The 136425-nt window shown below is 41.8% G+C and overlaps 5 protein-coding genes across 11 annotated transcripts in view; 2 read left to right on the top strand and 3 right to left on the bottom strand.

Moving 5' to 3' along the window:
• Positions 1-16939: 16939 nt before the first annotated feature.
• On the bottom strand, positions 16940-18962 carry LOC144465102 (uncharacterized). The gene is made up of 4 exons (XM_078173237.1): positions 18907-18962; positions 18502-18671; positions 17228-17548; positions 16940-17099 (listed from the first exon to the last, which is right to left on the bottom strand). Exons 1-3 carry the CDS (start codon positions 18943-18945, stop codon positions 17410-17412), a joined length of 348 nt encoding a protein of 115 aa, XP_078029363.1. The 5' UTR covers positions 18946-18962; the 3' UTR covers positions 16940-17099; positions 17228-17409.
• Positions 18963-20346: 1384 nt separating this feature from the next.
• On the top strand, positions 20347-66788 carry dnah9l (dynein, axonemal, heavy polypeptide 9 like). The gene is made up of 87 exons (XM_078173236.1): positions 20347-20419; positions 20915-21126; positions 21217-21450; positions 21738-21905; positions 22451-22567; positions 22869-23006; positions 23266-23390; positions 24466-24661; positions 25472-25576; positions 26233-26424; positions 26828-27028; positions 27137-27472; positions 27593-27670; positions 27753-27808; positions 27973-28093; positions 28228-28397; positions 28502-28724; positions 28810-28926; positions 29145-29231; positions 29365-29523; positions 29763-29846; positions 30607-30765; positions 31042-31164; positions 31459-31581; positions 32903-33127; positions 33208-33426; positions 33688-33855; positions 34105-34230; positions 36528-36635; positions 36733-36864; positions 36955-37115; positions 37216-37372; positions 37484-37629; positions 37705-37821; positions 37919-38057; positions 38230-38322; positions 38463-38657; positions 38997-39074; positions 40099-40231; positions 40576-40703; positions 40832-40980; positions 41091-41241; positions 42352-42483; positions 42584-42757; positions 42875-43079; positions 43476-43641; positions 43752-43854; positions 44243-44380; positions 44551-44652; positions 44729-44890; positions 47311-47394; positions 47831-47940; positions 48089-48251; positions 48345-48468; positions 50032-50174; positions 50298-50459; positions 51304-51363; positions 51618-51791; positions 51882-52028; positions 52191-52304; positions 52532-52675; positions 53186-53368; positions 54615-54716; positions 55221-55355; positions 55461-55634; positions 55779-55911; positions 57527-57629; positions 57806-57928; positions 58015-58219; positions 58370-58534; positions 58673-58813; positions 60413-60583; positions 60663-60785; positions 60892-61085; positions 61173-61321; positions 61450-61577; positions 61826-61963; positions 62510-62599; positions 62681-62872; positions 62987-63106; positions 63503-63562; positions 63897-64079; positions 64241-64423; positions 64663-64778; positions 65060-65172; positions 65291-65431; positions 66362-66788. Exons 1-87 carry the CDS (start codon positions 20347-20349, stop codon positions 66607-66609), a joined length of 12642 nt encoding a protein of 4213 aa, XP_078029362.1. The 3' UTR covers positions 66610-66788.
• On the bottom strand, positions 66765-84609 carry LOC117271952 (uncharacterized). The gene is made up of 11 exons (XM_033650534.2): positions 84088-84609; positions 82320-82407; positions 78936-79037; positions 77242-77307; positions 77061-77089; positions 76809-76946; positions 74801-74887; positions 70966-71040; positions 70725-70831; positions 68357-68537; positions 66765-68257 (listed from the first exon to the last, which is right to left on the bottom strand). Exons 1-11 carry the CDS (start codon positions 84244-84246, stop codon positions 67298-67300), a joined length of 1992 nt encoding a protein of 663 aa, XP_033506425.2. The 5' UTR covers positions 84247-84609; the 3' UTR covers positions 66765-67297.
• A 3016-nt stretch (positions 84610-87625) lies between these two features.
• Positions 87626-121629, bottom strand: LOC117272549 (rap guanine nucleotide exchange factor 4-like). Of its 2 annotated transcripts, XM_033651536.2 has the most exons (30): positions 121294-121629; positions 116931-117073; positions 114013-114101; positions 111696-111842; positions 106620-106692; positions 105011-105066; positions 103154-103260; positions 102935-103056; positions 102386-102569; positions 102095-102179; positions 100815-100875; positions 100337-100413; positions 99644-99790; positions 98629-98723; positions 98438-98523; positions 98088-98166; positions 96555-96705; positions 96375-96463; positions 96254-96281; positions 96078-96153; positions 95580-95726; positions 95293-95390; positions 94099-94224; positions 93709-93887; positions 93504-93594; positions 91850-91900; positions 91546-91633; positions 90460-90524; positions 90289-90343; positions 87626-90190 (listed from the first exon to the last, which is right to left on the bottom strand). In XM_033651536.2, exons 1-30 carry the CDS (start codon positions 121359-121361, stop codon positions 90063-90065), a joined length of 2991 nt encoding a protein of 996 aa, XP_033507427.2. In that variant the 5' UTR covers positions 121362-121629; the 3' UTR covers positions 87626-90062. The 2 variants fall into 2 exon arrangements, with proteins under 2 accessions (XP_033507427.2, XP_033507428.2); XM_033651537.2 differs by lacking the exons at positions 111696-111842; positions 114013-114101; positions 116931-117073; positions 121294-121629 and adding an exon at positions 107473-107722.
• A 6635-nt stretch (positions 121630-128264) lies between these two features.
• Positions 128265-136425, top strand: part of LOC117271552 (uncharacterized) — a 19011-nt gene continuing 10850 nt past the window's right edge. For 3 of the 6 annotated variants that reach the window (XM_078173235.1, XM_078173234.1, XM_078173233.1), the window contains exons 1-5: positions 131393-131589; positions 131701-133821; positions 135585-135717; positions 136071-136191; positions 136288-136392. In XM_078173235.1, the coding sequence (XP_078029361.1) occupies positions 131983-133821; positions 135585-135717; positions 136071-136191; positions 136288-136392 (2198 nt within the window). In that variant the 5' untranslated portion in view covers positions 131393-131589; positions 131701-131982. Of the gene's footprint in view, positions 128567-131392; positions 131590-131700; positions 133822-135584; positions 135718-136070; positions 136192-136287; positions 136393-136425 lie in introns of those variants that run through there. The other 3 variants (XM_078173232.1, XM_078173231.1, XM_033649803.2) reach the window with 3 other exon arrangements.

The following is a 136425-nucleotide window of genomic DNA, read 5'->3' as shown; positions in this document are numbered from 1 at the left end:
CCGGACTCCACTGACAAAAAAACAGTAATTGTATCCTGCAGAACATGAGAGCGGCTGGTCAACCTCTGCCTCGAAGGGTTAGTTTGTTTGTGTTATTATGTGACTTTGGTGAATCCAAACCAACCCTTTACAACACCAAAGTCACATAATAACACAAATATACTAAATGATGGATGTAGTGGTAGTTCAGCTGTTGCCATGTTCAGCGAGGAATAACTAATCTTTTTGTTAATGGAGTCTGGTGGCTTTGAAGAGAGCGAGGGTAATGGCTTCTTAAAAATATTCTAAATGTACTCTACTCTCCCGCCTGTAATCCCTCCTCAACATCACTGACAATGTCCTCACCTGGCTACATTCCTATCTCACTGACAGAAAACAATTCATCTTCATCAACAACTGCTCCTCCTCAACTGCCCCCCTGTCCCAAGGCGTCCCACAGGGTTCGGTGCTTGGTCCTCTACTCTTCATCCTCTAACTCCTCCCCCTTGGTCAAATCATCCGTCGTCATGGTCTCTGTTTTCATTGCTACGCTGACGATGTCCAGCTATACATCTCCACTAAATCCAGCACCCATTTAACCCACTCCACCCTGTCAAACTGTCTCTCTGAAATTAAATCCTGGATGCAAGCAAACTTTCTTAAACTCAACTGTGACAAATCAGACATGATCCTAATTGGTCCAAATTCCCTCACCCAAACAGCCAAAGACTTCCACCTCACCATCGACAACTCCACTCTGTCCCCCTCCCCCCACTGCCGCAACCTTGGTATCATCTTCGACAGCAACCTCTCCTTCAACCAACACATCAAACAAGTCACTAAAACAGTCTTCTTTCACCTTAAAAACATTTCTCGCCTCCGCCCCTCACTCTCTTGCACTGCTGCCGAAGCCCTGATCCACACCTTCATTACATCCCGCCTTGACTATTGCAATAGCATCCTTTATGGCACAACCTCCAAACTCCTCAATAAACTCCAATACATCCAAAACTCTGCCGCCCGCCTCCTCACTCGCACCCGCTCCCGCATCACCCCTGTCCTTCAGAACCTCCACTGGCTCCCTGTCCCAAAACGCATCCACTTCAAACTCCTCCTACTCACCCATAAAGCTCTCCACAACCAGGCCCCCTCTTACCTCACAGACCTGCTCCACCCTTACACCCCTTCCTGCAGCCTCCACTCTTCCAATGCCAATCTTCTCACCGTCCCCAAGACCAAGCACAGAACCTGGGGGGACAGAGCCTTCTCCGTTGCTGCCCCCACCCTCTGGAACTCCCTCCCAAAACACATCCGTGACTGCACTGACCTCCCATCATTCAAATCACTACTCAAAACTCACCTGTTCCATTCTGCTTTTAATGTTTAGCTACTTTTTATTCATTTATTTGTTTTACACTCCCATTGCTATTCCTCTTTGTCTTCGATGTATTTTGCTGTAAATTGTTTTTTGATGTGTTTTTAACCTATTTCTGTAAAGTAACTTTGAGAACTTTGGAAGCGCTTTATAAATAAAATGTATTATTATTATTATTATTAAATATAACGTACACTTCAACTGATATTGAACTTTATCGGGGATACTCTTTTTAGGTGGCTATACAATACGTTTTGCTGCTGCCTCCATCCACATGTCAGTACTCCTGCATGGTTCTCCACACTGGCGGCCTGCCTACCGCCATCTACTGTAGGTCATATTTTAACTATGGATATGTACCTCAAACAACCCCACTTAAAAAAATCCAAACTATCCCCTTGAAGCAGCTGCATAAAATTAAGCAGCATTTGTCAGGTGGTTCAAATCCCGGTTACACATAATTGTATCCAGTCATCAGCACCTCTAGGGCAGTTTAATAAGTAAAAGCATTGTTGGAGGGCATCATGGCTGTGCTGAACAGCTCACCTATTATTGCTGGCAACACTAATTTACATCCCAAGCTACGCCAGTTGTCCATGCCCTTGATACTCCCTTAAGTCCCCTATGCCCCTGTAGTGCCAAATGTGCTAAATTAAGCTTACTGTATTTTACAAACCTCAGCGACCCATGCTATCTAATAAACTACTAATGGAGGGAAACACAGGCATCTCATTAGGAGGCTGCCAAAAGACACACACACACACAACTTGAAGCAACTTTCCTCTGGCTCAGAGCCGGACATTAATGATGTTCCAGCTGGTTTTAACAACTATTTATTTATTGAGGGAGTAATTTTGCAGTGTAGGGAACCCGATGAAGGTGTTTGGGGAATTCTTATGTATTAATCAACCTGCGGTGTTTGTCTTTTTCTGGAGAGGAGAGCCGCAAGGGCAGGGCTTTTACATTATTCACTCATGTACACACACACACACACACACGCACACACGCACATATTTCTTGAGTAAACGGAGGGAAAACGGGGCTATTTAAATGGCGACTTGGTGACAATGTGCCGTGATTGACAGCAGAAGGAGGGGGTTGATGGGAGGATTCTGTCAGCGACTGATAACAGCTGTCTGCTTCACTCACGAGAGAGACACAGACAGTAAGTGAGAGACAGAGAGAGACGCGCACACACCTAAACAGATGCACAGTGTAATGCACCCTTGCATATATTTCCAATTAAAGTTGTTGCTTGCGTCATTCGTGAGTTACGTAACGCATATGGAAAAAGGTAGATTACAGAGTCCATCATGTAAATTTCCATCAGCACAAACAATCCATCGTAGCCTGACACTGCTCTGTATCCCAGATGATAAACAGAGATGCAAAGTCACACACACATACACACACACACAGACTTATTAAACATTCATCGGAGTGAGTTTGGGGTAATGAACGGGAGTCAACAATGAATTATGGATCATATTCTAATGGTTGACTTACCCCTCTCATTACTGGCATGCTAATGTGATTGGGAAACAAATGATTATCAGCTTTATTAGAAAGGGGAAAAGAGCAGGAGAGTGCGGGGGCTCATGATCCCCAAGACACCCCCTGATGGTTTCGCCTGGAGGAATGAATGAGGTGGAAGACAGAGGAAAATTGAGATACATGTGGGAAAGAAAAGATCGTTTGCAGACTTTGGATACCATCCAAGGTCTTAAAACTATTCTCTTATTTATTAATTGTGTTATCAAAATTCCCACACATAGCTCAGGATATAAGGTACAACATCTCATCAATTACAGTACACAGCTCATTACTAATTAACATGTTTAACTGTTTTGTATTCAGTTTGGGCTTCTTCTCAAGGAAGAGATTTCTTCCTGCAAATGTGTTGAATATGGTAACTATCACATAATGAATTCCTCTCTGCAACACAAAATGCATTTAATAACAGTAGTTCTGCACCAATCTGCACAGACCTACAGCTCCCAACTGATGTAATACATTGGAGTGCATGCATACACACCCCTCGGCATTTATCACAGCACTGGTCAAGGTGGAGACATCTCTGGCAATCCATCTCTCAGCTTATTGGCACCAAAAGACTTGCTTTTATGTTTTGCCCAGAGATTTATGAGCGACTAAAGGCGCGCGTGTGTATGTGTGTGTGTGCATGAATGAATACATTAGCAGCATATGCACACCTCGCAGTCTGAAAGGGATCAGGTTGATGTGCTTATTGACACCTCACCTCCCTCTCGCTTCTTCCCCTCGCCATGTCCCTTCTCCCCTCCCACCATCCATCTATCCCTCAATCCATCACCTTCCTTTAAAAGCCTGTTAGGAAACCCAATACCTTTCATTAGCACAAAAAGATTAGCTTTTTAGCAGGATGGGTGTGTGTATGTGTGTATGTATGTGTGTGTCTGTGTGAGCGGAGACACAGTGGGTGGGAGGGATAAATAACGATAATCAAAGATGCCTGTGCCAGACGGCCACTTAGCTTAACCTACAGTGAGCGGAGCGCATTCAAACACAAGCGCACAGTTACACACACGGTTGCAAGACATTACACACCTCACCACACAGATATCGAAGGATTTGGAACAATTTGAAGAGTTTCATTCCAAAATAAGATATCCACCATTAGCGAGAACTGACATTGACTGTTACAAAATCATTGCTGGCATGAAAGTAAAGCCGGTTATGGATTATAATTAAAGTTATGAGTCATCTTAATCCCTTTGCTTGCAAAATACTCACGGTTTTGATGATACGATCATTTCAGTGATTGAAATGTTAACTGATGAAATTTAGATAGCATTAAATTGGGATGAAATAGCATGAAAGACATCCTAAAGTCATTGATTGAGAAGGAAATCAAACTGTACTTTACATACTCACAGCAATATTTCTGTGAATTACATACACTATGGGAAAAGCTAGCTGACCTTCAATATTTCAACATGAGCATAAGCTCTTATGATTGAGGTGCATTACTGACCCTCAGCTCAGTTGTTTGTCTGAATGTCAGTAAACATGAACAAAGAGCTTTGCCATATTTTTCAATAAAGGCAGCAGTATATTACTGCACTCACATGTTCAATTGAGGTCTGTATTTATTGCATTGTGTGTGACTGCTTGACCCTGAGGAAGACTGGCATGTGATGTAATTGATCTTGTTGGCCACATGGGGGCAGCACAAACAGCTGTAAACAGAAAATTGACATGTAGAATAAGTAATAATAATAGAATAAATGTTAAATGAGTACATTTCTGCAAACTATGGATATGATATATTTGTACATTATTATGTAGCAGATATGCTGAATGTTGGTGTTTCTTTATGTTTCAACAACACTGTGGATAACATGTGGTAATATTTGGCACAAAAACCACTAGATTATGGTTAGGAAAAGATCATGTTTTGGCTTAAAACTGATGGTTTTGGGGGCCTGATCTCCACTGGAAACACGGCGATGTCTGGGTAAAAATAAAAAACCCTGTTTGTGACACTATCCCTGACGGACATGCAGTTATGTCTCGGTAAAAAACAAACACTTTTCATGGCATGATCTCAGCAGGAAATGGACAACATCCCAGTAAAAGAAGAACTGCTTTGGTCGCTAAAAATCATCCACATTTTATGGTGATAAAGCTGCCAGAAACACAGCAACAGGTGACAGGAGTGCGTAAGATGTTTCGTCACCCACCATCTCCTCCACCCCTCTATGGCAAAGTCAGCTCATATATACACCACTTTAGAAACCTTGATATGATACATACAATGTACACATACAAAGCCAACATTTTCTTCCAGCAACTGATCTCAGTATCATCACCCATTAAATTAAACATTGTAAAAGTGTTAGCAAGTAGCTGCCTAATTAATGTACAGCAGTAGCATTCATTTGGAGTCATGTTTGTGTTCATCTGGCCTATGTACAACACTGTAAGTCAAATATTCAATCTCTTTTTAGCACTGTTTTTGGTGTCTAACAACTCCTCAGAAAAATATCTGTCTCCTTAGCTCCTAAATGCTCCACTATGTTCTTTAGCTAGTTGCTAGTTTTGTCTGTCTGCCATTTGGAGCTAAGCAGGAAGTGTGCAGTGGGTTTATCAAACCCAATCACCAGAATAAATGAAGAATAAATAAAGCAAGATCATGTTTTGGCTTAAAATATCTAGTTCTGGTGCCACAATCACGGCTGGAAATGATGTGATGTCTCACCAAAAGTTTTGTTGTTTCTAAGTCTCGAACAGTGGTCTGCAGCTTGGCAGAGGTCTCGTCTAGGTGTCACGCCATCCACCATCCTCTCCACTTTCCAATGACAAAGTCAGCTCATACATGTAAACAGAACTACATCACTTTAAAAACGTTGATCTGATGCATATGAAATGTGCAAAAGTAACACATCCGTGGTTTGCAGACAGTTACAATGCCATTATTTTCTTCTGGCAATTGGGTCAGTTTATCAGAGCTTTTGTGTTGTTAATAGCAGCCTGCTGCAGCTGGAGATGTGACAAACAACAGTGGTGACACAGTATCAAAACAGCGGAGTTGTGATCCATAAAACAAAACCAAACAATGAGCTGAGAGACACTTAAACCATCCGCAAAGCTGAGTGGAATTCGGGTGATAATGCTCTTTGGGTTCATCATTATGATCGACCATTTTTGTATTACACAGTGTCATGTAACTCACTGTAAATATCAAAATACTGATTAGTGCAGCTTTAACTTTTAATAATTTAACAAAGCAGCATGCCTTGAATTTTGAAGCTTTATAAGGCAATATGTCATGTAGTTGCGGAACCCTTCCTGCTTTTGACTATCAACACTAAAACATCATTATTTTATGTATTTCTGTTAAAACATGTACTTAATTTGTTTGACATGTAATCAAATCTGAATTTTTAAGTTATAAATATAGGTCAGTTTTCAATGTCTGTCATCTGTTCAGTTCTTTAAGTGATTTCTAGAGGCCCACTGTGCAAAGCAAATTCTCCTGGGAGCAATAAAGGTTTTCATTTATTCGAGTGATAGGCAGGAGCACACCCACCCATGCACCCATACAATCACACAAACACACACACTCATTAGGCACATTGCGAGTAATCTTGAAGGACCTGCCATCAGTAAAAACAATACCAATGCATTTCCCCTAGGACAGGACAGCAGTCCTATTAATCTATCAGACAAACACACCCTACAGCGCACACACCCACACATAAGCAGAAAACATAGTTATTTAACCCACTATTTCCCTGGAGAGAGGGTCTTTAACAGTAACAAAGCAGCATCCAGTCACTTACATGCTTTTTCCCTGGTGCCTCCTCCTTTCATAAAAAAACAATCTGGAGAACAGGATTACACACACACACACACACACACACACACACACACAAATACACACGCACACACTCACTCACTCACTCATACACACACACATGCCTTTACCTAATACTCATCAGATTTTGGGACAGAGGAAAATCTATATTTCATCTGAGAAGCTGAGGTGTTTGTGCACACGCTGAGTTTGTTTGTCATTAGGCCTAACCCCTGTGGCTCACCTAATCAGGTTGCTGTGTATGTGTGTGTGTTTAATTCTGTCGGTGAGGGTTTGAGAAAAGGGAGGATATGACTGTGTGTGTGTGCATGTATGGTTGACAAGTGTTGAGGAGTGAGAGGTGTGTGAGACAGAATCGTGCAAACACACACTTGAGGCCGAATTAAACTGATCGATCGGCCGTGGCATGCTCTCACACAGAGATCAAAGCTTAACCCTGATCAATGACTAATCTATTTGTTTGTTTGTTTGTGCGTGTGTGTATGTATGTGTATGTATGTGTGTGTGTGTGTGTGTGTGTGTGTGTGTGTTTATGCTCAATATCTCAATTTCCATCTTTCTAGACAGCTGCATTAATATTCTTAGTCTTCACATGTTTTCTAAGCAGACTTGATCTTAGCCATTAAGCTTTAATGTAACAAGACTGCAGCCATGCTAGGGGCTCTACGAATGAGTGTTTATGCACAGTCGTGCTTTAGGCTAGATGCTAACATCAGCTAAAGTGCTGATAATGACAATGTTAACATGCTGATGTTTAGCAGGTTTAATGTTTATCATATTCACCATCTTAATTAGGCGTGATGGCACGCTAACATTGGCACAAAACACAAAGTAAAGCAGGGGTTTTGCAGGTTATTTGGTCATAAACCAGAAGAGCTGAAGATGGTAGATTAAAGGTTCAGGGATCATCAACGGTATTATAATTTATGGACAAAAATTCAAGACAATAAGACAACAAGTCTCTCCCCTTCTGGTGTGCCCCATAGGACCTTTTTTTTGTAAAAAAAATAAAAAAATAAATAAATATATATATATATATATGTGTATATATATATATATATATATATATATATATACAGTACAGGCCAAAAGTTTGGACACACCTTCTCATTCAATGCGTTTTCTTTATTTTCATGACTATTTACATTGTAGATTCTCACTGAAGGCATCAAAACTATGAATGAACACATGTGGAGTTATGTACTTAACAAAAAAAGGTGAAATAACTGAAAACATGTTTTATATTCTAGTTTCTTCAAAATAGCCACCCTTTGCTCTGATTACTGCTTTGCACACTCTTGGCATTCTCTCCATGAGCTTCAAGAGGTAGTCACCTGAAATGGTTTCCACTTCACAGGTGTGCCTTATCAGGGTTAATTAGTGGAATTTCTTGCTTTATCAATGGGGTTGGGACCATCAGTTGTGTTGTGCAGAAGTCAGGTTAATACACAGGCGACAGCCCTATTGGACAACTGTTAAAATTCATATTATGGCAAGAACCAATCAGCCAACTAAAGAAAAACAAGTGGCCATCATTACTTTAAGAAATGAAGGTCAGTCAGTCCGGAAAATTGCAAAAACTTTAAATGTGTCCCCAAGTGGAGTCGCAAAAACCATCAAGCTTCAACAAAACTGGCACACATGAGGACCGACCCAGGAAAGGAAGACCAAGAGTCACCTCTGCTTCTGAGGATAAGTTCATCCGAGTCACCAGCCTCAGAAATGGCAAGTTAACAGCAGCTCAGATCAGAGACCAGATGAATGCCACACAGAGTTCTAGCAGCAGACCCATCTCTAGAACAACTGTTAAGAGGAGACTGCGCCAATCAGGCCTTCATGGTCAAATAGCTGCTAGGAAACCACTGCTAAGGAGAGGCAACAAGCAGAAGAGATTTGTTTGGGCCAAGAAACACAAGGAATGGACATTAGACCAGTGGAAATCTGTGCTTTGGTCTGATGAGTCCAAATTTGAGATCTTTGGTTCCAACCGCCGTGTCTTTGTGAGATGCAGAAAAGGTGAACGGATGGATTCCACATGCCTGGTTCCCACTGTGAAGCATGGAGGAGGAGGTGTGATGGTGTGGGGGTGTTTTGCTGGTGACACTGTTGGGGATTTATTCAAAATTGAAGGCACACTGAACCAGCATGGCTACCACAGCATCCTGCAGCGACATGCCATCCCATCCGGTTTGTGTTTAGTTGGACGATCATTTATTTTTCAGCAGGACAATGACCCCAAACACACCTCCAGGCTGTGTAAGGGCTATTTGACCAAGAAGGAGAGTGATGGAGTGCTGCGGCAGATGACCTGGCCTCCACAGTCACCGGACCTGAACCCAATCAAGATGGTTTGGGGTGAGCTGGACCGCAGAGTGAAGGCAAAGGGGCCAACAAGTGCTAAACACCTCTGGGAACTCCTCCAAGACTGTTGGAAAACCATTTCAGGTGACTACCTCTTGAAGCTCATGGAGAGAATGCCAAGAGTGTGCAAAGCAGTAATCAGAGCAAAGGGTGGCTATTTTGAAGAAACTAGAATATAAAACATGTTTTCAGTTATTTCACCTTTTTTTGTTAAGTACATAACTCCACATGTGTTCATTCATAGTTTTGATGCCTTCAGTGAGAATCTACAATGTAAATAGTCATGACAATAAAGAAAACGCATTGAATGAGAAGGTGTGTCCAAACTTTTGGCCTGTACTGTGTGTATATATATATATGTGTGTGTATATATATATATATATATATATATACGGGGGGGTGTCGGTGGCTTGGTGGTAGAGCAGGCGCCCCATGCACAAGGCTGTTGCCGCAGCGACCCGGGTTCGACTCCAGCCTGTGGCCCCTTGCTGCATGTCACCCCCTCTCTCTCTCTCCCCCTTTCACACTTGTCTGTACTATCGATTAAAGGCTTAAAAATGGCCAAAAAAATATCTTTAAAAATAAAATAAATATGTGCAGTAGGCAGTAGTAGTTTTGATCCTGTTTGAGCTGCCATGACATACACATGATGTTTGTCAATTTAAAAGATCATCATGAATGTCAGGAAAGTCACAGTTTGGTGTGGCTTAGTCGTAGTACCATTTAAATTTCTGTAAAACAGTTCAATGAACTATGTCTCTTGTCTGGCACGATATAAATCACTGACACCATAACAAATGTAACGTTACCTTACTAGTTGTGTTTTATCCAGCGACCCCTGGGCATCTTATCAGCCAGGACGCATAAGAATGAGCAAAACCTGTTACTTGTGTAAGTACATGCATGAACGTTTATCGGCATTGTAGCTTCAGTAAGAGAGAAAGCTATGACTTCACCTACATGACTTGTGTAATTTTTCTAATCTTTTCACAGTCTTAAGGCACGGTCAGATGGACAAATAAACATTGGCTAATATTCACCTCCCAGGGACTACCATTCAATGCAAGCAAAGGGGGAAAATACAACATTCGCTTCTGGAGGTAAAGCAAATTTGCAACCTTGACCGCCAAAGTCTCACCCTCAACCAATAGAAGAAGAAGACATTTATTGTTGCTGTGTCTAACCAGCCAATATTGTATTGGCCATGGAAAATACAAACTGCCCCACATGAGAGATTCGGTCTGGCTGGCACTGAGTCAGGACAGGCACAGAGCGTAATGGCAAATGTACCAATAACATCATATTTTGTGGTATTTATTAGCAAGCTAGCAGACACAGCCTGTATTCAGCACGAACATCACCTCAGCAGGCATTGGTCATTCACTCATTACACTTAAAACAGTTTTACGACAAACTGCAACTTTCTTAACTTGCAAAATTATCTTTATGTTTCATGGTGGTCCATCAGGAGGGGAGGGACTTCACCTGTCTATGGTCAGGGGATCACCAAAGCAATCAGGATGCATCCTCTGGGAACCATTTATATCTGTACCAAATTTCATGGCAATCCATCCAATAGTTGTCAAGGAATTTCTTTCAAAAACAAAAACATAAACCTCACAGTGGCACTAGGGGAAAAGTCAGGGGGTCGCCAAAGTCAGTAGGATACATCCTCTAGACACCATAAATGTCTGTACAAAATGTCATGGCAATCCATCCAACATTGATTAGCAGGTTGGTGCTGCAAGAGTATCCTTCAGCCAGAGGAAGTGTCCTTGAGCAAGACATTGAATCCTTACCAAAGATGTTGCTCTGTGGCAGATAAATTTCCTCTTTGGCAGTCAAGCATTGCAAAAATCTAACAACATCCAAAAGGACCCTGCAGGGGATGACACACACCACATGATAACTGTGTGGAGGGCAGCTTGAAACCTTCCTCTCCTGACCAGCCAACCCTACATGTCGCCTAAACTCTGCACTCCACTAACAATTACTCAGAGTTTCCCAAACAATTTTCTGAGCAAAGCTGTCCACTTTCCATACGATAACAATGGAAGAACAAGTGTCTTTTTGCTAGTAAGGACATCGGACGGTGCTGCAGTTAACCTATATGCAACATTAAACTAATTGCTGGCCGCTGCAATAATTGCAAATGAATGGCAGCAAAATGACACACAATCAGACTCTGTGCCCTACGATTTTATTCATCAGAGTGAAACCTCAGTTTATCATTTCCCCTCGGTCTACCTTCATTAGCACATCTTCACATGTAATGGCCGAGCACTATGGCAGCCAATCAGACAAAATAATGTAGTCATTTGAAAGGAGGGTGGTGGCACAGTTAGTGTGTCTAATTCCCCGCTTTGTTCTTGGCCATTTTTTTAATGGAACCATGGAAACGTCTAGCTCCTTTCACCTCATTTGGCAAAATCACTAAGCGTGAAAAAGATATAGGGTACAGGATGGTATTACTCTTTATCTAATCACATCATGGGGGAAAGTAAATGTCTTTAAGTTGAGACAGCTCTGCTCATGAGCTTTACTTATCTCACTTCTCTTTAAAGTTAAAGAAACAAAGTGAGATATGGAGATTTTCATTCCCTTTTTTGCCCCACCACCTCTCAGTGCTCTTAAAATGCGTTCCACTACTACAGACAACCACGTATGTGTAATTTGTATTTGTTGAAAGGGTTACCTAGGTGTATTTCACTTCACCTTTATTGTTTTATGGTCTTAATATCTCTGAGGTGAGCAGATGATGATAAATCAATAGAGACAATACTTTCTCTCCATGTCAAAGACCAAGGGAACACTTTGAATCTGCACAAACATGTTTCTGCTGGTTTGTGTGTTCTAGTATCTGTGTGAATACCTTGGATAGCAATATGTTTGCTTTATGCCCACAGTAGTGGAGTTATGCCAAATCCAATTCGGCTATTGATAAGGAGCACACATAATACATGTCTCCCCAGAGCTTATATGGGTATTCATAAGCAACAAGAGGATGAGGCATGGGAGAAATTTTGAATTAAATAATCGAGGGGACATTCTCTGGAGCTGGGTGGAGAAACAGCCCCATCTACAGGATTTAGGTGTGACTGGAAACCAACACAAAACCTGCCCCCTCACACAGGGAAGGATTTGTACCTAACTTTAAATTCCAGCCCATCTCTTTGTCTCAGCAAAGCTTAATGAGCCTCCTGAGAGCACGCCCAGGTGAACTTGCTGTAAGAGGAAACTACCTGTGTCTACCACAGCACAGAACAATGCTGTCCTTTTTTTTTTTTTTTTTTAATACAGAAAATACTGTATCTGCAGATTTTGGAGGGGACGCTGCAGTACTTTGCCAGTGAAATAAGGGTGTTCTCTTACACAGAGTGTTGACTTAGTGAACAATATCCTGGAAGTGGTCAGCATGGACTCAGCGTTTCCAAACACAAGTTGCTGGGGTCCCCTCGACTAGAAAGCACAAACGGGCACACACTTGATATACTCTGAGGAGCGCAAGCTCAGGACTTAAATTCACAAACACACACATCCTGTGAGATTGGCCATGCTCTCTAACCCCTTCCTGTGTACATGGACCTGCCTCTCAAATATCACTGAGTCCAGACAGAGGGGTAAGACATTTGCAGAACAAAGGAGAGGTTTGATAAGGAAGAGCTTGCTGGTGGCCTTTTTCTCCCAACTACAAAGAGACTGCCTGCCCCTGGTGGCTCATCCGAATTGTCCCCATCTCTTGACTTATTTCTGGTTGAAGAAAAACACCACTAACATGGAAACAGAGAACAAAATGGATAGACAGGAGAGGGGGCAAATTTGAAGTGGGTCAGATTAGAGTGATGAGAGGGAGGAGAGGGAAGTTGCACAGTGGAGTGGGGGTGAAGAGACAGAGAGAGGAATAGTAACAGAGCAAGAAACTGAGAGGGATTAAAGGTCCCGTGTGTAGGATTTAAAGGAATATATTGGCAGAAATGTAACACAATAAAAATGTTTTCTCTAGTGTATAATCACCTGCCAATAAAAATAATATTTTCTTTACCTTAGAATAAGCCATTTCTTTCCACACAAAGAGCAGGTCATCATCTCTCTACAGTAGCTCAGACCCGACAAACCAAACACTGACTCTAAAAGGGCTATTCGCATTCGCGTCGGCCACCATAGTTAGCAGCCCCTCTGCAACAAGAATATCAGAAAAACACTGACTTATTTCAACATGAAACTGCTGTGTTCGGTGTTTTTACCACTTAATCACCTGGTCCATTTGTTTTAGAGAGGCAAATAATTCCGCTCCCGGTAAAAACCTCCTGAGCAATGAACACTGAAGGAAATCTAAGCTGCAAAAGTTTCAGCCAGTTCCAATCTGCAATCATCACCACTAGATACTACTATCTCCTTAAATTTTAGACACTGTTCCTTTAAGCAAAGTCACCTTGACAAGAGGGGTCACATTTCATCCAAACAATCTCTCTGTAAGCTGCCTGAGGTGTCAACTAGCTGCTTACATTTTCTCAGTTACTCCCCACAATAAAATAGCAAACTGCAAAATTGTAAAATACATTAGCATCAGATAAAATGCGCATTGTAATGGGGTTTGCTTGCTCTAACCAACTCCACGGATCTCAGCCAATAGCACTTTTGTTTGTGTGTGTGTGTGTGTGTGTGTGTGTGTGTGTGTGTGTGTGTGTACGTGTGTCCAAAAGAGCTGGCAGCCATGCAGAGGTATGAGACAGATGTGTGTGTCGGTCATTACTGTAATCGCTCCATTTAGTTCATCTACCCTGGGAGGGACGGCTGGTCAGCACCATCTGGACACACGCGCACACAAGCACATACATGGCAACCTCCAGCAATGGTAGGGTTTCATGGGTAGTCAGCCAGCAACAGGAGGCAAGCTTTGAAATGATCATTACATGTCTGTCTGTGTGTGTGTGTGTGTGTGTGTCTGTCTGTCTGTGGCAGCATGCATGCATTTGCCATCTTTGTCACTGTCTCAATTTTTTCTCCTTTCCTGGTGACATTTTTCTCTCTGCTTTTCTCTTCTTGCTTTTCCCCCCTTGTCTCTATCCTCCTTTTTCATCCATTTCTCTGCCTCCCTTGAGTCCAGCTGCTTCAGTAATACATGAATCTGTCGTGTTCCCCGGAGACTACAAGGCAAAATGAAAAAGGCCGTGGTGAGTAGTACCAAAGCGCAGACTTGTTCGAGACTCCCTGTGCTGGAGGAGACGACGGTCGCCGTGGTGCATGTGTGTGAGTGTGTAGGTGCAGCTGTAAGATAGAGACCTTGAGCTCATCTACATGTAATTTCCTCCCCTGACTGAGAACAGGGAAAGGGTGATGAGGAAAGGAGCAGAGGAGCTGTTGAGGGGGAGAGACGGAGAGCGAGCCAGGCTGAAGCTCCGGACTCAAGAGCGGCAGCCTGATCGTCAAGCAACATGTAGTCATGGCAACGGCAAATGGAGGGAGCGAAGAGGAGAGATGGAGGAACAAGAGGAGGGAAAAAGAAATGAGGGAGACGCTTCAGGTTAGAACTACACTACTGAGAGATTAAACAGGAGTTTAGCTGGTGCTTTGCTATGCTACATTGGAGCAGAATATTACATCCACTTACAGGTGATATTTCAGTTACAGTCAAGAGCTGGGAGTTTAAATATCGCCTGAGGATACATTTTTTCCATTTGCCCTCTTACTCCTCCTGTTTACATTACTCAGCAATGACTCTGCTCACAACTACTCTTGAATATTTATCACCAATAGCTGGCCAAGTGCATATCTCTATTCTGCTGTTGCTCCTCTGCTCCTTCATCACTCTATTCTCCGTCTCATTTGTATTCTGTAAGCTTGCAGCCCCTCCTCATTCTCCAACCCAGTGTATACCCTCTCTTTTTTTCCCCTTTTGTCTCTCCATTGGCTCCCTCTCCTGCTCCTCTTGTCCCCCCATTGTCCTAAGATCTCCTTTTCTGGCCTCCATCCTTCCATCCCTACAGAGCAGAGCTGACATTGGGCATGAGGTCAGAGAGATGGGCAGTCATGCTCCTGCTGTCAGCAGGCTCAAATGGGCTTAGATACAGTGTATGTGTGGAGACACCCAAGGGACACCCTCGCTAGCCTTAGGCTCTGGACAGGCATGCACACACAAGCCCCACACATTCAATCACACACATCTGTGGGCATGTAATAGTAGAAACACATACATGCATTAATACCATATAAAAACTGCAACCTGACATACCATGTAGAGGACATTCATTCATGCTGCATGACACACACACAAAGTGAAGTGTGTACAGAGCATACACACATGCATTCATTTATGCAAACAGAGTGAGGCATGGAATTACAGATTTCAGAAAGGACAAATTCCCTTGGAGGACTGCCATGGATTACTGGCTGGTATGGCCAGTGTTGTGAACAATGGAAATATTCACTGCTGATGAATGTTGAACACTTATGTTAAGAATAAAGACATGAACCTCCAAAGGTCATATACATCCATTAAGCACATATGTGTCTCGTGAGTTGAAAAATGGCTTCCATGAATTTTATCTAATGTTTAAAGCAGACATTAAAGCCAAAGGGGGGTGATTACAGAAAATGAAGTGGCTGTATGAACAAGGAAATCTTGTATAATCTAACGGCGAATAGTTAAACTGCATTTAGACACCATGTAGAAGGAATACATGAGATATGGACATTTAACAGCTGTTATATCATTAGGTTTTGACAAGCTTTCCATTCTGGGGATGCTTTTACCATCCTTTTGTAGGCATTGCATAACCGTAGATATGGATCAAACATATGACCATGAGGGTAGCGATACACTCAAATGTCAGACATCCCAGAAAAGCTCTGCCTTCTACATTCAGCTCATTTTAAATTGGGATGTGATTACATCCTTGTATTAAGGTTAAACTCAGAAAGTGAGGGATCTTTGAAAGGGTAATCATTGCTGTGGTATTTTAAGTAACACAGTTAGAGAAATGTCCCATTTTTCCATGTTTTTATATAAATGGCATAATATGTGTAATAGGATGTCATGGCTAGGGTCACTTTGGATTACAGCTGAAAAATGCAGTCAGAAACACTGTACCACACTGCCCCCGAGTGGTGATGATACAAACTGCATTGTAAGGAGAAACGGGAGTAGGGACACAGTGAACCTTTTCTACCATGTTTTGGATGATTTTGACAAGGATTTTTTTTTTCTCTCTTTTCAGTAGAAGTCGGCACATGTTCTTTCACATGTTGAAATAAAAAAAACTCAAACACTGCATACATTCACACATAAATAGAAAAACACACAAGTAGTAATTTCACAAATTGTAGTATTACCATTTGTTAGAACTTAGAGGGTGTCTGCAGGTACCAGACACTTAAATTCAATGTTTTTTAAGACCTTTTCAATTTACTTTTTACCCAATTTAAGACTGATTTTTCACTTAAGTATCACTGTAGGAATATGGTTATTAGAGTGAGTTAGGTTAATCTACATTTTGCCAACAGGTGAGAGCAAGTGTAAAGTAAAAAGACAGTATTAGGTTCAGTGATAAGTTTAATATTCTGTAAAATCAGAAATGTGGACTTTCGCACAGAAAAGCTTGACTCATTTTCACAAAAAGAAATTAAAAGATGGATAAATGGAATTAGATAGAATGCATGGCAATTAAGACCTCACAAATTCAAATTTAAAACTATTTAATGATTTTTAAAATTATAATTTAAAATTGAATTTAAGGCATTTTCAGACTTTTTAAGGACCTACAGACACCCTGATTTATACACTGCTATGTCACTGAAAGCTAAATTGCATAAATAGTGTCATATCATTACCTGTCCTGGAGGTGTCACTGTAGTCAGGTCTCCTCTGAAGGCTCAGGTTACAGGATAGAGTTGCAGGCCACACAGGCTACAAAAACAGCCTCCACCATGCAGGATAATGAAGCCAGCCCATACTGTGTTGTCACAGTGACAAGTTGACCTGTCCATCAAGGTGTGTATCACTTTTCCAGCTGATAGAGCTCAGAGCTAGAGAAGAGAGAGGAAACATGAAGTTAGGGCAGTAGAAAAGAGTGTATTATTGTTATGATTGGGGGAAGCATCCATTTCTGATCTTGACAAGAAGGATTGAGGTGAGTTTCTCACCCCTTACACACCAAATCAAGTACTGGTGGCCTTGGGCTTATTTCTTCTTCTCGCTAGCTGAGTCTCCATGGCTGAGGCCACAGGCACGAGCAGTAACAGCGGAGGTTTAGGCAGTGGAGGGGCTGGAGTGCGTGTCCCCCAGGAGCCCTCTCTCAAAGCTGGGGTGGTGTTGTCAGATGAGAGGGTGGACTTCCTACGGGAGCAGGCCTTCTGTGTGCTGCGAGTGAAGACGGATAAATGGAACCGCTTCATCGGAGCCGAGGAGAACCAGAAGATTATACTGGATTTCCTGGACCACATCTGGACCAACAGACTGCTGCTCTTCACTGGACCTGGAGGGACATTGCATGCAGGTGATGCCCAGGTAAGAAACACCCACGAGCCAAGTGTCAAGAAACACAGGCATAAACTCAGTTGGTAAAAAGTTCAGGCACCTGCTTTCATAACGTGTCATTTTCTTTTTCATCTCCCGATCTTGGCTAAAGTCAATTGTGTGTAGGCAAATTCAATTACCATTGTAGCCTTGAGTAAATATTTAATGGTGTAGCTCATCTATTGTTTTCTGTATGTATGTTAGAAATTCTGTACACTAACATCCCTGAGGTAAAGCTACTGTGTATACATAGAGTTGCTGATGATGAGGCACATTTCAATATCTGTTTGACGACAGCACAATTCATCAATAAAGACAGCAGGAAAAGCACTGGTCCTACTTGTAGTATGCCAAAGCACACAAAATAAAAAAACATACCCTGAGAATTTTTATATAAACACTACCATACACACTGAATTACATACTGAAAAGTGCATTTAGCTCTTAAACAAGACAATAAACTGACATACAAGTAATCTCCTGGACGTGACATCAACACACCATCTAACGTACACATTCTTTGAAATAAGTCACTACTTATTTCTAGTGCTTTCAATGCTGTTGAAAGCATTCCTACTGTTTTTGCATCTGTGAAGACGTCCCCACCATGGAAGACCAAGTTACTGTGTGTCCTAAAGAGGGGCGTAAAGAGAATCGCCCGCCAAGGATTCAGACACCAACTCCGGCTGGGGGAAGTGCCTGGATACCCCATGGAGCACCTACCTGTTGTCATCTCTGAGGTGGGATAGGGTGTGTGTGTGTGTGTGTGTGTGTCTGTGTGTGTGTGTCTGACTGTAAAGTGTCCAACACATCATACACGAATGAAGGTGTGTGAAGATGTGGGTTTTCCAACAGAGAATAATGCTGTCAGGACAAGAGAGGAAAAAATGCTTTTTGTATGTGTCCACTTACAGCTTGTGTGCACTGCATAGGTGCTGGTGTGTGTGCTCTCCAACGGACTGAACCATGAGGACTGGCCGCGGGTGGTGTCTGATGACATCCACAGGCACCTGGAGACGCTGAGGAGCAGGGTGGTGACTCTGAGAGGCCGCGCTGAGGGACGGACACTGCTGCCCCTGCCACTGTGTGTGGAGAGAGCACGGCCTCAGGACATTGTACTCAGGTCAGTGTGTGTGCGCGTGGCTAATAGCCTAGCTAGCTTAACTGCTTATTTCTGATGCTAGAGTAGAATATTCATTTTTTTCAAGGTGAGGAAACGTTACTATATCGCGAAGACTAAAAATGAAAGACCATATCCTCTTATTTTATTCCTAGTGAAAAAGTTTTGAATGTCAAAGACCATTTGACAACACTCACCGCTAAATTCTCCGTTGCTTTACTCGCGTCAACTCTCATGTCCAATAACAGCCGGAAGTGACATACTCCCTGCTTGTCTTGCGTGACACAGCAACAAAAAATATACAAAATATAAATAATAAATAAAAACAAAAATTAGCGTTTTGCCAAGTTTCACTGATGATTATTAAGTTAATTGTATTTTTATGATACTTTATAGGATTTTAAAAGTTGTATTATAAAAAAAAATAGCAAGAAATTTGTAAAAGAGCTAGCTACTTCCGGTTGCCATCTTTGTTTACTTTAACTAATTGACAGCATCACAACTTGCCCGTTTTATGAATTTATCTTGAAAGAATGAAAGAATGTAAGTCTTGAGGAACGATCTTGAAGAAAAAATACCTTCAAAACAGGAGTTAGTGTGGTCACTTGACCCGCAGAGTTTCAAGTAACATGGCTAAGTAGGTGCATTAGCAATAGCTCAGGTAATTGGGCCTACATCAGTGCAAAAGTCTCAACATAACTTTTATAAAAGTAATGTACCTTGTGGATAGGCACACACTTGGCTTTTGCCACTGGCTATTGCATAACATGGGCTAAGATGTAAAGTATGGTAGTATATGCTACGATTTTCAGATCATGATGGTTGTGATGCTAATATGAAAACAAGGCGTCTTATTTTAGTATTGGTTGTGTCAGACTAATTGAAAAAAGTTCACTGTGATCACACTTGCAGTGGAGTAATATTTTACTCCTATTTGTAGTTTGCCAACTTTACTTTCATCTTTCAAAGCCCATATTGCCATTTTTACCCTCTCTCTTTGTCTCCATCAGCCCCACTGGTTGGCCACTAGACCGTGGCTTGTTATACTCTATAGAAACTTTGATAGTTCAGTGGTCTGGACAGATATGGAACGTCCTGAAGAAAGACTCTGGCATGGTGCTGCTCCAGGGAGACCACCCAGGCCCCAATGTGGAGCTCCAGTTTTGGACCACTCAGAGGGAAAACCTGCTGGGCATCCAGTCACAAGTATGACACTGGCTCTGAGGAAGTTGGCAGGGGTGCAGTCAATTCAAAGTGTAAAGTGAAACTGCAGTTTTCAAAGTTTCAGTATTAGATGTGTGTTTAATCCATATAGACTGGATATGAGACTTCTGTTATTCCCAAAGATCAGATTTAGAGTCCACAGCTTGAAAGGCCCGAATTATTAAATGTCAACAGACCAGAAATGCATTGGCATGACATAATGTTCACTCCACTAATGACCTCAGAGATAAATATATAATTTAATTTATACCATTCAAGAATGTCAACAAAATTGATTAGAAACCTCGTAAAGGTAGAATTTATGACCTAGATGTTGTTTTGAATTGCAAGAGATTGTAAATGTGTACCTAAAGTGGCCAATGAGTGTCTGATTCCCTTGTTTTCAGATCCACAGCCCCAAAGTGGAGCACATCATGGAGATCCTGAGAAGAGTCAAGAGCAGTTACTACTCCTCCTTCAAGGACATCTGCCTCCAAGTCGATGAGGGTAGATTAGCATTGTAATTTATCAGTGCTAATGAATTGATTGATTCACTCATTCCTTCATCTAGTCTCTCACAGCCCAACCTCTCATTTAATTTTGCTTATTTAAAAAACTAATTAAAAAAACTAAGCAGTCATTGTCTTAATATGTACTGCTCTGATGACCACGAGTGTACACCTATTATCATCTCTTCCTTCTTCACACAACACACAAATAACTCCTGTTTTTTTTTTCCTATGGCACAAAGCACAAAAAATATTCCTATTGAGCCTGATTATTTCTTGTGCATTTCTTATGTGTACTTGGATGTAGCCTTGACTTGCCTTTTTAGTATATCGTCATTCTCATTTAGCAGTGGTGGGCAACCTGATAATCACTTTGTCACTAGAAAATTGTCTAAAAACTGGCATTCTAAGGACACAGCTGTATGATTTTAATTGTTAAATTAAACCCCTGCTGGAATCATGTTATCCATTATTCTGTATGTGATTATCATAGCGGTGCTGGAAGCAGAGGACATAGATCTGTATCTACGACCTGTGAGGAGACTGATCAGCAGCTTAGAAGAGAGGAGTTTCCCACAGGTAGATGCCCTGCTGCCTCCTCTTTTCCACACACTCTGTCTCATCTGGAGCCGTTCCAAATACTACTGCACTCCAAAACGAATGGTGGTCCTCCTGCAGGAGTTCTGCAACCTGATCATTGAAAAGGTACAGTGATGCGACTATGTATGTTTGAAAGAGAGGGAGACAGAGTATCTATCTATGATCTCCCTAATGTGATTGTGTGTCTGTATCCAGGCCTCTGCCTACCTCATCCCTGAAGAGCTGTTTAAGATGGAGCTCGAGGAGGGGGTGGAGAGAGTCCAGATAACCATCTCAGTTCTGCGCACCCTCAAGCAATTGTTTCACTCTCATCGCCAGCGGATCCCCAAGTACTACAGACACAGCCAGGATGTTAAGCTGTGGGACTTTCCGGCTTCGCTTGTGTTCCAGCGTTCAGACCGCATCATGGAGAGGCTGCTTATGATCGAGGTGCATGAGATGACAAGCATAGCTCCATTTTTGTTAGTTTATAGGAAGATTAGAAATGTGCTCATTTGGCGGTTATACTTAAAAGAAGATGCTAGATCAATTTGCCTAAAGAGGATATCATTCCCATTACATTTACATCAAGGGTACTGCTGAAAATTCATTTTTAATGTAGATCTCTGTGTTATTGTTGTGAATATTTAAACTGCTACTCCGGAAAAAGTGTTGATTATGATTACCTCCATCCCATCACCCTGACCAATCAGTGGCTTTTCTCCTCTCATCTGTAGGAACTTTTTGCAACAGCGTTGGACTTTCTGAAACTGGAGAAGGTTGAACTGGGTGGATCCAGAGGGAAAGTCCTCAGTGAGATGGTCTTCGGCATGAGCGAGGAGTTTCACGACCGCTGGCGGGCCCTCAGAGAGAGCAAATATGACCCCCTGGACTATACTAACAACGTGAGACCTGGTGTGATTGTTTGTTACAGTCGTCTTTGATATCACACTGCTGTGTAATTAATCAGCTCCAACGGGCTGTGATTCACAGCAGTTTATAAATGACATTGACAGGCACAGCCAAATAATAAAAAATAACAATTAGATGTTATTTTTCTGCCCAGCGGTACAGTAATTGAAAAGTAGCAAAGCAAAGTAGTTGCTAAGCAACACGCAAGAATCAGTAACAGCAGCCATTATTAGTCAGTGCATCAAATTTTATTTAATTTACTAAATATTTTACAGCTATTTTACAACAGCTTCCAGTGTGACTCAGCCAATTAAAACTGGAACTGAATCATAAATTGATCTGTGTTATAATATTTTTTCACCAGTGTTTGTTATTCCAGCCAATACTGATGAACTCAGCTGAGGAGAACTTGAAGTGCTGCACTGAAAATGTAGTGGAATAAAACATGCCTAATAATATAAGTGGACTCAGAGCTTTCTAATCAGGAAAGGGATTGAAAGTGTCCATCATTTTCTGTCTAATGCCATCTTGTTTGCAGGACTTTGTGCTTCACTACAGGCGTTTTATGGAGCAGAACAGAGACTTTGACCAGAGGCTGGGAACTGTCCTCAATCTGGCCTTCCAGCACTCCAAAAACTTAAAGTCTACTTTTAAGGTATGGCTGTTATCTTGACCATTTAAAGAATCTCATTACTGTATTCGGGGACAAGGTGTTGCACTTTGTTAGTATCTGTGTAAAAAGAGCAAGTGGAGAATGTTTAACATGTTATAATGATATTTATCTTAGTATAGTAAACAGTATATGTCATTGTTGAGAATTTCAACCTGTTGGTGGCTTCAATTAAAAGCCAGGAAATCTCCAAAGTGAATTAGGAATGTATTTTTTGACATCATACTACATCAATGCCTAAAATGTGCTCTGCCCTGAAACTGTGTTGTCTTTATGTCCCCTGTAGTTGTTGAAGATTTTCAGCACTCTGCTTGAGAGACCCAGGATCCACCAGTTGTTCTCGCCTAACTACAACGTGCTGTTGGACATGTTCAACCAGGAAGTAGACCACTGTCAGTTTACACTTGATCAGCACAGAGATGGGGTAAGAGAGGTTGAGCAGAAATAAATATTCTTAATGGCTGCTGAAAATTGACATACTTACTTTAGAATATTCAAACGTACAGCCAGAGTTACCACGCTAAATTATGCCATAAAGATGTTTCAGTTTAATCTGACACATACGGTATTGTAATTTACAAATGTAGCTTAACATGTGCTAGAGCATCTTTGGGAAAGTATTAACTCAAAGTAATGAATATGACTCAGCCATCAGCCAATTGAATTCAGCCTTTGTGTTTCAGCTGCGGCCAGGCTCTACTGTCCTGGGGAAGAATATGCCATCAGTGGCCGGCAACCTCAAATGGTCTCAGGAGCTTCGGAATCGTATTCTCGCCAACAGGAGTAACCTCTGCCAGCTGGCCCATATGTACGGACCTACTTATCACATGCAGATACAACTGTTATCCAGCAGATATTTGGCTGAGTTTACTGTGATATGCTCTGATAGAAGGACAATTAAGACTGCTCAAGATAGCAGCAGAACCAGAGATATATACTGTGCCTCAATTTGAATACTTATGTTAGTCCACTTCCATGTAGTACACTATATGTACTTACTGAAGTAGTGTGTTAATTTTCTACAGTGATGTGTTGTCTCAAATCAAATAAGGCAGTTGTGCATTTACTGGAAATGATGATCACAATCTTCTCCTTCTTTTAATTGGCAAATTGCAACAAAGCATTACCACCAACATTTGACTGTGATTGTCACCCACGAAAATATCTGCAGGCTTGTTTGCTTGTTCACTCGAGCAACCACAGCCACTTCCACAGCTGCTGCCAATTTCAGTTTGGTGGTACCTCCCCCTCAACTTTTTGATCGTTATGAGTGCATCATCCAGATACTTAAAGCACCCTGCATTTTGCCATACTTGTCAGTGTGAACACACTCATGCATTCAAAATAGTGAGTGTAACTACGGAAGAATGGGAGCTGAGACACTGCAAGTCTTTCCCTGCATTCTTCTTCCTGATCAACACCTGGTGTCTGCCTTGCCCACAATGCAACACGACCGCCAACAGTTCAGGTGGAGATTTTGGTGTTTTTGCTAGTAACACCTAAAGTAGCCTCAAGCCCCCAGCCTCAAGCAGAGATGAGGAGCGAGCTAGAGATGTCTGGTTAACTCACTTCTTTTTGACTCCACACCTCCAGATTTGTTTTTCCATTTTCAAACTTATAGTCTTCAGCACGAACTGACACTGACTCAAGTGACATCATTTGAGGCAATATATGAGGTGTCACACAGCTACCTCTAGAGCCACAAAAGCCTGTTTTCACACATGCAGCTATAGTCCCGAAGACCCTTAAACACACTTTTACATGAGTTGGAAATGCTGTACATCTGATTTTGGAATGAAACTCTACCATAAACTCTGCAAGATACAGATGACATTTGTTTTACCCCTTGATTTTTCTTTGACTTTTCCCTCCCTCCCTTCCAGGCCTCTGGGGTGTGCTGAAGCAGACGATGTCCTCGCAAAGTGCGAGCGTGTCCTGGAGGTTCTGGACCAGCATGATGAGGAGCTGTTCTCAGAGTGGACTGAGGGCCTGGAGGAAATCTGTCAAACCCACCTGAAGGAACCACTGCTCATGCTGGACACTGACACGGGCCTGTTCCAGGTCAACTTCAGTCCTGCAGTAAGCACAATGAAGAAGCTATTACCAAGAGACATATTAAACAAACTAAGTTCAATTAAATATTTTGAATAATCTAACTGTGTTCAGTGTACAGGGTTTTATCTGGGATGGAACTGATGCAAAAGCAGTTGTAGCTGCTAACACATAATATGGATGTTACATAGTAAACTATAGTGGAATATTTCGGATAGACATTTGACTATACACAATTGAGCATGTTAAGGTTGTGTTTACACCACAAATGAGAGTTTAAATCATTTAAATATATGCAGTAAACATAATCTGGCCACTACAATTTGCTATTGATTTAGCTCGTACTAAATTCACAACACATACATTTTCATTTCTCAGCATCGAGTAGCTGGTGTGTCCCAAATAACCAGAAGTAGCAACAGTGTTTTGTTTACAATGAACAGAGGAACTGTTTTGCATTAGCAGCAATAACCACAGTGTGTGTGACCAGATAAAGAAAATCCCAAAATGCAGTCAGCATCAAATCAAAGAAACAAGATGAAGTGAAAAGTGCAGCAGCAATGAATATGTATAACCAGCAACAACAAAAACAGGCACTTTAATCCAGGGATAAACAACTTATCTGATGCACATTTCTTCTAATGTACTGTGTATGTGTGTGTGTACTTTGTTCCAATGTTAATGAGATCTACACTTTAGGATGCTGATCCTATCTGTTCAGATTTTCGCTGTCACGGTAAAAGGAAACAAAACAATGAACGAAAACTTTCGATTCATCAGACTGTTTGCATTTACATTTAAATTTCTTCCCCTCTCTCTCTCTGTCGCTGTCCTCAGTTGACATCAGTGCTAAGGGAGGTGAAGTATCTGGGCATGCTGAAGAACCAAAACATTCCGAAAGCAGCTCTCCATCTCTACTCCAAACGAGAGACACTCTACATGGTGCGTGACTAAGCCTCTGGAGTTGCATTGGATTTAGTGTCAGGCAACTTATTTGTGAGCTATGTGGCTGTAAATGTTTTTTTGACCTGTGAAATATGTTGAAAATGATCAGAGTTTAAGTGTTAACCATAGACTGTATAAATTTAATGGACACAGACATCGTGACAGTTTAATCTGACACATGCGGTATGAGTTTGGGACATGTATGACTGCAGCCACATTCTGTTTGAAGCCTACCACTACCACCCTACAAACTGCGACCACCAGCAGTTGCCCTTACCTTTACCCCAACCTTAACCGCCTCACTTTTAACATAGCTAAATGCTAAGTCAGCATTTTCTTCAGGGTTTCATCTTGCAGAGTCATGTAGCTGGTGGACAGCTATACCTGCTTGAAGAGTTTGGCATTTTGGCTGTCACCATCTCAGATTTTTGGAGCCAGAAGTGACCCAAGGTGACTGTATTTGGACGAGAGGGTGGATCGGACTTTAATCAGCTATAGGCACCAAAACTGTTTTTTGTACCAGGCTGTAAACATGTTTATTTTTCCTGTTAAGTTTGGCATTTGGAGGAGCTGCAGTTTTTGGCATTTCCACGTTCCAATTTTTCAGCTGCAAAGGTTGCCGCTTTGTGCTAACGTCTTATTGTATTTTGCAGTACACACAGACACTGACTTTGGTGACCCAATGGTACAACCAGCTCCACAGTACCATCCTGGCTGTCGAGCTGGGATTGGTGAAAAATGAGATGGATGGGACGAGACGACAGCTGGATCCGGCCCTACGGGAGCTGACCTGGGCTCAGGACGACCTATGGGACTACATCCAGAGCACACGAGACCTGGTCAAGGTACAGAACAGTTCTTGTGTATCTTTTGACTCCTCTGTCAACAAACAACAGGTGCACGTTATAATGCTGGTGGGTGAATTTTTCGGGTGCACATGCTGTGAAACTATTTTGCAGCATATTCAGTCTGCTCTGCTATAAAGAAACAAAACTGTATCAGCTGCAGTTTGTGCCGAAATATAAAAAGTTGTGGCTTATTTTAGAGTTTGCTGAATACCAGTATCAAAAGCTACTGTGAAACTTTTGCCTGCCAATACAGCATGAATCCTGGCATCCTTGTTATGTAGTCCAAGCCAGCTTTCCTCAATTACAACGAGCATTCCTAAAACAAAAAGCAACATGCAGCTGTCAACCAAAGAGAATATAATTACTGGTTGTAACTGTGTCTCTCTTTTGCTGTCGCCAGAGCATTTCTAGCCGTGTCCAAAAGAGTAAAGCTAATGTTGAGGCCATCCAGGCCCTTATGGGGAAATTTAGCCATCGTGCCTTCATCACCAGAAAGAGCCGTGGTTCTACGCTCCTCATCTTCTCTGACATTGATGAGAGTGTTTACAAACAGCACACTCTCATCACCAGTACAGGGGAGGAAATACACAAACTGCTGCAGGTATATTCTTATCTTAATCTTGGTGCATCTCTCTCTCTCATATTCATATCTATAATTATCATATATATGTTTTTGCCTCTAACACATCACTCTTCCACTGTGCACCAGGAGAACCAGTCTCTGCTCGGTGTTACAGACCTGGACAGCAGCGAGTGGCAGGCCTACACAGACTATGTGGACCGCATGATCCTGACAGGCTTCTCCAGTGCAGTACGCTGCTCCCTACAGTACTTCATGGACAACACCGATGCCGCCCAGCGCATAACACCACTGTTTGAGGTCCAGCTGGTGCTCAATAGCAATGAGATGACGTTTGACCCCTCGCTGGATTTTACTAACAGCGGTAACTTCTATGATATTGTGGATAAGATGGTGGCCAACATCACCAACATGGCGTCCTTCATTCCCAGAGTGGCAAAGCATAAACAGCTCGAGGACTATCAGGTGCTGTGCAGATTAGACTAAAGGTTTATACACACTGTGCAAACATACTGCACACCTGTACAGAAATATATCCGTATGCACACTCACCCTTGTCACATGCATGTCTTCTTCTTCCTGTAGGACGACATAAATCAAATGGGGGATTTGTCAGAGATGTGCCATGTCATCCGCTCACGGGCACGTGCAGCCATTGCTAAGGTAAATGTTTGTTTTCTTGCCACATGTAAAAGCTTATTTATGATGATTGCAGGGTCACAGTAAAGATTGTGTTGATTTTCAGGCCAGAGAATATCAGGGATCATTTGCAAGCTATCGCTACCTCTGGACAGATGACAGGTCAGAAGCGTATGGCTTTCTGTCATTTTTTTTTGCTTAATCCAGTGTCTTTATTACTGAATCACGCAAATGCAGATTATTGTACATAATTTCCTTCTTGTCACTTGAAAAATTATAGATTTTCTTAAAAGGGAGATTTGCCTTTTTTCCCTCAACTTTCCCAGGTCTGAATTTATGAGGCAGTTCCTGCTTTACGGCCATGTGTTGAGTACAGAGGAAGCTGAGCTGTATGCAGACTACGAGCTGAAAAAGAACCCACCCACCCTGGACAACTTCAAAGAACAGGTGTGCTTCATGTTTGTGGTTTAGAAAACCTTTAACCTAAATTGACTTCATGGAGCTGATCAGTGCAACCATAGTATCTGGTATTTTCCTCTTCGATAGATGTCTTTGAGTCACTGTATCATTCTTCATTCCAGATCAACCTGTTTGAGTCTCTTTATGTACGAGTGAGCAAGCTGGAGGACAGGAGGGTGTTTTGTGGCTGGCTACAGCTCGACATCAGACCCTTCAAGCACACACTGATGAATGTCATCAAGAGGTGGAGCTGGATGTTCAAGGAGCACCTGCTCAACCACGTGAACCAGAGGTTAGACACACATGCACAAGCACAGACACACTCATATGTTGAAAACTCCTATGCACTCTCCACTCTGAACCGTTACACCGTCCTCCTTCCTCTCTACCCCGCAGCGTGAGGGAATTATCCTCTTTTGTCCAGGACACAGCCCGTGGCCTTTCTAACAAGGTGTCAGATGGCGACTATGCAGGCCTTGTGGACATCATGGGACACCTCATGGCCATACGAGACAGGCAGATCAGCAATGAACAACACTTCAAGCCTCTCAAGTCCACTGCTGAGCTCCTGAAGACCTATGGACAGCAGCTGCCAGAAAGCGTCTACACACAGCTAGAAGTGTGTGCCACTGCACAAATACACACATTTCCATGAGTGGATGTTTATCACATTACATTCTTTACTTTATCAACCCGAAACACAGGAGCTGCCGGAGAAGTGGAAGAGTCTGAGGAAAATTGCATTCACAGTTAAACATGAAGTGGCACCGCTGCAATCAAATGAGGTTTCTGTTATACGCAGGAAGTGTGTCCGGTTTGAGGTGAGGCTGTGTGTGTGCGGGGTAGGATGTCAGTGTGGCAACCCCTTACAAAGAGCTCAATATCTGACATATAAACCTTCTCACTTTTCTTTCCTGCATTATGTATGACTGACACCACAACCCCAGGAGTGCACAGTGATAGACAGAGAGATGGAGACAGATATGCAAAGGAACTGCAGCTCCACAGAATTCTGATTTGCCGTTTTTTCAAATTTCAGGTCAAACAGCATGAGTTCAGAGAACAGTTTCGCACTGAAACAATCTTTAAGATCATTGTGGAGGAGCCATATAAACTAATTGATAAGGTGAGCACTGGGACATGCTTTACTGCCTATTCAACAAGAGAAGTTTTCTAGTTTCTTGCAGTGTGTAATTAAATGGAATTTAACAAACCATACAATTTTAAGCCACAGCATATCAGAATGTGTCTGTCCCCAGTCTAATCGAGGAGTCGCAGTGATGGAGGCAGAAATGAAGAAGCTGCAGGACACGGCTGATCTGTTTGAAGTCAGTTTCCCAGACTACAAGCAACTGCGCCAGTGTCGCTCTGACATCATACTGGTCAAAGCCGTCTGGGACATGGTCATCTTTGTGAAGGTAAATCAACACAACACAGATAGGTTGGCATTTTGATTTCTTTGCTGGTTTTGAGCTCTATAGATAAACCTTTAAAACACAGCCTGCATAGTACAGCTCAGCTTTTCACTTCAAGCTTCCACATTATGCGTATGAATTTCATACTATATCTATAGAGGACTTTTAAGACTACAGGGGTGAATAGATTTTCCTCATTAGAGAATCACAGATTAATGTTTCCTCTCTCCTCTCTGCGCCAGACCAGCATAGAAGACTGGACCAAGACTCCATGGAAAGAGATCAATGTTGAGCAGATGGACATGGAGCTCAGACGATTCGCCAAAGTATGAACAGCTTCCATGGACAAATATTAAAGGGGATCTATTCTACTTTTTCTTATTTTCTGTCATATATATAATGTTACAATGTCGGATGTTCATATTAAATGTGACTAGAGTTTCAAGTAGTGAGGTAAACGTATGTAAAAGTAATCCCTGTGAGCAAAAATCTCAGGTTCAAGACCCTTCTGAATTCTCATGACAGATTTCTTTACATGGTCATCTGCTCCAGGCATACTACTGCAAGTGTTTACGTAGCCTACACTGCTACATGTAGCTACATGCTAACATAATCTTGGTTGCTGATTTCTCCTTGATTTTGGATCATATTCCCACTTGGACATGTCCAATTGTGAAGATTGTGGTTAGCAAGCTTTATTGTTGATTTTTTTACGGTAGAAAGTGACGCTATACTCTCTAACAATCATTCCCTAGTTGCACTGATGGTTCAGAGACACTGAAGGGGCAGATGCATAAGACATGGAAACGCTGACCAATCAGATTTTGAGAGGGTGGGTTTAAAGAGACAGGCGCGAAAATGTGTTTCAGTCAGAGCATGAATACAGGTGTTTCAGCACAGATAGTATGAGAGAAATAAAGTGTTTCTTGAGCATTAAAGCATGTTAACATGTTTTAGGAGAAACCCAAAATACAAATATGAACCCTAAAGAATAGATCCCTTTTAAAATCTTTCATTTTTTGCTTGGGTTGAAAAAAATATCTAATTTCTCTTGTAATTTTTGACCATCACTGCTGCATGTTAAAGGAGATGAAGATGCTGGATAAGGAGGTGCGGGTGTGGGACGTCTACATGGGTCTGGAGTCGACTGTGAAGAACCTGTTGACCTCTCTGAGAGCCGTCAACGAGCTGCAAAACTCAGCTGTCAGAGAAAGACACTGGCAGCAGCTCATGAACACCACCGGGGTACGAGACTGTCTCAGCTGCTGCTTCACTGTGTTTCATACCATCTGATTCAATAATATTTCATCAATGATCATGTTCTGCACTGTATATGATCCTGCTCCCTCTGCTGGGTTGAGTTCTGTTTTTAATCTAATCTTCACAAACTCTGCCTTCATTCAGCTATCTTGCCAACACATGTCCAGGCCTGTAATGACCAGCGCAGTTCAGTGAACCCAATTATCCCGAAGTGAAATCTGATCACACTCATGGTTGCTGTGTGTTCCTCTTGGTCCTCAGGTCAGGTTTGTGATGGGGGAAGGCACCACCCTGGGAGACCTTTTGGAATTACAGCTTCACCGTGTGGAGGATGAGGTCAAAAACATAGTGGACAAGGCTGTGAAAGAAATGGCTATTGAAAAAGTAAGTGTCCTCGAGACCAACCAGTTATAGAATATTGTCCTGTATATCAATGCTGTGGTTATAAGACAGCGCTTTTTTGAGTCTGTTACGATACCTGCATGTAGTATAATAATCATGTAGTAGCAGACTCAATGGACAGGAAAGACAAACTCACAGATCATTATGCAGAAATAAGATGCTTATTAACACCCTTACCAGTTTTATTTTCATCCTACTGCACAATTTGTACATTATTCCCTGTCTTCAAATGGCAGATGTCACACTTTGTAAAGAACATTTCCTACATCTACCTAGGTTTTGGCAGAGATAACCCAGACATGGAGTGTAATGTCATTGTCATATGAGACTCACACCAGCACAGGAACCCCTCTGCTCAAAGCTGATGAGAATCTGATAGAAACTCTGGAGGACAACCAGGTGAGCATGATAACTGTGCTGATTCTCTGTAGCATGTGATAACCAGTTTATTTCAGTAATTTGATGCTGTTTAATGCTGAACCCTATTTGGTGTAGGACATCAGGCTCAGGATTAATACTTTAGCTAATAGTGTTGCTTTATGCTTCTCTATCTGTGTTCCCATGGATGTATTATTATGCACATTTTGAAGTATGGCATTGGAAAAGCTGTATAGAAGCAGCAATGGTCAATAAGCTGCCTCGAGTGCGCAAAGAAGTTTCAATGCTCGCTTGAGGTCTTTTTTGCCTTTGTCAAAAAAAGACTTTATGTGATACATGGGATATGTGGAAAGGGTTTTGCTGAATAAGTTCTGATGTAGCAATGGGGCTAGGCAATATATCAATATTATATCAATATTAAATTGATATCGAGCTATGAGACTATATATCTTCTTAGATTTTGGCTATGTTAATATCATACCTGATTTCTCTTCTTGGTTTGAAAAGCTTAATTTCAGTTAAGTGACATAATTTTCTGAACTTACCAGACTGTTCTAGCTGTTGTGTTATTTCATTTAGAACTAAGTCAATGTATCCACATTAGTGATGATTATTTATCAGTAATCATCATTGTGTAAATAATTTGTGAAAGCACCAAGAGTCAACCCTACAATATTGTTCCAGTATTGATACTGAGGTATTTGGTAAAATATATTGTGATATTTTCTCCATATCACCCAGCCCTGTGTGGCAAATATTTAACTCACATGACTGATCAGCTGTTTCTGCTGTCAGTGCCTCCCTTTGCGTTAGATTCATGTCTTTAATTTGTCTTTGTCAGTAGACAGCATGAAATATGGCCAGTAAGAGCTGACATGAAAGAACTAAAGTTAAAGTTAAAGCTTGCCCAAAGAAACAAATTCCTGATGACCTCTCTGTTTTTCTGTCGTAGATGGGTTCGATGGCCAGTGTGACTTGTTTTGTTTCCGGTTCACAACCTCGACTTCTTGTACTTTGTTCACTGGCTGATTACAGCCATGCGTAAAGCTTACAGTAGCCTATGCCACCATCCTCTGAAGAAACTACCCTTTGCATAGCCTAGTTTATTCATTCCAAACCATTTGATGGAAATCCGCCCAATTTGTATTTCTTTTGTGCGGCATTTCAGAAATTTGCTTAAAATTCTCTTGACGGTTGAACGGAAACATGACTTGACTACCTGTGTAGGGCTTTCTGTCTGACTCCCCAATAACATGGTCATTGATAGCGTTATCAAAAAATAAATTAAAGTTATGACTCTTACAGATCACCAGGTAAAGCTCCTCCTGTCAATTCTATTCAGGTGCAGCTGCAGAACATCCTGATGAGCAAGTACGTAGAGTATTTCCAGGCAGAGGTGAGTGGATGGCAGAGGAAGCTGATGGTGGCCGACCTGGTCATCTCCTCCTGGATGTCTGTCCAGAGGACCTGGGCCCACCTCAACAGCATCTTCACCAACAGCCACGACATCCGCTGCCAGCTGGCCAATGATGCCGAGCGTTTTCAGGGAATCCACGCTGACTTCCAGGTAACACGCAATACATGAGAGCACTAGCCCACATGCATCCATCTCACCCTTTTACTGATTTTACTCCCTCTGTCACCCAGAGCTTGATGACTGAGGTGGTGCAGAACAGTAACGTGGTGGAGGTGACCAACAAGATTGGCTTCCTGGAGAACCTGGAGACCTTGCAGCAGAGGCTGTCTGTGTGTGAGAAGGCCCTGGCCGAGTACCTGGAGACCAAGAGACTCACATTCCCCAGATTTTACTTTGTGTCTGCCTCAGACCTGCTGGAGATTGTCTCCAAGGGAACACAGCCCAAACAGGTGACAGATTACAATTTGATTATTTTTTCCAGGAGAGAACATACAGAGAGATAGTCAGCACATTGTAGTTATCAGTTCAATATGTTCCTCACGCCGTGTCTTAGTGTTGTGGAGCAGAGAATGTTTATAAAAGATAAGAATGAAAGACAATTTTCTTTTTTCTTTTTCTTAAATTCCAGTCAAGAGATTACGGTCTGTAAACAACATAACCTTTAAAACAGAACTGGAACTAATAGTCCATCTGTGTGTGTTTATTTCCAGGTGACCAGACACATGCTGAAGCTGTTTGACAACATTGCAGATCTTCACTTCAAGGACTCAGACGGAGGTGGAGGAGGAGAGGAGGATGGGGAGGCAGTTGCTATAGGGATGTACAGCCGAGAGGGCGAATATGTTCCATTCTCTGAGCCATGTGTCTGTATAGGACAGGTAATGACAAACAAAATCTGATTCATATGTGTGCAAATACAAGTAAGGTTACACTCAGTTACTGTTGTATTCATTAATCACATTATGAATAACTTTGTCTATGTCTTGATAATTGTATGCACCTTATGTTTATAATTGTATGTATATATTTGTTCTGTGTAACAATTTTCATGCTTTTCCAAATATTATCGAGCATGTAATTCTATTTTTATTTTTAATTGTGTTTTTACACTGTGTGTGTTTCTTCAGGCAGAGTGTTGGTTGGGGGCCTTAGAGAGCACTATGCGCTGCACGGTCCGAAAGGAGATTCAAGAGGCCGTAGCAGCCTATGAGGACAAACCACGGGACCAGTGGCTGTTTGACTATCCTGCACAGGTCTGATAATGTACAGTCTGTAGATTTATCACCGGTCCATTTAAAGGTCTAGTGTGTAGGATTTAGTAGATTTAGCATCTAACGGTTAGCAGTGATTGAAACCAGTTGAAACTTCTTTCTGTGTGTCAAGTTAAAATCAAATCAATTTTATTTATATAGCAGATTTAAAAACAACCACAGCTGACCAAAGCGCCGTACAAATTTATAAAATGACACACAAATAAATAGCAATATAACATGTACACAAAGGTAAAACAGATGAACTCTGGTAAGAACAACGATTAGAAAATGATAAAATATTAAAAACCAGGAAGAGCAACCAAAGGCCATTGAAACGTGTAACTTAAAGGCGCTGTATGTAAGAATGTGGCCAAAACGGTTACTGCACTCAAATTCAAAATACTGCCGCGAGCCATGTCCGCCCCCCCTCCTCCCCTACAGATTCGAGGTTGCTAGACAGCGGCACGCTGGAGACTGATTTGTTTGCCCACGGGCTGCTGCCGTGGCAGGGCTGCGTCGCTGCATCCTTGATCTTCGGTTTTCCAGCGGACTGTTCGAGTAAGTCCGGCTTCTCTGCTGCTAACGCTGCTGCCGGGATACAGCTCATGAGGAGCCGGCTGCTAATGCTATGTACCGGGACACTGCTAATGCTGCTTGCCATGCTGCTGTAGCTCAGTCGTAACTGTAACTGATGCTGAGACTCTGCTGATATAAACATGATTTGCGGGCTGTAAAAATGTTTTTTAAATACGAATATTCTGGCTGTACTATTCCGTCCGTGAGATCAGTAGCCTATGTTATATGAACATTATTCCTTAGTCTCTGTGACATATGATTTGGATGATTTTACGACTATTTGCTTTAGATTTCTTACATATAGCTCCTTTAAGGTTTGTCTTAAAAGCATCAGGAGCAGCTACCACAGAGGCACAATCTCCCTCACCCACAAGCTACAGTCATGGGATGGTTAAAAGACATTGTTCTGAAGATCTAAGAGGTCAGGAGATGGAGTAGGGGCAGAGAAGTTCAGCAATGTATGGCTTTAAAAACAAATAAAAGTACCTTAAAATCAATCCTGTATTGTAGCAGAACTATGGTGGCTGACACAAATGGCCCCGTCTAGTGCCAGTGTTAAATTGTCCATTCTGGGTTACTGTAGAACAACATGGCAAATTATGTGGAAGAGACCTACATGGTTCATTCTAAGGTAGTGATAAACACAGCAATTCTTATTTTCAGGTGATTATACACTCATGGAAACATAGTTGTGAATATTATACCATTACCAAATAGATGCCCCTAATCCTACACACTGGACCTCTAAATAAACAGTAATTTTATAATCGTAAAACACACTTCATTCGGCACAGTCACTACCTGGAGCTCGCATCAACAGAGCCTGGTTGTTGAAGGTGGCAGTGCTGTTTGGGCTGAGAAAGCCATGTATAAGTAAGGTAAAGGAGGTTGTTGGGTCAGTGCGGGGAGCAGTGAGACCTGGCATTAGGGGAATGTCTCTGGGACGCCAGCGATCACTGTCTAGCCTCCTGGAGGTGTCGTGGGACCAACTAGACGAACACTGGTGAAAGGAGGTTCCCACCCGATGACCCCAAAGACAGGTTAGTTATCACTGCTCACTGGTCTGTTTAGTTAAGCCTTGCCATAATAGCTTATCACAGGGCTTAGGAGGTTATTCACTGAGCGCTGGTCCTTTCTCTAGAGCACACACTTCTTGTGTTTATTTGAACAAAGTTGACAGAAACAAAATAAAACTCAGGAAAACCATCTTGGTTTGTCCCTCCACTGTTCCAACAATCGCCAACTCTGGCTTAGTTGAAATAAACCCTTAATTCATCCAGTTAAATGTGAAAATATGCTGACTCTGTACACACTAAAATAACTGTTAAATGAAGTCTGGTGAGTTTGCAGATAGCAATTTCAGGGCTGTTTCTGGGAAACAAAACGGATCTTACTCTATAACAAGAAGGTCTGTCTCTGTAGGGATCCTTTCCATACTGTTGTCAGATGTTAAAATAACAATCTGAGCCTGTCAGTGGTAAAAACAAACACTTTTAGTGGACGTACATTAACAGTGCAAACATGCTTTGAGTGGTTACATTGCAGCCTGTTTTGCGACTGCCAGCAGCCCTCACTCTCAATACTGGACCAGTTTCGAAAATTATTGTTCCCATTAGTCGTGGGGAAAATAGGGCCCAGGTTAAAAAAAAACAACTTGCCTTTTAACTTTCCTAACAAACAAATTATCTGTTGTCTGCTGGCTGTTTTCCTTCCATTCACAGGTTGGGTTGACTGGTAGTCAGGTGTGGTGGGCCACAGATGTGGGCATTGCCTTTGAGAGGGTGGAGGAGGGATTTGAGACAGCTCTCAAAGACTACAACAGGAAACAAGTAAGCTGTAAATCCAGGGTAAGATATTGTTCGGGTGGTGGGTGAACACACTTTTTGTTGGTTTCAGTGATTTATTCTGTTGTTGTTTATTTTTTAGATCACACAGCTCAACTCACTGATCCACATGCTGCTTGGAGATTTAACTCCTGGAGACAGACAGAAAATCATGACTGTCTGCACTATTGATGTCCATGCTCGCGATGTGGTCGCCAGTCTCATAACTCAGAAGGTAACTCTGAAGTAAGACATGCATGTGTTGAATGAGGCGTCATACAAGCAAGAAGACCTCCCAGCTGGTGTTACTATACGTGTCTCCTAGGTGACGACAGGCCAGGCCTTTGCGTGGCTGTCCCAGTTACGCCACCGCTGGGATGACGAAACCAGACACTGTTACGTCAACATCTGTGATGCCCAGTTCCAGTTCAGCTATGAATACCTGGGGAACACTAACAGACTGGTCATCACTCCTCTCACTGACAGGTACACAGACATGTAGTGCTGTATATGACACCACATGCACACAGATTTGTACTCTAAAGAGAGAGGTGACCTTTTGTGATTCATATTTCAACCCTGTTAGGTGCTACATAACCCTGACACAGTCCCTCCATCTGACTATGAGTGGTGCCCCCTCAGGCCCAGCTGGCACTGGTAAGACAGAGACAACCAAAGACCTTGGACGCTCCCTGGGCATCATGGTTTATGTGTTCAACTGCTCAGAACAGATGGACTACAAGGTAACACAGACTGTAGATGTTCATTCGTGCCCTATTTACTTAATTCATATTGTCCTTTGTGCTCAATCGACCCTTCCACTCACTCCCTCTGTCTCCATCACATGTCCTCAGTCCATAGGTAACATTTATAAGGGTCTGGCTCAGACAGGGGTGTGGGGATGCTTTGATGAGTTCAACAGGATCTCAGTGGAGGTGCTGTCTGTGGTAGCTGTGCAGGTCAAGACAATACAGGATGCTGTACGCAACAAGAAGCAAAGGTAGATACGGAAATAATGATGTGTATAATAAACAAACCCTATATTTATTAATGTATTTGTCTGCTGTGTGCGTAGATTCCATTTCCTGGGAGAGGAGATTGAGCTGAAGCCAACAGTGGGGATCTTCATCACTCTGAACCCAGGTTATGCTGGCAGGGCTGAGCTCCCAGAGAACCTCAAAGCTCTGTTCAGGTCTGATAGAAACAAAAATATTAAGAGGAGATTATAAGTGGAAGAGTTAAGAAATGTCAAAGATGACTAATTAAGAGCGGGTTTGCTAACTGTGCAGACCCTGTGCCATGGTGATCCCAGACTTTGAGCTGATCTGTGAGATCATGTTGGTGGCAGAAGGCTTCATAGACGCTCGCCTGCTGGCACGCAAGTTCATCAGCCTCTACACTCTTTGTAAGGAACTGCTGTCAAAACAGGTACATTAGACTGCTTTCTACTTAAAGGTGGAGTCAGAGTGAGCGATTTGGGGGGAAGATTTTTGCAACGCAGCACACCAGCACCAGTTACAAAACCTGAAGCGAGTCTTCGATCTATTTTAAGACAAAAACACTTTCATCACTTGATTGGTTTATTCTCTTTAACTCCTAGGATCATTATGATTGGGGTTTGAGGGCTATCAAATCAGTCCTGGTTGTGGCTGGATCTCTGAAGAGAGAGGAGCGGAGCAGACCTGAGGAACAGGTACGAATCAATCTTATCATTAATGCTGCCTTTCACACTGGAGAATCTCACATGAAGTGGTTAATGGGGAACAGTTGCATGCAATCTGAGTTTATAAGTGCATTTGACTCATAATATCCAAACTGTCATTTCCTGCCCAGGTGCTGATGCGAGCACTGAGGGACTTCAACCTGCCTAAGATAGTGACCAGCGACGTGCCGATATTCCTCGGGCTCATCAGTGACCTGTTTCCTCAGCTGGACGTGCCCAGGAAGAGAGACCCTGCCCTGGAGAACGCGGTTCGCCAGTCAGTCAGTGAACTGCGCCTGCAGCCTGAGGAGAACTTCATACTTAAGGTGTTTCATAAGTGCTCTTCTGTTGGAAAAATTAAAATGCCTCTGTTTCAGTCGCAGTACCAAGAGGCTTTGGTGTGTTTGTATTGCTAAATTAGAAAAAGAACTCTCTTAGGGTTGCAGGCCAGTGTTCATATATAAATATATCAGTCTAATGAATAAAACACATATTTATAGTATAATTATAGTTTTGAATTACAAGTTTTGACTCAAGAGGACGTACAGTACTGAATTCCTTTGGGAGCATGAATGAAGACATACATACAGTAGATCTGTTCTTTGTGAGAAAATAAATCAAATTTGTAATTAATTCAGTTCACTTTAATGTTTGTGTGTCTCCAGGTGACCCAGCTGGAGGAGCTGCTGGCTGTCAGACACTCTGTGTTTGTAGTAGGCGGACCAGGAACTGGAAAGAGCCAGGTTAACTTCTGTTAAAACCACTATATCCATTAATATTTATTTTCAGTGCCGTTTTGTAGGAGGTGGCTTATAACCATTGTCTTCATACCCACATACATTTAGGGTCACAAGTATACTGTGAAGTCTGGGGACTTTTCTAGATCTTTAATTTATTAAAACATGGAGGAGCATAGTGCAGAATATAACCAGCAGCTTCAGTACAAATGAATCTGTATTAGACTTCTATCTTAAAACAGCATGACAGGGGGTGACTTCCCCTGCTGCTTTAGTAGCTTCCATTTTAGTGGATGAAAAAATAAACATGTAAGGAGAGTGAGTAGTAGACTGACAGAATGTGGAAAAACAGAGACATACTGTTGAATTTGCACATATTTTTTGTAGGATGTCGCGGGCTGTTCATCATCTGTTTTATAAATGGATGAACGTTTTCAGATTGAACGTCTTTATACTAAAGAAAGGGAAAAATCTGAAGGGGTTATTATCTATAGGTTATTATATAATGGTTTTACTGGTCCAGCCCTAGCCCAGAGATCTTTTTTTTTTTAACTTTAGTGAACTCATGACATTTTGCTTTGCAGTAACCAGTCTGGGTCCAGCTGGCTATATAAGGTCTGTGCACTTAAATCATGACAGGAAAAACACAGTAATTTTTTCTCAGTGAAAACTGTAGTCTCCTTGAAGCTTACTACAATCAGCCAAAAACGAGCCACAAGATGAAGCAGCGAAACTTTGTGTTTCAAGGCTACTTTGTGTAGTCTACAAACAGTGATAAACAGTCATGGTTGCCAGTGATGGAGACAGAAAATAAATGTGCATGGGGAAAGCACCTGTGGATAATGAGTCCTAGAGCTGGCAGGGAAAAGGCAGAATAATTGGCAGCTGTACTGTATTTTAAAACAGTTAATGAAATTTAGTAAATAGCAAAGCCGTCTGTTTAATTACTTCATATTCACGTCTATACAAATGTCAACAGACAGACGTGATTACTGTAATAGGTTTCCACTGTATAATGTTTATTCATCAGATCTTGAAGACTCTCCATAGGACCTATGCAAACATGAAGATGAAGCCTGTGTGGAATGATATCAACCCTAAAGCTGTGACTACAGACGAGCTGTTTGGATACCTGCACCCTGCTACCAGAGAGTGGAAAGATGGTGAAGGGCTCCAGGATTTTACATGGAATTTAATAAGCTGTAAATGATGATCAGGGGAACCAGTGTTTTCTCCAGATTTTGGGTCGCTGTCAAGTTATTTTGGTTCCAAGACCATAATTTATTCCCAAGCCTCTTCACAGAATTAATTAGAATTTGTTAAAGCATGTTTTCTGGTTCAGAGTTAGCTCTTGTTTCAGGAGTTTTGACACGGAATAATTTGACTGCGATTCCATTACATGGGTTTTCTTTAGGTCAGCAAGGAACAGCAGTATGTGAGCATTTTTGTACCAGCGATGGTCAGGCGCTGGTGTTGATATACTGTTTTTTTTCGCTCTTTATATTAGGTCTTTTCTCCTCCACCATGAGAGAGCTGACCTCAGTGGGCCATGATGGACCCAAGTGGATAGTTCTGGATGGAGATATTGACCCGATGTGGATTGAATCACTCAACACAGTTATGGATGACAATAAGGTTTGAATGCATTTGTGTTTTTTCATTCTTCTAATGCTGTTTTTCGTCCTTTTTCCATGGATTTAATATAGTATGGCTTCATTTCAACCAAAAAGACCCACACATAATTTTCCCTCTCCTCTCTCCAGGTTCTGACTCTTGCCAGTAACGAGAGGATCAGTTTGTCCACCTCCATGCGTCTACTCTTTGAGATCTCTCACCTAAAGGCTGCCACTCCAGCTACAGTGTCCAGGGCAGGAATCCTCTACGTCAACCCACAGGACCTCGGCTGGAGCTCGTAAGACACACACGATAGCACAGACACACATGTAAAATCATGGACATCTGTTTCCTCACTTTCCTGAAATTGAAGTTTGGTTAGCAGTGCTGTCTTTTCTGTTTTCCCAGGTACGTGACGAGCTGGATTGATACCAGACAGGCACAATCAGAGCGAGCCAACCTCACCATTCTGTTTGATAAGTATGTGCCATACTGCCTGGAACAAGTCCGCTGCAACCTGAAAACCATCACTCCCATACCAGAAAACAGCATGGTGCAGGTGCAAGCACACAACATGCTAATTATGTTTCTTATCTACAGGCTAAAGAGTCTTAATCATAGACTGTAGTAGAATAATGAACATAGCTAAAGTGATGTCACCCACTGGTTTTTGAACTCTAAATTAGCATTTTGACCTTTGCCATCTTGCATATTTGGATGAGAGGGTGGAGCTAACCCTAACACTAGCTGCTTTTTGGTGAGCACGGTGCATTTACAGTTTATGGTTAACTTTTGCTGCATTCAAGTGCTCCTCGGATGGTCCCATTTCCCAAGTTTGGAAGACGTTCTTCCCACTTAAGCGTGCTTATAAGCTTTTGAGTCGTAATGTGGAAACAACATGGATGTTACAAAGAAGATATGTTGTATTTTATTGCTCAAAGCGTTTAAAGTCCCCGTGAAGATCCACGTTGCATTCTAAGTATGGTGAAACAGTTTAAAGCTTTATATTACAAGTGATTTATAATGTACTTACTGGAAAAACTGAACATCCAACTCCTTAGTGGGTCTTTTAGTTCAATCAAACACTGAACAAGACTTTTGAAGGCTATCAAAATGTTAGAATTAACTTCCACGAACTGAATTCACGCAGAAATAGTGATAGCTGCGGCTATGTCTTTACTCTAGGAATCTGTGGGCACGCCATGGTTACGTTACCTTATCACCATTGTTGTGGTAGCGACTTGTAAACGGAGGGCACCCATTTGCCATTCAAAGCGACCACAACCTTAATTTTGTGTAATTCTAAGCCTTAATAAAATTTAAACAGGAAAGTTATATAAAAATTCACCCCGCACAGTTTCTCATAAACAGAGAAATAGGCTATAGAAATCAAAAATATTTTTTGTACCAGGCTGTAAACATGTTTATTTATGCTGTAAAGTTGATTCACCTTTTGAAGCCAGCCTCAAGTGCCCATTAGAGGAACTGCAGTTTTTTGCAAATCAACATTGGCTTCATTTTTCTTGCAACTTGGTCATAATCGTTGTGTCACATAATATGCTTTTACATCCTGTCCTTGTAACGTTATTCAGCCAGATGTTTTGTTCTTACCTACTGACAAAAGAACAATTTATTACTTTGTATTGTTCATTGTGTTTTGGCCAATCAGACGCTGTGTTCCTTGTTGGACTGCCTGCTGACAGAGGACAACACTCCTGCTGATTCTCCTCGAGAACTTTATGAAATCTACTTTGTCTTTGCCTGTGTCTGGGCCTTTGGAGGAGCGCTCTTCCAGGATCATGTGTGTGGTGACCAAATATTTGCTTAAAGAGCTAACTCCTTTTTATTGCAGTATTTTACACTGTATGTCACATTATAATGGTGCCTTTTCCCACACCCAGCTGAATGACTACCGTGCCGAATTCAGCCGCTGGTGGTCTAAAGAGATGAGAGCGGTGAAGTTCCCCTCTCAGGGCACAGTCTTTGACTATTTCATTGACTCTGAGACGAAAAAGTTTACTCCCTGGAGTGAGAAGATGGTGCCATTTGAGCTGGAGCCCGATGTGCCGCTACAGGTAATGATGTGTGTGGTGGTGTACAGAGAACAGAATTACTTTATATTATGTTTGCACTCATCATTGACCACATTTTGTTCCATCCCTTTAAGTCAGGTCATGCCATGTTTGTTTCAGACCGTGTTGGTTCACACTCCAGAAACCATCTGTCTCACCTTCTTCATGGACCTGCTGCTCCAGAGAGGGAAGCCTATCATGTTGGTGGGCAACGCCGGAGTGGGCAAGACCATCCTGGTGTCTGATAAAGTTGTCAAGCTGAAGGAGGACTACATGGTGGCGAAAGTTCCCTTCAACTACTACACCACGTCAGCCATGCTGCAGCGTAAGAATCACAGGAATGGGAACAAATATTTTGGGGAGGGGTGATGCTTACTGAAAAGAAGAACTTTCCTTTATGAATGGTTGGTATTTTGCTTGGTAAATAAGAGACAGGTTTTGTAGAGAAGTGCTGTTAACGGTCACAAAAAAGTACTTTGGGGGATTTTGGGGTGAACTATCCCTTTAATATGGCTTGAATTGCTTGATATTCATTACAATACAAGCTGTCAATCTGACTTGTTGAATTTTAAAATTGATTTATTCTTATTTTTTCATTTTCTTTTCCAAGTGTGGACTTCATTTTTAAATCCATAACTCACAAGTCATTTGTTGCGAGTGCTGCTCACAGTTTTTTCTTGTCATTTTCATCTATTGATTCATGTCGTTATATGTGCCTCAGGTGTCCTGGAGAAACCCCTGGAGAAGAAAGCTGGTCGTAAATTTGCTCCTCCCACCGCTAAGAGACTCATCTACTTCATAGACGACCTCAATATGCCCGAGGTGGACGTGTACGGCACCGTCCAGCCACACACACTCATACGCCAGCACCTTGACTACAACCACTGGTAAGACAGTTATCTAATTTTGTATAAATGCACGGTACTGTTGCAAAACCACATCTTTGCAGTGGTACAGGCTCTACTTAATGTAATCTAAATAGACAAAGTCTTTGTAGGTATGACAGACAGCGACTGGTGCTGAAGGAAATACACAACTGCCAGTATATCACCTGCATGAACCCAACAGCTGGAAGCTTCTCTATCAACCCCAGACTACAGGTAGAGACGTTTATGCATACACACTTGCATATGTACAAAAACACTATTGTCTTCCTTGCTCTTTCTACTGCAATTATTTTAGTTAATTAGCTTTTTTTTTTTTACATTTTTACAAACTAATTTATCAAGATGCAAATGAACACAGAATGGATTTAATCAGCTACAAAAGCAAGAAGCAATTAAGTTACAAAGAAATGATAAACAAGCCCAAAGAAGAGGTGATATTGAAGTTAGAATGTCCTAGACAGCTAATGACTGAAGATAACGTGATATTATCGAATTAATAGTTACATTCAGAAAGCAGTCTGACAGGTACTTTCTGTTTTTTGAGTCGCTTTGCAGAGCCTTAAAGGCAAGTCATTTTCACACCTCTCATCACTCCTTTCAGAGGCATTTCTCAGTGTTTGCAGTACATTTCCCCGGTGCCGACGCATTAGCCACCATCTTCTCCAGCATCCTGTCAGCTCACTTCCTTCAGGGGGGATTCAGCTACGGCGTCTCCCGCTCAGTGGGGACTCTCATACAGGTACACCTGCAGTGTCAATGCAGCATTTGTCTACAATAAAATCTTTTGTGTTTCAATCCATGTAAATAATAACCTGTCAGTTTATCACTTGTCCATAATAATGCCCATCTGCTCTGTCTGTTCCAATATCTGTCCGACCATCTCTACATCTTTTGGTTCTGCTCATCCAGGCAGCTATCTGTCTGCACCAAAAAATCAGTCAGAACTTCCTCCCTACAGCGATACGCTTCCACTACATCTTCAACCTGCGAGACCTCTCTAACATTTTCCAGGTAACACACACACACATAGTCACTTAAATAGAAATGTCAAATGTGAATTATTGATTCCATGTATGTTGGTGTGTAGGGTATCCTGTTTGCCCTGCCAGAGAGTGTCCGTTACCCAATGGACCTGGTTCATCTGTGGCTGCATGAGAGCTCCAGGGTTTACTCTGACAAACTGATGGAAGAAAAAGATGTGGAACTCTTCAACAAAATCCTGCTGGACACTGGCAAGAGATATTTCGAGGTAAAAAAAAAAAAGGCACATACAGTAACGTCTTTTTCTTTAAAAACTACAGTAGTATAACTAAAGTCAACACAGCAACACCAATTGTGGCAGATCCAAGAATGTAAAAACACAGATTATACCTATAGAGCAGTATGTGACACAGTACAGTGTTTCCACAGGTCTAAAATATACTTATGGCAGCCAGTGGAAATGGCTAGCATTACCTGCAGGAAAAAAACTAGTCTACAACATGTGACAAATAAAAAATAAACACAATACTTTTATTGATTTAACAGTTCTATTACTATTTCTGAGAGCTTCCCAGACCTGTAACACACTTCCAGGTTATATAAGATGCAGTAGCGCATACCATCCCTTTCCACTAAATCTTAAAATCTGGCTCATAAGCAGCCAGATGCATCACCATGTGTAGCATCTGCATGCCTTTACTGTCTGTCCTCATCTGTCTGGCTGTCTAACTCTCGGTGTGTGTCAGGTTTACGTAGTCTTTCCTCTAATACTTGTCTGTAAAATTGCACTGCATTTATTCAAACTGTTTTATTGCTGACTTTGTGTTGTCTGCTAATGCTTCTGTCCTGTCTGCTAATGCTCCTGTCCTGTCTGATGATGCTTCTGTCCCGTCTATTACTGCCTTGTTTGCTAATGCTTATGTCATGTGCATAACTGTTTCTTGTCTGCTTATTGTTACGTCTTGTTGTATATGACTGAGTCTGTCTCTGTGTTCTGTTGTGTAGAATTTTCTGCTTAATGTGCCCTTTAACATGCTAACTATCTGGCTTCATCTTACATTCATGATTTCATCCATGCTTTTAAGTGTTTGCACGCTTTTATGTCTTTCTGTTTTAGTGGCTACTTAACTTCCTAATCTTTATGATGTTTCTGTCTGTCAATCTGCCTGTCTGCTTGTGTGTGTATGTACCTGCTCATCTCTCTTGCTCTGTAGACACAACTGACAAATATGTGGAGTAGTTTTGCAATTTAAAAATAACTCACAAACAGCAGTGATACTGGACGATTTAAAATGAATATAGTGGATGGGCATATTTTTATTTTCATCATTCAGGAGGTAAAAATCATTAGTATCAAAACTCCAGGAGAGCAGCAGGAAGAGTGGCAGGGAAAGTGGAAGAGTTTGTGAGGATGAGATGCATAGTTTATCATTTATCATAATCAAATCATTATATCATATATAATATAATCCGCTCTGTCATAGTCTGGTGATTTGTCCAGGATGTACCCAATGTCAGCTGGGAGCTCCAGCCCCCCCTGCAACCCCCAACAGGATAAGCGGTTACGGAAAATGAATGAATATAATATGTCCTTTATGTCATTTAGTGCAGTGGTCCAAAAGTGGGTCACAGGTCCATCCTGAATGGAAAAAAACATACTTTATTTTAAAGTACAGTGAATTTCCAGCACAGAGCTTCTATTTGTGCCATGTCCTGCTGTATAGTGAATGAATAACAGACAGCTTCTTAACAGAGACAGCAAACTAGCTCGACGACATGGCCAAACACATGTATGACAATGAATAAATTAAACTGTGTGGACCTTGAACTAATGACTAAGGAGAAATCTGGACACCATGGCTGGACCAGTTGGGAACCACTGATTTAGTTCATCAGTGTGTTTTATTGCCAGATTTGCTTGCGGTTCACGGAGAAAATAGATGAGATGCCAAAACTATCACGAGCCAGGGAGCACTTTCGACTCAGCCACAGTAGCAAAGAGAACAGGTGCAGAAGGGGAAAAGTGAGGGGAGATTGTCCAGTAGTTAATTGATTATGGATTCTCTCGGGCGGGTCAAAAAATGAATAAAAATGATAAAATTGCTTGCCAAATATACTTTTTCTTTTTTAACAATTTTTATTTTTGGAGGCAGGACAGGCAACATTTGCATATCGGTATGGATCACCATAATTTTCTTTAACTCTAACTATAACATCACATCTCAAGAAGTTGTAAAAGAGAAAGAAAAGCATAAAGGTAAAAAACAAATAAACAAACTAAACAACAACATAAAGGACAGAGAAGAATAATAAGTAGACAAAATAAATAAATAAATACATAGACAGGGGAGTTGGGGTGGAAGGACTCATCAGGGCGTTAATCATTGTTATTTGATAGAGTGAATGGGATAAACTGACTGGTTACAGAGGCGCCAGCATACTTAATAGAACAAGTTAGGAAGGACAGATTATACATGTATTAAACAGGACAGAGATTTAATTCTCAGTTCGTCATTCTCAGCCAAATATACTCAGGCAGCCGTTAATATACCTGGATGGCCCGCCCAAATAAATCTGTGTCTTGAAACACTGATGTAAAACAGAAATAATTGGTTGGTTTCTCGCTGTCAAACTGTGGCATATTCAGCATTCTCTTTTCATATCTCTGTTTCTGCCAATTTTCTCCAGGGAATAGATGAGTCCATTTTTATCCACCAGCCTTTGGTGTATTGTCACTTTGCCCAAGGAGTGGGAGAGCCTCGCTATCACCAGGTTCGACACACACACACACACACACACACACACACACACACACAAGCTAGCTCCGATTTGGACGCCATGTTGCTGCTTTCAAGCATCCATTTATTCTTTATTAACTGTGGTAATAAAATAGGTGAGTTTAATTGTTTTTGACTCTAAACAATTTAGCATGGGGATTATCTGTAGCTCACATATTCAGAAAACCTTATGCCACAAATTCTGCTGTCATGTCTCATTTGTCAGAAAATAAATGAGGATGAATGCACTGTCATTAGCAAACTAATTACCTCTCTTTTCAGTATGGGGTTTGAACTGAAAGAATTGAAAGTTAATCGACTTAAGATTCGATAAGAACTTCATTTAATTATGTCTGCGGAAGTTACCAGTTACTTGGACGCTGCCGCCTGTACTCAAGAGAGCCAGTTTGTTTGTTTGCCCGTCTTGTCAGGCTTCAGACTGGGAGAAACTCCAGAAGACGCTGGCTGATGCTTTGGAGCATTATAATGAGCTGCACGCTGTCATGGACCTGGTGCTGTTTGAAGAAGCTATCCAGCATGTGTAAGACACACAGGCTGAGACACATGCATGCAAACCGCAGTCACACACATACCGTCTGCTCATATGCACAAGGGAGGACTTACACAGATTAGCACATATGTAAACGTCAGTGCATACACACACTTTAAATTCTGATTTTTGTGCTCAGGTGTCGCATCAGTCGCATCTTGGAGGCTCCCTATGGTAACGCCCTGCTGGTGGGGGTTGGAGGCAGCGGGAAGCAGAGTCTGTGTCGGCTGGCTGCCTTCCTCAGCCTGCTGGAAGTTTTCCAGATCACTCTGCGTAAAGGCTACGGCATCAATGACCTTAAGGTAAACATGCATCTATACCCATACACACAATAGATACAGATGTCACCCGTAGCACACCCTGTTTACGAATCATCTGACCCTTTTTTTCTCCAGAGTGATATAGCAGCGCTGTATATAAAGGTGGGGGTGAAGAACATTGGGACAGTGTTCCTTCACACAGACGCACAGATACCAGATGAACGCTTCCTGGTGCTCATCAACGATATGCTAGCTTCAGGTTTGGCTACACTAACCTTGGAGAGTCTTTTCTTTCAATGGGCAGAGAATTCCAGCTTTAGTGTGTTTAACTTTAAAAAAAATGAGCATACTTTCTTCTTGGGAATATCAAAGATGTTCATAAATACAACAACAGTACATATATATAGAAATAGATATATATATTTGACCACCCTAATTTAATTTCTCAGCAGTGTTTTTTTTTTAATCAAGAGCAGAAAAACACACTGTACACAGGTTGGATACACAACAAGATTGGGTTCCTGCTGGTCCTTAAAATCCTTGAAAGGTTGTGAATTTGAGAGAGAATATCAAGGCTATGAAAGTTTTTGAAAATAGACTTAATGTTCAGTGTGTAAGATTTAGGTGGATTTAGTGGCATCTTCTGGTGGGGATCGAAGATTGCAACCAGCTGAAACTTCTCTCACTTAGGATTCCTGTAGGGTTTATCATACAAGAAATTTTTACCGGGACCTGAATTGTCTGCAGAGGCCCCTTCCTCTCCAAAACAAACAAACATGGTGATTTAAACTGGTGAAAACATTGAAGAAAACAGTTTCACGTTTAAAAAAAAATCAGTGTTTCCCCTGTTTGGCGCTTTGTAGATGGGTCACTAGCCCAGCACCTGCTAATGTGCATTCACCTTTATTCTTTGATAACTTGATCCAGATGTACAGGAGGTTTTTACCAAGAGCCAAATTAACAGCAGAGGTCTCCTACTCTTCAAACGAACAGTCTCTGTGATGTAAACTGGTAAAATAAATAAATAAATAATAAAGCTGTTTCACGTTAAAAGAAAATCAGTGTTTCTCCGATGCCATGTAAGGTAATGAAAACACAATTGTTACTTTCAAGTGATTACACACTAAAGAAAACATACTTATTTTTGTCTATTCCATTTCTGCTGATATATCCCACCAAAGCTACACGCTAGACCTTTTGAAAAACTTAGGTCATCAAAAGTCTATGAATTTATTTATTTTGTGTAATAATAGAAATTGAAGATCTTTTTTGAAGATTTTCTTTTTCTTAGTGTTACTTATTTTTTTATTGCTGTCTTTGAGTTTCTTTAGAACCTACCAGTTCTCATGCTCAAAAAAAATCAGTTTGCACCAGTGGTCCTTGAATATTTTTTTATTTTGTTTAATAAGCAAAGCCTCTAGAGATTAAAAATCTCTTTTTCAAGAGTGTCCTGGTCAAGACAGGCAGCAACAATAAGTTACAGACAAACAATATAAAACAAAAATACAGAATAAAAATGTACAGCTCTAAAACAAATCCTGCACTAAAACACTTTAAATGATTATGTTTTATATGAAAAACAAAAAACAAAAGTGTGTTTTGTGTGACGTTTTGAGTATTGCAGCTAACATACAGTGCGTTAACTGCTAGTGAGAAAAAGATCTGAGCCCAAGTGGCATCAGTAACCTAAAAAGATAAGCTGTTGCTATCAGCATAAAGCAACACTGAACATTGCTGTATTCTGTATTTAGATGCAGCGATAGATGGATAGATATAAACAGACAAATACACATTTTGAGCTTGTATTGTTTGTGTTATTCAGGGGATATTCCAGACCTGTTCAGTGATGAAGAAGTGGACATGATTGTGACATCGATCCGGATGGAGCTGAGAGGATTAGGGCTCATAGACAGTAGAGACAACTGCTGGAGCTTCTTTATTGAGAGGATACGAAGACAGCTCAAGGTCTGAAACATTATCACGTGTGATACGGTATCAACATGCAACATGATACCTGCTTTTTTTAAACCCATTTTCCCACAGCATTGATCATAAAATATGTCTGCCGCCATCGTCTTTTTCCTCCAGGTCGTCTTGTGTTTCTCTCCAGTCGGGTTCACATTGCGGACACGTGCACGCAAGTTTCCAGCGCTGGTGAATTGTACAGCCATAGACTGGTTCCACCCCTGGCCTCAGCTGGCCCTGCAGTCTGTCAGCTCGACTTTCATAGAGAAGATACCTGGACTGGAGGTGACAGCACATTCACCCTATCATTCAGATTCACTTTCTTTTAAATATTAACTATGTCTTCTGCTCTTCGGGAGTTTGAGAATAGAAACGCATGTCTTTAATAGTGGAAACATGATGTGGAAATATAGGTATTGTGTCAGTCATATCCATGAATATGAAACTTGACAATAATCGTATCTCACAATTAAACTATTACGGGCCGCACGGTGGTGTGGTGGTTAGCACTGTCGCCTCACAGCAAGAGGGTTGCCGGTCCGATCCCGGGCATGGGAGCCCTTCTGTGCGGAGTTTGCATGTTCTCCCCGTGTCAGCATGGGTTCTCTCTGGGCACTCCGGCTTCCTCCCACAGTCCAAAGACATGCAGATTGGGGACTAGGTTAATTGATATCTCTAAATTGTCCGTAGGTGTGAATGTGAGTGTGAATGGTTGTCTGTCTCTATGTGTCAGCCCTGCGATAGTCTGGCGACCTGTCCAGGGTGTACCCTGCCTCTCGCCCGATGTCAGCTGGGATAGGCTCCAGCACCCCCCGCGACCCTCAAGAGGATGAAGCGGTTAGAAGATGAATGAATGAATTAATTAATTAAACTATTACTATATGTGCTAATGTTATTACAGCTAAAACTACTTACCTGAACTACCAAATTACATCAGTAGAATTTTCCCTACCTAATACATGAACTGGAAAATTGGTAAGACAAATAAAATGCAGGTGCAGATGTTGAGAAGCGTGTCCAGACAACTAATACACTCTGAATTTCACAAAGAGCCCCTTAAGATCTACGACGAAAAGTCTGTTTATTCCATCCAATGCCCTTAATCCCTGTGCTTTTTTATCCTATGAAGCCAAATGTGCGAGCTTCTATCAGTGAGTTCATCTCCTTCGCCCACACCAGTGTCAATGAGGTGAGTTGTTGCAAAGAATCATGGGTGATAACTACCCACAGGCACACAGGAGGTCTGCATGCTGTTAACCCTTGCAAAAAAACAAAGAAAAACTCTGTATTTGGAGTCTAACAGTGTGCAGACCTCCTTTGTGCCCTGTAGTGCTGTATTTTTTTGTTCTGCACCTGAGTATTTTTCTTTCTCTCTTCTGATAACCAGCTCTGACATTTTCTCTGACATCATCTCTCGCTTTCTTGTTGAACCACACCGTAAAGGTGAGTGTCAAGTACCAGCAGAATGAGAAACACTTCAACTACACCACCCCAAAGAGTTTCCTGGAGTTCATGAAACTCTATGGCAACCTGTTGGGGAAAAAACGCACAGAGCTGACCCAGAAGATGGAGCGGTTGGAGAATGGCCTGCAGAAACTGCAGACGACTGCCTCACAGGTCAGAAGATATATATCTGTATTCCCCCAATATGTCTTTACCTTTTTTATCTTTTGACATCCTGGTTTTTTTTCTTTCTGTCTTGCTCAGGTAGAAGATCTGAAAGCCAAGCTAGCAGTGCAGGAGGTGGAGCTGTGGCAGAGGAACACAGATATAGAGGCTCTCATAGCTAAAATAGGACAACAGACAGACAGGCTCAACCAAGAGAGAGCTGTGGCGGATGCAGAGGAGCAAAGGGTAAGACCCTGCAACAGTAAAATAGATGTGACGTCCTGAATCAACAACATGACAGCACATTTACATGCCACCTCTTCACTTTACAGTATATACAGGCTAAAAGACAGAAATCAGCTGAGTACATAGCAGACACGTTTCTGTGTCTTTGTTTTGTGTCTTCAGGTGGCAGCAATCCAAGCTAAGGTGACCAAACAGCAGCAGGAGACTGAGGACGACCTTGCCAAGGCTGAACCTGCCCTGCAGGCAGCCAATGCAGCTCTCAATACACTAAACAGGGTAAATCACTCGTGTACACATAAATACAGAGACCTGAATCCTCTCACCACAATTGGTTTATGTTATTGGCTTGATTTCATTTCATTCCATTTATTTTATATGAACACACCCCTAGAGGTGCAAATATACAAAGAAAAAAAAACACGTTGCAAGGTTGGCTCCATCCCAGCTCTCAAATAAAAAAATTTAATTGTGTGTGTTGTTTGTGTGTGTGTGTGCCCGTTCAGTTGAACCTGACAGAGCTGAGGACGTTCCCCAACCCTCCAGCTATTGTCACCAACGTCTCAGCAGCTGTTCTGGTGCTACTGTCTCCCCAAGGCAAAATCCCCAAAGATCGCAGCTGGAAGGCTTCCAAGATGGTCATGAGCAAGGTGATAATTTACAGTGACGCCTGGTAGTGTTTCCTGGATTAATGGCTGGCTAACACAAAGCCAAAAAGTCCATCACAAATAAATTCCCCGAAATAATGTTGCGTCACACTTAAAATGACTTACTGCTGTTTTATACCTCGTCCTTTATGTGTATCTGTTGACTGCTGTGTTGATCCTCGATTATTCTTTTCCTCTTAAACTATAAGTGTGTGTTACAGTGAATGTGCGATAACCTCTATATTTTATGTTCTGTGTGCTGCTGCTGTCTTCTCCTCTGTTAAAGGAGATTTTTAATCTTTGTGTGACACTTTGCTGGCTAAAGTGATTTACATATAAGCAAAAACACTTGCCAATATGATGTGAAGCTTTGTTTGTTTTTATGTTATTTCACTTCTAAATTCCTGTTCATGATTTAGAATCTAAAAGCCTGAAAAAAATATATATATTGAGTGAGGTGACATTGTTTTATCTACCCCACACACACACCTCTGCACATGAATGCACATGCAGGTGGATGATTTCCTGCAGGCTCTGGTGAACTTTGACAAAGAGCACATCCCGGAGGCCACGGTGAAGTGTGTCAGAGACGAGCACCTCAGTGACCCAGAGTTCAACCCGGAGTTTGTGCGACAGAAATCCTCGGCTGCCGCGGGGCTCTGTGCCTGGGTGATCAACATCATACGCTTCCATGAGGTACACGCGTGTACAGCAGCTGTCACACATATTTAGTGTCATCAGATCTGAGACAGTGTGTGACATTTTGCAGTGTATGGTACTGTGTTCTTGTTGTTTGATGGGGTTTTTTTCTGCTTCCCAAACCACTGTGCTGCCCTGGGTAGATTTTTGTAAGTATAATTTTGCTTTGTTATGTTTTATTGCAAATACACAGTGTGTGCATGATATTTTAATGAAATCATATAGATGGACTGTTTTTATGCTGGCGAAACCCGTAGACAGAGCATTATGTTTTCAGATTGTCCATCCCATTCTCGCAAATGCGATATCTGAAGAACACCTTGAGGGAATTTCTTTAAATTTGGCACAAATGTCCCACTGGACTCAACAATAAAAAAAACTGATTGGATTTTGGTGGTCAAATGTTAAGGTCAGTGTGACCTCCATCCATCTCATTTTTGTGAACGCAGTATCTGAAGAGCACCTGAAGGGAACGTCTTCAAATTTGGCACAAACGTTCACGTGGACTCAGCAATGAACTAAATAGATTTTGGTGATGAAAGGTCAAAAGTCAAGGACAATGTCTCATTCTCATGAACGCGATATCTCCAAAACACCTCGTGGGAATTTTTTTCAAATTTGGCACAAACGTCCACTTAGACTGAAGAATAAACTGATTACAAATTGGTAATTGAAGGTCAACGGTTAAGGTCGGAATGACCTGACAAAACACGTCTTTGGCCATATCTCAAAAGTTCTTACTCTAATTATGATTAAACTTCACACAAATGTCTAATAGGATAAAATGATTAAGTGATGATATTTTATATACAGAAGGTCAAAGGTCAACTTCACTGTGACATCATAATATTTTGCATGAAACACTTTTCTGGTCATTACTGGCCAGGAGCAGAAGGGGAGACACTCGGTCATATGCTGATGGTGACACTAATCTTGGGTGTCCATCTTGAAACTATGCAGATTGTATAGATCTTCTGTGCTACTGGGGGAAGAGGTGTGTGAAACATCCATGATTTCACAGACTTGAATGTGACTGGTGCGTGGCGGCATACAGCTGTGGGGTGGTAATTCTAGTTATGGTTATAGTTAGTGTGCATGTCTGAAAGAATTACATGGTATTTTACTAATGAAACTATACATACACTTATAAATTTAGCTAATTGTACTGTGTACCCTGTCAGAATAATGTGTCAAACTGCTCTCCATGTGTGTGCATGTATGTGTGTGTTTGTTTCGTCCACAGGTATTATGTGAGGTAGAGATGAAGAGGATGTGTCTGGCTCAGGCCAATGCTGATCTGGCTGAAGCTGCTGAGAAACTAGAGGCCATCAGGAAGAAACTCGCCGTATGTCTGTTGAGATCATTGATCCCTTCTTTTTTGTTGTCTCTGTCTTTCTTTAAATATATTTATATTGCACATGATGTCACATTTACTGTTGAACAAGAAAATTCATTGTTAGTTTACTCCTTGCAAAAATGGTATCCCCCACATTTTACTGATGTGCCTGTCACTAAGGGACAGCAGTTTTTTCACACTGGCTCTACATAATTTTACTGCTGGCGGCGGTGACTTTTATAGGCCATCTGATAATCCACTGCCACAGCACTACCACTTCTCCTGCAGCAGTTTCTCTAAAAATGTGATTGCTACTGGATGTGTTTTATTAGCTTGTTGAACTAGCAGACCTTCCTAAGCACATTTTAAACAGAGGTTAATATGTGGTTTTATAACATTAATTGTCAGGTCACTTACAGCTCGCACATAGTATTAAATTAATTTAAAAGGAAAATTGAAGAGATTTTATTCAGGAACATCTACAGCCACAAGTCATCTTATTATCTCTCTCAGGAGCTGGACAGCAGCCTGGAAACTCTGACAACAGCATTTGAGAAAGCCACGTCAGAGAAACTGCGCTTTCAGGAAGAGGTCAACCGCACCAACAAGACGATAGAATTAGCCAATCGGCTGGTCAAAGGACTGGAGGTGGGCACAGCAGCAATCAATATGGAGATGTTTTATTTTAGTGTTCCATACTAAATATTTAGGGAATAAAGGGTGCTTTATGTGTATTACCCATGTATGTCTCAGAGTGAGAATGTGCGCTGGGCCCACTCAGTGGCTCAGTACCATGAGCAGGAGGAAACTCTGAGTGGGGACGTCCTTCTAACCGCAGCCTTCATCTCCTATGCCGGCTCCTTCTCCAAGAAGTACAGGAGAGAGCTGCTAGACAACCTGTGGATGCCCTTCCTGCGCAGCCAGAAGGTCACAATCTTACAATGAAGAAATAATTTCCTATGCATGATTTGGGAATCTGTCACTCCGTCATTCCCACAGCTGCCTGTCCTTACAACAGGAGGTCATGTTGAGATTTCCATGATAACATCTTTTCTTGTATCTCTCCCTCAGGTGCCCGTCCCCATGACAGGAGGCTTAGATCCAGTGTTGATGCTGACTGATGATGCCATGGTGGCCCAGTGGAACAATGAAGGCTTACCAGGAGACAAAATGTCAACTCAGAATGCAACCATCCTCACAAACTGTGAGTAATGGCAGTAAATAGACATCTAACTGAATTGGAAGGAGTCCCCAGCTCTTTTTGCACACAAATTCTGTTGTAGGGCTGCAGTGAAGACCCTCCATTATGCCATGCTTTTTTTATATAGAACCAAACCAGCATGATGCCACCCCGGTGTGTGATTTTAGATACCATGCCGACGTTCCAGAGGCAAAAGAGGTGACGAGCGTGACATTTAAGAACAGCGTCAGTGTCTAATGTGACATATAACATATGTGACAGTGCTTTCTAACAATACTAATAACATAACATGGCAATGGCAATCATTTATCGTACGTGTTATATGGCAGCTGATTTGCCCTCTGCTTGGAAGGTAGGGAGGCATTTTCAGCTGCTTTCCTTCTTCTTTGAGTTAGCTGCTAACTGCTGTTAGCTGCTTTTTAAATACCCCCGTGGTGGGTCACACACATAACCTGTCGTCAAAAAGTTACACTATTCTCACCCTTCTCACTGTCCCTTTTACACAGATATCAATTCGGCGTTATTACTACATCCACTGTCAGCTTAAAGGTGAGACAACTCTGTCCCTTTATCTCATACCCTTTATACAAAAAGGTGAGGTGGAATAATGGCACCACATTTTCCGTGTTGAACAGGCAGTGTAAAAGGGGCGTCTGTCTGAATTTATTTGATGATAAAGAACACATATAGCACTGCACTGCAGTCATTACGTGTTACAAATCACCGAGGACATAAACACAATAAAGCCCAAAGACTTATTTCTATGGCATTCCTTTCGTAAACCCTCAACACACTACAAGATCTGTAAGATGAGTCTGTATGTATGTCTGTTCTCTGTTTCTTGACCACTGCTCATCAGAGCTTCACACTTATCAGGTGTATTGCTGAGGATCCAAGGAAGTGCAGTGTCGAATGCCAGCTCTTCAGATCTACGAGGCATATTTATTCGTAGTGCACAACTACCGCCAGAAGTGCACACTGTGTAGTGTACTGATAGAGGACCCCTATTAACTGCTGCACCACCGAGGGCATGCTGGGCGCAACTCACTCTCTGTCGCTTGCAACAGCACATTCAACAATAGAACAGAATGAACTTTATTGCCCAGCTGAGGCAGGAAAATTGTCTTTGGTCTGCCTCAGGAAAACATAAACGTGAAACATGTCCACAAGATAAAACCATCACATTAACAGGACAAAGATCTCTCACAACAGGCGTACCATGTTATACAGCCTGCCCTCTTAAGTTTACTGTAGATGAAGAGAGAGAGACAGGAGATATTACAGTGTAGAAACAAAAACATTCCAAGCAGCAGTGATGTAACATTTGTAATGAATGCTTTTGTTCCTACTTCATTGAGACCACAAAATGTTCGATAAGCTTGCTGGATCCAAGAAGTGCAGTGTTGAGTGTTGTTTGTATGAGCAGTTCTCGAGAAAGCTGCAAGCAGCAGTACAGGAGGCCAAATAATAGGCACATTCTGAATAGGCATGTTTTGACCAGGCACTGCACTGGTATACCATAATACTAAATTCACAATAGTACCTTTCCGACAGGCAGTACAAACTGTGCAGTGCAACTCAATAATATGGTCAAATCTCCACGTGTGTATTCCTGCAGGTGAGCGCTGGCCTCTCCTCATTGACCCTCAGCTGCAAGGCATCAAGTGGATCAAGAGTCGCCATGGCAGCAGCCTCAAGGTTGTGAGTCTAGGGCAGAGAGGGTGAGTGTTTCTACTTTCATCCTCAAGTGGAGATAAAGGCCTTCAGTACGGCCCCGCTCTGGACTGTAAATGCTGCTTTATAACTGATGCTGTAGTTTTCAGCAGCACTATTATTGTCTCGACCAGGACTGACAGTATTTGTTTTAATATTCTTTTTTCATGTATTAATGTTCCAGGTATGTAGATGTAATAGAACAGGCTGTCGTAGCAGGGGATACCGTCCTCATAGAGAACCTGGAGGAGACCATTGACCCTGTTATTGACCCTCTGCTGGGACGGCACACCATCAAGAAGGGAAGGTGGGAAAACCATCCATTTGTTCCTCAGTGTTCTGCCCTCTCCACTCAGGCTTCAAGCTCTTTTCCTCTGTTCCGCTCTCTCACAGTTGTATAAAGGTTGGGGACAAGGAGTGTTTCTTCCACCCAGGCTTCAGACTGATCCTCCACACCAAGTTGGCCAATCCTCACTACAAGCCAGAGATTCAAGCCCAGACTACGCTCATCAATTTTACCGTGACCAGGGATGGTTTAGAGGACCAGCTCCTGGCCCAGGTGGTGAATCAGGAAAGGCCGGACCTCGAGCACCTCAAGGTGGAGTCAATTAGTTATTAGCATCCTCTTTTTCTTCCATGATAAAATGTAATGTAGTATCCAACACTGTTGTAAACAAGAGGAAATATTGCTATACAAAGTGAGCAATTTTCAAAATGATCCAAGCAGTTTGGGTAAATCTTCCTGCAGAGTGAGCTGACCAAACAGCAGAACATGTTCAAGATTGAGCTGAAGCTCCTGGAGGACGAGCTGCTGACCAGGCTGTCTGCTGCAGAGAGTAACTTCCTGGGCGACAACGTGCTGGTGGAGAAGCTTGAGACAACCAAGCACACTGCTGCTGAGATTGAGATGAAGGTAACTGCATGAATGTGTGTGTAGTTTTTATACCCTGAAATGAACATAATAAGTTGACTTGTTTTGCATCTTTCATACTCTGACATTTACTTGTTCCATCTCTTCTTCTTTTTTCTCCCTCCATTCCTACGTTCTCAGGTCCTGGAAGCTAAAGTTAACGAGGTGAAGATCAACGAAGCCAGAGAACACTACCGTCCTGTTGCAGTCAGAGCTTCCCTGCTCTACTTTATCATGAACGATCTCAACAAGATCAACCCCATGTACCAGTTTAGCCTCAAGGTAACCTGGAGGGAAAGAAATCTATTTTTCTTATGATTATGTTCTCTAAAATGTCTGCATTTGACTATACTGACTTATATCTGTGCAAAGTTTGTCACTAGAGGGGTGTTTTACATTTCTCTACTGAAGGGGGTGATGACTGTGCACTTCCCTGAAAGTTAAGGTTCAAACGTACCCCGGGCAACATGGATCAGGAACGTTACTAATTCAAAAGCGAATTCTGTCTAATGTGGGAAACACATATCGACAGGGGAACAGACTTCGACACAACACCGGCAATGAAACCTGAAGCCTCCAGTGCAGAGCGGACATGTCAGTACAGAGAGCAGAGTTAGCATAGTTTGACTGCAAGCATGGTAGAGTGAGTCATAGACATATATATGTAGACGCCGCATCGAGTGGGTTTGCCCGCTGCTGCGATGCATCAGTGTCACCGCCATATTGGATGTGGCAAGGCTGCGCTGTAAACTAATACAAGTAAATGGAATTAATTTCATAAAGCGCCTTTCTACAAAGAAATTTACGTTAATGCCTCTCGTTTATTCATTCACACACGCACTAATATACTTGGGAAACAGTTAGGCAGCAAAAACAATGTATTTGATCTTCTCAGATGGCTAAGATAAGAACTTTATTGATCCCACACAGGAGTAATTCACGTTACATCAGCCTTAGAGAACAAGGTAGTGCCAAAAAACAATACACAGTACATATATATATATATATATATATATATATATATATATATATATATAGATACATAGACATATATACACATGCAGAAGAGTAGGGACGTTAGCATTAGCACTAGTCGGCTGTCACGCTATTATGGGAATAGCTAAACACAGCCGCCAGGTTGCACGCCGGGCTACATTTTACAATGCTAATTGCAAATGTTAGCTGGGCTGCCGGGCGACTCACCTAACACAACCGTAACACCTGACCCATTGCTGGGACCGAGCCGCTAATAACTCAAGCTCCGGACATTAACCCATGCTACGATTGTAACATTAAATTTAATTGAATCGACATAGCGACATGTGCCTAACATTACTGTAATACTAATTAAAACAGACATTTGACTTTATGTTGTACCTGTCCAGGAGAAGAAGAGATAGCTCCGAGTCAGATTGTAGCCCCTTTAACTCTTGCAGTGCTCTCCACCTTTATCCAACAACTTCTTCGACAACAACCGTTGTTTCTTAAGAGGTAATGTCAGATCCTGGTCGTCTTCAGGTGGACGTTTCATTCCACTCTCCACCATTTCGCTTCGAAAATACGCACTGCCATTGCTCACTGGCTGGGTGTGTGAGGTCATGCTACACTCCAGATGAAATTACACCTCTAGTTCTTCACATAGCAATTTTTTAATTCCTTCAATCTAGAAATGATGAATTTCGCTTATTGCTCCTTTAATTAAATATTTATCATATTTAAAACATGTCTGGAGGAGACTGACAGCCCAGGAACTGTCAAACTAAATTGGAAAGAAGCAGACACTCATATTGACTCTTGTTTTCTAACTTGTGTGAAACCTGTGATGAATTTCTGCAGAGGTCATAACCAGCTACACTAAACTTTCTCCCCTCTTGTTCTCAGGCCTTTAATGTGGTTTTCCACAAGGCAGTGGAGATGGCAGAGGCCTGTGAGGATGTGAAGAGCAGAGTAAACACGCTCATAGACTGTGTAACCTACTCCACCTTCAACTACATCAGCAGGGGACTATTTGAGGGAGACAAGCTCACCTTTACTGCACAGCTAGCCTTCCAGGTGTGTATGTGTGTGTGTCAGCTTTAGAGAGACAGAGAGTGCATGTGTTTCGTCCCTGACTGTGTTCTTTCTCTTTTAGTTGCTCCTGATGAGTAAGGAGATAGATGTGCGTGAGCTAGACTTCCTACTGCGATTTAACATTGACCACAACTACATCAGCCCCCTTGACTTTCTTTCCAACTCAGCATGGAGCGCCATCAAGGTGCCCACACACACACGCACACACATCCACACAGGCCCTTCTCCACCGGCTCACATCTGTAACTGATATTGTCAAACACCCCCTGCTGTCCCCTGTCTTTGCCCAGGTGATGAGTTTTACTGATGAGTTCCGTGGTCTGGATCGGGACATCGAAGGCTCTCCTAAGCGCTGGAAGAAATTGGTGGAGTCAGAGTGTCCAGAGAAAGAAAAGTTTCCTCAGGAGTGGAAGGGGAAAAGCTCCCTGCAGAAACTCATCATGATGAGAGCCTTGCGACCTGACCGCATGACCTATGCTCTCAGGTGAGCAGGGTTTCTTACCTCTTATGTTGTGTTTTTTCCTTCCTCATTATCTTATTATACTTTTCTATCCCCACTGTCACATTGTAGGAACTTTGTGGAGGAGAAGCTCGGGGTGAAGTATACTGAAGGCCGCAAGACTGACTTTGCAAAGTCCTTCAGAGAAAGTGGACCAGCCTCACCTGTGTTCTTTATCCTCTCCCCCGGAGTGGACCCACTTAAAGACGTGGAATCACTGGGTACTGTAAACAGAGTTTTCCACTTTCTTCACTGTTTATTGCCAATAGCATTGTGATCTTTCCTAAGGGGAGATTTTAATCTACATCAGCACCCAGAAAGACTTCAAATCCGGTGTGTGTGTTCCCAGGAAGGAAGCTGGGTTTCACTATCGACCTTGGGAAGCTCCACAACGTATCCTTGGGCCAGGGCCAGGAGGCTGTAGCTGAGGTTGCCATGGAGAAGGCTGCTAAGGAGGGACACTGGGTTATTTTGCAGGTCTGACTGGAAGTTCTGAATATTTGGACAGATAGAACGAATGTGTTATCTGAGGATAGAAACATGTGACATACAGTAATTCTGCAGAAACATAATTGGTAATTATCTAAATGTAGTTAATGTAATTAGTTTTGTAATTATAGTTAGTCACTAAAACTCTAAATACTCTATTTGTCATGCCTCGAGGTTCACACTGTCTCTGTGCAATACAAGATATTGATGGCGTGTTTTCTTTCACGTCCCTGTAGAACATCCACCTGGTTGCTCGCTGGCTGGGTTCACTTGAGAAGCTCCTGGAGCGCTGCTGTGAAGGCAGCCATCCAGACTACAGAGTGTTTATGAGCGCCGAGCCGGCACCAACACCTCAGGAACACATTATCCCACAGGTAGAGATGCAGTGTGCGTGCTGTAAGGTCATTTCAATGCATCAAGCATATATACATGAAATGAATGAAGGCTCCCAGGTGTCTTTGATGTACACTAGTTCCTCACGCTATTAAAGAGACAGTTCATCCCAGAATCAACACAACATATTCTTCCTCTTACCTGCAGTGCTATTTATCAATCTAGACTGTTTTGGTGTGAGTTGCTTGTGGTGCTCAAAGTGCCAAAAAACACATTTGAAAAACTCTACAGCCTAGCAGAGCAGGGTTCAAATTCACCGGCTGGCTTGAGCCCTTCTTCGTGGAGCCTGAATGTTCTCTCTGTGTCAGGGTTTTCTCCAGGTACTCCGGCTTCCTCCCACAGTCCAGAGACATGTAGGTTAAGTTGATTGGTGACTCTAAATTGTCCGTAGGTGTGAATGTTAGCGTGAATAGTTGTCTGTCTCTATGTGTCAGCCCTGTAATAGCCTGCCAGCCTGTCCAGGGAGTACGCTTCCTCTCGCCCTCAAAGTAGTGGCATTAAATACAGATGTGAATCATTGTCCTCAGGGCATTCTGGAAAACGCTATCAAGATCACCAATGAACCTCCAACAGGTATGCATGCCAATGTGCATGCTGCTCTGGATAACTTTGACCAGGTGAGCATCTGTTGTCTGATTTGTGCTAGTAGAGCTTATTTGTTTATGTATTTATTTATTAACTCATTGATCTCTTTCCAGGACATCCTGGACCAGTGCAGCCGTGAGCAGGAGTTTAAGACCATCCTCTTCTCTCTGTGTTACTTCCACGCCTGTGTGGCAGAGAGGAGGAAGTTTGGACCCCAGGGTTGGAACAGAAAGTATCCGTTCAACACTGGAGACCTGACGATATCAGTTAATGTCCTCTACAACTACCTGGAGGCTAATGCACAGGTGGGGTGTGTTGTTGGTGCATGTGTGTGCAGGATGTGGGCCACGGCATGATGATAATAATAAAGATGATGATTGTGTTAGCAGTGCATTTCAAAAATAATTCTGATGATGAAGGTGCCATGGGAGGACCTGAGGTATCTGTTTGGAGAGATCATGTACGGAGGACACATCACTGACGACTGGGACAGACGGCTCTGCAGGACATACTTGGAAGAATACATGCAGCCCAACCAGGTTTGTATATCTGCTCATGAAGAGAAAGACAAAGTGGATGTAATCCTCCCCAGTCTTGTTGATTTGAGTGTTGGCACACTCAGCTGTGTTCTCGCACAAGAGGACCAAAGTGAACTGGCTTTGGCACAGACAGAGAATGACTGCCAGATTTAGCTGTGTTTTGGAGTGCAGACTTGGACAATTTTGAGCTGAGAATCAGCTCCAATTAGCAGCAATTTGGCTAGATGTGGGCCAGAGACTGCACATGCAAGCTAAGGAGTGTCTGGCAACCAGACGTGCCAGATTTAGGCCACTGTTGGATCAAGAAATTCTGCCTTCCTGGGTTGAGACAAATAAATACTTTGTACTGTGTTAAAGATCTGAAGCTGAAATTCTTCTTTCTGTTTTCTTTCCCAGTTTGACCGGAAGCTTGCTTTGGCTCCTGGGTTTGTTGTCCCCTCCAACCTGGATTACCAGGTAACTAGAGATGAGGAAGCATTTCCTTGAAACAGTTTAACTTTTATTGTCAGAGCTCCCTGATGTTGAATATTTAACCAGCCTCAACAGAAGTGCAGCTGCCTCCTGCTGCCTCTCCGTGGATGTACAATAAGCAATCACTGAAAAAGTTCAGTCTGCTGTCCCTGGATCCTGGATACATAAAGATTAAAAGTTCAATTCCCACAAGGCAGTTCATACACTAAATATATCTGACTGTAAAACACTTGAAAGGAATACTTCACCCCCCCCAATGACCATCAGTTACTCACCCCATGTTACACTGAATTTGTGAGGACTCTCTCTACATTTCCAGGGCTACCACGATTTCATAGATGAGATGCTGCCCCATGAGAGCCCGGTGCATTATGGGTTGCACCCCAATGCAGAAATTGAGTTCTTGACAGTGACGTCAGATAACCTTTTCCACACTCTGCTGGAGCTGCAGTCTCCTGATGCTGTGATGGGGGAGGGGGCCTCACAGACCGTGGAGGAGAAGGTAGCTGCACCTGTTCAATTATTATGGGATTAGATTTCTGTGACAGGAATTAAACAACATTATTTTTATTAACTGACTGAGCCTTTTATAAGACTAGTAAACACACAAAGATACTGATACACAAATGTATTAATGCTAGTTTTTCTACCACTCTTCCTCAGGTGAAAACAATTTTAGATGAGGTGCTGGAAAAGCTACCGGAGGAGTACAACATGTCCGACATCACCTCTAAAACAGCTGAGCGGTCCCCATACATCCTGGTCTGCTTCCAGGAGTGTGAGCGCATGAACATGCTCATCTCTGAGATACGGCGCTCACTCAAGGAGCTCGACCTGGGGCTCAAGGTGTGCTTTAACCTTTGTGTGTGTTTGTATGTTTGTGTACAGTGCAGCTCTCAACATCTCGACATTATCAAATAAATTATTACACCTTGGTCTGCAACACAAATCCAAGCTGCACATTTTCATCATCTGATCAGGGGCAGTGTACTGTAGTGTAAAAAGTAGGCAAATTTGACATGGTAATGATTCAGTGATCATAGCACCTTTGATGTGTGTATTCATGTTAAATGTGTCTGTCAAAGGGTGAACTGGCCATCTCCTCTGAGATGGAGAAGCTGCAATCAGCCTTGTTCTTTGACAACGTCCCTGATACCTGGACCAAGCTGGCCTACCCCTCCATCTACAGCCTGGCAATATGGTGTGTGTATTTGTATTTGTGTCTGTGTCAGTCATGTCTGAATGTGAGCAAGTAATGAGCTTTTAAAAATGTGGAGGAAACATTTTAGAATTGAGAATAATGATGTGATTAGCTGTGTGAGATATTGTCCTGTCATACATTATGTATCGATTAATCTATCTACAGTAGCTGTAAGGAGTACACATGCTGTTTTACAATGTCCAGAACACTGACATTATCCTAAGATCTTTTTCTGTGCATGTATGTGCGTGTGTGTGTGTGTGTGTGTGTGTGTGTCTCAGGTATAATGATGTGTTGCAGCGTTGTAAGGAGCTGGATAGCTGGACTCAGGACCTGTCTCTGCCTAGTGTTGTCTGGCTGTCTGGACTTTTCAACCCTCAGTCCTTCCTCACTGGTAACACATGTTAATGCACACAGATTAAATTATTACCATGGCTTGACTAAAATATTTTCACAACTCTCCCCTCATCTTTTTTTCTGTACTGTCTTTGTTTTGTTTTTTCTTTGTCCAGCGGTGATGCAGTCTCTGGCGCGGAAGAACGAGTGGCCCCTGGATAAAGTGAACCTGACCGTGGATGTGACCAAGAAGTTTAAGGAAGAGTTCAACCAACCTGCCAGGGAGGGTGCATATGTATATGGGCTTTACTTAGAAGGTAAACAAGCCTTTCATCTCCCAAGGGCCTTTTTTCTCTGACTGATCCTTAAGAAAGATAATTATCTTTGGACACTTTGAATAAAAGCTAAATTTGCTCCCGTACTGAGCGAGAGCGCTGCAACTAGTAGCAGAGAAACAGGCTGCAGTGTAACCACAGTGCAGTGCTTGTTTTTGCCTCTGCCAGGCTCAGATTGTTATTATGAGTGTCTGATAACATTATGTAAATTATCACAGAGATGAACCTTCTTGGTAAAGAGTAAGATCATTTTTTGTTTACCCAGAAACTGCAAAATTGGCACCCACCAGATTCCATTTAAATAAACAGTAATTTAAGCATGCATAGAGCCAGCATATTTTCACATCTAACTGAGTGAATTAAGAGTTTATTGTAGTCAAACCAGAGTTATTGATCGTTGTAACAGTGGAAAGATGACCAAGACGTCTTTTGTTAATTTCATTTTGTTTCTGTTGACTCTGAACAACATGTGTTGTACAATTCTAAAATTACTGTTTATTTAAATGGAGTCTGGTGGGTTTGGTGATAGCGATTTCAGGGCTGTTTCTGGTTAAACCAAAAGGACCTTACTCATTAAGAAAGAGGTCTGTCTCTGTAAGGATCCTTTTCACAGTGTTGTCAGAGACTGACTAATCCAAACCGGTTAGTGGCAAAACCAAACACTTGAAGTGGACGTAAATTGACAATGCAAACATGCTCAAGTGGTTACACTGCAGCCTGTTTCACTGCTGCCAGCTGTAGCGCTCTCGCTCAGTACTGGATAAATTTCAAACATTTTTGTTCCCACTTAGAAACTAAAACATGGGACAATAGGGTCCAGGCTGGAAGTAACCCTTTAAGCTCCACACCCTATTTGTAATATTAAAATGCCCTCATTCTTAAACATGTTAATCCCATTTTCCTTTCCCACAGGAGCAAGATGGGACACTCAGGCCGGGGTGATCACTGAAGCCCGTCTAAAGGAACTGACCCCGGCCATGCCCGTCATCTCAGTCCGAGCTGTGCCTAATGACCGCCAGGAGACAAGGAATATCTACGAGTGTCCGCTCTACAAGACCAAGATCAGAGGACCAACATATGTTTGGACTTTCAGCCTCAAAACCAGGGAGAGACCTGCCAAGTGGGTGCTGGCAGGAGTGGCTCTGCTGCTCAGTGTTTAGGGGTCAGGGGTCACGACTCAGAATGTGAGAGGGATTTTATTTTATAGGGCAAAGTAGGTGTGTAGCATGTGAGATCCTCAACTTGTCTACTTTATATATACTGCAATATACACATGTACTGGATACTCTAGTAGAGTGAAATCACAGGAATGAAATCAGAGTTTCTTTTCTTTTTTATTGAAAAATGATAAAATATACAGAAAGAAATGCCAAAAATTCACACACTAGAATCACAGTTAGAACTGATAAAGTCAAAGCTTGTTTTGAACAAATCAAATCTATGAACTACATAAGCAGGAGAAAAAAAAAATCAGACAGTGCTGCCTCATTAGAGCGGCATTCAAGTGTGTTATTTTGTAACACTTGTACCTCTTACAGTATGTTATGCAGCAGTTTTAATAGCACATTAAATTACACAGGTGAAGTCATTCTGACAACATGAAAGACAACCTCTAATTGTCTTTTTGCTTCTTCCTACTTCACAGTACACATGGGTATAGTTTTCATCCATTCAATAAAAAAAATTAACAAAAGAAATGTGTGTATACCAGCTCTGTTTCAACTGGAGATTCTACTGCACATACTGTAGCTCAGATACTGTATGTGCTGACAAGTCGAAACCTTTCTAGTTTGGCCTCTGTGTGTATTTCTACGTGTTTTCTGTGCGTGTGTGTGTGCTGGTGAGTTCCTAGTCACTGTCGGACCAGTCGAGCTCCATCATGTCCATGGCGGCAGTAGCCATGTTGATCTTGGTTCCGTGTCGCACGCTGCAGCTCTTCACAGAGTTCTGATTGGACGAGGCCCGCATGCTCACCTGCACCCCCGAGTGGCCGATGACTTCGCCTCTAATCTTTTGGCTGATGGCCTCGCTGCGGTCACCTCTGACTCCCTGGACCACTACTCCCATGTCACTCCTGCGACCCCTGACCCCCATTTCGCTCCTGACCTTCATCACTCCCAGGTCGCCCATGTTCATGTTCATGTCCATGTCACCTAGTCTCTCCATCTCCCCCATCTCATCCATGTCTAATGACAGCATGTCCCCCAACCCCCCCAGACTCCCATGGAGACCCTTGAACATGGTCTGCATCCTCCCTCCCTCTATCCCTCCCTCTATTCCTCTCTCATCTAGCCTGTCCCCCAGCTTCTCTATCTCCCATCCTCCCTCCTTCTCCCTCTCCCCTTCCGCCTCTCCAAACCCACCCGAAAACCCTCGGACTATGGTGGTCACCCTGCTCCTCTGCATCCCTCCTCTCTCCCGATCCCCCTCCTCCCATGTCCTCTCCTCCCTCTCCACCACCCCGCCTGGGAAGCTCCTGAGTGTCACCTGCACCCTTCCTCCCTCCATGCTCCCACTGTCATCTCTCTCCCTCTGCCCCCACCCTTTCTCCTCCAGGGTTCCTTCCTCCTCCCCGTCTTCCTCTCCGAACCTCCCCTGCAACCCTCGGAACACAGCATGCAGCCTGCCACCATCGAGGGAACCGATCCCCCTCTCCAGCACCGCACTGCCCCCCCTCTCTGTGTCTCCGTTGCTGAGGGTGCGGAGGAGACAGCTGACGCCAGCACTGCTGACCCCTGCACTGTTGGAGTCCTGAGAGTGCGAGCGGAAAAAGGAGCCGGAAGAACCGATGGACATCGATGGGAAGAACTGACAAGGTCAGAGAGGAGGAAAGGAGAGGAGGGCCAAGATTATAAAAAAGGTCTTTTAAGCTGTCTTAACACATTTACATTTTTCACTTCCACTTACTGGTGAGATGTTTGAGCGCTCCATGAGTAGGGAGGTCGGACTGGGAGTCATGCTGGACCTCTCCATCAGCCTCTCCTCCCACAGTCTGAGCCTCCTCTCCCTCTCCTCCAGCTCCTTCTCTTTGGAGTAAAGCTCCCTCTCCAGCTTCCGAAGGCGCTCCAAGGTCGACTCGATTTCACACCTGTAGTACAAGCACACGCAAACAGAATACACGTCACCTACTGTGACTTTTTACATGTAGATGTGGCCTAATTTTAACAGCAACTTCACAGCAGTGAGAGAGAAACTGACACTGATAAATTTCAGTAGCACTGGCATGTCCTCTAGGAAAAAATATTGTCCAAACACCCTACTGTTTTAAAAGTTAAAGCTCCCAAGATCACTCATGACCAATGTGCTTTACTTTGGTCTAGTGTGTATTACTACTACTGCAACTGCAACACAGTTACCACAGTATCTAATTCCATACAGTACCACATGCAAGTAGTATACAGTATAAACTGTATACCAGTTTTCACAGTTTACTATGTTATTTGCCAAAACTGTCACTACGTCCACACAGTAGTACATGAGACAGATGTGGAAAAAAATTCCTCTGCCTCCTCGCACTGCTACTAAAGGAATTTGCTCGAATCAACTGTGGCTGTTGGAAAACAACCAATCAGAGCCGTCAACCCTAACACGAACTGTCAAACTAGGCAGCACTGATTGAATAATAATCAAGATTCTATTACTGCACTGAGTATTTCTCACCTCAGATGTTTTCAGAAACATAATTTAGTGTACTGTTTAGCTGTAAAATGAGAAAGTTTGCTCCGGCTGGTGGGTGGGTCTTTGTTTCAGCTCAAGTGTTTTCAACATGGCGGCGGGATCACAAACTTCTAAACATTGCACTAAGATATGTTTCTGAAAACATCTGAGGCGAGAAACAGGCAGTGCAGTAACAGAATCTTGATTCATATTTGATCAGTGCTGCCTGGTTTGACAGGTAAAAGCAGTTCATGAGCAGTGATTGACATGATTGACAGCTGCATTAGAGACTCCTCGGCTCTGATTGGTTGTTTTCAAGCGAGGAGGAGAAGGAACATGATTTTTTTTCAGAGATTATCTGTCTCCTGTGTGGATGTAGTGACAATTTGAGCAAATATAACAAAAGGTTACTTTATAAAAAGTTAACGACAGCAGCTTTAACATACAAAATCAATGTCCTGTTACATTTTGTAATGACAGGAAATAATGCATCACATGCAGTAATGCAGGTCAGTCAAACTATCATCTTTCAATGCCACTGCAAAAAGTTGTTCTCAAATTTTAACCCTAGTTTTTAAACTCATCCTGAAGCTGCCTCACCATCATACTCATATAGCATATAGTTTCCTATAGCAGACCACATGACATATCATATGTAGTTTACTTGACGATTTCTGCAGAAGACAATACTGCTACTGAGTAAATCCTTTAGCTGCAGTACCATCTATCACCACAAGAGGTCACTGTGAGAGTTAGTGAGTGACAGTTCATAAATCTGTATTCACAAACACAATCAACTCTCACAGCAACTAAATATAGACAGATCTGACGCACAGACATAGTTACCTCCTCCTGTGTTCCTTCCATACCTCCCTATTCATTCATCCCGCCCCTTCACCTCCCTCACTCTTCCTCCCCCTTCCTCCTCCTCCTCCTCCTCTCCGCCTCCCCCTTCCTTGTCCAACTTTTTCCACCCGTACCCAAAACTTCACTCAGAATTGATTGCCTCGCTGTACTCATGTTAAATATGCACAGAATCTCGCACCTTCTCTGCTCTGCTTCATCCCCCACCTCTCCGTCTCTCTGTCTCTCCCTCGTCTCACCCGTCCTTGGCCCGCTCTCGCTTCCCACTATCCTCGCCGTTTCTCTCGCGTTCAGTCTTTTAGATTTCACATGCACCCAATAAATTTCGGTTCTTCTGTGAACTTCTCCTCTTCTTCAGCTTACACTTGATTTCTCCTCCACCTTCCCCCCCACACCCTCCCCTCAGAGCGAGGGCAGAGTGGAGGAGTGGAGGAATCTCTTCCATGGACACTTTCCAGAGAGCTTATTATAGACTGAAGTAGAGCACAGGGTCACACATTCAGCTTCTCTCCTGAGCTTTAGAGTCCACAGAGTTCTGTATGTATGCACGTGTGTGACTGTGTTTTTAATGTGTGTGCATGCATATTGAGTTTTATTTGGAGAACAGTAAATCACAGACTGCATTTGTCATTCCGACCTAGACTTTAACGTATACACTCAAAAGTATCTGCCTCATGCTCAGACGCAGTGCAGACACCCTCAGTGTCTTCTTTTGGATGTCTACAAGTCTGTATGTGTGTGTTTATGTGTGTACCTCCACTGGTCCTTGTTATGTAGAAAGGAGTTACACTGGTCCGGTAGCCTGCTGTCATTGGCCATAGTCTCCAGGGTTACCAGCACCTGTTTGAACTGTGGACGCTCCTGTAGGTACATGCATGCACACAAGATAAAGTGACCAGCTGACACACCTATTTTTAATGTCTTTAAACACTTAGGGAGGCATGGGAGACATTTTTAGGAGATGAAACACTGTGGCCCTCGTCCACTGAGCTTACCTTTGGGTCTGCTTGCCAACATTTCCTCATCAGCTCTGCAAAACTTGCCGGACAGCTGGTGGGGATGGTCAGCCTCTAGATACCCAGACACACAAACACACGCAAACACAGGAAGCAAAAGCTTTTTACTTTTAACAGAGAAATCATATGGGACCACCTTGTTTTTTAAAAAATAATTAAACCTACAAACAATCAGGGCTCCCACTAATCCATAAAAAGTCTTAAAAAGCATTGACTTTATTAATCTGAAAATAAGGCCTTAATCAGTATTAAACTGTCTTAAATTTAACTTTCAAAGGCTGTTTCTTTTTTTTTTTTTTTTTTTTTTTAGCCTTTCACATCACTACGTCACCACCTCAGGATAACATAACCAACACTCATATTTTCTGTGTTTCCCGCTGCAATGCTCAGAGCAGAGGAGAGGATCCACTGTCCGCTAGCTAGCTGGACTGTATCCTGGACAACATGGGGAAGTGTAAATTCAACATGAAGTAACCAAGAGTTTGTTGCATGGCTGAAACCAGTACAAAGCAATGCACAGAAGGCTCAGTGTATTTATGACAAAAAGTTTTCAAACTCTGCATAATGAATAGAATCGAGGCAGTGGAATCCCACACGCATAGTGAGAAACAAAGTCACAAAGAAAACTTGCCAACAGATGCCACATATTTTCCAATGCTGTTCTACCCTCCTTTCAGACACACGACCAATAAATCATGTTTTATGTTACAAACATTTGGGAAAAACTGTCCCCAGTCCAAGGTAACTGAATGTCAGTTCATGGTTGTTGTTTTTTTGGTCTTAAATATCATTCTAAGTGGCATTAATAAAAGTCATAAATTTAACTTGCCTTAAGCTGTAGGAATCCTAATTAACCATTTAAATCCCCTGAAAACTTGGCTTTAAATCTTAAGTATTTGTCCAAAATTTCATGACTAAATAATAGTGATGCACGATAATATCAACACCTCGTCAGTATTGGCAGATAAAAGCTTAAATAAAATATTGGCATTGGCCTAAAATAAACATTTCTACTGATATTACAAGCTAGTAAGATGACGCTTTATTTATACACCCATAATTAGTCAGAATAGGTCAAATTAGCCCTGGTCGGGGCTGATGTGAGGACTGTCTCAGGGAGAGCATCATCCAAGCCTGTTAAAGTACAATAGATTTTACAGTTTTGTTTAAAAATGTTACATAATATTTACATGTACCTAAGTTAGTTATCTTATTTCACCCTGTAAATGTGTACATTTTGAAAAGCATTGTAATTTATGTCTGCATCTGCCAGTAGGCCATCACTATAAAAGTAGGCATAATAACATGGTAATTCCACTACAGGAGAGAGACTTGATGTTCTCTGCAGTTAGGCAGAAAAATTAAAAATGTGCATATATCACCATCAGCAATCAGCCAGAATGAACTGGAAATCATCTGTAAAAATCATCATGTATCCCTTTTTTATAAGCAAAAATCAAATTTAAGAGTGAGCAGCCACACTGTCGGCTCTGTGAGGCTGCACTGAAGCACAGTGGAGCTTTGAGCTAACTGCTAATGCCAGCATGCTAATATGCTCAAAGTGGCAATGCTAGCATGCTGATGTTTATCAGGTTTAATGTTTACCATATTAGTTTAGGGTGTTAGCATGCTTACATTTGCTAATTAGTAGTAAACAGGAAGTACAGTTGAGGCTGATGGGAGTGCCATTAGTTTTGTAGGTAATTTGTCATAAGCCACATTATTGGACTCAATAATTTTGACCTGCTGGCAGTGCTACAGCAAAGTCTGAGGATCATGGATGTCTGTTCAAGAACTCATTGCAATCCCTGTGATAGCTGACATAAAAATTCACTGACAGCCATAAATATCAAAGTAATGTTGGTGCTAAAGGCCTCACTGTGAGTTTGAAAAACTTTTTTGCATACAGTACACTTGTTGAATTTAAAATTCCACTGTTTGATGGTACAATGGTTAGCATTGTAACCTCACAACAAGAGGGGTTCTGATTTGAACCCGTGGGTGGGGGGAACCCTATTGTGTGGAGTTTGCATGTTCTCCCTGTGTCAGCGTGGGTTTACTCCAGGTACTCCAGCTTCCTCCCACAGTCCAAAGACATGCAGGTTAATTGGTGACTCTAAATTGTCTGTAGGTGTGAATGTGAGTGTGAATGGTTGTTTGTCTCTATGTGTCAGGCCTGTGATAGCCTGGTGACCTGTCCAGGGTGTACCCTGCCTCTCGCCCAATGTGGGCCGATATCGGCTCCAGCCCCCCCATGACCCCCAACAGGGGGTTACAGAAAATGACTGAATGAATGGCTCCACTGTCCTGATCTGCATGACGTTACTGTGAGAGGCATTCGGTAAATTATTTCAGAAAAACAGATGTTACCAAATATTTTGAGATTTTACAATGCAATGACAGAAAATAAACGACTCATACAATCCTACACCCCGTGTGTTAGCATTTTTAAGACTTTTGAAAGACAGGTTTAAGACATTTTAATACCTAGATTCTTGAATCAATGCCTTTTAAGACTTTTTAGGATCTGAGGGAACCCTGGGTGTCATTTATTAAGAGTTTAAACACTCATGAACTCATCTAATGTGCTTCATCAGGACTGTATGGGCGTGGTGTGATCAGATTTGTGATGGCCTGAAACACAAGCAACCAGCCGCCCCACTGTCTCTCTTCGTTGTGAATCAAATATTGCTAAATCCTGATTGGTTCCTAGAAGTACAGTGTACATTACATCACTTTTTTTCCAGTCCCACCCACCTCAAAACAGTGAGCTCAGGGAAAAATAGAAATACAGAAAACTTAAATGCTCTTTGGTAATAAATAATGGGGCTTTAAATCTAGGAACACTCCAGCAAAAAATAAGGCACACTGTGAGACAGGGAGGCTGTTTTAAGGGTTGTGTTTTGTGTATCGCACATTTCAGACTAATAAGTTCTTAATATAGTCATTTGTTTAATGTACACTCAATCTGTTAATGAGGGAAAATGGATATATCCGAGAGTGTCTGGGTCCTTGTTTATCTTCTGTAACGTATAAACTGCATTAACACCATTAAACCACATCGCGCCACTGGGATAATGCCCCTGCATAAAAGATCCTCTGGCATCACCAAAGCTCTGAATGAGCCCAGACAGCTCCATAGTACAGTGCAGTAAATGGAAACAGTTTTCTCTGGGGATTAATCCTAAAATATCACAGACTCTGAGTGGAGAGAGGGCAAGTAAGAGGGTCAGGAGGAGAGGTATAGCAACGGAGGGGAAAATCAGAGGGAGACTGGGAAAGGGAAAGACACAGAGAGGGAGAGAGGGAGGGAGTTATTTAGGGAGAGTATTTGGAGATTAGCCAACAGCTACGCAGGAATCATGTTCTCAGAGTTGTTTGTTGGCCCCCGGTGTGTGTGCGTGTGTCTGTTGTGGAGGATTCAGACACGTCAATAACTGAAACACATTCACTGTATAACCATCACCCCCACACCTCTCATAAACCTCTTGAATCAAACCTCCTATCGTTGCAATCTTTCCTCTTTTCCCCCACTTTCTCTCTCTGTCTCTCCCTCTCTCTCGTAAAGGCTTTAGCCGGGGGTGGGGTGGGGGGGGTCTGGCCGAGCTCCACTGCTGTGTATCCAGGCCTTACAAGAGCAGAGAACTGACATCAGGCCTAAAAATACCCAGCCTCAGCCTCACCAGCTCGCAGTGGAAACCATGAGAGCATCGCATTGTTCCTCCAGCCTTCTCAAACTCTGGTGGGTCTACATGCTGACAGTGTGTTCAGGAAGGTGTGCTCACGTGTGTTTGTGTGGTGGGTGGGGGTTTACCTCTTGTTTCTCCACCACCAGCCATGCAACCTGCAGCCCTTCAAAACCTTTGAAAGGAACCTCCCGAGTCAGCATCTCCCACAGCACCTGGCCACAGGACAGACTGCGTTGGTTCATTCAGACAGACATCATTTCTTTCATGTGTGGGTCTGTTGTATTTCATGTAACTCTCCTGAATAGTTGTGAGGATGTCTAAATAAAAAGGCACGGTGAAATCAAACCGAAATACCCAACACAGTGGGGCAGGGAATAATATGACATTAATTCACACTTGTGCTGATAGTAAACAATGCTCAAATTCAAAAACTAGAGTGCTAAAAATCTAATTTGTGATGTCATCAAGTAAAAAGTCTGTATATGGATACATTTTCTGTGTCAGAACTGAGAGCACTACAAAGGATAAACGACATTTGGGTCTAAAAAAAAGTAAAACAAACATTCTTTGGGTCCACAAAATCAGACTCCAATCATTGCCTGGGTCCAAAATCACATACTATGCACTACATACCAAATATGTGCGCTAATGTTAGGCATATTTTTGTGTGAACAGACATTAGTATGTAACTTTTCAGATGCACTGAACTGTAATTACCATGCCACCTTCTGGGAGCCTCCTTGGTTGGAGACACGTAACTATGTGTTACCTCTCTCAGTGACAGCTAAGTGGCTCCAAACCGTAGTTGGGAACACGCTGGGTTATTAACATCAAATTAGCTTGGCTCGTTATTAGCTGGTGACTAGCTTCTAGTGGTGCGTACCCCTCTGCAGAAGGAAAGATAGCGAGGTGTTCAGATGCCTATCACAATGGCTCTATTGCAGCCTTCACCACAAAACAGTAAGCATGGCTTTCTTATGAGGTCTAACAGTAGCCCTGAACTTATATAGACACTTAATTCTACTAATTATCATCACTCTTTGCTGCCTGAAGTCTTCACTATGACACCGAGAGAACTGTTTCCCTCCATACACACACTGAAGTACACGTCACACCCTCACAGGTTACTCACAAGGCCACCGCCATTAAAAGGGTAATAGTATATTACGCCTAGCAAAATGAAATCTAAACACTTAGACTTGAATTGAAGCATTACTGAAGTTACAGAGCTGTTGGTCACAGTCCATTACTTTGTCATCTGTTTGTATTTGTATTCATTATAATCCCCACAGGTTGATGCAGATACATCGCCTACTCCTCCTGGGGTCTACCAAGGAAAATATAAAAGAGGGAATGGTCATGACGACAATGACAGTGTTCGAGGGGCCAGACTTTGGTGTCAGTTCTACTGGAGTCAATCAGGCAGGCATGGTAAATCACACTGGTGGAAGGGTTTTTCAGTCAAAGATAAAACAACAAAGATTTAATGGGTTAAAGTGTGGTTGACTCCAATAGAACTGATACCAAGTATGGCTCCTAGAATGCTGTCATTGTTGTGGGGTCCACACATGTATCTACAGCATTGCACTGTGGGATACTTAAGCCGGCGGAGTGTCCAGTGTTTGCATATTGTAACATGTCATCGGTAATATTATGCAATTGACATAGTATGTGTTTCATACATAAGGTTTCAGACATACCAAAAATATCTTACATAATGTTTTAGCATACTAAATTGCCTGTTAGTATGGAATTTTGGACGCAGCTGTTGTTTGTGGAGCAGCTCCAGACTTTATACTTGATGACATCACACGTCTGACACTTCTGGCTTTAAGAGAGAGAGTCGGTCATGCTCATAGATACTGAATGAACATTCCTAGGCCATGAAAATAACATATTGGGATTTCTATTTTAGGTGGTGCTCACCTTTAAATGATGTCTGAATACAATCAGCCATACAAGAATTATGCCTGAATTACAGTCTTTAAAATGAGCAAAAATGATTTTGTAAAATGAGCAAGCATTTAATTCCAGCTGTCATGGCTCGACATGTTTGCTTGGTCACAAAAAAAAGTATTGAGGTTTGATTTCTGGCCTGATTTTACTGATATTTGTGCAGTACTGCCAACTCACCACGCCATAGGAGTAAGTGTCACATGTCTCCGAGACAGGCAGGCTCTGAATGACCTCAGGAGCCATCCAAGGAAAAGTGCCCACCACCGTCATGTGGGTGGTGTGGGACAGGAACTTCGATGCTCCAAAGTCACAAATCTGAAATCCCAACAAAGAGAAGAGCAGTGAAGAAACAGATTTACCTGTGTGCCTGATGTGACTAAAAACTGCTAATGCTAATGTGGTTGTCTGTACATCACAAGACACACACACCTTCAGCACTCTGTCTGCTGTCATCACCACTGTAAAAAGAGAACAAAGAAACTAGTCAAAGCTGTGTGACATGAAACAGTAATATGCTACAGCTGACAGACAAATGGCAAAGAGAACTTGTGTTTACATGTGCATAAGAAAAGGGGTTTGAGGCATAAATAAAAATGTGGTAATGTGTTACCGTTCCGTGACTTGAGGTCTCTGTGAATGACTTTGACTGGAGCTTCTGCATGGAGGTAATGCATCCCTGGAAGGAAATCAAGCAGTAAGAACCAGGGGAAAAAATGCAGTGTCACTGTTGAATATTTTGGTTTGGGCTTCAGGTTAACCCAGAAATCCACTGGATGAACTGAGGTTAAAACATGTAGGCCAAAGACAACATTTACACAAAGGAGCAATTATAATAAGAGGAAAAGACAACCAGCCTCAACTAACTGAATCAGTGTGTAATATGATCAGTGTCGTCAGAGTTTGGGTGCAAAGATGACAGTCTTAACTACTGAATATCATTTATAATTAGTGTGCAGTGTGTCTCTTTTTACTGTTAAATTAACTTATAGGGATAGTTTGTATTTTTTTTGAAGTGGGGTTGATGTGGTTTATGTACCATAGGTGTATTACATATAGTAGATGGCAGTTGGCATGCGACCAATTTAGAGAAGCAGGCAGGAGTACAGACACAACGTACAGCTGTGGACGGGGGTAGAAACTAAACTTATTTCAGCCACCTAATAAATTTTTTTAGCAGTTTAATTGTATGCTATATTTAGAATATTTTCACCACTTTACCTTGCCATAGGCAGCCCTTTCTGACAGGGAACCCAAGCTGTTTTATCCATCTATGCTCTCTTTATAATCACCAGACTCCATTGCAAAAACAGTAATTATACCTCGCTATGTACAGGAGCTGCTGGTCTACAGCTGCCACAATTATTTAGTTTGTTTGTGTTATTGTGTGACTTTGGTAAACCTGATCTAACCCTTTAGAACACCCAACATCACACAATGACACAAACAAATTAACCGGTCAAGGTGGTGGTAAATCAGAAGCTCCTGTGTTCAGCAAGGTAAAATTACTGTTTTTGTCAATGGAGTCTGGCTGTGAAATGAGCAAAAATAAGCCTTACTTTCAGTTCAGTTACCCGTGAAAAAGCGCTGTCTGACGGCAATGTAAAGTAGTGAAAATATTCAAAATAAAGCATTCAATTGAACTGATATTGTTTTTTTAGGTGGATAAAATACACTTTGTTGCAAACCCCATCCACAGCAGTACATCGCTCAGCTTCCGTGGTAATATTCCTGCCTGCTTCTCCAAACTGGAGGCATGACAACTGACATGTACTGAAGGCAATGCACTGACTAGGGATAAGTACCTCATATAACTCCACTTCAGAAAATCCAAACTATCCCTTTAAAATTTACCACAGAACATTTAAGAATCTAAATGTTCCCCTTTTATCTACTGTACCACCGTCATTCACTGCCCCAGTAACTAGCAAGGCGCTGTTTGCCAATTTTTTTGTTGAAAAATTATTTGTAACACATGTAATATCTGTCCAAAGTAATATGTTTTACTGCTCTGTATATTTATAGTTGTATTTGATTCTCTTATTTTGCCTTTTGTAGTTGGTACCAACTGCCACAGGCAAATGGAAAAAACTTGTTGGTGTTAAATACACACAGGTTAAAGATGGTGATTAAGAGGCAAATAAAAAAGCTGTGTAAACCTATTATTAACTCTGCTGCATGACGACTACAGTATCACAGTATTGCAGGATGCTGGTGATCGTATCAGTGCTCCTACCTCTGCTTTATATCAGAAGCTAAGTGATTCAACCCGGACACAGAGATATTTTAATTGTCCTCTAAATGTACCTTTGGCCATCTGAATGGCCCATGTCATGATCTGCTCCATGTCCATCTCCTCACTCTGCTCACTGGAGAGGTACTCATACAGAGACCCTCCACTAGCATATTCTGTAACAACAGAGAGGCAGCTGTCATTATAGGAGAACAGGTAAGAAGAGAAATTATGTGCATGCATGGCATCCATACAGACATATCTGTGACCTACATCAATTTGAGTTTGATGCTTAAAGTGTCCTATTGTGTTCATTTTCAGGTTCATGTTTACAGGCTTTAATGTTCAAAAAACACTGTATTCCTCATGCTGTCTGTGCTGGAACACCTGTATTCACCCTCTGTCTGAGCTGTTCTGTTTCTGCATCTGTGTCTTTAGGCACTCTTCCCAAAAAAGCCCAGTCTGCTTTGATTGGTGAGCGTTTCCAGGTCGGTGGGGTTTCTCTGTACTGTCTTTGCAGCCGCGGGAATGATTGTAACAGAGTAATGCTGACCAATAAAAGCTTCTAAACCAAAATCTTGCTGCAAGGTAAACATTTTTTTTACAGGGTGACCTCTGAATTAGCATCGCACTGGTTCCCTCGACAAAAAGCCAATGGGGTTTTTCTGGTGGATTTTGGATTCTTACAGAGAATAAGCTCTGAGGCAAACAAAAGTTTATGGTATTTACACGTTTAGTTCAGAAGTAATTTTCTATGATTTTTGAGGCGTAAATACAATCAGCAGAAGTAAAAAGCTAATATTAGGCTATAAATGAACTACACCACGGTCCCATGACTTTAACATTCCCAAAACAACAAGGCTGCAAAGCCGTGTGGTGACATTCTATAGTCTCATTTAGCCACTTGTTAGCAACAGTCTTTTTTAAAGATACCTAAAGCCTTCAAAATTCACTAGTAGGGTATAAACTGTCTTGTTTTATGTCATAGAACAAAACGTGAAAGTCTCTCCAGCTTATTAACTACAGACCTTATTTCAGGCATCTCACCAAAAACTCATTCAAAAAACCTTTTTACTTCGAGACAGGAGAAACCAGAAGTGTAAAATGCTAATTAATATTTGCTTTTTAAGACTCAATCCTGCAGCACATCAGCAACAAAGATTACATGTTTCCCTGATGTAAGCATCTAGCTACATGTAAAAATGTCCTTGGAGCTAGGGAATGGCTGTCAAGGCATATAGTGGCCCCTCCTACTGTGACAAATCACCTATAAAAGCTTCTAAACCAACTCAACATGTTCCAGCAGGAATAGGATCTGAAATCAGGGAGAAATTTACAACTTTGGCAACCAAGATTACAGGTTTCCCTGATGTTAGCATGTCGCTACATGTAGCAGTGTAGGTTAAACACTTGATGTCACTGATGTCGACTTGTCTTGAAAGAAGAAAAAACGGTTTAAGCTCACAGGGATTACTTTTACATACATTTACCTTATTATCTGAAACTTTGGCCACATAATATGACAGAAAACATGGAAAAGCCTGATACATTCACTTTAATCTCACTCTGGCGATTGTAAGAATAAATATCCAGAGCAGATTTCACTCCACATGTTTAAAAGCTATGCAACTTTAATAGAGTTTTATTGACATTCAGAACAAGTGAAATAACCTCAGTGCTTTTGTACTTGTTTGGACGTTTTTGTTGCAGTTGTCTACATCAATATATTATAATATTTGAGAAAGGTCACACACAGTTGAGCGCTGCATGCACCACACAGAGCAGCTATCTCTGATCAGAGGAACAGCTCACACCCTTCACACCCTGACTGTCTAATCCAGATTATCTCTGACCTCTGAACCTTTACCATTTTCCTGTTCAGTGTGACAATTCAAAGAGACACGTAGAAGACAGACAGAGGATAATGGCCCATCAAGGAAGTAGAACATGCCATTTGCAAAATCGATTTTACTGGAACCAACCTCCATCCCCTGAACCGGTTCTCATTTTTGCCTACTGTACTCTTTTATTTTTAGTAAGCACTGGACTTTATTAGACTCAGCTGCAGTGAGAATTGTTGCTGGACAAGTCTGTGGTGGTGTGTCGGTGCTTTATCTTAACCATATGACCCCATCAAGGATTACTACCACATACAGACATGCTGGTCTCAGTTACAAATGTCCTGCCAGGAAACGCAGCAAGAACCAGCGCGCAGAGTATACACCAATACTTCAAAACACACACGTAAACACCAGTCGGCCATTGGAGCATGTGATAACGTGTATATAAGTGGCACGTTGAAGATCAGATTCACACTAATAAAGCTAATATACACACGCAGTTTTATATGAGAGGACAGTCTGCTGTGACCCTCACCCTTCCATGCCCCAACCTGACCTAGAATATGTTTAACATTAACCTGGATCCTACTTTACTTTAATTGTGTGTAAGTGACTAATGGGAAATACTTTTGAAAATGGTCCAGTATTGAGCGAGGAAGCTGCAGCCAGCAGCGGCGAAAACATGCTGCAATGTCACAACTTGGGGTATGTTCGCATCGTCAATTTAGGTTTACTAAATGTGTTTGTTTTTACCATCGACAGGCTCAAATTGTTGATTATACAGTATTATATATTATAAGCGTCTGACATTTTATGAAAAGGATCCCTACAGACATATACCTTCTCCTCAAAGAGAGAGATCCTTTTTTTTCCAGCAGGAAACACCCCAAAAATTGCTATCATCACACCCACCAGAGTAATTTTATCATCGTAAAACACTTCGTTAAAAGCCTGCAGAAACAGAATAAACTCAAAAGCCATCTTGGTTGGTCTTTCCACTGTTCCAACAATTATCAGCTCTGGTTTGGTGGAAATAAATCCTTAATTCACCTATTTAAATGTGAAAATATGATGTGTCTATACACACTAGATTTACTGTTTATTTAAATAGTCTGGTGGATTTGGCAATTGTGATTTCAGGGCTGTTTCTTGTTAAACAAAAAGGATCTTAACTCTTTGACAACTTATGGAAAGCATCCCTTAGACACTTAAAATGATAATCTCAGTCTATTAGTGGCAAAAACAAGCAACTGGACGTAAATTGACGGTGTAAATATGCCCCAAGCGGTTACACTGCAGACTTTATCCTCATTAGTCATTTCAACAAAAACATAGGAAAATAGGGTCCAGGTTGAAAAATACCAAACTTATCCTTAACTAACCCTTACCTTAGCACCTAATGTTACTTATATTCATTGGGCTGTAACTCTTGAGACAACAACAATGTAAATCAACCTTTATAGAGCATTTTTCCAGATGGTAACTTTTATCTGAATGAAGTTGGGGATTAAAACACTCCCACAGTCATATTTTCAGGTTCTATGTTCTGAAAGTATGCATGAATTACATAAACATACACAAGCACTCACACACTCACACACACATGCGGGGTCTGACCTGTGACAATGCCATAGTTGGGAGATTCCAGCACGGCTCCATAAAACTGAATGATGTTCTTATGACTCAGGACACTAAGAATCTCAGCCTGCAAGACGAGACAAGAAAAAGAAAAACAAGAGGGATAAGAACAACGTCATTAGCATCCTCCTTCAGTTTTCCAATATCTGACATTGGCAAGGAAATGTTATCTTTAATCCTTTTCTGATGGACTGTAAACCCAAACGTTAGAGCTTTTGACATGTTATCCAATTTCAAAGTTATTTCTAACAGTGTCTTGGGGATGCCTGAACTGAGCTCTGAACCTCTTTCATACCTCAGGTTTGAGTCTGCAAAGACCTTCCACACCACAGTGACAAACATGCCATTAATCTGAACTGACATACGGGTCATACCCTCTGCATTTGTGGAATATGTAAGTGTTGCCAAGCAACATAATAACGAACCATAAATTACGTGAAATCACACAAAAAACTGCACCAAAATATTGTTGAGGCTTCCCTCCAAAGAGCCCTTTATCTTATCAATTTTATTCCCTCGTGTGAGGCTATCAGTGTGCACAAACATCAGTTTGAGCGCACGCATTTGCACATGCAGTTTTTCATGTGTGAATGCAGTGATGGAAAGTAACTAAGTACATTTTGGAGGGAAATATTGTACTGTAATTGCACTACTTTTATCTGACAGCTGCAGATATATAATAACACTAACATAGGCCATTCTGCATGAGTACTTTTTAATTTTGTTGCTTATATGTCTGTACTTTTACTTAAGTATATTTTTAAATACACTTGTAATAGATTATTATTTTATGGTGCGGTATTGGTATTTTGACTTAAGTTAATAATCAGAGTACTTCCACCATTGCATGAACGAAGTGTTTGTGCAAAGATGACTTGAAATATGATTTTAACACCACATTGTTCATAAGCAGCTCCGTTTCACATGGCGTGCTGCAAAAAAAGAATCCCCCGGGCCTGCAGTTCTCCCATGATCCATCAATTTGTATTTACATATGAACTGTACACACACACTTTTATGGATATCTGCCCACCCTGTGTGTGTTTGTGTGCGGGCGTGAGGAAGTGAGTGTGAGAGAAATAAGTCAGACAACAAATCAAATTCTGTTCCATCTGTTTTATGCAGTTAGCTCATGTGTGAAAGTGTGTTTTATATCCTTAACTTCACTGCCTTATATTTGTCTTTAATGTCAGCGCATGCTTTAGATTGTATTTTTTAAATCAACAATGCCACCATGCCCAATTCACCCACAGGTCACTCTAGCTTCTATCGGTTTCCTGACACTCAGGGCTGTGAGCCTCCTCCAGCCTGGTATTAATAACATGGAAGGAAATGATGTTTGAATCACCATCGGGGTCATTCTCATGGAGAACCACCCGGCCTGAACTGCAATGCGTAAAGCCCCAGATGACCACACACCTCGCCCAAAAATACAATGGGAGGAACAGGGGAGTGCTGGCATAAATAATACAGCTCCATCCACATAGAGTGGGCGGAGGAGGGGGGACGAGGAGAGGTATGTTTAAGATAAACACATGTTCAACGGCAGACAACAGGGGAGGGGAGGGAGGGAAAGAGGGGGCTTTGGGTGTCTGAGGAGATTCTAGGAAATTAGTGGAAAGTAGAGCAGCAATGTGCCATCGATGAATCCGTAACTTCTTAATACTCTGATTTCTAAATTAATGTGTCTCTGCTGCAGAAATGTATGATGGCTGTGTGTGTATTTGTGTGTGTGTCCCCTCCTTACCTCTTTGTCAATCTTCAGAAGCTTCTTCACAGCCACTTCCTTGTCCTGGGATATCCAGAGGGCTCTGTAGACGCTCCCAAAGCTCCCTCCTCCACAGTTCTCATAGAAGAGCAGGTCCTCATGCTTTATCTGCACAAACGACGAGCCAGGGGACGACATGGCATACTGACTCACGCGCGCACAAACACACACATATACACACACACACACACAGAGCTCAAAAGCGTGCACGCTCAAGCACCAGCGCTGCCCCAAAAGTATATACAAGTATCAGATCAGCAAGGAGAGGAGAGAGCGAAGACTAAGAAATAAAGAGAGAAGGCAGGGGTAGTTTCCTCCACAGGGTCCGGGTGGATGTTGTCAGTCAGCAGAACAGATTGTCAGAGAAGAAACCAGAAAGGACTGGAAAGAGAGAGAGAAGTTTGCTCCCTGTGAGTCAGGAAAAGTCGAAGCTCCACTGTCACTACTAGACAAGGCATTACATTGCCTGATAGTGGTGATCCAGTGTAACTACAACACAAAGCTTATACATACACACACACACACATACACACACACACAGCGTGAGGATGTAGGGGAGGTGAGTGTTTGAGTGTGTGTAAGTTACGGTTTGTAGTCAGTGTGTGCAGTCTGCCTGTAGCAGACACACTGTTCAAATATGGTCACCGGCATCCAGGGCATTCCTTCTTCCTGGATGACTGTGGCTATATAAAGCTCTCCATACACTACACACACATACACACACACACACACACACACACACACACACACACTGGTCTCTGGCCTATAGTGTGTCAGACACTGTAAATCAGTTAGCAACGAGGGTGACTGCCTCAGATACCTAAATCCATCCCTCACACACACCGCGTCTAAAAACACACTCACCAGAGAAGCCAGCGTGTTACTCAGCTTGACAGGAATGACCCAGTGACATCATCAAGCAAGATAGCCCTGCTGACATCACTGTGTAGGGGACAGGTGAGATCAGCACAGTGAAGTTGGGACACTTCTCAGTTAGTGACAGTAATCGAGCACAAGAGAGGAGACATAACAGTGATTCACTTCATAAGTAAAACATGACTCCTGGAAGCTGTAATGAATCATCACACCCCAGAGAACCAAAGTGTTCGATAAAGTAAACAAGAACCCAAGAATTTACATGTGTGACTTGAGGAAAGCACCAAAGAACAGATGGTGGAGTTGTCAAATTCAAAGGGGTTTGTTCTGGGGGGAGCAGACGTGAGCCCAGCAATCAGCCAGTTAGAAAATAAAATGTCTCGTCTGAAAGGAAAGTTTGGTTTTAACAGTGAAGGTAGAGGAAAGGTCAGGCAGTTCATGCCCAACATTCAAATGCAAAAAGGATTCTTCCTCTGGGAACCATCGGTATCTGTGTCAAATTTTGATACCATCTGTAAGCTAGGTTTGGACCTAAAATGGACAGAGATCATCAGGGGAGCATGAAAGTTAGTGTTGCAGCTTAATTCACTCAAATCTAGTTTTTTTTTTTTATGATATACTTAAACTAAGCCTACATAACTCATATTACAGTCCAGTTTTACACTTTTTAACACTAATGGAATAAAGAGAGTGTTTGACACTGATCGTACTTACAGCAGTCTAGCCATTTATTAAGTGTATTTGTAATTATGATTACATTTATGAACAACTATTTCAGAAATCAGTGCATGGTTGCCTGTCGTAGTAGAGAATTTTTTATGTTATATTATTAAATTAGAATTACTACCTAGAGTCAAGACTACCTGAACTGAGATCAAGTCATGACCGAGACCAAGAAAAGGCTAAGACTTTGAAGGGTTGAGACTAGGGATGGGAATCGAGAACCGGTTCCTGTTAAGAACCGGTTCCAACTGGTTCAATTCATCGACATCATTAGCCTTTATGCTTAAAGATTCCCTTATCGATTCTTTTCATTACGCCGAATCTATGCTGGTCAGTCAGCAGCACGTTCAACAACAAAGAAGACGTAATGGCGGAGAGACAGAAGCGGTCAAAGCCGTGGCTTCACTTCACACTGTTGTTAGCCTCCCTGGGGCTACTAGCCCACTGTGGAGCCTCGAGCACCCCCGCTCCAGGTACACCGCGGCAGGACGCTGTTGTTATTAGCCTCCCTGGGGCTACTTTTTTTTTTTTTTTTTTTTTTTTTTTTTGTTTTTTCAAATCTTTCTCATCGTCTTTCTAAACTAGACCATGGCTTTAAGGTTCATAATAAAACGTTATGAAAGCAGATGTCTTGGGTTACAAACAACAGGAGGTGATATCATTAATTCACAGGAGGAATCGATAAGGGAATCGATAAAGAATCGGATTGATATGCAGAATCGATAATTGGCATTGATATCAATAAAATCCTATCAATTCCCATCCCTAGTTGAGACCAAGTCAAGACGAAGATCAGTGCGAGTCCCACTCTGCATTTAACACTTACAATATAATATGGAACATGCGAACCATAGGCACTCCTAATATCACTTTGAAAGATCCACATTCCCATAAAAACACCCACAGATATCAAATAAAGATTTCTCTTCATTCACCTGTGCGTATGTGTAAGTGAGAGACGTAAAAGTCATTAACAGTAACCAAAATTTCCAATTAGATATAAGTCAAGTTCTTTGTTGCATTTGAAGCAGGAAGTATTATAATTAACAAGCAGTTTAGTGATATCCCTACAGTTGTGGTCTTGACTGGTCTTGAAATAAAGTCCTAAATCCCCTTTGTGCAAGACCGAGATAAGACCAAGTAAATTCACGGTCGATTACAAGGTGAGACTGAGACTTTCAAAAAGTGGTGTTGAGACCAAGACCAATCTCAAGTGCTACAACACTAATTGTAGTAGACAATATATTGTCAATTTCTAATCCTCATATTGCAAACAAAATTGTACCCTTTATTGATGAGGAAATGTGTCATATTTTATATTTACGTAGTCATAATTAGATGGCTGAAGGAAAGATGACATCAGAAAACATCGAGATTAATCAAAGTTAACATTAAATTAAACAGCACTTGATAAATTTTAAGGATGTGACAGTGACATATGAAAAAAGAGCAGAGCAGATATCCGGACTTGTGGTCCCTATCGGTCAAGCTCCAAAAATGCTGGAGACCCCTACAGACCCCATCACATAATGTAGCTCCATCATGTCGTTCACAAGACCCTCCCTGCCAGGTAAATGTCCACATCTTTCAAGCTTCACAGCTGCCATTTCTAAACCAGACTTTCTGCAAAAAAAAAAAAAACAAAGAATGCATCCTCCTCGTGATGTCACTTGAGTACTTGCCTCAGACTTGACACAGCCAACTCCAGAGCCACAGAAGACATTTTACAGCTGTTCTCGCAGGCTGAGCAGTACTCCTCAGAGCTAGTAAAGTGACTCTGAAATTAGCAGAATGCTCCTTTAAACTGAAGCCAGTCTGTGTTGGAGAGGTTGTAAATGTTGATATGCATCTCCATCCTCAGCCTCTCTATCACCTGCGGGGCAAAAACACATTTTGAAGAACATCATCAAAGCATCAGCACTGTTAAATTAGCTATTTTTATTTACAAGGCAGACCACACATACAGTACAGTTACAGGCTGCTCTGGGGAAAGACAGCCTCACGGCAGTTCTCGACACACACAGTCACATCAGAAGCTCCTGAGATCAAAGGAAAATTAATGACACTTGTCAAGAACACGCTCGAAATCTACATCCACATATATAAAAATAAAATTACACGGACTCAGATGACAAGATTTCCCCTCAAAGTTTGAGTTGCCTTTAAGACTCTGCATCTAGGATCAGTGCTTCCAAATCAAAGAGTACAGATTGGTTTTACAACTGACCTCAGAACAGATCATACCAAGCAAATTCATCATCTAGAATAATCCATATCCTACAGGAATTGTATTCTGATGCAAAAATAAAACGCAATACTGTAGTGACAAATTTGAACACTGTTTGCAATACAATAAGGACTTTAATCCAACTAATACTCTGTTTAGTAGTTTTGACGTGTCTGACTAATTCAAGGAATAATTAACCCCCAAATGGACATTTGGATATCAGTTACTCACCCTGTGTTATGTTGAATTTCTGAAGAAAATTTGTTTTTCTCACATGCCTCCACAGTGAACGAGTGCTGTTTATGCCTAAGTGTTTTACCAACAATTCATGTTTGGGAAGTGCTGAGCATACAGCTGGATAAATGAGACTTGGACTATACTGCACTAGTTGCTTGAGAGATTGTAAACAGATGTTCTGATATAGTTTTGCTGTTGTTAAACATGGTCACCTATGACTACAATTGACCCTTCACTAAGTCCCGCCCCTAGACGCAGACTGGCCAAACACAGCTGTGCTCCATTGACTCTAATGCGATCGTTTCAGATTTCCTTCATTTTCAGGCTGGTTTTGTGGATTTGGAGCTACATGTTGTGCCTGGGGCACGTTGTGTATTAATGATACTCGTTGCCTGGAGAGGTTGGAAAAAGATATACGTTTCTTCCCTGTTCCAAAACCAAAATCAAACCCTGAAAAGTGTAGGGTTAGCTAGCTAGCTACTGAAGATATAGCCCACTGAATGTATACACATGCTGCTTTTGCTTTTTAATAATTATAACAGTGAAAAAAGGACTGACCCTGCTGTACAGGAACCAGTGAAGGGAAGCAGGGAAACTTTACTGATATTCAACCAGCTGTGTGACATCACATCGTGTGCAGATGAACATTGTTTGACTTCCCACGGAGATGCCTGCTCATCCGGCGGCAGAGGTCCAGGTGCTGGCAGCAGCACGGGAGCAAAGCCAAACACTGTTCATCTGCACAAACTGCAATGCCACACAGCTGGTTCAATATCAGCGAAGTTTCCCTTTATATTCATTGTCTTCTGTGGTGATCAGCAGTGATGTGGTGGTTCACTTTTACACTGTGATCTGTAGCCTATAGTTTGGCTTTAGCTTCTATCTATCTTTGTCTTTTTAACCTGTTGTTGCTGCTGAGTCAGTTTGACTTCCTGGATATAGCCTTCAAACACAGACTGTAGACCCCTCTATCTGCTTCTCTCTGAATCACTGTTTCATTTTCTCAAAAATATGAGTTTGAAGTTAGTTACAGTGTGGGCTTCATGCTTACTCTGACAACTTGTCGGACCATCACAAAGGGGCGGGGCTTAGTGAAGGTTCAATTCATCAAGAATTCTCTGCTTTTGGATCCTTTGTTCACCATGAAAGCACACAAGAAACCCTTTTTCACAAATAAACGTAACGTGGGGTGAGTAGTTGATATTCAAAAGATCATTTTGGGGGTGAAGTATTCCTTTAAGGGACACTAATATTAAACTATAGGACATAAAATCCTAAAGATTTTCAAAAACTTGGATATAATCATGTAGATTACTTAAGAGTAGAGTACTTTCAGATTTCATATTTATCTGTATATTCCACAGAGAAAATGAAGAGTCTAGGTTACAGTTTATGGGGTTTTCTGTGTTTTCTGTCTATGAGTAGGACCATCAGGAGAGTAAGGTTTGCTTTACAGGCAGGTACAGTAATATATTGTAAACTAGGGCTCATTTGGGATAGCACAACATTACAGGACACCCCTGATAGAAATCCACTGTATAGAACACAAAGCCTATGAAGTTCAGTCATGCAGGATATTGATTCAAGTTCTATACATTACAGTTCTATCTAACAGGTCCCAAACAGTAACAGCTAGTACAGTTAAAACCCTCAGTCAGGGGGCTGAGACACAGCGACAAGAGAGCAGCTGAACAGTTTCTGTCTGTCCAGGGATAAGAGGCTTTTAATGGCACAGTAAGAAGTCCTTCATCCATAATAGCCCATGATAGTGCTAAAGTCTTTGTGATTTGCTACTGAACGGCCAGTTTTGTCATTTTCTCCAGGTAATGTGTGTGGGTTTTTTTTTATGCTAACATCACAGAGAAGGCGATGGCGGTGGAAGATTTGGAGCTCATGTCCGCCGAGGCTCCAGCCTGTAGGAGAGCTGCGTCAGTGCCCTCTGGTTGTCAACCACGCAGAGCTTCCTGACATAACCCCGTACGTCCGCTTGATTTTTGTTGGGTTGGCATATGTCGGGATCTAACGCAGTAAGAGAGAGAAATAATGTGATTGTAAAGATGCAGGTAAAGTCAGCATGTATGTAAATGTGCTGAAAGTAAAGTAATACGCAGACTTACTGAATGGTTGGCTTCTACAGTGCCTCACTTGCCGAATTGTGTTGGCTATAATACGCTGGAGAGATAAGAGGCTCTTTAGATGTCACATCAAACTTGAGTAAAGAACAGTAAGACGCATAACCATAATCTTAAAATGAATCATATGCCCTTTCTGCGTGCTCAGAAACTCACCATTTTCTCAAAATTGACCATACTGTCAATGAAGGTCTTGTTGCCCTCATGTGTAAATGTCATATCTGTAAAGAAATGGATAAAGTTTAATGGCAGCCATTTTTCTCGCAGAGTTCATCCCTATGTGATACATTGAGCTCCTCTCATTCCTCTATTTTTTCCCTCCTTGTCTCCTCTATCCTCCGTCCTGCTGCTGCGTCCTGCTGCCAGAAATCGATCTTAGTGCGTCATCTTGAAGGATGTCTCAATGCCTTCAATACATTTTGAGGAGAAATGAGAGGTACTGAAGGAGCTATATGTGAGGATGCTCAGGTCTATCCTTTACAGAAGTCTTTTCAGCACCCAATTAGGCGTGACACATGAACAGATGATGCAGTTGTGCTACATGTCCTGCCTCAACTCCCCCTCTCCTTGTGTCTCTTCCTTGCCTCTTCCATCTCAGGTAGGACGGAGTAATACTGTGTTCACACTTTCAGCGACAACACAACAGCTAAACTGCCACCTGGTCGCCATTGAAGTGTTGCTCAAGCGCTCATAAGCAGTTACATCATCACAGGCTTTTGTGTGTGCGCTACTTTCCACAAAGCGCCTTGACTGACTCATCTAAAGTTTGTATTTAGTGAAAAAAATATTTTTTGCTTTTCATCAATGACTGAGACCTATTTTAACATCACATTTCACTTCACCACCCTATTGCATCCCTGTGTGCACCGCAATAAACAAAAAGCTAGTATTGTGCCAGCTAACTAAGCTAAATAACACAGCACCACAGCTAGAAACAAAAACATATGATTGGTTAAAACTGTGCCACGTCATTGGAGCACTGAAAAAAGCTGAGGCCAGCTCAACTTTAATTTGTAACGTGTCACACCCGTCTGTAGCAACAAGTATCAGGTGTCAGTTTGCAGCTTCATGTCAACGGCTTCCACTGACAATGACTTTTAGCCTGTTGCTATGTTGCTCATAGTGTGAGCACAGCATAAGACACAAGGAAAGGAGGCGAGTAAAGGAATTGAGACTTAACAACCTGAGAAATGAGAAGAAGAGAGTGACTAGAGTACCACTGTTCTCTACACTGAGTCATACCTTTGAGAAGGAGGGGCATGAAGGGGATGATTGGCGGTTCCAGTTTGGTGACAGTGAGTCGGTAGGACCGGTGGTTTCTTGATGGGTCCTGTCGCCAGACATATAAACAGTGTTCATGTCTACAACATGGAACTCAGTTCAACCAAATTATAAAAAACATTTTCTTCACCATCCCTAGTGGATAGCATTTTTGGTTTTAATCACCAAGGTTTTTAGATATTTAACTACATAAATTTTTCATCTATCGGTAGATTTCTGTGTCAACCCAAAACAATTGTGGTGAATGGAATTCCATGCCACTCACCATCATACTCTCAAACTCAGCATAGAACTTCTTAAACTTGGTTGGGAGTTTCTGCCAGGAAAAAAACAGATGGTCTCAGTGATGTGAATACACTTTTGTTTGAGCTTCCTTTTTTTTACGAGTTTGAATAAAAGATCTAAGACACAAAGTTTTGCATGCATAGAAAATTTTCTCAAATTTTGAGCACAGCCCAAGGCACACCTGTGTAGTTATCATACCGTTTACCTAAGATATAATACAGTATTGATTATCTTGGCACAAAAGAGTGCTCATAAACATGGACTTGAATAAATTTGTGCACAACATTTAAAGGGCCAGTGTGTAATATTTGGCATGATTTATTGTCAATCTGAATCTGAATCTGAATATTCTACCCATTAATATGTTTATATAAGTGTATAATCGCTATAAAATAAAATTCGTTTGGTTTTCGTAGCCTTATAATTATGCTTTTATATATATATAGCAAGGGCCTTGCTTTAGAGAGGTCGCCATCTTGCGCCGCCATGTATGTACGGCAGACCGAGCGGACAATCCAGCCAGCCAGAGAACGCGTTTCGCGTGTATAAATGAACCAACGAAGACAGCGGAAGAAAGGAAGGAGGAGGAGGAAACAGCAGGAAGTGTTAGTAGTTCATCGATAGAGAGTAGTGAAAAGTTTTTTTAGTTATAAAGTTTGCGAATGGACCACACTTACCATGCAACAGGAGAGAATGAACCTGAACCGTCATCTGCGAGGAAAAGAAGACGCAACTTTACTCCTTGTGATGCACTCTCTGCGGCGCTTTTCCTCCTGGTGATATATCTCCCCAACGATGGTAGCACCGAATCCCATTCTGTGCATTCAGCCTCTCTTCTCGCCCGCTCAGCATCAAACACATGGAGTTCCTCATCTGTATGCTCCGGCTCAAACAGGTATGGCTCTGGGTCTGTGTCCGCTACAAGAAACTCTTCAAAATCGCGTTCAAAGTCGTCCATTGCAGCGACTATAGTCCGGAGATACTGCTAGGCTAAATAAACAGCTGAGCTCTGTTTACCGGCTACACTGTCAGTCAGTGTGCGGGCTGGAGATTGGCGGAGCAGAGAGGGGAGGGGGGTCCCCACTCGGTATGGTAAACGAGTATGTGTGTATGGAGTGTGTCTGTTACGCTAGAAGAGTCAGAGTTTGGGACGGAGTTTTCTACCCCCTGGACTGTTACCAGAGTTTTTGGAGTGCTCAAATAAACTGGCCCTTTTCCCGAACGCTCCTCTGGTCTCCTGCTCGTGAGGGATTCATTACAATATCGTAACATGGTTTAGATTTCTAAATAAACATTCACCTCATTGCTAGATAGACCTACTCCTGAAAAACTCGTGCGCAAGGCTTTTTGTCCCTACAAGGCCGCCGTCATTTACCCGACGGGAGGGGTGAGCGAGTGAGCCCTGCAATCTAGAATTTGACCACTGATGTCACTGTTTTCAACCCATTTTACACACTGGCCCTTTAAGAGTACTAAGTCATTTTGTGCGTAGAAAAACCCATAGATCTTTAATTTTAACTTGTGAGACATGGAAGCAGAAACAAAAGTGTTTTTGTTCAGTGTAATACTTTAGCTGGAGTGTAACAGCCATGGTTCACTGAAGAGCTAGACACACATTAGACAAAGTTTTTTACCTCCCACGTCTGGCTCAGTCTGCTGACAGCAGGGTTGCTCATCCCCATAATGATGGCAAAGAATGAGTTCAGGTTCTTAAACTCCCGACAGCTATGGACAAACACAAGTACACACAAGCAAGACAAAGGAAAACTCGTTAGCTAAGTGCATGACTGCAAACCAGCATTTAAGAGTGTGTCTGAGACACCAGCAGGTCTGACTCACTGTGCTGCGATCTTAATGAACTTCTTGAGGAGCTGGACTCTCTTGCTGAGCTGTCCACAGAGGCACACCTCAGTGACCACCCACAGCTGAACCTGGTTGAACCTCCGCAGAAACAGGTCCAGATTAGCCGTGGTTCTTCTAAAGCTCTGCCGGCCAAATGTGTGGTAGAGCAGCTCATGCTGAGGAGAGGAGAGAGGAGACATTAAGGGGAGCAGGTTGATAGTCAACCCAGTGGACAGGTCCTGCCACCTTGCATCTATCAAGTATTACTCCTGTGGGGTTTTCTTGGGGACAATGATGCAGCACCAGTGAAGATGGCGACCTGTAAAAAGCCATTTCACTACTGGCCTGAAGTTGTTTTTTGTGTGTGTATGTGTGCATGTGTGATACCTCATGCACACAGCTGAACAGCTCCCAGTCAAACATGGTCATTTGGTAAGCCAGGTCCTTAGAGCTCATCAGCTCAAAAGTTGACATGGAGCCTGCAGACGGACCCTCCTGGTCTGGGAGAGGAGTCTGACACACACAAGACACAAAAACACACACAAGGGTACAGGTTCACACATTAAGGAATGAATGTATTACAACCAAGACATTTTTACACGTGTAGTTTCTTTCAAACAATGTAATGTGACATAGGCCCAGTTCACACCTGGTATTTACATGCGTCTTAGTGATGGGATTCCAAGTGGACAGCTGTAAGTACTGTAGGTGTGAATGGACCAAATGTGTCCTCAATGTGTCTTGAAATCCGATCACTCAGACCACATTAAGAGGTGGTCTGAGTCCCATATGGTCACATTCTTTCAGCAGTGTGTATGCTAATATGTACTGGGCCCTACTCAGGTGACGTCCTTGCTTATCGACTCCCCGCCTTTAGCCACAGTGCTGAGGGAGCTGCTCTCTTCCTGAAGAATGGTTAGTTCAATGTCTGCCATCACCATCATAGTACAGTCACAATAAAGTATGTATGTGCGATGTTGGATTTTTGCTAATATCTGATTAACTGACACTTTACAACTCATTTTGACTGACTGCCGATGCCAATACATACACACATTTTTTCCATGACATTACAGGGAACGTCGAATCTCTCCTGTAGTGGCACGACCACATTATTATGCCTACTGTTATCAGGATGGCCCACTGGCATATGCAGACATAAAATACAGAGCTTTTCAAAAAATGTATACATTCTTTGGGTAAAATAGGAAAACTACTTTGACTTAAGTTACACGTAAAACATTTACTTATTTTTATGTAATATTTTAATACGAAACTGTAAAATTCATCCTACTTGGATGATGCTCCCTCTAAGATAGTCCTGACAACAGCCACAACCAGGGTACAACTGACCTCTTTCGACTAAATAAAGTCAAATAATTAAAGTGTCATCAGCCTGTCATACCAGCAGAAATGTTCAGTGAGGGCTGATGCCAATATTTCATTTCAAAAACTTTTATCTGCCAATACTGATGACATATTATCGTGCATCCCCACAACAAAGAATGCACATTACTGTCAACCCATGTCATAAAAACTGCAGTCTAAGTTCTAAGTAAACAGGAAACATTAATCTCTTACCAGACCACTGAGCTGGTCTCGAGGACAGGCAAACAATCGCCCGTTGATGCCCAGAGTAGAAAACACTGAAACGTCATTGGGCTTCAGGATTTGTTTTTCTGGAACAAAAATGGGGACGTAAGAGATTTTATCCCCACCCAGTGATGTCCCAACACTAACACCATTTTCATTAGGCAACTTTTAATCCTGCTTCTTACATACAACTAACAGCACTCATATGACGATCTGTCTGTAGGTAATATTGTTACGAACTGCTCTCACATATCTAAATCCATCTGTATTCTTACCGCTTGCAGAACTGAGGTGGACCAACACAAGTTCATCAGTTGTGCCAATTTTGTCGGTCACAGCGCTGATCACTTCTCTTCCTGTCGCTGCCACGGCAACCCGGATAGTGGTGTATGTGTGATCACTGCAGTACACCTTTAAAAGGACTTGGACACAAAAATAGCACTGAAATACCATATTATGGTATGTGACTGCTTATGATTTGTAACGAAAAAAAGGCCCAAGATGAAGATGCATTAATGGAAAGAGAATAATCTCTTCATGGGGCTTCTGACTATGTACTTTAACTCACCAGATTTCATGGCAATCTGCACTTTAGATTTTGTTATGTCTTGTGTACAAATGTAAATGTTTGTGAAAGGTCAGGGATTACCAAAACATTAAATTCATCTCCCGAGGACATAAATATCCTCATTAAAATTTCATTGCAATCTGGGAAACAGTTGTCAAGATATCTTGCTCCTCAGGGCTCACAGGGCACACACACCCCAACTTACTGTCATCGTGATTCCTAATAGGCTGTTTCTTCTGCAGCCTCTCCTCTCCATTGCTGAACTGTCGTATTAGAGTTTTCTGTTGAATTGAAATGGGACAGTTTACATGTTATCATGGTGATGTGGACCTTAAATACACAATGTGTTAAATTTGGTTGCATACAGTAGTCTGGACGTACCTTTTTTGTGGATTTGGCTTCTTCCGAACTACAAAATGCAAGAAAAAAATGATACAATAAATGTGGCTGGTACATAAAACATCACAGTAAAAAGTTAACGTGCAGGAGCTGAGAAACGTACTGTAATTTGACGATTTTCTCCAGGTCAGGAACTAAGTCTTTCAAAGCTCTCAACATCCGGGAATCATTTGATAAACTCCCATACAACTCCTACAGGGAGAGTGAGGAAGAACCACACTCAGAGTTAACATATGATCTGTGTAAGTTATGTGATTTTCTGCATTTGAAAGCTTTTGATCACCTCAAGGAAAGAGATTGCAGCAGGCTCCTCCTGTAGCAAGTACGTGTGTGTGTTGGCCCAACGCAGGGCCAGAATGAGGGCCCTCCTCTTACTGTTGAGAGCATACTCCATCCTCTCCTGTTCAGACCCAGGTGGAGAGGCTGCATGGTAGGTGCACACAAGGTTAAGGATAAATACAAAGATGTAGACCTTACATTACGGATTCAGTAAGCACATAAACAGACAGTGATATCAATTTATCAACTGCTGATTTGGTGCTCAGAAGCTGTACGACCACAGCATGGATATAAACGAATCATTAAGCAGTTAAATCCATATCATTATGCAGTATATGATGTGATCTGCTTGACTGAAAATAGAAACATTTCAGCCAACGCAAGGCCACAGTTAACCCTCATCACTGTAACCTAGCTACCAAATAATGGAGCTGTTAATTATATATAATCATAAGTACAGCAGCAAGTAGCTGCACACTTGCACTACGATGACTAAGACAATAAGGAAAGACCTCTACGGCTGTCATTACAACTTGTTGCTATAGTGTGAAGGGAGATGAGTGGTTCATTAGTGCTGGATGGTCAACTGCTGCCTCAGCACTTCCATAAGTAGAACCGGTAAAGTTGCACAGTCCAAGATGCTGTCAGTAGCACTGTTATAATATGTAGCAAACAATAAACATGTCTGTCCATTTCGGAGTGGGCTTGTCAACAGTTCTAAATTTGTGAGTGCACCTACTGTACCTGATGAGTTGGTAACACAGTCAGCATGAACAGAGGCACAGTGGAGGGATGGCTTCTGGAGCTCCAGCCCCAAATGTTTTGTCAAAAGCCCTGAACATTTGAGTTTTCTTTAAAAGAAATTCAACTCTCTGTCATTCAGATAATAATATATGTCTATGTTGTTTATCCTACTATTCCCTAAAGACATCTAATATAACTGAGTAAATGTCCATCTGTTGTCCATCTAATATTTCATTCAGTGTACTGAAAATCACATTTATTTGGCATTGTTAGGGATCATTGATTTGCAGTTAGAGCAGCTCAGATTATTATGTCATGGATTCATATGGAGCAGATTTGTCAGCTAAACATTCATTCTGTCAACTCTAATCCAGCATTGAGCATGGTATAACAAAAATAAGTTCACCACCTGTTTTATGTGATTCAAAAATAGTAACATCAGACAGTTTGTTTTTAGGTGGCAGGAGTGAAAATCAGTCATCCTCAACATTTGCTGTGTAATGGTTTCAGAATGATCAAGACAGTTGGAGAACATTTGCATACAAAACAATGGAGGCTTCATGTCTATCATGTCTTTCCAAAGTAATGTACAGATTTGTAGGAATTATATTATTTCAAATGGATTAAAAAACAGTGCATTTGCTGCTGTAAATGAGGAAAAACATTACCCCAAGAAGCAAGCCCCTGGATCCCCCCCAAATGTTTACAACATCTGGCTCCGGCCCCGAGTATGAATTATAAAAAGGAAAATTCTATATATACAACACAGAGAGAGTAAAGGTAGAAAGGATATTGTGCCATGAGGAGAGGGCACAGCTGGCTGTTGGGCATGAAGACACTGTGCATGAGGACAAAATCATCCACTGCTGGGTCTAACGGACGAGAAGAAACACAGACAACAAGAGGGAAGAGAGTCAGAGGGGAAAGGAAGGATATAAAAAGATTATTATAAAAAGATTCAAAAGGTAATGAAAATGCCATTCATCAATCAAATAATCCATTCAGCTTGCTTATCATCTCTCCATTCTTCCTTCTGTTATTACAATGCATTTGATATAGTATCTAGACTATTTCTGATAACCATCTTTTAGGCCTACTAGCCTATTCATTTTGTATTTTTTATATATGTTTGAATTTGGCTACCTGGTTCACTGTGATGTATGTCCATCCTCATGGTCTCCAGGAAGTGCTCGAGAATCTTCTCTGGTGTTCCTGATATCACAGTGTATCTGCAAAACATGAGGTGAGAAAGATCAAAGGAGAGATTCATTCAGATTCATTCTTCATTCTGTGCGTATGTATTGAAGACCTCTCACACTAACACACATACTTACTTGATGCTTCCCAGGGTGGAGGCACGAGGACTCTTTTCTAACACCAACACAGCTTGTTCATGCTCTTTCAAACGCACTGTGTTGGCTTCCACATCCTGCAAACACAAGATGCATATACAAATTCAGCAATATCATTGTGGGTCTTTAAAATGTAATACAGCTTCTCTACCAGTGGAGGGAGACAAACATTACAGTCAGGCAGCATCACTGGGCTGACAGTGCAGTATGATGCTTCAGACAGCCCAACTGAGTGAATTCAGATGGTGTTTAATGAAATCCATCAAACTTTTAACTCGCATTTTTAAAGGTTCTGTATGAATTTACATTTAGAGCATGAATATAGCAGCAAAACACTATTTGCTATGTAAAGATGATGACAATGGCGTCGTCATGAAAGAGTAAAGCATGATTTATGCTTGACGCATCCCCAAGAGTGTCCACACAGCCCATGTGGCAGGTTTCTGTCTGTCTGTACACATCTGACATTTTCTAATTACGTGGTTGCAGGTGGGAGGAGAAAATGGAGATCTATGCTGTAGTTTTCGATACACTGCCCCCGACAGGTTGGGAGAAAATCAGTTTGCCGTGAAGAGACACTCAAAATAAGTATAAAATATCCACATTTTTCCTCGTCACAATTCCGCTCCAGCTCATGTCCATGCAAACATGTATGCCAAAAGCATAACTGAGGCCTATCTCCACCTTTTGGTTTGCCCCCAAATGAACACCATTAACTCCGTCAACACTGTTGCTGTTGCTAGCACTGTTAGCTGCTACCCGCCAGCTCAGCCACCATCATGTTGAGACCCCTGTGCAAACAGTCTCGGCCAAGACTTTGATTGTCGTACACAGCTCCTTTAATTTAGATTAAAGAATGTTTGCTTCACAGTGTCTTTGTGAATATACATTGCTAATAACAGTATCTGTAACAGTTTTGACTGACTGTAGTAATTTAGTGCTTGTGTGGTTGCACTTGTATCCCATCAGAGGATAAATATCCATCTCATTTGCCTACCCTGAGTATCCTGTTGAAGTCTTCCTTGTCCACACGTAGGAAGTGACAGTTGTCCTCTCTCAGGACGATGGAGGCGGCACGAGGTGAATCTGTAACCAGGGCCAACTTCCCAAAGTCATCCCCCTCGTGGAGTGTACACACCACACCCTAAGACAAACACACTCACGCATGAATGCACACATAAAACACACACGCTCCAACACATAAACAAGCTCAGACACAAACACAGTTTACTCGTCATCTTGAGCCCTGAAGAAAAATCAGAGAGGAGCGGGAGCACACAGGACTGAGATGAATCATCTGTGCTTGTCTGTGTGTATTTGCAGGGTGCATGTGTGTGCATGTGTGATCGATGTGTATGCACACACACGAGCAGTACATCTGCCTGTGCAGTGGTTGTAAATCAGTGTGTGGTGTGAAATTGCGTATGTGTACAATCCCTTAAGCCATTTTAATCATTGTGATGAGTCATGGTGAGCTGTGCAGAGTTTGCCAAACTCCACTGTTGGTGTTTCCCAGCCCCTCAAGGCCTGATGCTGCTGGTCCGCTCCATACAGACATGATCAGCTACGCATTTTAATCCATGACATACGGATGAAATATCATCAAATGAAGCAGAAAACTCTAGAAATGCTTGGGTATCAAATAGAGCAACTTAAGCATGTAGGTGGATGAATGCATCGACACACACACCTTGCCGTAGATAACCACATTGACAGAGCCCTTCTGGATGATGTACCATGATGTGCCCTCTTCTCCTTGGTTGAACACTGGGAGATGAAGAGGACAAACATATATCACCACCAGATACATGATTAAATCATATACCCTGTACACCAGAGGTCTATAAACTGCAAGGCACACCTTCCCAGAGGGGCAGAGGAGACACATGAGCTGCAATATGTGTTATAATGTACACTCTGTCTTTGAGTTGTAAGAGTCAAATTTGAACACACACACACACATTATACACATGTTCATGAGCCCTGTTTACACCTGGTATTAACATATGCCTTGAGTAACTGGATCACAAGTGGATATCTCTACGTAGACGTGTGAATGCACCAAATGCGTCCTTAATGCATCTCGAGATCTGATCACTCACCACATTAGTGTCAGACTTTGAAAAGCTCTGCTGTACACTGTGTATACAAACAAAAAATGGACTCACACACAGTTCCAGCTTTTGCATGCGACTCGAAGATCACGACGCTTGCCAGTTCCCTCTTCACCTACAAACCAGAGTACACTGTTCAAGTCAGGATTTAGCTGAAATATGTGAGAACAGTAAAACGCACAGAAGAGGGCCCTTACAGTCCATTATGACACAACATGGAGAGTTCTGCTTTATGTCATTTCTATAAACAGATATCTGCATATGCATGTAAAATCAAAGGTAACGCTACAGTTCTTGGGTATCGTAAGGGTTCTGGTTTCCGTTTGTAGACCAAATAGTACTGATCAATCACATTACAGCAGGCTTTGGTTGCAGTCCGTGTGAAGAGCATGGACTGTATAGACGACATGACAGCGCCCCAAAAGTGAAATCAAAACATCTTCATTTCTCCTTGGTAGTTGGCTGCAGTATAGGTTATGAACCCCACCCCCTCCGTGCTGGACAGTGGATGGGACATGGATTAAAGTACATGTCAAATAATTTATTTGCAAAGATGGTTTCTTCATTTTAGGTAGCTCTGATCACTCTGATATTTGTTAAAGTGCTCATTTTTCTGATAACATTGATTGGGACTAGTTATTTGATGCTATAAAAAGGGAATCTGACATCATGATTGACAGCTTAGCTTTCATTAGCTTTTCTCAAATTTATCTGCATTCATATGCAAATATCTGTTTATAGAAATCCATGGAAATGTTTGTTGAACTGTAAACAATAAGTGCCACACAGAAGAGAAAGTCTTGGCCTGGATATCCACTGGCTACACCATATCTCCTAAAATATTGGCCATCGTCCCCGGAGGCTTACTGTCGTCAGATGATGGTTGATGGGTTTAGAGATTGTGTTTAATGAGATTTTTGGTTTGGTAAAATTTACTTCATCAAATTGCATAAGCACTGAAAGAGAATAAAAAACAAAAGCTAAATAAAAAAGCCCGTTGTTTGTGAGCCACTTTCATCTCCTAGAATTTGCTTCATGTGACTTTACATTACAATAAAAATGTGATTGCATCTGACAAACATAATTCTGACTCTAGGAAGAAATGGAGCATGGACAAAAAGCAACAACAAAAACCCAGACTTAAGGACTCCTCCACATGATGAATGTTTGCCAGCAAAGGGCAGACTGGTGAAGAACTGTGTCCCATTACACTGTAAGGGAAATGCTAATGCTAGTGACTACGACAAAACTGAAGCAAGTAGTTCTGATGAATTAATTCCCTCTTGAAAACATGTACTGTCTCTTTAAAAGAAAAAGTGGACCGACTGACTCACAGTGTTGGAGAGGTGAGCTAAGGCCTTGATGTGAAGCAGCTCATCGTAGATGATCTCTAGGTCATCCCCTGTCCTCTGACCAGGCCTGCAGACACACACAGAGGTTTGTCAGGATGAACTCACTACAGAGATTTAATGCATGCTTCACCTCTTACTAACTCTGCAGTAAAATCAGTAATGACACATCCCAATGCTAAATTAATGGGAAAATGAGCTTTCTTAATAAATAGTGATTTGTAAAATGTTGCCACTGTAATGTAAGTTCATGCAATATTAATCATTTTTACTGACGATTTCCTGAGGATCATGCGCAGCAGTGCGTCAGGGCCAATCTGAGCGAGGAAGAGGATGGTCTCTGGCAGCTCCTCCTCACTCTCCCTCTTCTCCTCCTCACTAGGCAACGGCGTGTCCTCCTCCTCATCGTCAAGAAAACGGTAGAACAGGTACTTGTCCTGGAAACCCAGCTCCTGGTCCACTGGAGAGCAAACAAACACACACACTGTGAGTGCCTGGAGATTTTCAGCAATCACAGTTGTTTTCTTATTCAGAGGAGAATTTCAGACATCTTCTCTGAAGTGTTTGAATTTGAGACAGAGATCTATATTTTATGTTCCCGCTCCAAAACTCCTAATTAATTTCCAGCCAAGTAGTCATACTGTTACTTCCACTGCGACTGATGTTCAGATTTAGTAAAATCTCTGCTCTAACTCACAGTCAAACAGACATTTTTTGGCAGCATTGAAAAGAGGTTTGGGAACTGACTGTGACAACTGTGCAGTGCATGGAGTAAAACTAAACAGCATACAGTTATGAGAAAGCAACAGAGAAGGTTTTATCTACCGTGATTGAGCACCCCTTCTTCTAGTAGAGCCTGCCACATCCCAACAGCATGGGACCGTGTGAGAACACAGGCACTCTGCAGCACCAACCAGTCCACCAGCTCTGTGCCTACACAGCATTGTCTGCAATACACACAAGCCAATGAAATCCTATCTTAAGCTCCTGCATGCATAATTCTGTGTAAACACATAGTTGGAATTACAGACATACTCAACATACCTGTATGTCTTGAGGTGGTATTTCCTGTCTCGAATCATGTGTGGGGCTCTGGAAAGGATGGCGTTGCGGAGAACCTTCCCTGCTCTCTGGAGCTTCTCTGAAGGGATCTACAGAACACACAGGCATATAGGTGTGGAAAAAATATCAACACACTTGACTTTCGCAGTATTATGTTTGTAATACTTTATCAATTCCCAAGAACTGTATCAATTCTTAAAGCGATACTTTGCCAATTTTCAACCTGCTCTGTATCATAAAAATGTGGGTAGTATGTGTAAATGAACTATGGTAAACTTCCCTCCATCTCACCAGCGCCAAGATCTCATTGCTCATCTCTCAGCTCAGAATTTTCTTCTTCAAATTTTTATATTCAAACTTCATAATGTACTTCCACATTTTTGTATACCCGTCATCACGGACAGAGAATATAGAAGCAGATCAAGAGAGATCCACTGCTCTCTCTATCACACACAGACCAAACTCAGATCAAACTGTAAAACTAGTGCTGATCAAATATAAACCAAGAATCTCTACCCCTATTTCTCGCTTAAAGTGTCTTTGTTTCCTGTATTGTGTCCCCCACCAGTGGGAACATTTTTTGGTCTGGTGCAGCACAGTGCATTCTGTAAGTTGTATGTTTTCTACCTCTTAAGCAAAAGCAAAAGCCCTTTTCTTCTGTTTTCTCTGATCATGTAGCATCAGTTTCTAAAGTATTTGTGTCTCTCTACTGCATAGAGAGCCCAGTTTTATCCCACAGTGAAATACTTCTTTAATAAAAGTTTACATGCGAGAAATCTGTGGTTAATTTGTGATGTGTTTAAACCCCAGATCACTAGATCCTTTAGTATTGTAATCTATCTGCAGCCAATTGACTCTCCCACTTCCATGTAACAACATATCGCTAGCGTGAACACAAAGAACACAGGCATAAGAAACAGGCAGAGTCATAAAAGGCACACCATTAGCACTGACAGTTTTCCTAAAATTAGATTTTAAAGAAATCGCAATATATCACCTTGCATACAGTACTGCAATATATTGAATTATATCACCTGTGTTGTGATACATATATTGCCAGATTCTTGCCAATATACAACCCTCCTGCATTAAAAAAAACATACATGGAAACACATCCTATACAGATCACACCTGCACATTAGAAAAAGAGGGAAAGTGCAGATGTGTATACACACACACAGCTGCGGTTGAAAACAACAAAGGAGGGCTTGCTAATTGGGCAGATGGGATCTTTCGTATATGTGCATGCATTAGCTTGCATTAGCATAACTACAGAGGATCACAGCTGTGAGTCATCACTTGTCTCTTCTGCCTAGCGCACACACCTCCAAAATCCATTCTGGCATTCTGATTCATTCACAAACATGAAAGTATGCAGCAGGACACAATTTTATGACACTGCGGTCTGGGTTTACTATCTTCTCTCTGCGCTGTTTATAACACACAGAGTGTGTTTTAGTGTTTTCAAATGATAACTGCAGCATTTTTTTTCAAACATTAAAAATCCCTCATCTACTGGCCAACACTTTCACACATACTGGACTAGAATATACATTTTGCTCAACCCTCAGTGTGCTGTCCTTGCAGATATTCTGACACAAGTAATAGGGCGTAGAGGAACCCAAGGCCAACTGAGACTGCCTGGCCCACAGTATATAGGCTGGGAGTTTGGTTCATTCATGCTTTGTGTGCCGCAAGGAAGGACACAGCTCTCAGAAACGTGCTGGCAGAGTTTATTTAAAGGATCAAGTTGCCATGCTGGACTTTTTTTTCTTACTTCCTACACAAATCTGAAACAAACGTTTGGGTTCTAAGCAGTGAGCTGGAGAGAGTATTCACCTTGTTGTGAGCTTTGTTTGCAGAGTCTGAGTTCATGTTGTCTTTGTCTGCGAGTCCTGAGGAGGCAAAAATACTGTTGTCAAGCTGGTCAAATTGAAGATTTTTTACAGGATGTGGATACTTTTTTCATTGCCAGCAAATCAAAAAACAACCTGTTCATAGTGTTTTTTAGATGCTAAATGCTAAAACATACAGGGAAGCATGCTCTACTGCATGAGATATTCTGATAAACTGCACTGTGTTTATAACAGTGTGCCTTGTTTTTGTGATTGTTTTTGAAGGACACTTGTATTTTATATGTTTTGATTGAAGTACACTTCAATCATGCAACAAGCCTTTCACAAGATGGAATATTCTAATAAATATTAGGTAGAAAAACAATTATATTTAAAAGAAAGCAGTAGTACTTTGGAAGGACAGTTCATAACCCTCTGGCACCACTGCAGTATTTGGAGTAGCTCCACAAGATATACAGCTTAGTCGCCAAGCAAAAAATATGTGATAGCCTTTGCAACTTTTTCTATTAGACAACCTATGCTGCTTAAAAGCATGGTAAAGTTCCCTTCAACCTTTAAGGTATGGTTTAGCTATGGACCTTATTGTCAGAGCCACTTAAGCACATATTTATATCTGGTAAAAATGTCTGTGTTGATATGACATATTGTATAAGCTCTGATATAATTTAAGCTTTATATTTTTAATAGTGTACAGTGGTGGACTATGCTAGGGTTACATTTATATTTACTTTATTTCTGTGTTATAATACAGGCATAAATTATTTATGATTTATTAGGTATGGTGCCCTAAGGCTGTTTAGCGCGCATGACAAAAAAAGGTTGTTGTCTCAAACCTGTGTGTAAAGACAAAGCAAAGTCTGCACAGGTTTGGATCATAATACGTTTTTGACCGTGTTATGCAGTGTTAAAGTTGGTAATAACGGGTAACATGGTGAGGATATATAAAAATAGGACATCAAGTCAGTAGTGGGCTATACGAGATGTCATTTTGGAAGGACTTGGCCTGCCGTTTTGCTTTCTTTTTTGTATTTCAATAACTTCATTCAACTTTTTCCCTGCCTCGTGTGAGTCCTGTGGATCAACAGAAACACAAGTCAAAACAGAGACACCTTGCAGACTAAGTGGCCTATGAACTTGGGTATGTTGAGACAACCACTATACTTACACATCATTTGACTTTGGAGAAAATTTGCTATTCTATGAGAGGGGGTGCTCATAAATTTTATGCTACATGGCAACCATTTTTAACCAATGGACACCTCTGATAATGCAGATTGGTACTAATGGGCCAATGTTATATACAGTTTCTTCATTTGTTTGTCACATTTATTTATTTATTAATTTATTTTTGGTAGATTTTTCCTTACTACTCACTTATTATTTTTACTTCGGCATTGTCTATTGCATGTTAAAATTATTTATTTTAATCTATTTTATTTTTGTGTACAATTTTTGTCACATTGAATTTATTCATATGTACTTGTAATTGTTTGACTTTAAATACCTATAAAATCATCTAGTAATTAAGCGTACTAGCAACATTTAAGTGTTTCATTCATTCATTTCATTCTAGTGTGTGTATATCTACTCACTGTCATTGTTGGATCCACTCTCCATAGCTCCATAAGGAGGGGCCAGCAGTCCAGCCAAGCTCTGACGATACTTCTACAAGATAAAACACACACTCCTGTCAGAACTGATGTCAGTCTTAAAAAACATTTACACTTCTGTTGTCGCCATGTATCATTTATAAGACATCATCATCTATTAAACATCAAAACCCATCGCACTTCATTCGGGTTCACTCAAGCCCATACACACACACAGTGTTACTTTCAAACACACAAGCGCAAGTGCCCCTCAAAACAAAGCCCTTTGTACAACCAAGATCATTTACATGCAGAACAACTAACATTATATAACACACACACACTCACAGCAGCAGCAGCAGCATTCAAACTAGGGTTAATGAGAGCATGAAAGCTGCTAAATGTGCACAGATGCTGCTCTTACAGCTGTTAGGAACAATAAACTGTCTTTGCATCTCTACAGCAGAGACACTGAAATACACACAGAGGGTAATTTTGAGCCCTGAATGTGCCACTGCTCTTCTGCAAGGTCATTACCAAGCAACACATGCCTTCTGAGAACTGCCTGGAACACACACACACACACACGCACTAACAGAGAGGGTGACACAGACAGAGAGAGCATCTGTGTGACCTAAAGACACAAACACCCCCCTGTCAATCTTTTTCTTGCACACATACACACTCACATACATACACACACACACACACACACACACACCAGGCCAAACATTGCTAAAGAGCATATTATTGTGACAAGACAAAACAAAATGAAATACAAGGAAACATGACAGTGAGACACGGCCTATCCCACGTGCACACCACAGTCAAGGTACAGTCAAGGAGTCAAACTCACCTGAGGTAACACACTCAGCCGCCTAATGCCGGAGGGACTGAAACCCCAGAGAGCTGCCCTCTGCTCCTTTACAACTCACACACAAGCCACCAGATAGCATCCTGCTCATAACAAGCTGCTCTCTTCCTCTCTATCTCTCTCTCACACACACACACAGTCGCCCCAGTGTCTTTCTCAGTCTCTCACTCTCCCTCCCTCGCTGCGTTTGAGCCAAGAACCAAACCACTTTTCTCTCACAGGTTACCACGGTGATCCAAGCCTCTGTATGGCCGAGCTACTCTAGTGGAGGAGGAGAAAGAGGGAGGCAGAGACAGAGAAAGGACACAGAAGGAGTAGTGAGGGTGAGGATGGAGAGGGAGGAGAGGAAGGAGGCTGGCAAAAGACACAACATGGCCAATAGAGGAGACAGGAAGTGGGCAGGAGAAACTTAGAGCAGGTGAAAGGGAAAAGAAAGATTTACAATTCCAGTCCGCCACATTACAGGCCAACCGATCCCCTGTTTGATGCAGTGATTGTTTACATGTTTGCACATATGTGTCACAAACAACACGCTGATTTACATTTACGCCATGTTTATTCATCCCACTTTCATTCAGTGTTAGAATTGTGGAGCGGCGCCTTTTTTTTCTTTCATCCTTTCATCAAACACATGGCTGCATTCATCATTTAGCTTTCTAGTCCTCGTCACACGCAAGCACATGCACTCAAATTAGTCCATGCACACACACACACACACACACACACACACACACACACACACAAAACACAAAGATCCTTTTACTATGAGCTGAATGAGATTCAAAACAGAACAACCTCAGGCTATGTTTTCTGCTCTATGTCTACTGTCCTGAAATAGACAGCAGATAAGGAGACTGAGTGCACTTAGTTGACAAACAAACACACTACAAGCCTGATAATAAGATGGCGCACACGCTTTAATAACCAATTATTGTCTTATCGTGCTTTTATATCCTCCCTGTGTCATAAAGTGCAGATATCACATTTCAGCAAACCCAATTTCTAGCCATCTAGTGATATCAATACTGAGGAGGTCATTATTTTATTCATAAATCGCAACACTGAATAGATAAATCTCTTTTATGCTGACACCGAGAGCAGAAAAGCCATCATAACAGCATTTATCTTAAAAGAGATATTTTACACAGAGGGTTTGTCAACAGGGAAAACAATGCCCATGGTCATATTAATTTTTGATTCATGACAAAACTGTTTTTTAATGCCTGTTATGTCTTTCACAGCTTTTGGCACCATCATTTTACAATGAGCTTTGAAAAATGTTTACCCATGTACAACACATGGGTAAGGTCAACTACGAGAAACCCACATTTTTAGAACCAAAACGTGCTGAAAGATCCCATCAATATTTAATGCACTGAAAATCTGGTTCGATATCTGTCTGCTGTCACTTATCAGAACAGTAACTAAAGTTTCATATAAAATAAAAGTGTACGGGTGCACCGTTGATTTGACAGTCCTCTCCTAAAACACTGTCATGATGGATAGTTAAAATAAAAAGAGGGAGGAGAGACTTAAAATCGATGCAGCACAACCAGGTTTATCATCTTTTTTCAATCCATGCATTCTTCTCCTTGTCAAAACCTGGCACCTACATTACCTACATTATCACTGACAGTGATCAGTAGCAGCTGATGTAGTCTTGAGCCACTATCCTTAGGCAGAGATGAGGAGCTATGTAAAATAATGGATGTAGCCCCCATGGCGTCACGTATTGGTGTGTGGAATCCTGTTTTAAAGCCTGATGTCTGGCATTTTGGCCGTCACCATCTTAGATTTTTGGAGCCAGAAGTGACCCGAGGTGACAATATTTGGACAAATTTAAAAAGCAGAACAAAAAGAAGATATAACTTATTAATCCCCAAGGGAAAAAACAGTTTTTTCACTTTGTTGTCATATGGATTACTGTAAATTTATCATGTTGATCTGTTCTGTACACACAACATCTACTGCATGTCTGTCCATCCTAGAAGAGGGTTCCCTCCTCAGTAGCTCTTCTTGAGGTTTCTGCCATTTTTTCCCCATTAAAGTTTTTTTTGGGGAGTTTGTGATTTGTGATATTAGGCTTTATAAATGAAATTGAATTGAAAATTGAATACACACAAAGGCCCGAAATACACACACATGTACAAACAGGACTTATACATGCATTAAAAGGAGAGTTGTCAGAGCGAGGGGGCTGCTTTGCACAGGAGCCCCGAGCAGTTGGGGCTTCAGTGCCTTGCTCAAGGGCGCCTCTGTGGCACCCAGGAGGTGAACTAACACCTCAACAGCTGCCAGTCCACACTCCATATTTGGTCTGTACAGGGACATTTTAACATGGGGGTCTATGAGGATTGACTCACCTCTGGAGCCAGCCTCAAGTGACCATTCCATGAACTGCAGCTTTTAAAGTACTTCTCTGTTGGCTTCATTTTTCCGCAATGGAGACTACCCTTTGGTTAACTGGCTTTTTTCTGACTCTACCCCCCCCAGATTGCTTTCTTTCTCAAACTTGCAGCCCAAATTAACATAGACACAACTGACATCACTTGAGAGTATTTGTTAGATTCCACACAGCTCCCTCCGGAGCCACAAAAGGCTTTTTGCAACTTTTTTCGTTCATGTATTCGGCTGATGAGGTGCATAGGTGACAAGGTCAGATTTTCAAATTTTAGGATGATGAAGAGACCTTGAGAAAGACACTCAAAACACTTCTTTAATGTGAGCCTGACCCCTTTCCTCAATATGATCCTAAAATTAGAAATAAAATGCCCTATGACATCTTTAAATATGACTCTAATAATGTGTGTAAGAAAACACTGGAGAGAAAACAAAAATAACTTAGAATCCCTCTGGAATTTGACAGCACAAAATAAAAGACTGCATGAGCAAACAATGGGGCAGGAACTTGTAGTCTCTGAGTGCCGGCTGAGAAGCTACAGTAAAACCAATCCAATGCTCTGCCAGCACTTCCTCTCTGAGAGGGACCCAGTGAATTGAGAGGCTAACCTCTACAAGGAGGCCCACAGAGAGGAAACCACTACAATGCCAACTCTCAAAGAAGATGCCAGTGTCAGGGCCAGAGCCATGTCACTGAGTACTGAAACTTTAAATTTATACAGACCCTGTTTGCAATATCCGATATATCTGCTGACTGGGTTTTAAATATTGTGGATATGAGTCATCATCAAGTCTGTCTGCATTGTTTTTGCATTTTCATAAGTCATATGTACTCCAAGTAAATACCACTGATATCACCACGCTCTATATGTCATTAATTCATGATTAGAACTCAATGTAATTAATTTCTTCAAATAAATATCAACAGATATTTGTTTTATTCTCATTCTTTATCTGAATAGGCCACTTTAACTTGTTGCAGCAGGGAAAGCACATGTGTGAGTAATGATGTTAATTACTGAAATGAAGCCATTAATGTTATTATTTACACTTGTGCTTTTCCTGCAGTGACCTGTCAATATGCTGTGAAATAAAGGCTTTAACTGTATTTTTCTACATTTTCACAAGCTTAATGACAATTAGTCAGACTGCCTAAGGATACTTTCTAACATCATCTTTTCCAGTGTAACCTAATCAACACGGGTTGATATGGAACCATAAGTACCTGAGCGCAGGAGGAGACGTACGCACACAGCTGTTTATTCACGGAAGTGCAAGTGCTAATATTTTTGATGCAATGTGCATCTGAGTCAGACAATAAAAAAGTAACCAAGGGATCCCTGCACTTATCAATTTTAGATCCCCACCACACTGCCCACGCCAAACCTATAACACAGACGGTATATTGCTCTTGGTGCATCAACCCTCATACTGTAAATACTGCACAAAGCCACAGCAAGCTCTGAAAAGAATAAACATCCAGTACTACACACAAGCACACACAAGCATGTATTGTACATGCACTCTCCTCTCTCTTTCTCTCTCTATGCCTTTATCAGCTTATTGTTGTGTGTCACCTGAGGCATGGATCAAATAGGTGGAACAGGAGGCACCGTTATGGTGGACAGCCCTCTTGTGGTTAAAGGCACAATTACAGTGGAAGGCTGTCCGGAAATTATACTTTCAATAGGAAAGGTGGAAAGCTTTAGGTACGCTACCAGGACAGAGTTCATGCTCAACCATGCACTTCCAGCTCATACTCACAGCTGCATACAGTGCAGCAGCTCATACAGTTTGTCTCTCACCTCCCAGAGGCTCTTGAATTCCCTCTGTTCGATGCGGAGTAGCTCACTGGTCTCTCTGCTGACAATGGTAGCATGGCGTGGTGTGTTGTCCAGGATGGACTCCCCGAACGCTGTCCCGATCCCCAGTGTACAGATAGTGACAGCATCCTGCACACCAACACAATATATTTGTTAGAACTATGGCTTGTAAGAGAATCAATGTGTGGGAGTCAATAATATGCTTCAGTTTAAAGGGTCCAACCTGGACCCTACTTTCCTATGTGTCGGTGTCTAAGTAATGGAAACAACAATGTTTGAAACTGGCAAAGTATTCAGTGAGACTGCTGCAGCCGGCAGCAGCGACACAGACTGCACTGTAACGACTTAGGCAATTATGCACCGTCATTGTATATCCACTAAAAGTGCTTGTTTTTGCCACTGACAGGCTCATATTGTTATTCTAAGTATCTGAAAACATTATGCAAAGGATCCCTGCAGTGGCTGACCTTTTTGTTAAAATGTAAGATTCTTTTTGTTTAACCAGAAACAGCCCCCAAATCACTGCTGACAAATCCACCAGACTCCATTTAAATATAAAGTAATTTTAGCATGTATAGACCCAGCATATTTTCACATCTAACTGCGTAAAATTAAGGATTTATTTCAGCCAAGCCAGGTGGCAATTGTTGGAACAATGTAAAGATGAATCAAGACAGCCTTTTTGAGTTTTATTTTGTTTCTGACAACTTCAATTTAAGTGTGTTTTAAAATGACAAAAAATACTGTCTACTTAAATGGAGTCTGGTTATTTTGGAGCTGTTTCTATTGTAAAAGTAATTTCACTCTTAAGTAAAAAGGTCTGGGGTCCTTTCCATAATGTTGTCAGACAATATGAGCCTGTCAGTGGCTTTTAGTGGACATAAACTGTCAAACATAATTGCCCCGCGTGACTACATTGCAGCCTGTTTTGCAGCTGCAGCAGTCACACTCAATATTGGACCACTTTCAAAAATCATTGTCTCCATTAGTCACTTACATCCTTAAACATGGGAAAATAGGGTCCAGGCAGAAAAAAAAGCTGAATTTCCCATTAAGGCTTACGTACGCTAAAATGAGTCTTTACATTGGAGTGATGGTCAGTTATACTAGTTCTGATTGTCGCTAAATTTTCCAACTGTGCTGCTGCTGGGGTTGCAACTAACAGTAAAAATACCCATTACAATTTTCTAGAGTCCAAGGTGATGTTATCAAATGTCTTGTTTTGTCTAACCAACAATCCAAAACACACATATATTAAATTTACTGTCATGTTGAGACAAGTGAAAGCAGCAAATCTTCACATTTTAGAAGCGACTGTCAAATAGTTTCTGATTCATTTTCTGTCGATCGGCTTATCATTGCAGGCTTAAACACTACACAGCAGTAGCATAAATATATATCAAAAGGTTTGCTTCATAGAAATGAACTGACACGAAGAGCAGACAGATTAATATATGGTAAATAATGCAAATAAATTCAAAAATGAGAGACTGGTAAACTGAGTCTCCCGTAAGGAAAATATCTCTTGGTGCTGTATCTAATAGGACAGGCTAGAGGCAAGCAAACACGTGAACACACACACACACACACACACACACACACACACACTCCCACACTGATTTAGACAAATATTCAGCATGCTATGAAACCTTTTCAGCTGTCCAAAGTGACATTTCAAATATAGCCACAGAAACTAGGCCACCAATGGCACTTTAGGGCTACATACATGAAAAGGACTTTTCACAATAGAAGGGCTTCTTATCTCCATCTTTAACAGGGAACAAATCCTCTCTCCCTCTCTCCAACAAAACGTCACTCTCCTCCTCTATATGTACACTATAACCCTATTTCCACACTCTGGCATGAAGGGTATAACATGCAGCTGAAGGCACAATTCTCAGTGGACTTGTTTTCTGTGCTGTGGCAGCTTTGCTCTGGCATATTTAAGCAGGGAGACATGAGCTAATGTACTGGAACAATGTCAGCATTGAAGAGTCGTACAGCACCAGCTCTTTAACGAGGAGCACTTGTAGAGCAAAGTGGATCTTGACAGAGAAGGTTAGGATTAAAAAAAAACAAGAGTAAAATGGCAGCCATGAGAAATGTTGTATCTTTAAAAAAATTAGAAAGAAAATTACTAAATTCACCCCCGTAATGTCCATGACTCAAGACTCAGTTCAGTCATTTCTAATTTAAATGATTTACAGGAAACACAGAACAGACGCACAGCAGCATAGGTGAAGCCAAGCAGGATTTTATGTATAAAGCACCACTCTGACTCTCTTGAATCTGATCTTACCTGGTGGTTGGCTGTTTCTGACACTTTGACGTCAAGAGAGCCGGACAACACAGCATACCAGCTGGTGCCTATGTCTCCCTGTCGAAACACTGCAGGCAATAAAATACATTAAACCTTATAGAGCACTGATATGAGAAAAGAAACAAACAAAAAAAAAAAAAACAGTTTACTCTAGACATGGCACAATACCAGAAATTTAGTAGTTGACACCAATACCAGTAAAATTCCACAATTCTCAACACCCAAATTGATACTCCAGTAAAAACATAAAATAAAGAAATCTAATGTACAAAAACATACACTCCTCACCAGGCAGACCACCTCAAAAGCAGAATGCAAATCTATGTGGGTTTGCGATTCTGATGTATTAATATAGCCAACACTAAAACTTTTACGGTGGTTTGCTCCAGGTGACAGGGTTGGCACAATATCAGATTTTCACTTCACAATCAGCATGGCAAAAAGAATTCATGATAACGACATTAGTGCGACATCTGTGGAAATTTTGAAAATAAAAGTAATAATGCTATCAGTCAAATTAATCTTTAACTATTTATTGTGTGTTTTGTATCTTTTTTGCTAAATGAATTACACTTAAAATATGAACGTTAGGACGTGGAACGGGAGATAAAGCTAGAATAGAAAGACACAGAAATGATTTAAGAGCTGCAAGATTATTTATACAATATTATCATATGTGTATTACAGTATTAAGATTATATCAATATTTTATTTTTAGATATCACAGTCATCATCAATACCAGCATATCGCAACACCCCTACTCCGTGAGACAACACATTTAAAATATTTGGTGGGGTTTCGTATTTGGTTGTATTTTTGGTTATATTTCTAAACACACAAACCTTCTTCTCAAAAATGGAGAAAAACTCTTTTATAAAACTTCCTCATGTTACTGTGATACAAATCCAAAAAGGTCTGAAAAATCAGTAAGCTGAATAATCCAGTCTGTTAACAACTTCAATTGTGCTTTATATGGATAATTATTTATCAGAAAATAATCACTGTTTCCCGAAAAGGAGAGAGATGTTCTTTCATTATTTATGCTCAATTAAAAGGAGGGAAATGCCGACAAACAGTAGTTGCAAAGGTTTAGTGCTAAGACAGCTGGTTTATTTATCGATAACTTCACTGCAGAGAAAAAAAATCTTGCAAGTCATTTTATTCGGGGGAAAACAGACATTCCCTGGTTCCAGCTTCTCAAATGTGAGGATTTGCAGCATTTCTCTCTTTTATATGAGTGTGAATATCTACGGAAGCGTATTGCAATCACTTGACAAATAAAAAAAACCCTGTTTTTCTGAGTAATTTTTTCTGTTTTTCGGAGTAATTTATTTATTTTTCAGTTTTTTGGTGTAATTTTTTCTGTTTTTCTGAGTAATATTTTCTGTTTTTCTAAGTAATTTTTTCCCTGTTTTTGGAGGTATTTTTTTCTGTTTTTTTTTTTGTGATAATTTTTTTTTTTTGTTTTTCGTGATAATTTTTTTTTCTGAACGAGGAGACGAGATACTTCAAAATCTCGCGAGAAGCTCCCACCTGGCACCTGCAAGTGACCCCTGCATCCATGGTAACTCCTGCTCATGGATGTGTTTTGCATCCGTGCTCCTGCTCCTAGACAATTTCAACTACGGGATCAATAAGGGTAAGGCACATAATTAGTTACACACTGGGTATGATAATCTAGCTATGTTTTCGACTGCATCCTTCTCATGTAGGCCTATCGCTCAATGTAACAGGTTAGGTTAGCAACAGGTTGTAACAACGTTAGCTGACAAACGTGTATGGGCATGATTTCAGTTGTCAGGTAACGTTGTTACAACCTGTTACTGATCAACCTGATCCCGTAGTTGAAACTGTCCAGGAGCAGGAGCACGGATGCAAAATACATCCATGAGCAGGAGTCACCATGGATGCAGGGGTCACTTGCAGGTGCCAGGTGGAAGCTTCTCGCAAGATTTTGAAGCATCTCGTCTCCTTCAGGTAAAAAAAATTACCACGAAAAACAGAAAAAAAAAATCCCGCAAAAAAAAAAAAAATCCTGAAAACCAGAAAAAAATTACCATGAAAAACAGGGAAAACTTACTCAGAAAAACAGAAAAAATTACACCAAAAAACAGAAAAATAAATAAATAACTCCGAAAAACAGAAAAAATTACTCAATTTTCTGACATGTAACAGATACAACAATGACTTGAAAAGTAATTTGGCGATAAATCGACTAATGCCAAAATGAGTTGCAAGCATAGAGATTTCTCCAGGACAGTGATTAAATGTGCCGACAACCATATTGTGCAAATGTGTTTAAAAAACGGGTCTTGCATAATTCGTGTGTGGAGAGGTGTGTATACATGATTTAACATGATCACAGTGCTTTGCATTCCAATGCCTCAAACTTCAGTCTTAAAGGGGACGGTTCACCCCAAAATCAAAAATGCATATTTTTCATCTTACCTGTAGAACTGTTTATCAGTCTAGATTGATTTGGTGTGAGTTGCCAGAGTGTTTGAGCTATCGGCCATAGAGATGTCTGCCTTCTATCAAATATAAAGGAGTTCCTTTATATTCTTATATTATACTCGGCTTGTGGTGCTCAATGCATCAAAACAATACATCTGAAAAACCTGCAGCAATGTCTTTTTCTAGTATATACATATAAATATGTATTTTTGATTTCTGGGTGAACTGTTCCTTCAAGAAAAAGAAAAAGGATCTTCTGCAGCACGACTGTCATATGATGATATACTGTTGCCTATATGCTGCATAATAATGCTTTATTACGGAGAGCTATTCTGAGCCTGAAGCATCTACTGTCGTACACAAAACCACAGCCGTGCAACTTTATAATCCAACTGTACTGATATATTTGTAGGTTTCTGTATGTGTGTGTACATGTACATACATGTGATGCCTTTCTCCAGGCACTCATAGAAGGCACAGGCACAGATCTGCAGTAAGAGCGGAGGTGGGAACCTATGGAAGGCTTTGACCTCTCTCAATCTGGTCAGAATGATGTCCACATCCTCTCCCGAGCGCTCCGAGGGCCTGTGCAGACAAGAACCATCATTAGGTCCAACATTAGGTGTTAAAGAACCATATCAGTGGTTTTTCATATTTTGGTCCATTAACTGCAAAACTATTTTAAACAAAATGATTAACTGAATGATGGAACTTGTTCACTGTGATGGATTATCTATCTTAAGCATGTGCACTGCTGCGTGGAGGCAAGAAATAAATCAAAAATCTACTGTATGCTTTGAAGAGCAGTTAACAGTGATGTTAAATGTTTGCAATTAGCAGTTAATGGACTAAAACATGAAAAAAATCACTTGGTATTGTTCTTTAAGATAAAAGCTTTATTGTTTTAGTGTTATCTGTGTATTTGTGTGTGCACGCGTGTGTGAGTACGTCGCCTCATTGTTCGGCCTGGTGTCTTAGCGATAACAGCGTAAACCCGCAGGCGTTACTTCTCTCAGCTCAGACCCCCCACAGGGTGTTGATGTAAGATCTCATTTGTACTGCTGCTATTTCTAATACGCTTAAATCTGAACACACACACAGGAGCACGTCATTATTGGACGTCTACGTGGGCGCGCAGACACAAGAAGACACAGAAGTTGGATCTGAGAGCTTAAACATTCTGCTCTGCAATGTGGTGGAGAAAAACCACACAGCCAAGACGTCTCAGAGTAACACACACTGCATTTAGCCCCATTCATTCACTTATTTTCCTTTGCTAGTGACTCATCCTTGCACGTGTGTGTTCATACAGAATAGCTAATGCACTGTGGGCTTCTTCCTTCACAGACGAGAGGCAGTCTATCCCCTCTCCTCCTTCAGCTCCCACCTCTTTCCTCGCTCCCAGCTCTCTTCTTTGTCTGCTTCCACTAAACATTTTTCTAATCTCATCCATTTTTCTCCTTTCCTCTCTCCAGACCTGTTTCTCTCAGGAACACAGGATGGAAAAGAAGAAATGAACCTCTTTCTTCTTTAAGCTACCCATTTTCTCCTCTCCATTACTGGCACTTCCTTCTATCCATTAAGTCCCACCACTAACACACCTGCCCTTACCATCCTTCCATTATTATCCCTTTATTTCTGCTTTGCAAGCTCACAGGCAGCGATGACTCCCCCTGTACCCACACGCACATGTACATACAGAGATAAACACACATATATTTGTAGCCCCGAGCTGCAGTAGATTGTCTTCCGTAGCCAGGACGATACTCCCAGATAAACACAGACTTAGCCCAAAGGGCTGCACTGCACATCACATCTTCCAGTCCCACAACATCTGCCACGAGCTCAGGGCCATTACAGATGGGTCTCTCGCTCTGTCTTTTCATCCCTTTTTTTTTGTCTCTGACTCATCCTCCCATCATCCTCCCACTGCCTGCGTATTGGCCCTCGGTGCTCCGACACGGCGTCATATACCAGTGTAGGCTCGGTTAATGGTTTAGACAGGTGGACTCCCACACACTGCAATTGGGAGAGACAAGGAGGTTAACTCTGCAGGGTTGAAAGGGCAATACCAGCATCACCCTTCACCCATCCGTCTACAGTGAAACTGTTAACATCCGTCAGTTATAACCCCCCTGGTTGAATCCTTGTCCTTTCTCTCTGTCGTTGTCCCGTGCTTGCTCGCTCCCTGCCTGTCCAAAGGAATCTGCCTCCCTCATTGGTGTGAGACGGATGCGACCTGAGAGCTGTTCACCTTGTCTTACTCTCCCTCCATCCCTTTTGTCTCTCCTCCTTGACTTCTCCCTTCCTCAGCTTCCTCCCCGCTGCTATTCATGTCAGCAGAGATCTCAGCTTTCAACCACAAATTATAGACACACACACACACCCGCGCACGCATGCAGGATTTACAAATTGACCAACATTCTGAAGAGAAAATCGAGAGACACCAGAAGGTTCTGCAGATTGTTTTAGGAAATATCCATCTGTAAAAATACACTGTTTCCAGACAAATACATCATAGGTTGATTTGTGGCAGCCAAGCAAAATGTCAAACAGCCTCAACACAAACAAGATTTCCCAAGCTGGCAGATTATCATGTTACTGTGTCAGAGATACCCTCTCATTGTATGTACATATGTACCTCTTGGGTCACCCATCTGCATCACTGCTTACAATCTGAGATCCTGTTAAAAACGCTGAATATTAAATGAGCATAAGCACAGCTCAGTTAAGAATTTATAATTTAAAAGTGACTCAGCAAATTACTCATCTAGTCTCGTCAGTCTGCAAATTAACCTACATAATGTACGTATGAGATAATGGATTAAACTTAGAAGACTTTTTTCTTAAGGAAACTGCTTTTGTCTTCGACTTATTGTTTCTAATGTCATCTGAAAGTGTGTGAAATGGTCACGATGTTTTGTGCTTCTATTCTCCTGCAGCAGAGGGATATTAAACCTCAGCTGGCATCTGGACCGGTGCTATGTGTGTGTGTGTGTGTGTGTGTGCGTGTGTGTGTTGACTGGTCCGTCTATTACCTGCCTGGGGCAAAACAAATCTGATCTTATCTCACATGCTTCACACTCACTGGCAATAAATGTCTTTGGCCAGATATATTAAGGACAGTCGTATCTTAACCTCTGTCTTTCTTTTCGCTTCCCCCCTTTCCCCGCCTCGCACTCCTCACTTGCTCACATCAACAGTTACTGTAGATGAAAGCTCCCAAACACACACACTGATGGATATTGATTGAATGAGGGGGTGCATAGCTGAGGAGCACTGAGTGCTCCACAATAAGATCCTGTCGGGTCTAATCTTACGACCCTGGCTGCCCTTACTGACACCCACCCACCTACTGCTGCATATCTCCTGCATTTAGTCTAAGACATACAGTCCTGTGGTGTGCTGTTATTTTAATTCTAAACAGATTGGACAACAATTGTAAAAACACTTTAGTACAGTAATGATTTTATGTCATGTGTTACCCAATTCTCCACGTTCAACGAGAAATTACACCCAATCAACCAGGAAACAATGAGACAACTAATCAATGAGTCAATCAACAGAAAAATGAGCAATTAATTTGATTTTCATTCATTTTTAAAGCAAAATGCCTGAGATTTGGTGATTCCAGTTTCTCAAATGGGAATATTTGGTGGTTTTATGATAGAAAATTGAAGATCTTTGGGTTCTGGATTGTTGGTCGGACAAAAAAATCCATGTGATGCCAGGCTATGATAGGCATTTTTCACTGTTTTAAAAACCAAACAATTAATCTATCAAGAAAATAATCAGTAAATTAATATTAAAATATGATACTAATGAGAAGTTGCAGCCCTACTCTTAATTACCTAAATCAAAGACAAAATATAGCAGCGCATCTATTTAGATCATCCATCCAGTATAATTACAGGTGAGGATGAGAAGACAAGATGGTAGCTTCGGGTTGCCAATAGTAACATGAGGATGTGTCATAGTGAGGTGTGTGGCTACAGCATGTGTGGGTGTGAGCTGTGGGGTGCTTGTTATATGTATCATTGTTTGTTTTAGGTGTGAGGAGCATTATCTACAGTAATTACTGTATAGATGCCCTTTCGTCGTCTTTATTTATTCAAGCCCTCTCCCTTGGATGCTAAGCGTTTTTGGCACAGTATGCATGCAGCATGGGACCTTTAATGTTAGCTGGACGAATACAGTATGGATTAAAACAGCTTCTGGATTGTTATTAAATAATCTGTAAAGTGGCTGTTCAGTTATTTAAACCTGTTCATTCAAATAAGACAAATTCAGCCTCACATGCAGCACTGTGGCAAAAATGGAAGAATTTACAATAACAATGCACTGCCCTGACTCTAATCCCTGTTTGGAGGAAATCACCAGCACACATGCCTTGGTAGTATTTTAAAAATGTATGGCTATTTGATTTAAGCACACAGACATAAACCATCAGCCATCTATCACAGCCCATGCAGTGCAGAGACATCCCAGTGAACCTCGAAGCCACCAACGCCTTTTTGACCGTACAGATACACAAACAGGATCTTTTTCTTTTTAATAAATAGGGTGTTTATTGTCATGCACCGCAGCCTTTACCATCACTGGATTAGCGCTGTATATTCACTGTAAATGACGGTAACCTACAGTGTGCTAAAAACAAGGCGTATCATATTATTGCACACACTGCACACGCAGCGATCGCCGGTTGCGACTGATCACGTTGACGCGGATGAATGAAAGAGAGGCTGAGAAAACACAGTTTGTGGATGCGTGGCGTGGAAGTGTCTCGTGGAGTGAAATTCGCCCACCTTTTATCCAGACAGCAGATCCACTCCGCAGACGGAGACGAGTTGGGGGACATCTGCACCGCGACCATCTTCCCCGGTCGTGTGTCGGTGAGCGCTGTGATGCTACCGGAGGAGGCTTCCCGGTTGTCGGTGGTCGTTAATGAATGTGAGCTCCGGCTGCGCCCCCTCCCCGCCCCTCTGCTTCGAGCTGCCTCACACAACTACGGACTGCTGCTGCTGCTGCCTTAATCATGGCATGCAGATGACTTGTCAGTCCGCCTATATGGGCTTCTTGAGGGCAGCTGAAGGGCTCACACATAAATACTGCAGTGCAATGACTGGAGACATAACTACCTATTATGGCAAATAAAAATAAGGACAGAATATATATCAACATGTCAGTAGTAGTAGGCTGGTGCAAGGTATATATTAAGCCTACAATAAGCCATATTTAGGCCTACTGTTGGGTACAGTCAGTAGTGAAATGTGAGGTAGAGACATCAACAAACTCAACTGTATATTTGGTCAAATACTTCAATACTCAGGGTTGAAACTACAGGTGCTTTCAAAGGATACATGTACCAGTGGTGAGCACATGGGTGGGGGGTGCAGGGCAGGGCAGCACAGGTGCCCCCCCTGTTGTTCTGGCCAGCCCAAACGCCTCTCCAGTTAGCCAAGGTGCTGCTCTAGTGTCACTATATGATGCTGTAGAGAACAAAAAGAATGTAAATGATAACATATATTTTCCAACAACAGGCTTTTTTTGTCACAAAAGTAATTTGCAGGCAGTGCAACCAGTGCTTACGTGCTGACTGCAAAGAAAACAAAAAGGTTTAAAAAAAAAACTGCAGGTAAATCTGGAGTCTCAAGCCATGTGCATCAAGACCCCCGGGTAGTGTGCCGAACTTTGAAGCCAATTTGACATAGTGGACAAACAGTGTAACTACAACTTCCCCAGGAGTTCATCACAAGATGCCACTGGGCACCAACAGACTTCTTCCCCACAGTGGAAACTTTTTTAAAAAAAATCATAACCCCAAAATGACTTGTTTCGCGATCAGACTTTGATCCATTCGGTCCGATAACATTTCTAAATTCTAGAAGGGCCACATAATTAAATCATTTTTAAGTCTTCAAAGGGCTAATCTGGAAGCAGCCAGGAGAAGTTAGCCACTCAACCAACAAAGTCTCGAGTGCGTTCATTCTATGGGTCCATTAAAGCATTTTACATCTGCAGGAAGATGGCTGCTGAGGGTAAATAGCAACCATAACTAATAGGCTATTTGAACATTTGTTTAAAATTTGAACAGCATATAATAAGGTGAATTTCAGAACAACAAATGAAAAAGTTTAAAATGAGCAGTTTTAATTACTGTAATTCCTCCAATCTGACTTGACAATTTCATCAAGCGCTTTGGGGTTGCATTTGATGTATGAAAGGCGCTATATAAATAAAGTTTGATTGATTGATTGATTGATTGATCACATCAGCTTTTTTGATCCATAAAATTCCTTGGACTCAAGGGACTTCTTCTACAGCGGGCATAAGAATCAGGATGGAGTGTTACGGTAGTTAATGATGGACCAGACGATGAGCGGACATATGAGTTGCCCAGGGCACCTGAGTGGCTTCAGCATAGAGCCAACTGGATGTCGGACACCATTCAGAATGAAATATCAGAAATTTTGGCACATGCATACCGGAGAGAAATTGTGTCTGAGGCGAGGGAGCGCACATTCTTTGGTTCAGCATTCAATGGTTGATGTAACCACCAATGTAAGTATACATCCGAGCAGTTTTCCTGTAGCTCCTGTGTAAGTGTGTGCGCACACACAGTCATACATAATATGCAGCACCCCTCAGCAAAAATATGTTCGCCTGCATATGGCATTTGATTAGATTAGTCAAATGTGTCAAAATTAACAGGTGAGAAAATTATCTCGTGTTGCAAATTGCAGCTTGCATGTTGGCTGAAATGGGCTCCTGGTACCCCCATCTTCTCTGAAGTCCTGGTAGGGCCAAAGAGTCGTGTCAAACAACTCTGGGGATTCTTGAAAATGCTGAGTATTTGGGGTCAAAGATCAACTAAGTTGCCATAACACACCAGCGAAACCCACCCAGTGCAACACAGGTCAACAAGATTTCTGTTCCTGTTCAATTTCAATGGGATGTGAGTCACCAAGGCAATGTGGGATAGCAGGCAACATGAAATTGGTATGCAACATGAGGAAAGGGGAAGGGTATAAATACAGACATTTTTAACTTTATGCAGATAAGGGAGAACTGGGTCAGGAAGTAGCAAAGGGATCTTCCAAAAACTGACGACAGCCTGTCTTGACTGTCTGGGAAATTGATGGGCTGCTTATTTACTTGCTTTGTGCTTTGTAACAACTGTTTATGGGCTTAATACGCTGACAGGACCACTGCACCAAGTGGGAAGCTGTGGAGACGAGATGTTGCTCGATTGTTGCTTGAAGCAGGCCTTTTCACTTAGACAGTGAGTGGACACTACTGATTGATGACCAACAGGACAGGGACAACCTAACCAGTCAATGCTAGTCCAGGCTTAAGACTAAGAAAATACATTTCTGATAACATACTGATAACAGGCTTTGTTAAGACTGAAATCTTGTTATGAGGAAGGAGCCAAATCAGAACACTGTCAGTATTAAGTCATCCCTTTCAGGCAAAAATAAACAAACTGAATACGAACACTGTTCCCGTACACAGAGTTGTTTATGTGCCTAAATAAAGATCAGTGCAAGACGCGACTGCTGTGGCCTTGAAGGATGCCTCATGTGAAACGGTGTATAAACAGCAACAAAGCAGCGTTAGTTTCACTTGTTTTGTTTCAACCTGAGTGAAGAGAGCGAGGCGTTGGCAGCAGCAGAGGTGCAGCTTGTCACCAGGATGACCGCAGCAAAGGGAGGAAGGGAATGGAACAGAGAAGGAAAGGGAGGGAGGGAGGGAGGGAGGGCAGATGAGCAGCAGCAGGGAGGTTTTGAGCACCCAGCATTGCCTAAACCATAACTTATGTCCCATGCACACTCAATGAGAGAATAAGGAGAGGGCGAGCAGGAGATGCAAGAGGTATTTAGAGATCTGCTCTGTGTGCGGTGTCTGCTCTGGAAAAGCATGGCAGGTCGGAGAGAAGGAGGACAACAAGGATTGTTTGTAACATGACAAATGAGACATGAGGGAGGCAGGAGAATTACTGTTACATGTCAGACTACTTAGACTTAGACCCTCTTTTTCTCCCTACATCCAGCACGCTGACATCGTAAATTGCACTGCGTCAGGTGAATTACAATGTGTGAATGTGCGCACTTGTTGCTACCGTGTGTGTGTGTGCTTATGCTTGCCTTAACACATCTGTTCAAAATGGCACTACAGCATGCATGACTGTAATCCTGGAAGCGCAAGTTTTCACCATACTGTTAAAATGGAGTGCACGTGTGTGTGTCAGCGCTGGCTGTCTCAGATATCTAACGTTTTATTTTTAAGATGCTCTTTCTGAAAAATTTGGAGAAAGCAAGCTACATTAAGAACATCAAGTCACGTATAGGCTACATGTATTTTATGCCCTGTATCCTCACGGCTATTTCTGAGGATATCATCATGGCTGATGAATGAATTGGCATATGTATTTAAAGCCTGGTTTATGTCTGTAACGGTCACTGAATTCCTGGCTGGCAAACGGGTGGGGTTTGAATCAATGAAATAGAAAAATATTGTTTTTATTTTCCTCTTTTTCTGCATGTTTTTGGTTTGTGCTTGCTCTAGGTCCATGTACACTGTCTTGTAGGGCAGCAACTAATAGTTAATATGGTGGTGGTGATAATAGTAATCATAAAGTCTTATCTATCAATATTCAGAATATGTCTTGCAAAATATGTATATACATCAGTTAAGGTTCCCTTTTTTACTTTTTTATTCAAGTATTTTATTATTTATTCATTTTTAAGTATGTTCTATGTCTTTTATATGGAAAAAAAGCATGGCAATACTGTTTTGTTATCTTTGCAAACAATGCTGTATCATAAAAATATTTGAGTCAATCCATCAAGGGTTTGACTTGGTTCCAAAAACAACATATTTTCTATAACAGCTGTTGTCTACTGCATTAAATACAAAAAAAAAATCTGGGGATTCTGCAGGACAAAAAAATCAGTGCTGACGCTAGGATGAAGATCAGTTTTTATCGGTTTTGACCCTGGTGAGTCGATAAGTCTGTCAGTGTCAGTGCAAAGCTCTACATATTCATCCACAAAGGATTGCATCATTATTAGTAATGTTGCTAAAATAATACACAATGTGCAGTACACACATCAAGACACAAAGTGGCAGTATCATTGTTTATGGATTCATAGATGCAGCAACACTTGAGCTATAAAAAGTGCCGTTCAAGGGACACGGCAGACTGATTCACAGCGCCGTATAAACTAAGTGTGCAGAGCTGCAGAACTGCTACATTGTGCTTTGCTCATTTAAACTGCTGACTTGTGTGTTCATCCCAGCCATCGGTCGAGTATACAGAGTGTGTGTGTGTGTGTGTGTGTGTGTGTGCGTGCGTGTGCGTGTGAATCTAAATGTTCAGAGGATTGAGTCCAATTCCCTCGTGAAGCTGGGAAACTCAAAATACGGTTGACTGAACAGATAACCATATGGGGCATGACTGTCTGCCAAATGCAGCCTACATGACACACCCACACCAGCACACACACACACGCACACACACACACACACACACACACACACACACACAGCTAATATCATCAGCTGTCAGACATTATCTCAGTCTAAAGAAAGCATCTGTCCTGTCCCCCTAATTTGACTCTGTAAATTAACAGTGTTCATGCAGTAGTAGCTCATTAATGAGGGATTGAAAATTATAATTAGTACGACAGCCACATTTTTATGCCGATATTAACATTTGAGAATTTAAAAATATAATATCATGTAATTATCTACCATTAAATATCTTTTTTACATAAATAATGAATACTTAACATAACCATTTTTTGTGTCTTAAAGGTCCAGTGTGGGATTTAGGGGGATATATTGGCAGAAATGGAATATAATATTAAACATTATGTTTTCCTTTGGGTATAATCACCTGAAACTAAAAATTACTCTGTTTTTGTTACCTCTGAATGAGCCATTCATATCTACCTAAGGAGCGGGTCCCCTCCATGGATGTAAAGAGACCTGAATACAGTGTTAGAGGCGGGGCCCTGATCATTTCTATGAAAGTTGCTCAGAAGCGCATGAAGCCAAAAAGTGCAGGGTATAAAATTACCCTGATGATCAGCACTGCTTCTGCACTGTGTGACCCATAGAGCAGGCACGTTAGACATTTTATCCATGAAGCCGTCTTCTTTCAGTTTAGCGCTCCGCTAAGTTGAAGGGGGTGAAATTGTGTAATTGTGTGGCTCTTTTAGACTTTCCAAATGCTGTCAGACTGAATGGATCACATTCTGATAGTGAAATAAGTCATTTTGCGTGGGCTGTGATGCTCAAAAAATGCATCTACTTATTTACAGACATCTCTTTCACAATGAAAGTCTATGGGGAAAAGGTCTTTTCAGGCCACTTGGCATCACATGATGGATTTAATTCCTCTGTTTGGCTATGATGAAAATTGGCCTCAATGCCCGACGCACTTCCTGGGGGCCTGGTCCTCTTCCATAGAGTCTGCTGTGTTGTTTCTACAGTAGCCCAGGATGGACAAATCAAACACTGGCTCTAAATAGGGCCATTCATGTTTTCATGACGGGTACCATGGTTTTCTGCAACCTCACTGCTAGATGCCACTCAATCCTACACAGTAGACCAGTGACTGCAACCTTTTCTATTCCAAAGCGCCATTTTTAGCAAAAATAAAATAAAAATAATAATGATAATTCTGTCTGGAGTCACAATACATATTTGAGCCCTATAATGAAGGTAACACAGCCTGCTAAGTCTAAATTAGCTATCAACTTATGGGTCTGAACAGGCACATGACAGAAACTGATATACAGTGTCCACCAATAGGTTTGGCGTCTTAGTGTTTATCGTATGATTATACCAGAGACTGATATACACTGTCTGTGAGATTTAAATAAAATCAAGAGTGACAGCAAAATATGCTGCTGTGTCTTCTAGATTTGTGTAAAAGCTACTAACACCGATTAGTTTTGCTTTAACATCATTAAAAGGTATGGCTTAGCAAAAGGTGAAGCCTCATCTTCCTTTACATGCTCAATTATCATCATCCAGCTCAACGCCAAGACTGTTCACAAACCCAAACAGAATGGCAGCGCTGTAAATACTCGCTGTGTGTGTAGACATGACTGTCATCATGCCCAGTTTTAAAATCCTTATGTGAGTGTGAGGAGTGAAGAACGCAAACTTGTGTGGAAGTCAAGGTGACCTGCTGCTGGTGAGAGAAATGGGAGGTGAGGATTATGTTGGCACACACAGATCCCTATATTTCTCATACCTGCTATTAATTTTAAAAGCCACTGTTAAATAGAGGGGATATGGTATTATTTCCCAGCAGTTATAGCTGTAATTTACTGCTCTCTCCACTTGAACGACTCAATTCATATGACTGCCACCTGCTTTCACATTTCCACCGCTCCTACCAATCCAGGTTAAATTTCTGCCTCCAGTCTTAGTCTCCATCTTCTCTGCTTCACTCACTTTCTTGCAGCCTATAACTCTCTAAATTTACTTTGCCACCCACCCTGACATCACTCCCTCATTTTCCATCTCTACTTCAATTCACTTTTCCTCCCTCCCTTCCCTTAGCCTCATTCAGAAGAAGGCTTTTGTGATTGGCCAGTATTTATATCAACTAGGTCCCAGTGCCACCTGGGACAATGGTCTCCAGTCAGATCCAGGTCACACCGAGCAGAACCATTCTTTCGGCTCTGCACAGATCAGTCCAGTCCAGTCCAGTCCAGTCCATCTGCCACACGAGCCAGCTTCACAGACAGACATAGGTACTGCACCAACTCACCCACTGGCATCACACACAGACACACACACACACACACACACACACACAGGTAGGTAGGCACACACACACACACACACATCAGCAGGTGCTGCATCACTGCTCCCGTTTGCCTCACACACAAACAGGTAGACAGTGTGAGATCTGGCTGACTGCACTAACCTGCATCATGCACACAGGTGAATATTCACACAAAGCTTACCTCTGAGCCCAGGAAGACCTTTGTCAAAGTGATATCGGTTTTCACAGCAGATGGCAGCCCTGGCAGTGATGCTGAGAGGCAGGTAAAGGTAAGTGCATGTAACCTGCATGTTTGACAGTAGTGTAAAACACAACAGTAGATTATATGTGCAGTGTGTGATGCCAAAATGTCAATAGTATAGTGGAGAGACATTGTAAAGGGGCAGTAAACGCAGCATCACTCATATTGTATTCCCACTTAGCATTGTGTTAATTTAACACAATGGCAGTATTTTAACAAGCTGAAGGAAGCTGTGACTACATTGTTTATTCTTCCTGCTGTAGATAAATAAATTATAGGGGCACACAACAAACAACTGGCCCTCCAAATGTAGGCTAACTTGCCCCAGTGCTGGTACGGACTCACCGCCAGTGTTTCACAGTTACTGGAGTAGTTTACACAGGATTACCGGAGGATAATCCATTTACAGTATTTAGAGACATGAGTCGCCATCTGTCAGTATTTATCACAGCGAGGGAGCCGTCAGCACTGACTGACAGCAAACAAAACACTTCTCCGGTAAGATAAAGCTGTAGAGAACAGTGTTAGAAAATGCTACCAAGCTAACATTACTGTAGACTTGCTAATTATGAAGTTTAGCTAACGGTTAATTGATGGGTCCCAACGGCTGTCGCGACCTTTAAACTGCGCGCGCACTCCGGCCAGGTTGTTGAGATTTGCTGCCTTCAAATGCTGTCGTAAACTCCACCTTCTATCATGTCGTGTTGCAGATTCCTTCGCAGCTAGCGTCAAGGTTAATGGCCCAAAATATTCCCGTTTTATTTTAGGTTGTACAGTAGAGTAACACTGAAGAGAATACAAACACATGAGCCGTCAAAGTGATGTTCAGTAATGCTAATTAACTCAGCAAGTTGAGTAAACAACTGAAATGCACAAGCTGTAGCTTCAGTTTTTTAGTTGGTACATAATGTGAAGACAATAAGAGCAAAAAGAGGTAAATCACAGGCACCAATATTAACCCTTTCACGCTTAGTGGTCAGCTATTTAAAATGCATTTTCTTGTATACCCCCCTCACATTTTGGGGTTACTTTGGGTGTACTTCCTCCTACTTAACTTGCACCTGTTGTCCTCGTTCATGGACACTTTTTGGTCCCATCTAGTGGCCCTGGTCAATCTAGTCTAGTCTAGTCAATCTTGACTATCTCGAGGGAGTAAATGTCATAACAAGGTTTCCCTCAGTGAACATGCAGAAGGATCTTTTGTACAATACATTAATCCATGTAAAACAAGATGGCAGTCATGTCTGCCAAGTCAGTCTGCAGCTGACCCCGACACAAAAGTGGACAGGGTCCAAAATCTGATCACATTTCATGGTTGAAACGTGTTCACTTATGATCAGTAATGTTTGTAGTTTGATATGGAATACAAATGTGACTAATTTTAGCAACAGTAACAAGCTAAGACACTGTTAATTAGGAAGTATTGTTTGAGGACACTGGGACATTATGATCATTGACAGTGTTTCGTTTTTTATACTTATCGGGTCCTACTGATCCCAAATAGCTAGGAGAAATTAAAAATGCATACCAAACAAAAAAGTGGGTCTCAGGAGGACATGCAGTGGTTTTACTTTTATAGTTGCACGTAAACCACTACAGTGGACCCTAGTGTGTCACGACACACACTGCCACCCACTGGCCAGGTGTTTAAGTGTTCTAGTCATTAGGTCATACAAGTCGTGTTGTGTGGGCAGTGTGTCAAACTTAGGTAGTAGCTGTCTAACCATATTATTAATTTGAAGGTAATGAAAGAAGTGACCTGGAGGTAGATTGAATTTTGCTTCACCCATAGGTTTCTGTAGGTGAGCCTTAGAGATGCAGGAGGTTTGTTGGCCCAAGTGAAGGCCATAATGATAGAGTCTAAAGTCTTATAAAAGGAAGATGTGAGGTAAATAGGGATATTCTGAGACATAAAGAAATTTAGGAAGAACCACCATCCTAACAATATTCATGTCCTATTAAAGAGAGAGAAAGAAGTTTCCATTTATCTATCATTATCTTAAGCTTGTCAATCATGTCCAAAAAGTTGTATTTCAATAAGGAAGTTTGGGTTTATGGTGATATTGATCCAAGTGTTGTAAGTGCAACACAAATTTCTCAAAACCAAGATGGTTGACGAGATGCAACAGATGTGTAGCTGATAGGAGACCCTTGCAAGTAAGAAAAATGGTAACATCAAGTAACATCTAAGGAGTAATACTGTTATTAAAAATATCCAAGTATTGATTTTATGTTGGGAGGAAGTTTCAATTATTCATCTGTCCATTAAACTGGACATCTTGCATCACTGGCTGTATTTCAACTACTATTAACAGTACTACTGCAGCTTTACTGTTCTTGAAAATACTTAATCTGTGATCTGTAGCTTTATTTGTATAGCACATTTCATACACAAGGGCAATTCAAAGTGCTTTACAGAGCAATACAATATAAAACATAATAAAGGATACAGAAAGAGTAAAGAGAAAAAAGATATAAAAGGTAAAATTAATTACTAAATTATCCACATTTTCCTTAAATCACCATTAAAAAGTGCAGACAAGAGGTGCAAAGATAATTTAAAATTATTTAAAACTGAGTTTTAAAATAAGGTTGCAGACATTACAGTATGGAGTAGGCAGTATAAATAATGGGTCTGTAAATGATTTGATTTTTGTAATTAGTAGGGGTAGGGAAAACACTGAAAAGCGTGTTTAAATAATGAACTTCAAATACCTAAAAAGGAATAAAACGCTTTGAAAAAAATCTTGACTGAGGTATTTATAATTCATGCATGAAAAGGTGAAATGCGCGTTTTCGTTGAGATATTTGCCACGTCTGTGGGGAGTCTCCTGTATTCCTTAATTTTCCGACTGCACGTGAAAGCAGCAGCTGCTCCAGACAGGTTAATTATAAGTAGCTATGTGACAAAAACGCCGTATGGCTGCGTTATGTGGTTTTGTCGGTGTTTACGAGCGCTAATCGTCCAAATTCGCAGTGAGTGAGAGTACTGAGAGGCTGGACTGACAAATGAATGATTTTATTTCTAGCGTCGACGGCTGCAAGTCATGAGTAAGCCACCTGATAGTTTGTCTCGGCAGTGATTTGTATTAATGACATGCTTGTTTGTGCCAGTTCACCTCAGTGATTGTGTTGTCCTGCACCTTTTTCTCACTCCTCCAGGACACTCATGCTGTGGTGATGGTGAATTAATATCTAAAGACTACCTGATGACAAGACCAGACCCAGAGCCTGCCTTTATCACCTGCTGTCATCAAACAAATGCAACCTCTTAAAACACACTAGCTCTGCAACTCAGCATATTTCTTGCCTTATTGTTACCTTTCCACTGTACCAGCAAATCCTCAAGCATTATCTACCTGCTCACACTTGCCCAGGTGCTTCCACTGGCTGTGAAAAGCCCCTCCATAGGTTTTTCTTACTCTAGAGAGCCTCTATTCCCAAATGATGCGGACAGACAGCAAGGGCCGAAGCGCCTCCCCTCACAGGATAACCTACAAGTCTGACTTTCATGCCATCAAATGCTCATTTGACACTGCGACCAGTCTACAAACAGGGACCAAAGCTGCTGCTGCTGCCAATCGCTCTGCTGTCCACCCAACCACGCTGCCATCCAGCCTGTCAGATCCCAAAATGTCCCACACCAGCACCAGTGCCAGCACAGGCAGCAGAGGGAGGGTCCACAGCACCAGGGGGACCAAGATCAGAGACAACATCTTCCTGCAAATGGACAACCAGCAGCTGAAACAAGATGGTGTCCCAGTGCAGAGTTATGGCTCCACACCCCTTCTTTCTCCTTACAATCCCAGCCCACAGCTCCAGACTTCACCTTTCTGCACATCAAGGCGTTCAGTCGTCAGCTCCTTGTCTGTTCTGAGCGCTGCAGCCAGCATGTCTGTTCCAGAATCTTCTGTGCTAGATAAACCATCCAGATCAGAGGAGATAGCAGATATTGACAGAGCTGCTCTGGCTCAGAAGTTCTCTGTAACCCGGAGGTTGTTTGAGACCAAGATGATGGAAGTCGGAAGTGGTGGAGGACAGATTTCTAAAGGTGTTGCTAGCAGGGGAAGCAAGGGGATGACGGATGGGAAAGGAGATGGGGAAGAGGGAATAGGAAGAGTCAGCCAAGTCGAAAAAGAGGAAGATGGAAGTGGGAAAATGAATCACGCAGAGGAGGACAGCTTTGATAAAGACAAATCCATAAACCCACCCATCATAAATATTTCCTCTCCAAAGCCTCCTGCACAGGCCTCGCCGACAAGGCACCCTAAATCTCCTGTATCACATGGCCATAGTGAATCATCCAACAAATCTCCCTCCTATCTCGACACACATGGTCAAACCACAGCATCACAAACAGAGGGAGAAAGAACAGCAACTCTTGACCTCTACTTGACCCCTGAGGAGCCAGTGAGGGCAGAACTAGTTGACGTAAAGAATGGGTCGTCAGAAAGCGATGAGAATGAGGAAGAAAAGGAGCGGAGAGAGGATAAAAACTGGCTGAAGGATAAGGGAGGGAAGAATAAAGCTGCAGGACAAAGTGTTCAGGAGCTAATGGATGATGTTTTTGAGGAGCCCAGCGTGGAAACACCATTAGCTTGTGCGCTGGAAAACAGAGTATGTGCCATAGAGGGTGGGCCAGAAGAGCACCAGAAGGAGTTATCAGCCAGCACGTCATGTAAAAGTGAGACTAACAATGACAGGGAGGGTGGAAGAGACAAGTATCAGCAGGTGAATGAAGAATGGGAGGGTGAAAGGGAGGAGCAGAAGAGACAGTTCATGGCATGCACCGAGAAGTCAACAGATAAGGGGGACCACGGGGAGAAAAAGCCTGTTGCAGGAGTGGAAGAAAGTCCTGGAAGGACAAAAAGGGGCATGATGCAAGAGGAGGATGACAAGGAAGTTGAGACATTCAGTGTGGGGAAGAGAAAAGGTGGAGAAGAATGCAAACAAAGTCAAGACGAGAAGGTGAAAGCCGAGAAAGAAGGCTCAACATCTGAGCTGCAAGAAGTCAAGCATGAGGAACGCAGGGAAGGCACTGATGGAAAAGATGATACAGGAGGGGGCAAAGAGGACCAGACAGGACCTGCAGTTGTCTGTGGGATCGAGAACGAGGCCTTTGTATATGAGCAGGAATCCCAGTCTCAGCAGGAAAATTCTGCACATGGAAATCAGCCTTTATTGGGGTGTGAGGAGATCCCTGGTGTGCCTGAACTGTCCGATGAGGAGGATGCAGCAGAGGTTGCAAAGAGAAAGGTCAAGTTCTCCTCAGCACCAATCAAGGTAAGGAAACCTTTAAAGGAAAACGACACAAATTCAGGCTCTCTGCATTTTTTTATTCATTTAACTGACAGCCGCAGGGTCACTTGTCTTTAAATCCATGCTTTTACAGAAGCTCTTTATTGTAGATTTGTGTGACTGTCAGTTCCAGCTGGAGTTTGAATCCATATAAGAGAAGTGTTAGCCCAAAGCCATGTATCTAATCCATTAGAGGAGGAGTAAAAGGCAAGATCCCACATGCTTCATTCTGTCAGCGCTCAGCTCAGAGGTGCCTCGATATAAAAGCACAGAAACATTCCTGTGGGTGTGAATGGCATTAATCTGGCTCACATCATCAGAAACTTTAGAAGTAGCGGTCAGTGTAGGATCAGTAACTGGCATGTGGAAGTTGTGTGTGTACATTGAGATTTTTTCCTTTATATATGATTATGCTTGTACAGTTTGCTGAAGTCTCCGCACTTCCTGATTCTCTCTCTGACTCTCACACTCTGACAGATTTGCCAACATAAACAGCATCTTGTTGTGTCAATAGCTGCAGATGGTTTGCTTTACAGTGCGCTCTGTGGTGAACACATGTACGCGCTGTCAGTGCATGAAACAGTATTTTCAGCAGAGCTACATCTGACATAAGTGTTAACATAAGCTGAAGCTGTACCAGTGACTAGGAATAGTTTGGATTTTTTTGAAGCGGGATTGTATGAGGTTCATATCTATAGTCGGGGTATTACCTGCAGCAGGTGGTGGTCAACACGCCCCCAGTTTGGAGAAGCAGGCAGGGGTACAAGGCTGCAGAAGCTAAGCAATGCACTGCTGTGTACAGGGGCAGCAGCAGCACCGTACTTAAGACACCTAAAAAAAAAATAAAAAAATCAGTATCCGTGTACGCTATATTTAGGATATTTCCACCACTTTTCCTTGCCGCAGACAGCTCTTCCTGATGGGGAACTGAATCCATTAATGCTCTCTTTAAAGCCACCAGACTTAATCGACAAAAACAGTAATTTTACCTTGCAGAATACGGGAGCTTCTGGTCTGCCACTGCCTCAATCAGTTAGTTTGTCTTATTGTGTGACTTTGGTGATTCCAAACCAACGCCTTGAACACACCAAGCCGACAATAACACAAACTAACCGATCAAGGTGGTGGGAGACCAGCAGCTGTCATGTTCTGCAAAGTAAAATTACTGGGTGCCTTCGGAATCGCATACTTTCTCTTTTTACTTTTAGTAGGTACTGCAGCTGCCCTTGAAAAGTACGTACTGTTGCATGCGGTATACACACAATTGGGACATGCTACTTTCTCATAACATTATGCCTTGAACTTTGACCCTCTTGTGTTATCACTTACTTGAGTGCAGTTGAATGTTATCCGTCATTGCGACTTCTGCCAGCTGTCAATCAACTTTCATCTCTTTGCGGGTACTGGACCGCACAGACTGTTGTCAAAGGAGGGCTTCAATAATGACTTCAGTTCCCTGTCTATAAGGGCTGTCTGACAGCAAGGTGAGGTGGTGAAAATATTCTGGATAAAGCATACACTTAAAACTGATATCGATTTCTTTAGGTGACTAAAATACATTTTATTGTTGCCACCATCCACAGCAGTATATTGCTGAGCTTCAGTGTCAGTACTCCTGCCTGCTTCTCCAAAGTGGGGACACACCGATCATCATCTACTGTAGGAAATACACTGGCTATGGAGAAGTTTGTCCTGCAACCCACTTTAAAAAATCCAAACTAAACCATATATTGCATGCTATCTTTCAGGTGTACAACACTTACTCGAACGCAGATTACGACAGACACAACGAGGACATTGACCCGGTGTCCGCCTCGGCTGAGTTTGAGCTGGAGAAGAGAGTGGAAAAGATGGATGTCTTTCCAGTGGAGATAGAGAAGGGTGTGTCTAGCTGCTCCTTCCCATGTCTGACTTCCTTTGTTTTTTGTGTAATTTTGTTGTCCTTAAGTGTTTCAAGTCCATGTCAGAACCCAGAAAGAAAATAAATCATGTTACTGGTCATATCTAGCGGCATTTTTCGGAGAGATTTTTTTATGCATCAGAAAATCTGTAGGGTTAATTTAACAATTTAGTGGGACAGCATGTTAAAAAATAAGTCTAGGCTGACACCTAATAGGTTAAAAACAGATAACATTCTCACCTTTCACTCTTAGATTTTTTAAGAGGTGCTTCTATGGTGCCACCTGATTACGCTGTTAATTTGAGGATAAACTGCTAATATCTTTTCCCTCTAGGAGATGACGGTCTGGGCATCAGCATAATAGGCATGGGCGTAGGAGCTGACCAAGGACTAGAAAAACTGGGAATCTTTGTCAAGACGGTCACTGAAGGTGGAGCAACACAGAAGGATGGAAGGTAAGTTTCAACATCAGTCTCTTGGTTACTGGGGAGTGAGTGTGGCTCTAATAAGTTTTCCTTCTTTATTTTTGTATTGGTGTGTATGTATGTTAGGATTCAGGTGAATGACCAGATAGTGGAGGTGGATGGGGTCAGTTTGGTTGGAGTGTCCCAGCTGTTTGCAGCCACAGTCCTCAAGAACACGTCAGGCCTCGTCAAGTAAGTTATCACGTTCAGTATCCCTCCTACTGT

This window comes from Epinephelus lanceolatus, chromosome 12, assembly GCF_041903045.1.
Source record: "Epinephelus lanceolatus isolate andai-2023 chromosome 12, ASM4190304v1, whole genome shotgun sequence".
Classification (NCBI taxonomy): Eukaryota; Metazoa; Chordata; class Actinopteri; order Perciformes; family Serranidae; genus Epinephelus; species Epinephelus lanceolatus.
The sequence above is the reverse complement of the archived record's forward strand: the minus strand, read 5'-3'. Positions and strand labels throughout refer to the sequence as shown.

Excerpts from the sequence above, each read along its gene's own strand:
- LOC144465102 (XM_078173237.1), bottom strand. The coding sequence starts at position 18,945 with ATGAGAGTTGACGCGAGTAAAGCAACGGAGAATTTAGCG. Across the intron at positions 18,672-18,906 it reads AAGCAACGGAGAATTTAGCG|TGGCAGGGGCAGCAGTGTCC; the intron begins GTGAGTGTTGTC and ends CTCCACACACAG. Across the intron at positions 17,549-18,501 it reads CTATGCAGTGCACACAAGCT|GTCCAGTGAAGAGCAGCAGT; the intron begins GTAAGTGGACAC and ends ATGTCCCTCCAG.
- dnah9l (XM_078173236.1), top strand. The coding sequence starts at position 20,347 with ATGGAGATCCTGAGAAGAGTCAAGAGCAGTTACTACTCCTCCTTCAAG. Across the intron at positions 30,766-31,041 it reads AGCTCATGAACACCACCGGG|GTCAGGTTTGTGATGGGGGA; the intron begins GTACGAGACTGT and ends CTTGGTCCTCAG. Across the intron at positions 61,964-62,509 it reads AGGAACACATTATCCCACAG|GGCATTCTGGAAAACGCTAT; the intron begins GTAGAGATGCAG and ends CATTGTCCTCAG.
- LOC117271952 (XM_033650534.2), bottom strand. The coding sequence starts at position 84,246 with ATGTCGTCCCCTGGCTCGTCGTTTGTGCAGATAAAGCATGAGGACCTG. Across the intron at positions 74,888-76,808 it reads ACACTTACTCCTATGGCGTG|GTGCTGTGGGAGATGCTGAC; the intron begins GTGAGTTGGCAG and ends TCCTGTGGCCAG. Across the intron at positions 68,538-70,724 it reads CATAACAAGGACCAGTGGAG|GTGTGAAATCGAGTCGACCT; the intron begins GTACACACATAA and ends CTTGTACTACAG.
- LOC117272549 (XM_033651536.2), bottom strand. The coding sequence starts at position 121,361 with ATGGTCGCGGTGCAGATGTCCCCCAACTCGTCTCCGTCTGCGGAGTGG. Across the intron at positions 111,843-114,012 it reads CAGAAACAGCCAACCACCAG|GATGCTGTCACTATCTGTAC; the intron begins GTAAGATCAGAT and ends GTTGGTGTGCAG. Across the intron at positions 100,414-100,814 it reads TGCAAAAGCTGGAACTGTGT|TGTTCAACCAAGGAGAAGAG; the intron begins GTGAGTCCATTT and ends TTCATCTCCCAG.